At 43.8% G+C, this 128366-nt stretch overlaps 3 protein-coding genes across 8 annotated transcripts; 2 read left to right on the top strand and 1 right to left on the bottom strand.

Moving 5' to 3' along the window:
• The first annotated feature begins 5721 nt into the window (after window positions 1-5721).
• Window positions 5722-41906, top strand: dnajc1 (DnaJ (Hsp40) homolog, subfamily C, member 1). The gene is made up of 12 exons (XM_018741731.2): window positions 5722-7430; window positions 17981-18082; window positions 19093-19139; window positions 21420-21585; window positions 22240-22337; window positions 23006-23099; window positions 23286-23376; window positions 24318-24484; window positions 36287-36406; window positions 38151-38199; window positions 39209-39618; window positions 40416-41906. The coding sequence occupies exons 1-12, from the start codon at window positions 7278-7280 to the stop codon at window positions 40482-40484; spliced, it is 1566 nt and encodes a 521-aa protein (XP_018597247.2). The 5' UTR covers window positions 5722-7277; the 3' UTR covers window positions 40485-41906.
• On the bottom strand, window positions 41569-91839 carry mllt10 (MLLT10 histone lysine methyltransferase DOT1L cofactor). Of its 4 annotated transcripts, none has more exons than XM_018741727.2 (20): window positions 91405-91839; window positions 87605-87684; window positions 79510-79564; window positions 75902-76011; window positions 74724-74827; window positions 74158-74251; window positions 70182-70271; window positions 65230-65325; window positions 64328-64640; window positions 61892-62545; window positions 55755-55906; window positions 50529-50646; window positions 48464-48536; window positions 46995-47170; window positions 44798-45004; window positions 44587-44663; window positions 43878-44239; window positions 43632-43652; window positions 43127-43223; window positions 41569-43039 (listed from the first exon to the last, which is right to left on the bottom strand). In XM_018741727.2, exons 1-20 carry the CDS (start codon window positions 91565-91567, stop codon window positions 42803-42805), a joined length of 3279 nt encoding a protein of 1092 aa, XP_018597243.2. In that variant the 5' UTR covers window positions 91568-91839; the 3' UTR covers window positions 41569-42802. The 4 variants fall into 4 exon arrangements, with proteins under 4 accessions (XP_018597243.2, XP_018597242.2, XP_018597245.2 ...); XM_018741726.2 differs by having other exon boundaries at window positions 43632-43655; window positions 91405-91838; XM_018741729.2 differs by lacking the exon at window positions 43632-43652 and having other exon boundaries at window positions 91405-91837.
• Window positions 91840-108696: 16857 nt separating this feature from the next.
• Window positions 108697-114373, top strand: skida1 (SKI/DACH domain containing 1). Of its 3 annotated transcripts, none has more exons than XM_029253740.1 (2): window positions 108697-111417; window positions 111944-114373. In XM_029253740.1, exons 1-2 carry the CDS (start codon window positions 109149-109151, stop codon window positions 112030-112032), a joined length of 2358 nt encoding a protein of 785 aa, XP_029109573.1. In that variant the 5' UTR covers window positions 108697-109148; the 3' UTR covers window positions 112033-114373. The 3 variants fall into 3 exon arrangements, with proteins under 3 accessions (XP_029109573.1, XP_029109572.1, XP_018597222.2); XM_029253739.1 differs by lacking the exon at window positions 111944-114373 and adding an exon at window positions 111647-111763; XM_018741706.2 differs by lacking the exon at window positions 111944-114373 and having other exon boundaries at window positions 108697-108832; window positions 109006-111763.
• The last annotated feature ends 13993 nt before the right edge of the window (window positions 114374-128366 follow it).

Here is a 128366-nt window from a genome sequence, read left to right on the forward strand (position 1 = left end):
GGCATTTTTTAAAGGCCGGCAATGAGTATGAAACACTTGACTGTCCAGCGGCGTCATGGTGGTCCCGCGCACGAAAGGTAAAACACCAAGGTTGTCGGTTCTGGCTCCGTTGTGGTGGAACGACCTCCCCCTGTCACTCAGAACTGCTGAATCTCTGTCCACATTTAAAAAAATTCTGAAAACTCACCTCTTCCATGCTCACTTCGCCCATCATCTCTTAAATTCATGTAAGGTGTAAATTTTCATGCACCATAACTTTAAGATGATGTCGGATAAACCTTTACACATCTACTCCTGCAATGTAACGTAAATGTTTATATGTATCTCAAAAAAAAAAATTACAAGGAAGGTGATCAGGAATCTTTGATATTCCGATAAAGTTTTATGCAGCTACTTGTGTGATGAACGTTGGTTCATATGGTGAAAGAAACAAACAAATTTGCACTTAAGAATCACACGTCTGCATCTAAGTGTCTCTTCCTCCTAATGTAATGAACACATTGTATTTTCTGTCAGATGTACGTGGCTTTGGAGTAAAGTATCTGCTAAATGAATACGTGTAAATGTAAATGTAAATGTCAGCCCGGAGGACATCCCAGAGAGACACGCGAACCTTTACTTGGGCTTTTACTCTGTCATATTCACACGTTTCCACATGTACGTGTTTTAGAACTTGCATCAAACATACGCACGAAGTATCTCATTTTAAAAGAGAGCAGCCAGCATGGACATGTTTTGTACACCACCGATCCGTAAAATGCCCAGAGTGCATCTCTTTGCCACTTTTAGGCCTTTCCTAAAATCAGAGCCAGAAACTTTCTTATTCTGCAGCTAAAACTCTGAAAATAAAACTGTCCTTGTCTCCAAAGCCTGCTAACATTTTCTATCAAACCAGCATTTTGGTTCAGTAACATATTAATTTAATAATGAATACAGTAAAATTATACAGGGCTGAACCTGGAAACTTTGATGTAGATCCTGTAGCCATGGTGACAGGCTGTGTGCTGTAGCCAAGATTAAAGTTATTTTTAATTATAAATATAGGATGTACATGAGAAAGTATAGGATGAGAATATCGAATGAAAAAGTCTGATATTTATTCTTTATGAACTGTTTAGGCTGTATGTCATCATTGGAGAGAAATGCTGCAATAATAAGTTGCAACATATTGTATATATTATAAAGGTTCTAATTGAACAATTTCAATGGACATTCTTGTAAATATTTTAAATAATCTTGGGACTGGTTCCATAGTCAGTAGAATTATTTATAAAAACTGAGGATGGCTTTCACTCTGCAAACTCAAGTTGGCAAAATATTCTCTTTTTTAGGTCATTTTCATTTGCATTTCTATTCCACCACCAAAGTTTGTTACAGCCAGTCATCACTGAGCACGAATAATTTTAACAGAAAACACTGTGCACCTAATATGTCCTCACTGTAAAAGATTAAAATTGTAGATAATGGTCATTATTAGTGGTCAGATGTTGAGGAGTTCAACAATGGCGAGTTCCACCCCTCTTCAGAAAGCACATATAAAAATTAAGTTCTGAAACATCAAAGATTTGGATTTATTAGAACTGATGTCAGTTTCCTAATGGAGTCACTGAATAAATGGGTCACTTTACTAGTCATAGTTTATTAAATGTTTAGTGCAGAACTTAATCAGGTGAATAAATTAAATAGGGTGAAAAATATCATAGCTTTATTCAGATAGCAAAAGTCAGTCAAATAAAAATATGTCTAATTGAAAATAAGGGCCCATGTCGACTTCACATTACAGTCATTTTATCACTTTACTCATTAATTCCATTGAAAACTTCATTACAGTGATACAAGTAATTTTTTCAAATATGTTCAGGTTAATAAAATCTTCTAAATGACTATTTGATTTCTGCATCAAAGTCTGGTGTATGAAGGGTTTAAGGGTGAAAAAGCTGCCTTGCAGATCCTAATCGTAACAGATTGGTCATAAATGTTCAGCACAGGCACTAAGTTGTCTGAAGCAAAAAAAAAGTAATACTTGCTTTTGGTTCTATGGGAAAAACCTTGTAAAATTACTTTGTAAAATATTTTCTTAAAATGTATTTAAGCATGAATAAAGAAAAAACAGAAGGATAAGTAATTAATTAGATTTTGTTTATGTCTAGAATATAAGCATCAACATCAAATCAGACTTCTTAAATCTCTTTTTCTATTTCTATTATTGCTTGTTGTTGATTGTACATTTAATTGCATCTCTTCCATCCCTTCATATTGTGTTTATTTTTCATTTTCCGTAATGATTCCAGATACTAAGTCATACCTCTCATAAGCTAATAACACAAACTTACAATACAAATCAATTTATTATAAAACAATATTTCAAAAATCACTAATTTGCACAACAGCACATATCTGAAACACTTTTTACATGTTATTATAAAAGAAAGCGCTTCATACCTGATGTACTAAAATAAATCTGTTTTCATTTTAAGAGTCCAACCTGGTGGTGGATTTTGGTTCTATAGCAGAATACAGCTGGAATTAAATAGTAATAAAAAGTAAAAACAATAACTATTAATTATTACATAACCTTGAGCAAACAATTGAAAAGACTAGAGAATCCAGCTTATCTAGAATATAACCATTTCAAAAAGTATGTGATAAAATTGTTCATTTTTGTCTTGGGCTCATTGTTGTTTTATATTTTTAAAATGAAAAATTTGCTTTATGCTGTTAGAATGTTTCATATAAAACATAATATGTTAACAGGCTTGGGGAAAAATTTAAGACACCCCTCTGTCAAGGTACAAATAACAGTGATACAACATTCATCCTCCTATGCGTTGTGTGCACTGATGGACAGTGACAACCAAAGTAGCAACTTGTAATGTAGGGGTTAGCACTGCTGCCTTCAGACCCAAAGGTTGCAGGTTTAAATCCCACCTCCAGCTGTAGCACTGTTGAGTAAGGTAATTATCTTCAATTGCTCCAGTAAAACTACCCAACGAAATGGGTAAATAATTATGACTTAACATCGTAAGCCTCTTTGGAGAAAAGCATCAGCTAAAAAAAATAAATGTAAGTGAACACACTGTGTGTAGAACTGGTGCATCTGAAAGTTACGCTCACGCACCTGTCCGGTTCCTCTTAAGGTACTTCGGGTATTTGTTGCCTTGTCCATTTTCTGTGAAGTGCGTTATGGTTCTGTTTCGTATCAGGGTGAAAACCGCTCATCTTCGGCATGATTACTCCAAGAAGGCACGGACATAGCTTATCAAATTTATATATGTACGTGTTCATCATCTAGTGGGAGGAGCACAGGAAAATCACCTTGTTTTATGAGGGTGGACATCTCAGTTTGCAGACGGAGTCCTGTAGTAGGATGTTGTAAATCGATTAGTGCTGCATGGTGAGAGGATTTTTTAACTCTGCCTGTGTAAGGGTGCCTCAGTCGAACCCGACGGAGGTGTAAATGGGCAGAAACCGTTCAAATGAAATCCTCATATTGCTCGCAGGGTCTGGTAAAGTAGACACAAACAAAGAGGTAAGAAGCTTGTTTTACATTTATCTGACACTTTTCTCCAAAGGAACTTACAATGTTAAGGTTACAATTACTTACCCATTTATATTGCATTAATTTTACTGGAGCAATTTTTTAGGGTAAGTACCTTGCTCAAGGGTACTACAGCCGGAGGTGGGCATCAAACCTGCAACCACTGGATCCAAAGGCAGCAGCGCTAACCACTAAATTACAAAATGTCATTTATAACTGTGTTTTATCGACATCACACAAGGGAGGGTGTTTGACCTGAAAGAGTCGTTGAGTCCACATAGTTGGAGATTCATTTTGTTACCCAAAAATAAAACTTATGAGTCAAGAATGGAGAAGAGGAAGGAGACGTGTGATCCACTGGTTGGTGATTTTGTATTGATTATGTATTAAAACGTACTATTTTTGATACCTTATAATATAATGAATACTCTTAATTCCTTTAATTATTTAGTTGTAATTTGACTTACATATGTAACATTTATATCGTACCATGGGCTACAAAGATTTTGTGTCTATCCTTAGTCACTTAACATACTGCTGTTTGAAGAAATGTTATAAAATGAAATAATAATGAGTCAGTTGATCAACATGATGTGTTATGGGAATATCTACTAGAAACACCACATTTGTTTAAATATCTTGTATATTATTTAAAAATGTAATAACCATAGTGTAACTGAACATAATGAAGTACTCTGAAGTTTCACAATTTATTTAGGTAATCAGAAAATGCTTGTTTGTTTAATTGTTTCTTGACAATGAACTTCAATGAATTTTTAACTGTGGAATTGAGAATCAAGAAAGAGAAAATACACACATAGGAGTATATTTTGCCAGCTCCTCTATGGACAGGGTGCCAAGGTCAGAAAATGAAGCAAACAAATATGAACTTCTGTAATTCTCAGTCATGACAAAATAATATAATATAATAATATAAAGATAATATTTTCACCATTTCTCTCAGCTTACACTGTAGCTGGAAATTTTGTACATAAATAAAGGTCACAGATTTATCTGCAGATCATATTGATTGTTATAACCTCCGAGTTAGAATTTACCTCCGAAAATCACTTTTCTGATAAAATTGTTTTCTTTAGGACCTTGCACCTTCACCCTTGTCTACATTTTTGGACTACAGTAGTAATATTCTTTTTATTTTGTAGAGCAATGAGCGCCATCACTGAATACTTCATTGTGTTACATCTCCGCTCTGCAGACGACACAAAGACAGACAAAGCTTCTTTAAATTAAGAATAGTTAGGGACAGCTGCTAGCGTAGTGGTTGGAGTTCCTGCTTTTGGATCCAGAGGTTCCAGGTTTAATGTCCTGCTGTAATAACCTTGAGCAAGATAATTACCCTAAAAATTTTTTTTTTTTTTTTTTTTTTTTTTCAGAACCGCTTTTCCCTTACGGGGTCACGGGGAACCGGAGCCAACCCGGTAACACAGGGCGTAAGGCCGGAGGGGGAAGGGGACACACCCAGGACGGGACGCCAGTCCGTCACAAGGCACCCCAAGCGGGACTCGAACCCCAGACCCACCGGAGAGTAGGACTGCGGCTACCCTAAAATTGCTCCAGTAAAATGACCCAGCTGGATAAATAATGGGTAAATAATTGTAAGCGTATAACTGTAATAATTTTAACCTTAACATTGCAAGTTGTTTTGGAGAAAAAGGTCAGCTAAATGAATAAATTCTTCCTTAAATTCATAGAAACTGACAACCTTCCACTCAAAACAACCAGTTCTCATGTACTGTACTTTTTATTTATGTAACATAAAATGTATTTATGAGTGACTCAGTGGAAGTAGTGTATCTAGCAGTGTAAATCACCGCAGTGAATAAGGTGTGTGGGCTGATAACACTACATAGAGTTCATTGGAAGTCGTTTTGGAGAAAAGCATCTGCTAAATAAATGCAAATATGCAAACAAAGAAATTATTACATTACAGGTTTACTGATGCAAATATTTCAGACTATCAGCATACAGCGGCAGATTTTGCACATACTGCTGGAAATTATAAAATGGACAAATTGATTTGAGTACATACAACTTCTGATGTGGTCAAAAGATTTTATCTTTGACAATAGTGACTAAAATAAAAGCACACGATTTACAGTAAGCAGCTGAAAATATCCAACTGTTAATACCCAATAATAACATGGAGTGGCACTAAGCTACAATACATAAACCAAAAGCATAAAAGTCAAAAAAAATGTTGAAAAATAACAATCTAACTGATAAATTAAGATTATAAAGAGAGAGCAGTAGGTGGCTCTTTGGAGATCTCGAGAGACCACAGGCCCCGTAGTATTAAATAATAAAACCTTTATTACTCCCAGGCACTATAAAGCCTGAATCCAGATGACAAATAAGACTGACTTTAATTCCGACCTCCTCTTTCCATGTGTGCAGTCCAACCAAAACTGTTTTCAATCATAACCCTGGGAGACGAGCCAATAATCATGATGTTTAACACTGCCTCAGACAGAAATTAAGCATAATGTGAGCCTTCTGTCAAAAGCCCGTCTGCCTGTAAAACTCCTGAATGGAAGTCCTAAACCATACCAGCCCTGCAACTTCCTTGCAAGTATAGGAATGCGGTCATAGATTTGGTATAATTATTTATTTTGTGATTGTAAACTAAAGATGTCACTGGAAGCTCAGACGACACGGCTTTGACTCTTTTACTTTGGACACATCATGCGGAGAGGACACAATGGAAAAGGACATCATGCTGGGAAATGCGGAAGGTCAACGTAGAAGAGGAAGGCCAGCTACGCGGTGGATCGACGCAACCGCCGCAGCCACGGATGCCCCGCTTTCAAGTCGTAGCCGGTTGGCGGAAGACCGGACGCTTTTCAGGACAATCATCCATAGACTCGCAATGAGTTGACATCGACTCGATGGCACCTGACACCAACAAACTGTAAACTGACACCGACTTGTCACGGTTAACCCCTTTCGTCCAGAAAAATTCCATGATGAGGAGAAGAGTATGCACTGAAAAGGACAAATCTCAGGAAGGTTCCATTTCAAAATCACACACACACAGCAGGCTGATCAATGTGCTCCTGAAATCTGACATCTTAAGTACCATACTCTGGTAATGCAGGTTACAGCCGTTTAATTTTGGGTGCCTTTAATTTGCCAGGAACCTGGTGGTGGGGGATGGGGGGGGGAGTATTTTTGGAAACGCAGAGACTCTTGGCTGCGAGTGGAAAATGCGCGATGGGTGTCTTGGTTACTGCCATGGGTGATCTAATGTCCCACATCGCCGGCGTGATTGGGGGGGGGGGGATTGTTTCATCTCATGAAGGTCCGAAAAGAAGAAAAATGAATTTTTGTCCCGCAACGGCAACGCACGTGACATGTTTTCGACGCAAAACTGAAACTACAGGCTAAATTCAGTCTTCATATTTGTTCAGTTCAGAAGGGAGAGACGCTCATTTGGCTCCAAGTGAACAAACATACTCGGCTGTATATGTCGACAGAGTGACTGTGTCCACGCTTGTGTCCACGCGTTGCCCGGCACTGCAGTCTCGCCCCGCGCAGGACAGAAATGCTGCGCGGCCCCTTTAAGATGAGCACGGGAAGCGGCCGCCACGTCGGGCTCTCACGGTCTCCCACGTTTTATTCGTGAAAAAAAGGACTCATTTTGGCTGATTTATTTATCTGGTTCTCCCCGGCGGTGGATGGGATCCGGTGCACCCGCTGGAGCGCCTAAAGCACCGGGGAAATGGCGTCCACCTGGGTCGCGCTGCTGCTCGCGGTCCTTTGCGTGATCGTCGCGCGCCCGGCGCCCGCGCTCGCGTGGGACATGGACCTGGAGCTCTTCGACCTGGTGGAGGAGATCCCGCAGACGTTCTACGAATTCTTATCGGTCGAGCGGGTAAGCTTCGCGTTGCCTTGACGATCCTCGGCGGATGCGCGAGGGCAGGCGGCGTGCGCGACACGCGCCGTCCGTTGCGCCGAGGAGTGTGTTTGCGGCGCTCCGCGCTGCCGCAGCTTTTCCCACGTTTGACTCGGTGCGGTTCGCCTACGACCGCGTTTGAGGAGGAAACGGCGAAGTTGCCGCGCGAGCCGCTCGAACGGGACCCGTCGCCGCGTCCAAATTGTCTCGCGAAGGCGCGAGCCGAGCGGCCCCTCCGTCAATACGCGTCCCGCCGACACGTTTTCCGAACGTGCGGTGCGCTTCGCTTCCACTCGCACGTGGCTCCTTGTTGGTGCGCCGACCACCCGATTGGCAGCCCCAGAGGAGCTCTTTCCGTGGCCGGCCGAGGAGCTCACGTTGCGGGTCGGTGGCCCAGGAAAGGTCGGGGATTTGAGAGCTTTGGAAAGCGGGGCGGAAGTGGAGTGTAAAACTGTACTGACGTGTCCTTCGCGCGGGCGGGCGCGAGGCGCTCACGATCAGCGTTTCTCGTGAATGTGCCTCTGTCAGGAGTGTGTGTGTGTGTGTGTGTGTGTGTCTCGTCCGTCCTGGCGGGATTGGCCCGGGTCACAACAAGCGCGCGCACTGATTTCCGGGGGGGGGGGAGTAAGGCATCTTCATTCGAGCTCTCACTAACCCTTTGGCCTCAGAACATGATTTGTTCATTTAGCTGGAGCTTTTCTCCAAAGCGACTTACAGTGTTAAGGTTACAGTTATTACAAGCTCACTATTATTATTTACGCATTTATACAGCTGGGTAATTTTTACTGGAGCAATTTAGGGTAAGTATCTGTAAGTATTGGCTGCAAAGGCAGCAGCTCTAGCCACTAAGATCATGAGCTGAATGTCTCCATAAACCCTGCACTCATGACTCCTACTCCAGACACAGGACTTTTCCAAGTGAACTTTTTCCTTTTTTCATAAAAGGCTTTTTTTTTTTTTTTTTTTTTTTTTTTTTTGGAGCCCCTTTTTTGATTATTGGCAAGTCTTTCATGACCGATTGGATACACTGTTTACTAGCTGTTGAGTTAATTCCCATTAGCGTTTCGCTCATTTAAATGCAGACTTCATTACCCCGGAGGCAATTGCTGGCCAAACTGCACTCCTGGATTGTCATTAGGTCCTCATTATTCTCTATTCTTCCATATTCATTCTGTGTGTAGTATCTCATTTGGTCCAAGTTTACAAAGATAACGAATTCAGAGAGTCTAAGCCCAGCTGGAGAGGCAGAGCTCATAATTGCAATATAATAATGCACATCCATGCATTGTCTGCTGGACTGAAGGATTCTACACCCTCCCTCGGTCATGTAAAATGATGTTTGATGGCTTGCATTATTTCCTCGGTCAGCGTACTTGTTAAAGGAGATAATTGATGAAAGTGATCTCGAAATATCCATTCTTTTAATAATTCCCTTATAATTTTGAATCGGGTTTTATATCGATCAATTTTTTTTTCTCTCTCTCCAACGCATGTTCTTGGGCACTTATGGGTTGATAATTTATTATATGCTTCACATGCTGGAGACGTTACAGACATATGTTAACATGTGTTATTAATGGTATGTTCAGATAGGTCAGCCCCCCCTCCAGTTATAAACCAGTGGCGGTTCAGGCTGTGTGTTTATGGAAAGAACAAAAGTGTGTTTATGAGTTTAAACCTGCTGCACATTTTGTGAGTGACAGCAGAGAACATTCAGCCCCACAGTGTTGCTGTGGGTAGGTAGGTTAGGGTTAGCGGTAATATCTGGATTAGTGTAATATCTATTCTTGTAAACCGGACATCCGGTAGTGTAGTGGTTAGGGTGACTGCTTTCGGGGTTGCAGGTTCGATCTTTGGCTGTAGTAGCCTTGAGCAAGATGCTTACCCTAAATTGCTCCTGTAAAATAACCTAGACTAACATTGTAAGTCGCTTTGGAGAAAAGCACCAGCTAAATGATTAGATGTAAACAGACTCATGGTGTATTGTAATGTTTTCTTGGGTTTAATCTTGAAATAATTTAGTTTCCTCCACTGATGCCAAAAATTTGCATTTATTTAGCTGACACTTTTCTCCAAAGCAATTTACAATGTTAAGGTTACAATTTTTTACCCATTTATACAACTGGGTAATTTTTACTGGAGCAATTTAGGGTAGGTGCCTTGCTCAAGGGCACTACAGCTGGAGGTGGGGATCGAACGTGTAACCTTAACCACTATGCTACCAGCTGTCCCTATTTTCTCCTCTCTCTGTGGTTAGGGTTAGACACTTTCCAACTATAAATGCCATATGTGCTGACATAAGATTATTAGAAGATGGATATTTTAACAGATTAGGACTGTTGTAATGCTTATGTTTCCGGGTCAGTCCTCTCTTTTTTTTAAAAACAAGTTGTTTCCGGATGAATTCAGGCCTTTGTAGTTTTACTGGAAACCGTATTTGTTGAAAGTAACGTGTGGGCAGGGTTCATTTCCTACACACAGCTTTTCGCTGGCACCGCCTGTAAAATAGTAGAAATGCGTTGGGGTGCAGGGGGGGGCATCGCGGGGACACGCGGTTCTGCTGGGCTGTATGCAGTTCAGAGGTTGACGCGCCCTTGCATTCTAATTCCGGGAGCCGGGGATTTTCTGAATTGAGCGCGGATCCTTGTCCGTGCACCATCAGCGCCTTCGCTGCACAAAGCCAGCTGTCAGCCCCTCTGAAATTGGCTGGTTTGGAGGGCAGTGAAAACTCACGCAGCCTTTAATGGCTGGGATCTCACAAAGAGGGGGAAAACCACACAGTCTGCAGCGTTGGCTGGAGCTTCTCAGACTTGTATCTTGAGCACAATTGTGCACTTTCCAAGCGGCACAAGTGGAACGTGGCTGGATAACGGCCGCAGGAGTTTAGATTTTTTTTTTTCTTCTTCTTCTATCTCGATGCTGGTAATTGCTTGACCTCCTCAGTTTTTATGAGGCCCTTTGTTGTTTCATCCAGTGAGCACTAAAGACTTTATTAGTGGGGTTTGGAGAAGCGTGCTATTTTTCCGCCCCAACCCTTGCCCTGCTGGGGTTGCCCTGTGAGAGCTACGGACCACAGGCCTCCCTTTCACAGCCCCCTTCTGTGGACAAGCTGTTTATTTGTTAACGAGCAAACAACTCATAGGAGTGTAAAATAAACAACACCCTCCCTCCAACAACGACAAAACCCGAAGATGTGCACGAATGGAAATATGTGTCGGTCCTCTTCTTAACACACAGTGAGATGTACTTGCAAGCTGGAAAAAAGTGTGTGTGGAGTGGTGGGGGGGGTTGAAGGGAACTGTTTGTCATGCTCCGTTAAAGCATCTTTAATATGCAATTAATTCATATGCAGTTAATTCATATGTAGTGTGAGTTCTCTGAAAATGCTGGTGTCTCTTTCTCAGGCTTTGCAGGAATATTACAGCATGGCGGAGCGGAGCCAGTTGCCAGGATCTTGTATAGTGTGTGTGTGTGTGTGTGTGTGTGAGAGAGAACGACGCAGCAGAGAGTACCGGGAAAGCGGGGCCAGAGTGCTGTGTGTCTTAGCCAGCCGGCAGTGTGAGTTTGCCCTCTACAGGCACTCGCTCTCTACCTCTCTGGGCTCATTTCCTAAATATGAGGATATCCCATCGTGGGACGGGACCCTGATCTATTTTCATCAGTTATTAAATGGTGCTTGTTCGTATTTAAGAAGGTGGCTGGAAGGTCAGATGTTTCTAATCATGTGAAATGCTAAACTGCAGTTGGTCCTTTGTGTTGGGGGTGGAATTACATATACTGTTAAACACCATATGTAATGAGCTCTGGGCATCAAATTTATTTAGCTAACACTTCTCTCCAAAGCAACTTATAACTATTTACTTATTTATACAGCTGGGTAATATTTAGTGGAGCAATTGAGGGTGAGTACTTTGCCCAACGGTACTACAGCGGGGATTCGAACCCGTGACCCTCGGGTCAAAAAGGCAGTAGCGCTACCCACTACGCTACTCGCTTTTTCTCTATCGCAATCCTATGTAGTGGAGAACCATCAGCTCCGTTTGTGACATCCTCCTATCGATCAAAGGCCATAGTTGTGATTATTACCATGATCAACCAACACTAATCTCAGCTTGTAATTTAAATCCACTGTAATGGATGGTTAATTAGCAGATATGAGGTATAATAGATAATTAATGGCTCATTAATACTGTCCCACATTTAATACGTGCTGCTTGTTTGATGGTGTCGTGCAAACCTGACCTGAATTTTGTCTTCATCTCAGCAGGATCAGTTTTCAAAGTTAGAAAAGAGTTCTGATTGATGTTATTACAGCAGTTGTGTCATTTTGGGAAGTTGGTGGAATGGGAATATGTTCTGGTTGCCACAGCTGAGCAGAATCATTTCTATTCTGTCCAGTGGTATAAATTAAAAATCTAGTCCCATGGTACCAGTAACTATCATTGACAGTTGCCTTCTCGTCCTGGAACTTTGATCGTCTTGGTAGCTAAAATGGAAGTCAAAATAAATCCATCTGTACCCGAAAACTGACCACTTTAACTGGACCGCGGGGTCTTCATCACTAAATCGTGGCAAGTAAATCCAAACTCTGAAAGTGCAGTCGTGCAGAGCGCTGCGTCGACTCTTTACAAATTTGGCCGGAGCTTCCCGGTCGCGTCGACTGCCTTTCTCCCATCCGCCCTCTCGAAATTAGCAGCAGACCCAAAGCCTGAGACTTTGCTGGGTTCTTTGCCAACGACAACATGCCAGAAGCTAATATGTGGCTTGTCCCACATCTCCACCCTGAACCTCAGAGAAGCCCAACCCCCTTCCCAAATTCCTGTTCAGCCCCATTCTCTCATCAATAAGAGGTGCTCAGCTATTTAAGGTTAAGGGCCTGACGGCAGAGTCGGCCGTCCACGTTGCCGATGGCGACTGACAGGTGACACCTGTCAACATCGCCGCTCCGTACAGTCGGAGAAGCAACCTGCTCGTGTTCGTCGTGAGGTCACACTTGCATCAGGGGAGAGGAGAATTTTTATTTTGCCGAGTTTTAGAACTGCTGCCTGGCTGTGATCAGCAAATATAAAAAAGGAAAAGGATGAAAACAGTTTTTTTTTTTTTTTTTTTTTTGTCCTCCCCTCATTATCTTAACATAATTACTCAAAGTTGAAGCTGTCTCATTAGCATAGGTAAGTGAACTATTAAAAAGCACTGGAACACTTGTGCTGCCTTAATGGAAACTCAGCACAAGATTCCTATTGTTCGAGACCCACACCTTTGTTCCCGGAGCCTTTGCCTGGGAAATTTGTTTTCTTAAGCACTTTTTGGAAAGTTTTTTTTCCCCCCCTCTTCTCTTCCCCCCTCCTCCCTTCTTCTTCTTTCTCTCTCCTTCTCTTCCTCCCTCCCTCTCTTCCTTCTGTTAATGGTCCGCATGGTCATACGCAGACATTCCTGTCACGGTATTTTGCGATTTTCTTCTGTTGATCATGCAAAGTAGACCTCCATACTACGACGACCGCGCGCGTTTGTCTCGAGCCGAGCGGGTCCGTGCCGAGCGGGGCCGTGCCGCGCAGGCGACCGCTAGATGGCACTGTTGTGGAGGGAGTGGCAGGAGGGAACCGACCGCAGGAGCGAGGAGACGGACGGAGCTTTTAGGCCCCATTGAGGCGAGTGAATGAGGAGGAACAAAGACCGCGGGCTGGACTGCGCCTCCAAATCGACGGGCATTTGATATGATTCAGAAATTCTTAATGATTTATTTTCGACGTCACGCGCAGGGCAGGGCCTCTCGAGGTGGAGCTACAGCCGAGTGATGTCTCCTGAAATGACTCGTCGCAGAATAATGGCGTTTATTAGCGCCTCTCTATTACTGCTGCCATCACTACGACTGATAATAATGAAAATAATCATTTTGGCATTAATAATATTTAATATTTTGGAATCTTCCGGTTTGGTTTTTTTCATTGTCTGCGTAAAAAGGTCTGTTATAGACAATATAGTAAAATAACAGACCAAAACACAAACATTCAAATTTGGATTTGAATTTTGGACCCCCCCCCCCCCGCAGTGAAATTAGAATACCAGTAATTTATTGTTATGGAACATAACTTTAAAAAACTACAACAACAAAAAAAAAAAAAAAACTACGTAACAGTTCGATGTGGGGAAATTAAATTCGGTTTTCCTACAAACGGCTCATCTCGGTTCCTGTTTAGTTAGTTACATTAAGACTAAAAAAGTTTATGACGGATAAATAATGAACCGAATGTGTACGAGGAGGTGGTGTTTCGCGTGTCGAGTGTGAACTCCGGTTGGAGCCTTTTTCTAGGTGTGTTTGTGTGTGTGCGCACTTGAGTTAGTCCTTTTAAACCCCCAAAGAAAGATGGCTTTTCATTACGTTCCTCTCCTAAAAAGTCACGTTTAAATTGTAAAATATATGTGCAGCATTTTCGAGGACATTTTGCAATCATGCCGACACGCATAACGTTTTCTGTGGAACCGTGTGTGGAAATGCAGCGTATATTTTGTTTTACTCTCGTTATTTACAATGAATCACGTCGAGTATCAGTATATCCGGGGACGTACAGTGTGATTTAAATTTGAACTTTTCCCTAATGGTTTAAGGGAAATGTAAAGTGGACTTTATATGAGATCTTCGCGTGATCCAACTCGTTTCGGTGACGTTCAGATAGCACTTTTCCAGAAACGTCGCTCCTTCCGCTTTTGCCGGATCTTGCGGGAAAAGCAGCGCCGCTCGCGCCGCTTCCGGCACCGCAGCTACCGCGCAGTAATTGACCGCAAACGCCGAGGAGGCCCGACTGGACCCCGGCGAAGCTGTGCTTTAGCCGAGTGTCTCCTGCTCGTCCATCGCAGCAGGGACAGACGTGCGCGACGGTGCGCGCGCCGACAGGCGCCAAAGCGAAGAAGGCCTCGCGGACGAGCTCGTGCGAGCGGCCCTCCCGCGCGCCGTTAAAATAACCGACAGTAACGAACAATAAGTAATCCTGTCACTGCCATTTCTGCCCATTTCCACTGCTTGTCTCGGTTCCGTTTTCTTGTAATTTCAAATTTGTATTAATGTTTTATACTCTGAAGGCGCGGGCACTACTCATATATAATATATGTATACGTGTGTGTATCAAAATATATATTAAATAGACACACACTTCAGGCAACACACACTGTGTGTATATAATATATAATATGGATAGTCATAGTGTGATATCTGCATAATTTAGAAACCGGTATTATATCAAAACTGCCATGTTTATTGACGTGCCGGTAGCTCTTTGCTGTATTACAGTAACCAGATCACTTAAGACCATATTTAATAATTTTTTTTAATTTAATATTGATTTGCGCAGTGCAGTCTTAGGAACTCTATGAACAATTTGTATGAATTACCCATTTTAGTACATCTTGTTCTTTGTATTTATAAATTATGCTTTAGTTTGGTACAATTAAAATATGCAGTTGGATAATATACTTTTTTGGTTTTATGAAACAAGCTTTTTTATTTTTTTAATTTTCTTTTTACTGTTTACTAACTTGTGATTAATGGTGGGGAAAAATAGTGTATTTATTAGTATATGTCTTTTTTTCGTAGCTTTGGAATTAATGTACATGTTGAGCCCAGGAGTACATTCCTAGACGTGGTTCTAATAAATATATTGGAAATTAGGTGCTGATATTTCTGGTGGGTAAAAAACTGAAATTAAAACGCACTGCGACTTTTTGTGCAATATTATATATGTTTTAATGTATTCTTTGCACAGTTCTTGAAATAGACCAGTGGCTATGTTTGCGAGGTCTTCGGTAAGTTAAAACGTATTATCTCTGTCCATCCTATTCCCTTTAATGCTTTTAAATATATTTTATGGTCATTCGGTCTTTTACTTGTCACCAGTGCTGGTTGTTACCATATTATTGCGGTCCTTAGCAACACAAGCTTTACAGCCCATGCTTTTCAGTAGTCTTTGTTCTCGCTAATTTATTATCCATACATATGGATATTATCTATCCATAGTCTCTTTTTTTTTTTTTCCCCCGGTATCAGAAAATTACTAAACTAGTAAAAGTTTCAAGGCCGGGGCAGATATGTGGCAAAAAGGATATTAATGCCCCACTCCAGTGTACTGTACTGTGTTTAGAATGCCATGTTACCCTGGACACAATAAATACTGACAAATACAGCAGTGTATCCACACCGTGCGGGAGTGTATGTTAATAACTTTTGCTCCACTTGCTTATTAGGTTATTAAGTTGCCTCTGTTGGAACATAGAGGCCTGAGCTCTGATTTCCTTTCCACATGTCCATAGTAGCTTGTGTGAAAAGTGCTGATGCTGCCTTTAGCATCCTCCCAATTCGGTGTGTGTGTGTGTGTGTGTGTGTGCGCGCATGCTTGCGCTCCTGTGTTTAGACTATCTCTTCAACACTGGGAGCAAAACTGAAGGACATCCTTGTAGAAAATTTAAACAGGATGATGTTGGCTTATCTTTTTTTTCCTCGGGTGTATTTTAAAAGCTTTTGAATGTGTATAGAAATTCCTAGAAACGATCTCCTCCTCCTGCTTCGTAGAAGGTCATTAATTAGGCGCAATAGGATTTTTAAAAATACTATCCTCCGAGAGGATTGTCTCTGAAAGAGAAGCGCTTCTCTTTTCATAATCATAAATTGTTGCCATTATGCGCCACAAAAGTTCAGGAATGTTTCACCCAGCGAGGCAAAGCTTTTCATGTTTCACAACCTGGCTTTGTATCGAAACAAAACTGAAACTTCAAGGCTCTTTGGCTCCGGGAGGAGAAATAGCAACCAAGAGGAATTTGTGAAGATTGCAGTGTTTTATTACACAGATATGGCCGGGCCTTCTCAAGGACGCGGCAGTGCTGAGGGGCCACAGGCTCCGTTCTCCTGCCTCCCCCATTTTGTTACATGCTTAAACTGAACAAATTAATTTAAAGGAGGATTTTGCAGACGTTTCTAATAGTAAGATGATCTTTTCAGTGACATTATTGTGGTAATTGTGTGAAGTTCTCATTTCGTATTTTGTGCATAATTTGAAATTTTTGCACACACTTAAGACTTTTTTTTTTTTTTTAACGTAGAAAAAAAGAAAATTGCCAGGATATATTATTTCTTTTTTGCCCAGCAGAAAATATGAAATCATACAATGCACTGTTTATTAAAAAGTGAGGAAAAATTAGTGCAACCTAATGTAACCTTCACATTTTCAAAGCTGTTTCAATAATTCAGTAACTCCTGACTGAATAATTCAGATTCTACGCCACAAATTACTTTTATCAGTTAATATTCCGAAACTGCGACTTTGTAATTTTCTGCCACGTGAGAATGTAGAGAATTTAAATGAATAAATAAATAAAAGTAATTAGGGTGTGCTCTGTTCTTCGTTAAAACGTGGTATTGTTAACACTGTGTCATTGTTTCCAATTTCTAAAGGAACAAATCCAGATCCAAAAATTGAATGGGTACATGGCTTTCATTCATTTGTACATTCATTGTATGCTTGAAGTGAGCAGTGTATTACTGTTTTTGTGTATGGGGAATATTTTCTTTTTTGATATTATTTCATGATTATTGTTCTGGTTAATACATGTGTGTTTTTCTTTCCATGATTTATGCCATATTTAGGACAAAGCACCGCGTGCGAATATTGTTGGACTGTCTGCGTCACGTCTGACTTTTTACCGCCACGTGTGGTACATTTGATCCGTCTAAGCTGTCCTGATGGGAACCCTGTGTGCCGCACTGTTAGAGTGTTGCCCAAATAAACAGTTGTTTAGGAGCGAACGGGGAGGCCGGACCCCCACACAACCCCTCCCAGAGGAGACTAAAACCTGCCTTTTTTGTGAGCAGTAATCCCTAATTGGGGGGGTCGGGGCATATTCCTGTCGCTCTCTACCTGAATTGTCCACACGATAAAGCAAACGTACACGTAAGCTTTTCTGCTCTGACTCGGGTGAGGAGGGGACCTTCAGCAGGTGGCTCTTGTGACATCATCCTAGGTGGCAGGAGCATCATGTAAATGGATTGTGTGGCTCTCCCTGTCTTTCTCTGTGTCTAGGCTTTTTATGTATTTTTTTAATTTATTAATCTAAAAAAAATATTAATTTTTTAAATATTTCTTATATGTATTTTTTAAAGCATTCAACATGGGACATATATTAATGATCTTATTGCCATTAAGCCCTTTTTCTATTGAGCTGTTGGAATACACAAGTGAGAAACAAGAATACATATTATAGGCACAGTTTTGTGTGTGTGAGAGAGAGAGTAGGTGTCACTCAGTCTGTCATGCTTATTTTCTGCTGAATTATTTGTTTTTCAGTGAACCGAATTGATTGCGGAGGAGGGGGTGTTTACCTCGCGATATCAGCACATGACAGTGAAGTTTACCTTAACGAGCCTCACCTGTTCCCCAGGCGGGGGGTCGGGGGCTCGAGGCCAGGGACACACTGACAGGCCTCCCTTTGTCTTGCCCCCTTCTCCACCTCCAACCCCCCCCCGACACTCACCCATGCTTTTCTAGGACGCCTCGTCCACGGACATCCGAAAGGCCTATCGCAGGCTGTCCCTGACCTTGCACCCCGACAAGAACAAAGACGAAAATGCAGAAACCCAGTTCAGACAAGTAAGTGTCCAGAATCCCTGCACTTTCCCCGCCACCTTTTATTTTTTTATTTAAAGATAAAAAAAAAGGGGGGGGGGGGGAATCTGAAGTTCCCTTTTCCCTCAGTTGTATAAAGTGAACTTTGTAAATAATTCTTAAGAAACGTTTTATGTAAATGATGGGATTTTTCTAACTGCATCCTGTTGCATCCTGTTTTAATTCCGATATGACTGTAATTACCTCTCAGGTCATCTTTGCTCCCAAAGGTAACAGAGGGAAGTGTGGGAATTACCAAAACAAGAAAGCTGATGTATAATGATGTGGTTCTGGCTACATGAGTTAATTATGCAGTTTTAATTAATACAGGAAGCACTAAATGTGAGGTATGACTTACAGCAGTAGGAACTATGGATTAAGATGCTGTGTAATTAAATACTACTGACACTGTAATTTAGAATTACAAATTTAGAGCATTTTCTGCGCAGACAGCGGTTTGATTTCTGTTCATGGAGGTCAAGGAAAGTCCATCAGTTGATAAATGAAAACTACACGTGTGCCATAAATTAATTAAAAAATGAAAATAAAATGTTAAATAGAAGATATTACGCTATTAAGATATTAGCTTAATATCTTATGAGATACTTATCAAAATTATAAAAATATTAATAATGTTTGGTTGAAGTAAAAGGAAAAATGTGCATGTAGATTAGAATTCACAGTGAGCGGCTGGAAAGAGAATTGATGGTGAAAAACTGACCATATTTTTTTTTTTTTTTTTTTTTTCTTCTCTTTTCTCCCCCGTACATTTGTCATTGAAATGGTAAAGCCAGATATCTTATTGCACCTTCAGACTAAATAAAAAGTTTTTGTAATTTGGGGTCACTTTCTATTGCTCAGATGTGTGTGAGGATACTGAGCAGGTTTTTAGAATTTTTTTTTTTCTTTTTTTTTTATTGGTCAGAGGTAAAGCACAGTGACTATACTTTGTCCCTAAACTCACGAGCCTCTCTTTCTGCTCACTTTTCCTCCAGCTCGTGGCAATCTACGAAGTCCTCAAAGACGAGGAGAGACGGCAGAGGTGGGTTTGCTCGCTTCCCTAACTGACTGGATTAATGTGTTACTGTGTGTGTGTGTGTGTGTGTGTGTGTGTGTGTGTGTGTGTGTGTGTGTGTGTGTGTGGGGTTTTTCATGCAACCACTGCTGTAACTTTATTAACTTCCAGTGATGTGACCAACCTCTGATCACCTTCCCCCGTCAAACTCGCCCTCAGTCTCCTGAAACGGTCCACATTTGTGCCCAAGTATTTGGCGGCACAGCTAAGGTACTTGACCGCGGTGAGACCACGAGTGCAGTGTGTGCCATCGCTGGAGACGCGTTCGCTCGCACCTCGTTGTCACCCTTTTGCTGTGACCGAAGCGCCCCCACCCCAGGTCTGCTGTCACATGGGAAGGGGAAGCTCTGCTTAAGGCGTCGTGTTTGGGGAATGATTGCGGACGGTGCGGCTTAGCTGGTTACAGTGACCTCCCACCCCACATGTCCAGCCTCTATAATTTATGTTCATTGCTGGGATCCCCCCCAGCCCCATCCCAACCCAAGTGTCAGTTTCTCGTCTGCCTGTGCGAACCCATCCTTTCCAAGGTGTTGACAGCACAAATGACTTCGTAGCACACGAATGCAAGAGCGAGGGAACACGATACAGGTACTGTTTGATGGTAGCGTCCTGCCGCGTGTATGGTGCCCGTGAGCGTCGTCGCACTGGATCCACCCAGAAATGTGCTCAGTTACCACCAAATAAGCGGCACAGTGCCCCAGTCGATGTGCATCTCCTTCCCTTATCATGGCCAAGACAGTTGTAGATCCTTCACTGCGTGGCAGGCGGGGGTCGTCCACCCATGAGGCCATGCGGAAGTCAAAAAAAGACTTTGACCTGAATTTCTAGTATAAGTTCCCCCTGGTTTCTCTGCAAATAAAGTCCCTTGTCCCGAGGGCATGCGTTGAGCAATGCGCTTGGCAGCTAAGTCAACATGCAGCTCGCTGTCGAACGGCGCTCGGGCTGTCCTCCGTGTCTCTCCGAGCCGCAGCTCGGAACCGTCCCCGCAAAGCCGACCTCGCCGGCGCGCAATTGCTCGCACAGCGGAGCCGTGCAGCTCAATGGGACCACCGTACTGAAAGGACCCGGTTTGTATGGAAACTTGGGCCCCATCTAAAACTCAGCATTAATGACTATCTATTCATCTTTTCACATGGATCCATCGATCCTTTCTCCCTTCTGTCTGGGTGCTAATTCTGGCCCTCTTTCTTCATGGGTCCATCGGCGCCACAGTCTATTTATCTTTTTGTCTGTCACTCCATCTGCTTCCCCGTGTCTCGGTCTGAGGTTGAGAGCCGATGAAATTGCTCCGTTTCCCAGCGACCAACCGCACGTAGTGCGGAAACGGGAGAGTGGTGGCAGCGGGTGTGGGGGGGGGGCTTCCTGTGATCCATGATAATTTTCATTGATAGGAAAATCGATGCACCATTGATCCGCAAGCCTGGGCACTTGGAAGGGGGGATTTGTTCAGTCGGGCCGCCATACTGTGCACCTCTAAATACCTTGCGCTGTTAGGAAGCCTTAATGCACAATATGGTACAGCCTGCAATGGCATAGAGCTCTAAATAGGATTTTGGATGAAGAAAAGGGAGGGGGGGATCGATGTTTGACCCAAGCCGCATGTTCTAATAGCAACCTGGGAAAAAAAAAAGTTTGCATTTTTCTCTTAATTGCCACCCTCTGAAACATGTCCAAGGGAAGGCAGCGCTCCTGGCTGGGGGTTAACCTGGGTGATTAGGGCTCTGTTTGAAGTTATTGAGCGAACAGGTCCTGTTGATGCACCGTTTATTTATTTATTTCTTTAAAAGCAATTTGAACCCGCTTCAAAAGAACGGCGAGTAATTTGGCCTCCAGAACTAACTGTTTCAACGTACACAATTCCAAGAAATGCATCCCGCGCTTCCGCCGCCGCCCCGCTCTCGGATCGCGCATCCGTCCCGTTTAAGGTTACGTCCCTCTTGAGTTGCACTGCCCGCATTGTGACCATTGGCTTTGTGCTCAGTCCACGTGAACTGCAGCCGCAGCATTTAAAACGTGTAAAATCGGCACATTTCCCGGTGTTTCGCCTGTTTAACTGGACAGTTACTGTTTTTAGGACCTCAATTATCCGCCCCATCAAGGAAGGATTAATAGATTATGTGCAGATCAATTTTAAGGCACCGAGCCCTGAAGCACAATCACGACACGTCTGTTGGAGATGTTCCTGAAATGCTTAACTTGACCGCGTTTTTTCATTTCTTTTTTTTTTTTTTTTTTTTTTTTTTGCAGATATGATGACATCCTGGTCAACGGGCTGCCGGACTGGAGGCAGCCGGTGTTCTACTACCGCCGTGTGAGGAAGATGAGCAACGGGGAGCTTGGCTTCCTGCTCTTCCTCATCCTGACGGTGGGCCACTATGCCGTCATCTGGTCCATCTACCTCGAGAAGCAGCTGGTAAGCGGGTGCAGGCTGGCGGTGGAGCATCAGCGGCGTGGCCCCCCCGTCCGTTAAGGTTACGATGAACAGCCCTCGGAATGTGGGTCCTTACCCCCCCCCATGAACAAAATATTTAGATTAGTGCCTCGCCGCTGACTCCACTCAACCCATCAGGAGCGTTCATATTTAGCCCTTTACCTTTATATCTGCACATTAAAAGGCAGGATTTGCCGTTTGAAATTCTTTCTCTCGTGTCATTCGCACCGAAAGATTTGCGTACCGATGCAGAGTCGCTATATGGTTCTGCTGTGCGGTGCAGTGATGTCAGTGCGGAGCGCCTTAAATGACTAATTTACGGAGACAGGCTGAACAAGAGTCTGATTAGCCAGGATGCCAGGGGCAGTTGCGGAGGATATGCCCCTGCAGTGAGGAATTTAGCAGGGCAGGTGGCCTGTTAGCGCAGCGTGGAGCCACATGACCCCAGGTTCTGTGCCCCTTCTCCCCTCGTGTGGCTCCACACCGTGGTAACAGGCCTCTGTTGCCATCGGGAGCTCCTGGCCGACTGCATGTTCCGTTGTGCGGTCGCACGCCTCCTCCAGTTTGGGGGGAGAGGGAGGAAAAAAAAAAACCAGTGCGATAGTCGCTGATGGCCCCTTGTATTCTTTCGGAAAGGATGAGCTGCTGAGCCGGAAGAGGAGGGAGAAGCGGAAGAGGAGCAGTGGCAAGAGTGCCGAGGATCTGAAGTCTGTGGGCCAGGAGAACGTCCAGAGGTGACTGGGTAGCTGACGCCAGCACACACACACATATACACATAGAATGTAGTGTTAAGGAACATTGAAGTGCTTTATGAAACACTCCTGTTATTGAGCATGAATGTTGCCGCTTATTGTGTCTCACAACGGGGTCAAACTATTCTAAATCCAAATACACTCAACATTGTTACTAAAATTATTAATTATTAATGTGCAGACAGTAGGGGGGGGGGCGCGGTGGTGCAGTGGGTTGGACCACAGTCCTGCTCTCCGGTGGGTCTGGGGTTCGAGTCCCACTTGGGGGTGCCTTGCGACGGACTGGCGTCCCGTCCTGGGTGTGTCCCCTCCCCCTCCGGCCTTACGCCCTGTGTTACCGGCTAGGCTCTGGTTCCCCGCGACCCTGTATGGGACAAGCGGTTCTGTGTGTGTGCGTGTGTGCGCAGTTGATAGGACATTGGTTAGAGCTGCTGCCTTTAGACCCAAAGGTCACAGGTTGGAATCCCACCCCCATCCTTAATACCCTTGAGCAAGATACTTAGCCTACCTGGCCTCAGTGGAGGGGAGAAAGAAACACAAGACCCAGCTCTATAAACGGGTAAATAATTGTAGGTAGACTGATATTCTAAGTTGCTTTGGAGAAGAGCGTCACATAAATGTAATTTATCTTTCCCCCCCCCACACCACAGGTCATCTGAGAAACCACACTGGCAGGACATACTGCCACTCAAGATGGGTATCTGGCTCTACCTGTCGGTTAAATCCCTCCCGCATGTCATCCAGGTAGTCTTCCAATCAGAGTCCTCATACCCTTAGTGTAAATCTTACACCTTAACCAAAGTGCAGCTTTTTTTGCGTTAAATTCAATTTTATTTATGTTCTCGTAAAAGACTTTTAAAAGGTGGTCGGGGATCGCCTTAGTTCTCACCGGTCATCTGATGTATGAAGTGTAACGTGCGGCTTGTGCAGGATGTGAAGCAGTACTACGAGGACTACAGAGAGATGAAGACTAAAGAGAAGCAGGAGGCCCAGGCGCTGGCAGAACAAGAGGCTCTTCAGAGTGAGTGCTTGGCTTCCTTCCTGAGCAGATGATGCTGGCATTACGTACAAGGCTTTCGTGTTGCTGTACATCATTGTTAGCAATGGTACAGAAGATTGGTGGTGTTTGTAGCTCAGGTTGTTGATTCAGATGTTCAGGTGTTCACTGAGCTTAGCATTTGGACTGCAAACGTTTCATCACCAGTCGAGGTGACATCATCGTTTCATCACCAGTCGAGGTGACATCGCCATGATGTCAGCAGTTACGGTGACATCATCATGACACCTGATTCATTATCGTGATGAAGTTATTTATTTATTTATTTATCTATTATTATTAATTGCTGTCCAGCTAGTTTAACCCACAGCCATGCTTGGCATTTCCTCTGAACTTGTGCATGGCTCCACATAGGGGTGGGCTGGACTCTCTCGCAAGACCACCTGCTGAAGAGCAAGGTCTGGCAAATGGATTCTTCGCGAAGAAAGCCACGTAACGGCGGCCCACCGCTGCGTTGGGCCTCGCTGCGATGTGGAGGGATGCCGATTTGTCTCGTTGACGGCAATTTATCATTTCAAATCGATGCCTCCTGAATCTCTAATCGCTAATGATAGCTTGGCAGGGGCTGCTGCAGAGAGGGGACAGTCTATGTAGATCAGCGGTACCCGCCTGAAGGCTAATTCTGCCCTGTCTCTGTGCCAGCTCCCCCAGCTCCCTCTCTGGTCCCACGGTGCGGGAGGGTAATTTACACACGTTCTAAAGAGAGGACAATTACAGCCCTTTTTTAAAATTAATTAATTTTTATTTATTTATTTATTTTTAATTAGGTGTAGATGTTTGTGCGAAGTCCCAACCTCGTCGACGGCTGCCAGGGCAGATTCCTTAGTTGGTTTTTCTCAAACTGTCTCAGAGGTCACCTCACAAGCGCAACCTTCACAGTGACCACAGTTGTGTCAATGCCGCAGAGGAGAAGCGACCCAAGGTGAAGAAACCCAAAGCGGCGTTCCCTGTGTACGAGCCCTCGGCAACAGATGGTGCCTTCGTGCCGTCCTACGACCAGGGCACCTCCATCGAGGAGATAGAGGACCAGATGGATGACTGGCTGGAGGAGAGGAAAGCTCAGAAGAAGAAGGTAGATCGGACGTGTGTCCTCTCCACCCCCTCCACTCTTAAGTCACTCCGTTTTCTCATGTACCTGTTTGGTTTCTGCCTTTTGTTTTTAAGTCGCTCTGCGGCTTTGTTATGGTTTATTCCTTTGCGTTGATGGAGTCTGATAGCCCCGTGAGTCATCCGAGCTGCAGCGTTTAAGGAACGGTTTTGTTTTTACCAATAGCCGCCGCTTGATGAAGCCCGTCAAGGCATGCAGTTGGTTGCGTTAAGTGGCAGAGGAGCTTCCCTCAAGTGCGGAGTTGCGGGGCAGAATGTCGCCGTCGCTCTTGGGACTTGCTGCCAGGCGGGATGCGGCCCTGAAACGCGGGTTGACGGTTCACGGGCTTTCTCGCTGCCCCTTGCCGTCGGCTCTGGGGCCGTGTGGGTGTGGCCTCAGTAGGAGGGGTCAAAAGCTGGCAGACGACGCTATTAGCTGTTGCCGGCATGCGCTGTGTTAGCGGCGGGGGCATTAATGAGGTAATCATTGAGCTGGAAGCAGTCGCTGGGGACTGTCAGCTTTTCGTAATCTGTTGAAGCAGATCCCAGCTGAAAGCATAAAGTGCATTAGGGCAGCGTGGAGGTAGGCAGAGGACCCAAAGTAAACATTGTAAATGCACGGAAAAGTGTTTATGTAAGTAGCTAAAGTGCATGTGCGCCCAACTCAACGTATACGGGTTTTTTTTTTTTTTTTTTTTTTTTTTTTACCCCCCCCCCCCCCACATTTCCATTTTCGAGTCCTTCAGAATTTTGGTTAAAATACCCTTTGCATAGCAGGCCCACCGTAGCAGCGTCATAATTTGAGAGAGAAGCTCTGTTTTCCTGCAGAGACGTGGCTTCCTCTATGTAGACAAAAGAAAGTGCCGTTATATGCGATTCTCTTCGTTTAAAATGAGTCCAGGACATTTAAAAATGGTTTATTGGATGACCAGATTAATAAAATGGCTCCTTACCTTCATGTCACCCCCCCTTTATTTTTTTTTCCCCTCCTTTTAAACAAGTTAATGATTACCCCTCAGCTGCAGGACCCAGCCAACCCCCTCCTGGCCTCAAAGCCCACTGTGTTGAACCCCTGGCATTTCCGCCTGTCTTGCGACTTGATTCATTGTTTAATTGCTTGATTGAAGGGTAAGTGGAGGTATTGAAGAGTTCTGACCCCACCACCCCTGTCCAAATCTCGATAAGGAGCTTTAACTAACGCTGGGAATCTGTGCAGCGGCTTGGAGCGATTTGAATGGGAAATCCGGCGTTCGGGTTTGTGTGCGGTTCATGTGCTTGCGTGCGGCGCGGCATGTTGTCTGTGCCTGGCTCTCGGCCCTCCGTAACCCCGGCTCCGCGTGGGGGCGTCGCCAAGAAGGGACATCCCAGGAGTTTTGTTGGAGTGTGTAAAAGCGCAGAGATGCGGCTGGGGAAAAGTGTGCGGCGACGGTGCGTCGGTTTGTTACGAAAGGGTTTTACAGATGTTTAACTATGCTGTGACTGTCAAATGGACACAGAAAGGTCCTCCTTTGTGGGATTTTTCCGTGTGTGTGTGTTTTGGTTTTTTTTTTTTTTTTTTTTCCCCCCCTTTCCTCCCCCCCAGCCCCCTCCCATACCCCCCAGGGAAATGGGCACCTCCAGCATTATATGCAATTAAGAGGTGTGACCTCCTCCCTCCCCCTCTTCTCTTGAGATGTCTTAGGCCAGCAGAATAAGAGGATTAATTGATAGTAAATGGAGGCTTCACTAGATAAGAGCCAAGGACAGTTTTAATATTCATTCTGCAAGAAAAGTGCCCTCAAGATTACATCAGATAAGATAAACGCTCAAAAAACAAGGACTGACGGAAAATCCTGCCGCTTAAAATCCAGAGCAGTGGAAGTTTCGTCATGTAAGGGATAAAGGTGCTTAAAGGTGACGTTTACTACTTCTTCCTCAATCGAAATCCCCGTTGCAGACTTTCACGTGCCACATTTTTTTTTCTTTCTTTTTTTTTAGTATATATCACAGTTCAAGAAAACAGAATATTATGTGTCTTTACATGCCTGTATGTATGACCTGAATTTGAAAACCAGGGCATTATAATTATTTTTTTCTTTCTCAAAATACACAGTAATAATGCGTTTGAATTAAACTGATAAAGCATCTGTTTTAAAACAATTTGGTGTGAAACGACAAGAGGGAAATCATATGGGTTGTTAGAAGCACACAGGAGTCTGGTAAGGAGGGAATAAATGAAGCGTGAAATATGGTGAAGAGAGAGAGCGATTGGTTTAAGTCTCCTCCTTACTGCTGCGGAGGTTATAACACTTAACCCGCTATGTAATTAGACGGCATGACTTGAGACCCTGTGTTCATTGTAAAACTGTTAATAGGTGAAGTAATGATGGTAAGAGACATTTACTATAATCTAATTTATAAATAAAATACTTGAATGTAATTGCTTGCCGACGACTAAAAATTTTAGTCGCCAAAAACGACATTTTAGTCATTATAAAACCTGACTTTTTTCCCCTCCTCCTCCTTCCCTCCCATTTACCAGCCTGCGGCGACCGAGAGAACATTATGAGTTGAACGAAGGTGTTCGTACGCGAGACTATATAGCCACGCTTGCCTACGATTTCGATGGGACTCGAGTACCTTTTATGGACGCTTTGCCGTTTGACACGGCCGGCAGCAGACTCGTCTTGGTAATGCTGCGGTGCGAATGGCGATCGTGACCCTGCGCTAGCCTGTGTGTGGATGGAGACGGCGAGGTGAAGCCTGTCGACTTGCTCTTTGCGTCCTTACCCCTGGCGGAGCAGGTCAATGGACGCGCATTGTTCAGTGCCAGCTGTCACTCGGTGGCGTCGCGGAGACCCTTCTCCCCCTGCAAAGTTCTGCGCGCATAATGCCGGCGGCACAGCGCTCGCTCGCCGACCCGACGCAGGCCCTTGCACACATCTGCTACAAAGCTGCAGCATTAGGCCCGGCGCTTTGCTGCGGTGTGGGCAATCTGTCCGCCAAATCCCGCGAATGAATAAATGAAACGCGTGCAGGCAGCGACGAGCTCTTTTCACGCTGCTGGCCATTGACCTCCTGGGGGTCTTCCTGACGGCCTGAGCTTCTCCAGTCCTCCAACGGGGCCTTTGCTCTGGAGATCCCCACTGATGTGGCTGTCTGGGGGGGGGGGGGTCACGGAAGTCTTGGATACAAACGGAGCGCCGCCATAGCTGTCGGGAACATGTGCTCGGCGACCGCAGCATACTTGCGGTGACAACTCGCCACTACGTGTTTGTCCACGTGTCTCCGCTTCGGCTGGCGGTTTCCGAGCTTCCTGGACGCATTCATACCCTGATGTTGCCGGGATGACGGGCGCCGGAGCTACGGCGGCGGCCGAGGGCCTTAACTTTGCCGCAGGAGCGTAAGCGGAGCGATGGCCGCGCACCCATCGCGGGATGCGCTTCGAGCGGGTGCCGCGCCCAGTGCATTTGCCTCGTAAAGATAATTTGTTTGCTCCCCGGCAGTTTTTCAGCTCCAGTCAAATGGAGTCACGCGCCGGCGCTCGCTGAGGCCGACCGGATTTTTGCATCGAGTGAAACCCGTCAGGTGAGCGCCCGCTTCCATCACAGCGCAAGGCCTGAGCGACGCGTCGCGGTGCAGCAGAGCTTGATGGAGGCTGTCACTCAGGAAGTGTGTGTAACGCAGGGAGGACGTTTCCATCATAAGTTATGCAACCATGTCCTGTGTCGCCCTTTAGCGTCCCCCCCCCAGCCGAAACCCCCCCATATTTTCCTTTCTCTCATTGTCTGTCCCCTGAAAGGCGGATTTCCCCCTCTGCCTGCGTGAACGGGCCTCATTATGTGTGCTGTCTGTCAGCGAGGCGCTAACAATGTAGAGCGGCTGCCTCTAATTGTGGGTGCCGTGCTGCTGCCCGCGCTCGGCCAGCGTTTGCATCGGCCCTAGGGGGGGCTGGGGGGAGCGGGGGGGTCGGACGTCAAGAGTCCCTGGGGAAGGAGGCATCCGTGAATGTGTGGCAAGACGGGGGGGGGGGGGGTGTGAGGATAGTTTGTTGCAGGGGTGCACCTGTGGACCCCAGTTTAATATGGTGTGTGTGCCCCCCCCCGAGGGTGCCTCTTTCTCCAGCACCTGTTCAGCTGCACCTTCCCTTCTCTTCATTGCTGCATATCTCAGAAACATGAGCTTAGCCCTCCTTCCCCCCGTCCCTCCCAATCCCCCCCCAACATACCCCTCCCCCCCGGCACTCACTGCTGGGTGGGATTCGGCTCTCTACTTTATATGCCTCATCGAATACTTTTTTCTTGCTTTACATTACCCTCTTTCTCCTCTTTTCCCCTCCATCTACTTTTCCTTAATAGCCCATGCCACGTGTGTGTGTGTGTGTGTGTGTGTGTGTGTGTGTGTGTGAGAGCAAGAGACAAAACATGAGGCAAAGAGAGAACAGTTTTTCTGCTGCTCTATACAAAAATGTACAGAACTGGCTCGAAGGAAAACGCCTGCATTGTTCTCACGATGCCCAACGCCGCAAACGGAGAAAACGCCAATCTATTGATTTTTTTCCGTAATTCATCTTTTTCGCCACCTGTGATGTGAACGGGAAAAGGGGGAGACAAACACGTCCCAGACGGTTTGGCTGAGAGGCGCTTGTTGTCTAGCCATTTTTTTTTTTTTTTTTTTTTTCCTTTTTTTTGGGAGGGGGCTATGATTTTTATTATTATTTATTTTCTTTCGTCTCATAGTTGTGGTTTGTGAAGCTTAGGCTGTTTTAAGCTTCCACTCCCTTTGGCTCCGACGTGCTTCGCTGTAGATTCAGTCGGGCATGGGAGTGCGAGTGTGGTCTCAAGGGTGCACAGATTATGTTGACCAAAAAAAAGACACACACCTGGCATCTTTGCAGAGGATCATGGGAAAAGAAAGAGGTTGTCTCATTCTTTTGTGTCTGATGAGCTGCCAGTGAAGTTTGCCCAACTATTTAGGTCCGCTGCAGTGTTTTCAACTATTTTGTAAGGAAACTGTGTGTGTGTGTGTGTGTGTGTGTGTGTGTGTGTGTGTGCGCGCGCGCGCGCGCCTGGCTTTTGTCTTTGCCACTGCCACACTTCTGTATCTTTTGATCAGGGTGAATACAGTATTTTATGATTTTATGCAAACTCTCCTGCAGTAGATCAACAGCCTCACGGCAACTTTTTTTTTTTTTTTTTTTTTTAAATAAAACTGTAAAAAGACACATTTGCCGACACAAAGGGCCTTTTGCTTGACTGTTCCTCCACCCTCTTTACCCCCGGGGTTACCCTCTCCTCCCAGGCTCACCTTTCTCCCCTTCCGTCTCTGTCTTTAACCTACTGAATCAATTAGCTCCCTGCTTATTTTTTTCCCATGATGCCGTGTCCGAGGAGCGCACTCATTGAGCAACGCCACTGAATGTATTCCTAAGTGTCTTTTTTGTGTTAGGCTCTGCTCGCGTAACGCACGCGCACGCGAACCACATCCTGGCAAGATGATTTTATCTGCGCCGCTGTCTCTGTGAGTTTAATTTCAAGGCGGCTCATCTTCCAAAGCCACACGGCCCCACGTTCGGGGTGACCTGGGTGGGGGTGGGAGGGGTGTTCGGTAGAGGAGCAGTCTGACCACATGGCTTCGACCACTCAAGAAGGACAGCTGTGTCTTATTTGAAGGCCCGGGTGAATAATTCATAATGTTCGCTGATTGGCCCTTTGCCCCCGAGATGGGTTTGTAGACCTGTTGATGAAATGCATATTTACCAGTTGTGGAATGGTGAGGGTTTTTTTTTTTTTCCCCCCTCTTCCCTCCCCCTCTCTCTTCTTTAGCCATCTTTTCTTATAGCCGCAACACAGTGGTATCTCTCAACCTCCTATTTTCACAATAAACACAGAGAGCCAGTGACTGCATACTTCTCCTGTATATTGCCTTTGCAAAATTAATGGATTTTGGTCATTCAGGAATAATGGATATTTCACATCCTCTCCTTTCGACATGAAAGAAATGAATTAATATGGAATATTAGAGTGGTGTTTTATTAATTATCAGTGACTTCCCCAATAATGAACCAACAGTTTCCCCTATTTTTTACATGTTCCTGAGTGATAAATTTTCTCCTCCTTTGACACCGTATCACATCCTATGTCTTGTGAGATTGTAATAAATCTTAGGCATAAAAGGTAATCTCTGAATTCATTAAACATTCATACTCCATCTTCTTTTCATATGGAAAAAACATGTGGAACGTATGGCCAGTTTGACTCAGATATTTAGCTTATGTGGAAACACACCTGGTGTGTAAATGGCTGTTTATACCTGACACATATATTATGAGTACAAGATGAGCACATGCATGTTTAGCTTTACACAAGGAGTTCGTGTTCTATTTTATAGCGTGCAAAAATTACACCGTGAAAGGCTTAACAGCTTTTTCAAAATATAATAAATTCGGGACGTGTCTCAATTTATGTACTGTACAAAACACGTCGATGGCGTCATTAGCACGTACATAATTTAACAATTGAAACAATTGAAAGAAAAGGTTTAGTTAGAATCAAATTTTTAAAAGTATGCGTTTATAAAAAGTACTTTTCCAACTGGTACTGGACGTTGAAGCATCATTTTAAACGCAGTTTATCGTTTTTAAAACGCAACATTTCCTTCACAGTTTAGCTGGTTGACTTGCTTTGCTCACGCAAAACGATGTTGTGTGGTAACCGTAAAAGTATTTATTTTATTTTAAATATATATATTTTTTACGCCAGACGTGTATGTGTGATTTATTTACATGTATAGTAAGTGGTGCGTAAAGAACGAGGTCTTATTTTATTTATTTTATTTATTATTTTTTTTTTTTTTACTAACATACAGATGCTAATTCCGCGTCCACGTGAGCGCGCATTGTGCCGAGTTGAAAGTCACGTGACCGGCTGAAGGTACGAGCAGTTCATTCACCAAGCCGCGCTTTTCGGTACCGAAACCGCCAATATCTGCTTCCTGCCTCAGTGTCCGTCCCAGCCAATCACAACAATCCGTTGAGGTAAATCCGAATCACAAGTGGAATAGCAGATTCGACACTCAAGTTTACACTGAAATTATACACATGCAAATACTAAGTAAATTATTTAAATTATAAGAAGCTTTTCTAACAGAAACTCTTAGATGACAAACGCATTTTTAAACGTGTCGCGAAAAATATGTCGAAAGTGTAAAAATAAAACACAAATGTGTGTGCTGCCCGCTCTAGGTCGTGCGGCGAGTTGTTGTGTAACGAGGGACGAGGAGGTCGGCCGTCGCCCTGCTCCTCATCTGCTCTTGTCAGACACTCGTTTATGTTCGGCGAATAAACAGAGAACCAGAGCTGTGTCTGTATCTCCCACACTCCCCCAACTTGTTCTGGAGATAAAGTGTTTTTCACTAAACCTCAAACACTGAACTTGGGAACTGCGCCATGAGAACGGCGCTGCTCCTCACTCACTTCACTGCGCTTTTCTCACAACTTATTTTGTCATTTCTTTTTAATTTTTTTTATTAATAGAATGAGTTTTGACAATTATTTTTGTTAATTTGTTCGCATTAAAATTCCAGCTTGTCTAACGTGTGTGCGTGTATCATATATAATATACACGTAATATATGAAAAGAAAAGCACTCTACATCCATAATCCTCATTGCCCTCTTTGTAATTTAAAGTAACAATCGAGCTGTAAACTGAATTATATCGCCGGTTGTCCTGCTTCCTATTTCATCTATTGATGCTTAAAAAGATTTCTTATTGATGTTTTTTATTGATGTGCAGCTTTTTTTTTTTTTTTTTTCTTTTTAAGGATTTTTATTTGTATTTAGTCTTAAAGCGTTGCTGTGAAACTAAATCAATAGTGAATGTACGGCGGTCGCTGAGGCCTTGTCGACGTTCGTCGTTCCGCTCCAGTCCTGCGCTTTGAGGCCTCCTCCTCTTCTTTCTCGCACAACCTTTGAGTGTGACAGTCCCGGAAGTTTTGACCGTCCAGCCGGTGTGTTTACACGCACCTTTCTAAGCTGTAATATTGTTTCGAAAACATTGTTGAGAAAACATAACTTAAAATTGAACTCCAGAAGCGGGTGGAACCATGTCGCGCAGGCCGGACCAGGCCGGACCAGGACACTGGGTGTGTGTCGTGGGGTTTCTTTCCCCCCGACGCGTAGCTAAAGAAGTGCCCAAGATGCACGTGTCCCCGTGGCGAAAGTGGGACTGCGCTGGGGTTCGCTTTACACTTTTACACTCGCCTTCAAATGGCAGGTACGGCTGCGCTACATGCTAGGCCCTCCATTTTGGAACGATGGGCCTGAGAGTGGCAGCGGCAGGCCATTCTCTCTCTCTCTCTCTCTCTCTCTGTGTGTGTGTTTGGGGTGGGGGTGCGTTTTCAGGCCCCGCTGTCCAGAGAGGGGAGAAAAGAAAGGGGAACGTGCAAAAGAAGAGAGCTATTGATCAGTGCAGGAAGGAGCCGCGCGGTGAGGGGAAGGGCCCCTCCGCTGTAAGCCACCAGAGCGGCAGGCGGATGTCAGTGTGGTTAATGCACAGATAGAGAATGACAGGGCGGATTAGTGTCACACGGGGGCTTTGCGTAACTGTGGAGACTGCCTACGCCTCCCCCTCCCCCTCGCTTCTCCTTCCCTGCCCCCTTCCCCTTCCTTGTGTGGAGGTCGCTCACCTCGTAGGGCTCCCTCGGTCCACGCGGCTTTGGGCTAATCCAAACTGGGACGGACGGGCCCGCAGAATTACCCAACACGGTGATCTTTTCAGATGACTTACACGCAGCTTTCGGTTGACAGGAATACACCACCACCCCCATCATCACCAACTAAAGAAAAAAAAAAAAAAATGGAGGGGAAAAAAAACCAAGAACAAAACCACCCCCTCTCGACACTCTACTAGCCCCCGCCGCTTGTTCTGCAGCACCCCTCCACCTCTCTCTCAAGCCTTTTGTTCAAAGGGAATGTATTTTCCTCCCTTCCCCTTTTAAAATTGTAGTGCTCCTAACTGGAAATCATTACGCTTTCTTTATTTAATTTATTGATCTAGTTATTTAACATTCAGTCTTGTGCAAATTGGTGGCAGCGGACTATCGATTTACAAGATGACAACGTTCTTACGGATGGGAATGTTAATGAAACAAACACGCCTCAAGTTGTGGAAAAGATTAGCGCCGTCCGTAGGGAAGGAGAGAGGGAAGGATTCGACGGCGGAATTGCGAAATCCTTCAGATATTCCTACAGCGGTGGGCAGGCGAGGAGATGAAACAAAGGGACTTGTCAGCAACACAGCTGGGATGTTTAAATGCCTTAAAAAGTGTGGCCTTTGCATGAATTTCCCTCTCGTCCGTCTGAACGAGGCCCTGAACCACCACGGCGAACGCTACGTGCATTTTTAATTCTCGACTTCCAAAGCGTGCTGCTTTTGCACAAGTGCCGTGAATTGTTACGTAATTTAAATATATGTATATGTTAGGAATTGCTTTGCAATGTAAATGTAAAACATAAATATTTAAATACACGCTGTCACTTGTTGCCAAACCCTTGTGATGCCCGTTGGCGATGTTCTTCTCTCTAGTTATCTTACGGGCTCCGTTTTAAGCCTAAATGCAGATTTGATATTGGACGATTTGGTTAAACGCTCCGGAGCGCATGTGCGCGGAGGAGGGCCGGGGTCGGTTGGGGGGTTAGCTAAAGATAAGCCAGCCTGCTAATGAAGAAGGATGTGTTTGTACCTCACTGGGTCACAGTGGGTCCATTATCCAGCAGAAGAGGAACCTGTGGGGGTCCGGCTTAGGATGGGGGTGGAATCCAGGCAGAATCAGCCCCCCGATCTCCTCTAATCTAGAGCAATCAAGGGGCGACAGATAAGTGAGGGAGAGATAGGGACGCCGAGGTACCGGTCTTTGTTCGTAGGCCCGTGACCGGGGCCTCGGCCACATCCCGGCCTCCCGCTCCCGCCTCGGTCAGCAGCGGTTAGCGTCTCACGTTACAGACAGCGGAGCGAGGGAGAGGTGGCCGAGGGCTAGAAACAATAGATGGGTGTGTGTGCGGAAGGTGGAGGGGGGTGGGGGATCAGCCCTCTCTGATAAATGAAGCTCTTTTTCATTCCCTTATGAAGATCGGGGTCTCCATGCTTCAGAGACTGACCCCAGTGCGGTTTCCCACCAGAGCTTCTGTGCTCTGCTGAGGCTGGCGAATGTCGAGCTTGCAGATCTCTCTTAATAAATCTTCTTACTACATTCTTGGCGAAATTGTCGGAGCCATATTACTTTACCGCACCGATGTAGCTATGTGCCCGTGAAGGCACAGCGCTTCGCGATCAAAGCGCTCCAAGAATGCGCAGGATACTTCCTTATGCCGTAACCCAGTGCCCCCTGTGAGTTTTCCCCCTCCAGGCTACAGAAGAAAAATTAAAGATAATTTTACACGCGAGAGGTCCCATAAACACTTTGCTCCACTCCGCCGTGAGAGGCGTCCTCCCGAGCCGCAGAGCGTGGTTTTCGGAGCCGAACCGCTCGGGTGCGTTTCTCAGGTGGCTTCGTGCACCAGTTGCGAGGGGAAGCCCGCGGCCCCGTTGTTCACACGCACGGGCGTCCACCGTGGGAATGTCGGCGGCTGCTCATCCGCCGAAAACACGACGGTCCCTCCCAAACGCGGCCGTCCCCGTAAGCGGGCTTCAGCCGCGGTAAAATGCCACAGGCTCTAGAATGGTGCTCCAGCGCTCGTTTCCACGCGTCTTTCATAGTCAGTTGCACATTCGTAGACCCGCCATCAAAGGCTGTACCCTAGAATTTACTAATCAAATAGAAATATTAAAATAAACAAGCTGGTAAAGTGAACAGGTTGTAAATTGTTCTTAACACCAAATTAATAGTTTTATCCACTTGCAGCGGGCTTTTTTTCCATGATTCGTTGTTTTGTTTCATTTCATAATTTATAATCATATAAGAGTTTGTCGGTACAGCGACTTCTATGAACACTTTAATAGTTTTTTTCCCCCCAGAGAAGCAAAGCAGATAGTTCTTGCAGGAAATCTTTGACTAATTGCAGCCATCTAATTGATCTTTTTTTTTTTTTTTTTTTATAGTTTTTCATTTTTGTTACTAGTGGAGTTAATACTGCATTGTTGTTTTGTGTGTATGTGCGTATAGTATTTCATATATATGTATATTTCGTAGGCATGTACACTGGGGCAGCTGGTACTGTAGTGGTTAGAGCTACTGCCTCTGGACCCAAAGGGTGCAGGTTTAAATCTCACCTCTGGCTGTAGTACCCTTGAGCAAGGTATTTACCCTAAATTGCTCCAGGAAGAAAATTACCCAGCTGTAAAAATAGGTAAATAATTAAGTTGCTTTGGAAAAAAAAAAGTGTGGGCTAAATGTATATTTGTATCTATTGAAAGTGACGGTAATTTTTTGGGAGCTCATCAGTTTGGTGTGAGAATCCGCATTCATTTGGTTGTTGGCTCTGTGTGTGTGTGTGTGTGTGGGGCAACTCGGCTCTTTGCTCTGAACTCCCCGCCTGTCTACTGCTCTTGTTTCCATCACAACCTCCCGTCCCTGCTTTTGTTCCTCTTACATGTTTGCCTTGTTGAACATCTAATTAAGCCGGGGCAATTATGACTGGTCAGCTAGTTTTCCTCGTTTTTGGCAGCGCTGGACAGTAATGATTAATTTTCCCAGATTTTCTCAGCCCCTGTTGGCCGGTACAGCTCATTCTCCCGCACTGGCTGGTTGACTGGAGGCTTTGTGTTGACCCCCCCCCCCTCTCCCCTCCGTTTTCCCTTCATTTCTCCTCAGGCACCTGAGTGGACGGAAGAGGACCTCAGTCAGCTGACGCGCAGCATGGCCAAATTCCCAGGGGGCACGCCGGGTCGATGGGAGAAGATCGCTCACGAGCTGGGCAGATCAGTGACTGACGTGAGTCGGGTGGCCGGCGACTCGGCCGTGGGGGGTAGAGCGTCAATAGAGAGTGAAAGAGAAAAGGGATGGATGGATGGATGGGTTATGAGTGACAGAGCTGATAAAACAGGGGTGGGGTGGGGTGGGGTGGGGTGGGGTGGGGAGGGGGATGTTCCTGAGGTCCTGACTGGAGGAGGGACAGAGGAAAAGGGAACAATTAATTAGCCAAAGCAGAGGCAGATGTGAGTGAGATGTGAGTCTCTCTGTAGTCGCTGGGCAGCTGGAAGTAATCAGTAGGGAGGACTGGGGAAGTGGGACAGTGTGACCTGGGGGGGTACAGGGGGTTATTTGAAAAGGTTGAGGGGGGGGCCACGGGGGTTGCAGTTAAACCGCGCTGGTTTGGCTGTTAGTCTAGCCCAATCTAAGAGGAAGGTGGGCTCGGTGAGGGAGGAAGCATTCACGTAGGCGACCGTTTTGCGTCCCGGTCAGCTCATCAGGTCCGTAATATTTTCCAAGCGCCGCGCCGGGTCGAACCCTGGAACGCGGTTTTATTTGGTCTACTTCACGCCTGGGGTCGCCTTGCTAACATTGTAGCCTGGGGGGGCAGGGGGGGCAAAAAAAAAAACCTCACAAAATAAGTGTGAAAGAGGACACAGTAACGGTCAATCGTTTAACCCGATCGGGTTGAAGGTGATCAATAAGTGTAACGTACGGATGAGCGCTCGTGTCGCGTTACCCTGTTTACAGCCCGGCGGAAGTACGGTCCTTCCAAAGTGACCCCCTGGTCCACCTCTTCTGCATCTCACATCTGCGGCCCAACCCCGTCCCCCCACCGCCCGCTTGGAGCTGCCCCCGTGACCCTGTCATCGCGCCGCCGAAAGCGTGGACACGGCTGCCCACAGCCGACATCCTGCGCTCTTGGAGCAGGCCCCCCCCCCGAGCAGACGCGCTCATGAAATAATCAGTATTAGGCATAAATGTCCTGTTCCTGTCGGAGGACTTATCCCCGCAATCAAAGAGGAAACGAAAGTTCCCCCGCAGTTCCTTCCGGAGCGCTGCGCTAACAGGGAACAGAGATGCCATCCTAAATGCATGAAGGCAGGCAATAACATTAGGAGGCAATGAAGGCTTCCTCCATTAAATTTGATTAAAATGCTGTAGTGCCTTTTTTTTTTTTTCTGTTTTGCTTTCCCTCTTCAGTTCCAGTTTAAATGCTGACGACAGTTTAGCTGGAGAGTAGAGCAGTAGCACACGGAGGCAATGAGATGGACGGGCGGCCTGGAGAAGCTCCTTATCGTTACCATCACTGAAAGCAGCTCCATATAGTTGGGTCACACCTTGCGATTTACTACTATTAAGAGCCTCTTAATAGTAGTAAATCGCAAGGTGTGACCCAACTATATGGAGCTGCTTTCAGTGCTTGAACTATGAAGGGAATTATCAGACACTGCAACATGGTAAATATCCAAGTAAGCTAACTGTGTATTCAAAAAAAAAAAAAAAAAAGCACAAGGAATGTACTTATGTTTTCTATACTGTTTAGACATAAAGTGCAGAGTCTGGATGTTGACAAGAACAAATGAAATCCTTTTAAAGGTGGGACAGGAGGAAAGAAAACCCTTAAATGTCGTTCAAACGTTTCAGCGAGGGTCACGTCACTGTAGAGGCGCCGACGTGTCCAAAGAGTGGGCGGTGATTTTGCCGGAACGGGCGACCGAGTAGCAAAAAGCACTGATTCGGAACATGTCGTTTGTTCGAACAGGTCACCGCGAAGGTGAAACAAGCGAAAGACTGCGTCTCCAGCACTTCAGGTAGGCACTGCTGTAGTCCGGGTGGGGGGTACGTGGGATCCAAATGCCACAGGTTTGAATCCCACCTACATAACCCAATAACCCATCCCAGCTGTATAAATGGGTTAATAATTGGAAGTTGCTGTGGAGAAAAGTGTCATTGTTTCTGCAACATACATTTATCTTATGCTTTTCTCCAAAGTTACTTACAAGGTTAAGGTTACAGTTATTTACCCCCTTTATACAACTGGGTAATTTTATGGGAGCAATGCAGGGTAAGTACTTTGCTCAAGGGTACTACAACCAGAGATGGGGATTGAACCTGCAACCTTTGGGTCTGAAGGCAGCAACTGTAACCACTACACTACCAGCTGTCCCTACATATGGGGTTTCTGTCAACTACTGGTTTATAAACAACTTTATTTACCCTTCATCTAAAGACACCGCTGGGTACGGACATGGTAATGATACATGTCTCCGCCGTGTGGGACTCGGTCCGAATCTGAATTTATCTTATGCTTCCTATTTCAACACAGCCAGAGGCCACATGGGTGCGTAACATATGTACAAAAGTGGAAACTGCGTAAACATGTTAAGTGTGGATTCAGCCCTTACTTTCTAGGCATTAGAAATAAGTTAAATCTGAGGCTCTTCCAAGACTGTCATGTTTGGCTCATTTCCCCCCTTTTCAGTTTATTTGTACAGGAAAAAAAAAAAAAAAAAGCAGATGCACAGATAACAGCCAAAACAATGTCTACATATTTTTCCGTCACAGAAAAAAATGTTGGCAGAACGCTTGGTGTCAGAAAATAAATGCAAAGTCTTGCGTCTGTCCAGCATCGAAACGCTTACGGTATGTTTTTTTTTTTTTTTTTTTTTTTTTGAGCCACTTGAGAAAAGAACCCATGGCGAAACGGTGCTCCCTACCCCTCGGTTTCCGAAGAGGGACTTTCCACACGAGTGTTGAACTGTTGGAATGTTGAAGACGTATTGAAGTTCCACGTTGACTTGTCTTACACCCGCTTGACAGGGCTGATCAAGCTGTCGGAGCTCAAGTCCAGCGCTCAGTCGGGGAAGGGTTCGAGAGGCAGCGCCGTGCCCGACAGCATCATCACGCAGCGGGAGGAGGAGTGGCCGGAGGAGACGGCAGAGCCAGGTGGGGAGGAGGCGGAGGGTAAGGCCCGGCGCAGGAGGAGCGCTCGCGCCGCAGGAGCCGGCGAGGAGAAACCGAAAAGCCGCAGGCAGAGGGACTTCGATCCCGAAGCCGTGGACGAGGACAGCGGAGACGAACGGAAGCCTAGCAGGGACAAGGCGCCGAGCGCGGATGAGGTGTGGACTCAGAATCAGCAGAAGCTCCTGGAGCTGGCGCTTCAGCAGTACCCCCGCGGCACCGCCGAGCGCTGGGACAAGATCGCCAAGGTGGTGCCGGGCAAGAGCAAGGTAAGGTGGCTGGGGACGGCTGGAAGCGTAGTGGTTAGAGCTGCTGCCATTGGATCCAGAAGTTGCGGGTTTGAGCCCCACTTCTGGCTGTAGTACCCTTGAGCAAGGAACTTACTGTAACATGGCTCCAGTGAAAATTACCCAGGTATATAAATGGGTACAATAGTTAGCTTGTAATGGTTACAATGCTAAGTCTCTTTGGAGAAAAGCATCAACTGAAGGAATAAAAGACTGGGCTGGTTCTACCTGCTCAGCCACTCATTTCCCCCACTTATTACATTTTGTTTGTTTTGCAGATGCTTTTCTCCAGTGAACTGTGTAGTGTTGTCAGCCCACCACCTTATTCACTGCGGTGACTTACACTGCTAGATACACTACTTGCACTGGCTCACTCATCCATACATCAGCGGAACACATACACACACTGTCACTCACTCTCACACTATGGGTGAACCTGCACAGTGTGCCTTTGGACTGTGAGAGGAAACCCACACACACGGGGAGAGCATGCAAACTCCACACAGACTGAGCGGGAATCAAACCTACGTCGTCTCCCACCACCCGGGTGCTGAGACACACCAGCGCTACTCGCTATGCCACCATGCTGCCCACTCTTGAGGTTTAGTGAGAACTAGAAATGCAATTGTCAGAATATCGTCTCAAGATGAGTTTGGAAACAGTAACCTTAAACGAACTGCAGTTGAAGGTGCGAGAAGTTTCAGTGAAGGAAGCAAACTGCTGCTGAGCGACACCGAACGTGTTGGTTCTGCTGCCAACCTCCGAGTTCTCACCCGCAGGAGGAGTGCATGGTGCGCTACAAGCTCCTGGCAGAGCTGGTGCAGAAGAGGAAGCAGGCCAAGAGCTGACCGCAGGGGCGCCCCCCCCACCTCCCACCCTGCTGCCGTGACCCGCCTCCTCTTCACCTGGACGTCATGTGCCTTAGCTCCACAGCCAGCCATCAGGACGGACACCTCTGCCGAGCCTCGGTCCTTCAGCGCATCGGCCGTCTCAGCATGCTGCGAACGGACACTTCTGCTTTACTTCTCGGTTCCTGTCCGCAACCCCCACCCCCCACACCGACGCGCTGAGCCAGTTGGCCTGGGTTTATTTATTTCCAAGAGAATGCCTGCCTCTGTGTTTCACCGCTTTTAGTTGTGGACATGTAAGAAATTCAATGTCTATGCAACGCAGGCCTCACGTTGAACAGGAGAAGACAAGGTGGAGTATGATTGTGTGATTGTGCATTAAAGGAAGGTCTGAAAGCAGCGTGGCGCTATGTTTACACAGACAGTCACCTACCTCACTGGTACCGCGCTTTACCTTTGACGGCAAGCCAGTGCACAGCTACAGGATCTGTACCATGACTGACTTGCACAGGACCAAAGACAAAGAGCAGGTTGCAGGTGCTGTAACGGCATAGTGGTCACTGCTTCAATAAACATTGGGCAAGTTTTACATGGGAAGCATTATGAGCTTCCAAAGGTGTCGGCAGGGAGGACACAAAGCAGCATTTCTCAAGTTTTTTTTTTTATAACTACATCTGGTCCTTTCGATTTCACACAAAAGTACTGAAACTAGCAAAAGCCCAGAGATCGTCTCACGTTGGTGGAGGTCGCAGGTCACAAACGGGTGTTCCGCCCAAGAAGATCTGGAATTCACAAACGTCAATGAGAGCCATGCACACGTACTGTTAATTGTTTAATTTATCACTTGAAACAAAATGATTTACACTACATAAGCAATTTCAATATTTTTCTGCTACAAACAGTATAAATCAACAGGTCTTTTTGATGTTTACATGGTTTTTCATCAAACATAAATAACAGTTTGTTATTCTGAAATATATAATTTTGATTCATTAAATGCTGTACAAAAAAACTGAAAAAGGGGGCCAAAAAAAAGTACAAAATGGTGCAAGACTTCTAAAAATTTTCCCTGCATATTTAAAAATAAATACTTTGTGTCCAGTCATTGCTTGCACAGATAATAGAAACAACGCAAAAACTGAGGCCATATCAGGAATTCTTCACAACACCAAGGAGACTCACAAACACTTATTTACACAAACGAGGTAAAACTGTGCAATTCTATCTTAAGGCTCATTACGGTCCAAACTGCGTATTTGTAGCACTGTACAATAATGCAAAGACAAGCTACTTACAATAGCCAGAATGAGCCCCCACCCTCCATTGCCTTGGTCAGGAGTCTAAAAAGTGTCTAAAAGGCGAGTGAAGACATGTGCGAAAGCACCTGTTCTACAGCAGTAGTAAAAAAAAAAAAAAAAAAAAGTCAGTGAACACGAGTTTCACAACAACATCGTATGTCCAAATGACCAATTTTCAAATAAATTAAGCGAAAAGTACTTATCTTCAGGTTCTTTAATATCACGCATTTACCCAAGCGTTACATGTCTGCTCTCCTAGACCAAGGCAAAGTCCGAAGGAATGTCCAGATTGTACGGTCATGAGTGTGAGGGAGAGGCCAGGGAGGCGCTGGGTTTCAGTGAGGGACCTGGAAGCACTTGGGGTGATGTGGCCAAGCCGAGGGCACAGAGCGGGGCAGCAGGCACTTGGGGCAGGGCTGGGCGGGCCTGGAATCTTCTCTCAACCTGCAGGTAAACCCTTATCTTCTGACCGAGCATCACACCCGAGGTGACTTTTTGCTTGTTCTGACCGCAGCCCTTCGACAGTCCTCACGGCAGCACAGCAGATGCGCTCAACACCTTCTTCCAAGAAGGCCGAGAGCATAGAATCGGCTTGTCCCCAATCTCGCACGAACGCGCACTCGCCACCTTCCCTGGCCGCAGGCTGGTTCAGCGGCAAATCTCCTCCGCGGGTCTCTCGAGTCCCCGAAGATTATAGTGCAACCATGTGGCCTAATGTTTCCTGGGCGAGCTGCTGCCTGCTGCGGTGGCTTCACGAGCCGTTTGCCTCCGTTGCGGGATGACCGGCCCTCCACAGTGTGCCAATGACACGGCGCCTCCTGGGAGACGCTTCCCTTGCAACACACTTGTCCGCTAGCCGCTGCAATGGGAAAAGATCCATTTCAGCCCAATGCTCGATTCAAGGCCCTGCTTTCTAGGTGACAAGCTCCACGATGGGCGCATCCAAGGAGCGGGCCTGGGATGCTTGTGCTCGGTTTCCCCCTCCGCCAACAGCTATTTGACTGCGGCGAGGCAGTGAGGCTACTCGCGCTGGAGAGCACTGACAGCGGTCTTCTGGCCTGTGTCCGCATGCATGGTCAGGAAGGGGTTGGCCGCGATGGCGCCCTGCGCCGTGGGTAGCAGGCTGTTCACGGGAAGCTGCGAGGAAGAGAGCTGCTGGAGCTGCTGGAGGTCATGCTGCTGCTGTTGCTGCTGCTGCTGTTGTTGTTGTTGCTGCTGCTGCTGCATCAGCTGGTAGAGCAGAGCCTGGTGCTGCTCCTGTGGGACACAGGGAAGGACTTAAGTGTGGCAGGAGATGGGGGTCCCCAGGGGTCACCTGCACGCAAATGTCACTCCTTTGCTCACCGGGGTGGGCTGCTGCGATGAGAAGAGCTGCTGCAGTTGGTGATGGTGGAGGAGGAACTGCCTCTGTTGCTCGGACAGTAGGCCCAGGCCCGCGGTGCTGCAAGCACAGGAGTAGAGTGCCACAGTAAACAGAAGGTGCCCGTGCGGGGACACACAAACAGCCCAGGGGGCTACTGTCAGGGACACGGCAACATACTGGAAATGCGCTGGGAAATGGGTGGAGCAACAGACTGTAAACGGGACCTTTGATTAATGATGCGTTTTCATTTGCAAATTCGGAATGAGCTTCACTCTAATATCTGAAGGTACCTACAGAGATGCCTAAAAAAAGATATACGAAGTCTCCGCCCGCACTTCCAGATGGTGCAGGCGTTTTGACAACACCGCACGTCACAATGAGTAACACAACCACAGGTGCAACACAAGGACACAGCTAGTGAACTGACACTTCTGGGACCAGATGACTCTCCACATCACCAAAGTGTGTCAGTGGGGAGTAGCTCACCTGTTCTTTGCAGGTGGTGTGCTGCTGCAATCCACGTGGACAAAGCCAGGAAGAGAGAACATGCAAGGAGTAAACTTGTGGACGTTATTTCACTCGGCCTTCTCAGAGTTCGCAGGCACTTGCCAAGAACTTCAGGGTAACGGTACTGTTTCACGAACCACTACCACGGTACACTCCAGAGAGACCATACTGATGAGCACTGCTTCACACTGCAGCCTGTTGCTGGCGACCTAGTAGAAAACCCACCTGTTGTTGAGTGTGCTGGGAATGGTCAGTGGCACATTGGGTACCCCCACTGGGTGGGGTAGTGGGTTGGCACTCTGTGCCAGGCTAGGGGGGGTCTGGATGACACCGTTCAGAGCTCCCACGATGCCATTCATAGCCAGCTGACTTCCTTGAATGGCACCCATGAGCCCCGGCACTCCCGGAAGAGCAGGAAGGGTGCTGGTGGCTACGGCAGCGGCGGCAGCGCTCACGGCCTGCATGGGCCCCCCCGCCGCTCCGTTGACCTGCAGTTGCTGCTGCCCGGGCTGGGGGGAGCTGTGACCAACAGAGGGCGGCGTGGATAGAGCAGAGCTGCTGCTGCTGTGGATACTGGAGGTGTTGTCCTGGGAAACGGAAAAAGGAGGGATCAACTTCCTGGTTACCCCCACTGGCCTTAGGAGAACCACAGGATCATTGGCGACAGATAATAATTTCCCTTGTGGGATCAATAAAGTATATCTATCTATCTATAAAGCCCTGTACTGTCACACATAAGTTCGGGTCCATATACAGCAGAGAATAGATTTAATTTTAGAATTGAGAAATTATATCAAGTTTGTATTCACACAACCTGTTCTACCATAATTCTATTGCATAGATTACTTCAAATTATTTACCATATAAATAGGTAACTGATACACTGGTTTTATAAAGTTAACAACTGAGAGGACAGAGTCTTGTGCAATCCTACCTGAGCGGGCAGAGGGAGGGTGGAGTCTGGCAGGAACGCTCCCCCAAGCTGGGGGCTCTTGCTGCTGTTCAGAACATCTGAGACAGACAGAGGTGTGATGAAAACAGGCTCTCGCGAAGTTCTATGAGTGCGAGAAGTGAGCAGCGCTACTCCTGAAGTGTGAATTCTCCGCTCTGATCCGTGCGGATGCGCGAGAGCAGTGAGATCTGACCTGTGTGCATGCTTGCGGGGCCTAGCTGAGGGGAGGCAGCGGCTGGGGTGCTGGCACTGCTGGTGCTCCCGGCAGGAGGGAACGGCACCGACAGCTGGGCGCTCAGCAGCTGCAGTCGCTCCTTCTTCACCGTCAAGGCTCTGATCTGCTCCTCCAGCCGCTGGTTCTCCGTCTGCAGCTGGTGCAAGGATTTGAGCATGCCCAGCACTGACGGGAGACAGAGTGCACATGTCGGCCTGCATCTCACACCGCACCTCTGCATTTCACATTAAACCTCCAAACTATCTGTATGTAAATTATATTACATTTTAAGATGTTTATAGTCATACTGTACTTCACAACTATGCCGAATGCAGATATTTTAAATTAATGAAATCAGAAGAGTGCAGTTTCAGAATGAAAAACCACATAACCGACAGTCCCTTAACAGTATTACACCATTTCTGTGTATGATGCAGTCACAACCAATAATATATAAAAAAACAAACAAACCTTACAGCAGCTTCTGAAAATATATACCATTTTTCACACAATGGACTCATTACAGTGGCATTTTCCCCTAGCAAAGCAACAATTTCTCATCCACAACAGGTACCTGAATCGCTACAGTGTGTTTCAACCTGCAAAGCACACAGACGCTGTGTGTCTTGTTTTGCTTTTTCTTTTCTGCACCCACAGAATGCTCATGATTTCTCTTGGTAGTCATTCTATTCAAATAAATAAATAAATAAATTTCTGTAAATAAAACACCATCACTGATAGACACACAGAATGAGTCAATCAAAAATTTTTTCCTTGCGGCAGTGCAGCAGGCCAATGTTATTGTACAGCGGATGGAGTGGTTTTCATTACAGAAAATGACCAAACACCATCACTGAAAAATAATAAGGTTGATCTAAGTCCTAAGTCACACATGTCAAAAATCAAGCACCACCTGTGTACTACGCTATGTAACATTACATTTAATCATTTAGCTGACATACTTCTCCAAAGCAACTTACAATTATTTACCCATTTATACAGCTGGGTAATTTATAATATACCATCTTAAATGAAGTGTCTTCTGGTTTTCAACTTGGAGTCTGATGGTGACACCAATGGTCCAAAAATCAGTCACTCTCCTGCACAATTTATGGTACAAATTTTAATAATACAGATGTTTAGCTTACTTTTTCATTTTAGTTTATATGCTTCTCATTTAGGAACCAATTATATTTTTTCCTTAACAAATAATAATAAAGCAGCCCTCTAATAATAGGAACTTAAATAACAGGGTGATTCCATGTGATGATTTAAATCTGTCAAGTGAGGGATAGGTGTGTTCCACAAAATAATCCACCCACAAAAACACAACCCCGTGTGTCTGCAAACCCAAACTGTAGGATCGATTAGTAGAAAGTGCTCCGGAGAGCAGGGATCGGGGGTGGGGAAGTATTGCCCTCTGGCAGTGGGAAAGTACAATGCCATCTGCCTAGCCCAACGCTTGTTGTTGTGCCCCGTCAGCCTCTGGCTTTCAGAAGCTTGAGTTCTGCATGCACTCCTTCACCATTTGCATTTCCATCACAAGCAGCATTGACAGAGTACCAGCAGGCAAACAATACAGTGAACTCTCCCCTTAGAGATGGAGGAGGAACAGCATTCAAAGCAACTTGAAGCTTCAGAAACGCTTACAAACCACAGACACACTGGCTTGTCAAGAGACAATGGGGATCAGCGATGTAATAAATTACCAAACAGATTAAATGATATTTAAATCAGACCCTGTACCAAATCATCATTACAGAGGACAGTAACAACAGAGCTTTCGGTCAGTGCTAATTACTGTCATTTTAAAATGACGTAAGTACACACACATATATTAGAAAAGAAACTCAATCCCAATATAAACACGAGAATTGCAATTTCACTGACAATTCATTAAACTGTCACCAGCTCACTCCCTGCAAAGTGCACGATGCAATGTTAATTAAGTTGTTCCATTAGACACAGAGGGATTTTTCTTTGAAGTAACTTAAAATAACTGCCATCCAGGTGACAACACTTGGTATCCAAGTCGAAGCACAACCTCTACGAAAGTGGTGGTATAAATAGAAGATGATGCTGGGAAGTGCTGTTACAACCACCAGATGCTTGTGCGAGAGGAGAGACGGCCAACGTTGACGGCACAGTTGCCGCGCAGGGCAGAAGTGGCCCTTACGGTCTCCGGAGGCTCCGTGTTGGAGAAGGAACTGCTGGCCCTCGTTCCACTGCCTCTCCAGGAGCTGCTCAATGCTGGTGGCTGCAGGGAGCGTCGAAGTCGCTCCGTTGACTCCTGGACCCGGGACCACTGGACCGGAAGGGTCATAGCGAATCTGCAGGCCGCTCACAGGTGAACTGAGGGAGACAAGATTGCAAATTAGAAACACACAATTGCCTTCTGAAGTCTATGTCTGTCTTCTTGTCCCATGCATAATTATGGATACACCTTGTTCCTTATTTCAGTATCCGAACGTAAACTGGGGATTAAAAAGAAGCCCCCCCCCCCAAAATAAGTGTTATAGGGTATATACTTGAATACATGAAGAACCACCTGTTTTTCTGTCTATGCAGCACCAAGGCTTTGGCAAATCGTACCCTGAGTCAAGCCAAGTGCTATGAACTGAAGCGCCAAAGAGACAGCATGGCTGTCAGAAAGCAGAGCAGAGCACTGAGAAGAGGGGCGGAGCACATCTGCTATGACCAGATCGGATCTCTTATGGCCGAAAGACCCTAAAAATGATCCATTTCCTTGCGGGCACGTATGTTTAGTGCTGAAACGCATGTGTAAATTAACGAGGGGGCAGTGGCAGCTTGTGTCCTGGCCTTGACGGCTTAGCCATTAAATCTCCCTGGATTCACAGCCCCCCCACTCCGCCCCGCACAGTGTAGACAGACGCTGGATCTGTGTCATTATTACAAACGTGTCTTGCACCAGACACTTTGTCAATATGGAACACACCCGTGAATCCATTTGGGGTAATAACGCTCATGGGAAGAATGGCACCAGTCAGTCATTAATCTCTCCAATCGCCTGTGCTGGATTATTAACGGTGCCTCGCGGTGGCCTGGTCCACTCCAACACCCCATCAGTTAGAGCACGCGATGCTGTGCCAGGTGCTTGCTGGGCACACGCAACAGAGGCAGCCTCAGAAAAAGCCAGTGTGAGCAGCCCTAGAGCCTCAAACACACATAAGTTTCCTTTCTTCAGTCATGTTATAGCTACCGCTTACAGACCTCATCTACCCACTGACAGTTACACAAATATTAAAGAAAAAATTCATATTAAAATGTAAAAAATTACACAATATTTATTTTGATGGCATAAACTAAGGCTATGGAAATTATGCATATAATTATGTATAACTAAGCACACAGACAGTGCAGGTGTCTTAAAAGTTGTTAAATGAGGTCATAAAGTATAAAATTGAAAAATGTGAACATTTAAAGACGAATAAATGTTACACATATTAAGGTACCATTTCATAATTATAAACAAAGCAGAAATGCATGATTATCAACAACACCTAAATGATAATCTGCTCCACAGTTAAGAGATTTTAAAAGTACATTAAAAATGTCACATGTGATAATGAGGAGCACAGGGTGGTGCAGCACATCCCCCAGTGCTGAAATGTAAACAGGACTCACCGGGGGGAGAGGCTAGCCTTTGGCGAGCAGCCGCGTCCGAATAAGCAGTGCCCTTGGTCTCCCAGGTCTGGTTCTGCAATGTAAACAGAGCGCCGTGAATACAGCGGTGCGCCGCTGATAAGGGGTTGGATGGCCAAGGCCCAATCCCTGCATGCTCCCACACACATCCTCACGCACATCCATCCTGCACAAGGTGGTGATGGAGGCAGGAGGAGGAAGACCAGTGCCGTCTCCAGCAGACGGAACCACACACTGAGGGAGCCCCTGTGTGCCTCGCTGAGCCTCCTTCCTTCCTGCTGCATTGCAGCGTTACTGCCCCCGACCCCACCCCCCTCCACACACGCAGACACACGCACGCGCGTGTACAAATGCAGCCCGACACATGCACAAGGCACAGACACACTTACAAAATACACATATGCCCATAGTATAAAACTAATCACTAATATCCACATGCAGAGGCATAAAAACACAAATCTAAGACGCGCATGCACACAAACACACACGCGAGCGCGTGCGCACAGTCCTGGCCACAGGCCCCAAGGCAGACAGTTCTTTTCATTTTCTGAAGTGAAAGTAATGAATTGCACATGCGGACAGACGGCCTACCACAACTCACCCCCCTTCCCCATAAGCCCCTGACTCACAGCGAGCCAATCACATTGTGCTCCCTCCTTGCTGGTTTTTTCCTTCATATTAACACTTTCCTGCCCAGCTGCCTACCACTCAGACCCCTGGCTTCAGGCACCATGTTTAGCACGTTACCATGTGTGACATTGACCGCTGGAGTCACTGGATGAAGGAGCAGTGAGCCATGCGCTAAAATCAGAAAGTACTGAGTGGCACCAAGAAACGCCAGGAAAACTGGCTCCACTGATGGCAGACAAATGACCCTCTGCTTTGCTGAATCAGGTGAACGGCAAGATGAGCAATGAATATCTTGAGCATCTCCTGGAAGAAGATCTGTGTGTTCTGAAGAAAGGAGAAGAGTCTCCGCAACATATTTGAGGACAACAAGGAGATCGGCGATACGTGGGGGGGCACAGAAAGAGCAGGCATCTGGGCGCAGAGGACACACGGGAGCTCAGCTGTGGACACTTTCAACGGGTACTCCTTCCCCTATTGTAAGTCAAGAGATACTCTGGCCTCCCTTTGAGGCTGAAGGCATGACTGATCCATTATGCCTGAAAGAACATAGCCCTTCCCCCAGCTTCCCCTCCCCCTCCATGGCCTGTTACAGGGGCTGCGAAAAACACCCCGAAAACAAAAACCGTTCCCATTCACCAGAGAGGAGCTAGGAGGTGGAGGAGGAGTCAAATTCCACTGGACAGCTACGGTTACAAACTTGCTCGCTTTTCAAACGGCATATGAGAATCTTCAATAAAGCCACGCAGTTATAACTGTGCGGCTAATATCACGGTTCATTAAACCGTTGTGTACGTTTTCGGTCACGGGTCTCTGTTTTCCGTTGCGTGCGCGTGTGCATGTGTGTGTGCGTGCATGCACGGTGAGCAGGGCTCGCTGCGAGGAATGCAGAGGTGAAAGTGGTGGGATGGGGGGCAATCCTCTGAGCCCATTTGTCTCCCAGAGAGAGCCACGGCTTGCCGGAGACCCTGCCGCGTGCGCCGCACTCCCTCCACCAGGCATATTAAACATTTGATTTATGTGTGGAAAAATGTGTTCCAGTAATATCACATGAATAACACACACATTAATATTAACATTACACTTTACCACCCCCTCCACATACATCAAATTTTAATATTGAGCCCACATAATTACATACTTTTCTCATACACATGCAATTATGTCCTCGAGTACTCCATTTTGTTGTCTCACACACTTATTTGTTGTAGTGCGTTGTAGACAAAAGTTATTTTCTTTCACATAGTGGATTGTTACGAAAACCTGGGACACAAAGTAAATAAACTGGATCTGGATGTGCGGCTCCAAAAAGAGCACGTCTACGTGAAAAGCGACAACTCTACGAATGAGGCACACGAAGCAACTAGCTGTGTATGGGCCCTTCCTGAGCGGACGGAGGACGACGGTTCGGGGGGCTCACCTGTCGCCGTGGTCTCGGATTGCGTGAAGAGAGTCGCCATGGCTGAGTTGGGGTTCAAGCGGTTCCCAAACATGTGGGGGGTGGACAGGTTGAAGGAGGATCCAGACAGCGCATTGGACTGTGAGTGAAACAAACTTACAGTGAGAACACTTCAACATAAGGACAATGACGGGGACCGTGACGCCTGTGCAGCTGGTGACATTTCACAAGCTATCGTCACATAACGTCACCCTGAGAGAAGAAGCGAAGCTCAGCCGTGCTTCTGTAGCCAGCGGCGAGGATTCTTGCACAACAAGCAGAGCCAGCGGCCCCATTGCAGTGATGCAGGTCACCCAGAAAGGAGGCTGCCAGCTTCCACAGCCACCAGCACCTCCATGGCACTCTGCTGACCACGTACTTCTGCCGCTAATTATTTAATCTAATTAAATCATCGCCTGAAAACAGAGGGGGGGAGTGTGTCATGCGAAACGACAGTCTCGAACTCGGCAGGGCAGCCAGTAGGGTTAAACAAGCAGCGCCTGTCATGTCATTTCACTTCCCGCACACCCTCTTCCCCAAAACACCAGAAGCTGGACGAGATGCGGTCAGCTTTCCTCATAAAGTCCGAAAGCCTTCAATGGAAAAGCTCTGCTCTTTGTGCTCGTTTTTTCCCCTAAATATCCAGTGGGAACGGAGCCTGTCTCATGGCTCCCCAAGTGACCCCGTGTCAAGAGGAGCAAGAAGGAAGGAGCCGTTCTGGCGTCTCAGCAGCCCCCCCATCTCTAGCAGGAGCGGCTTGCTGCAGCTTCCAACCTCCAGAGGGTCCTATCCAAATCCCAGGGTGGCGAAGGGCACCTTAAGAAGCCCCCAACAACAACCCTGCAGCTGTCCAGATCTGCTGCATGATCAACAACAATATAAATGTCTTTGCTCCGCCTGTTTGTGTTTACTTTGGGGGTTTTTACTCCTTCCCCCAAACCCACCCTCACATCTCCTGGCCCCCAGCAAGGGCTTCATAGCAGCCACACATCTGGTAACAATGTAGAAGCAAGAAGAGAAAGAGCAGGCGGAATAACCCCCCCCCCCAGCCCGCCACCACTCCTGACCCTTTCATCCACGCTCCTGGCAGTGGCTCATGCAGGCCCTCTGGCCCCACCCTCTCCGCAGTCCGGTCCCCAAGATGCACAAACTACAGTGGCAGAGAGATGTTGCTGGATCCAAAGGCAGCACTGAAGCCCCGGCAGTCTTGCTGAGCACCTGCAGCCTAGAACATTGCACTAAAAGTGAGGTGAACAGCTTTCAACAGCCCTCATAAAGCAATTAGCACTCTTCAGTGCTAACAGTACTTTAAGCTTAACAGCGTGTATACCGAATGAGGAATGTTAAGCCGCTCCATCACACACCCCAAAACACGAGATACAAAGACCTGCGCAAAAGCGTCAATCAGCAGTATAACGAAGTCCGATGTGGTCTTTCGATAACACGGGGACACCCAGCGGAGGAGGCGTAGCTCGGCCAAGTCTGGCAGTCCTCCGCCCCATCTGTTGACCCCACCCTCCTAGGGGAACGGTGGTCTGGAGCCCCTCACACAGCAATGCCTGGGTGGGGTGTGTCAATAGGACCGGCAACGGCAGCGTTGGGCTTGGAGCAATCTGCTGCTGTCCTAAGGAGTACAAGATGCTATTTATTAATTTAGCCGAGAATTTTTCCAAAGCGACTTTTTACCCACTTTTTACTGGATCAGTTCAGTGAATGTTCAGAATAAGAACCTTGCTCAAGGGTACTGGAGCTGGAGAGAAATCCAAACCTGGCCCCTTTGAGTCCAAGGCGAAAGAACTAAGCACTACACTACCTGCAGTCATTAAGATACGCTTTTCTTAAAGGCCACTGCTGTCGAGAGTGGTCTCAATCCTATTGTGCTACCATCCCCCGCCTCTTTCAGATTCATCACTTAAAACTCGCACACCCCACGTATTAAATTTCACATATCCATTGCACAGACGATCATTAAAAGGATACGCAAAAAAGCTTTTGTAAACACATATAGAGAAAAAATTCATAGCCCTATTTCATCCATATATTCCTGCTTTCAGTGCTGGGTGTGACCAATTGCCTGAATGGAGAAAAACATGGGAGAAAATTAATGAACATTAGCCACACCATCCTGGACAAAGGGGGGGCTCCCACATCCACTTGCGACAACCTCTAGGTATAAAAGTGAAAACATTTTATAAACAGCACAAAAAATGCCTCTGCACTGAACAGCAGCAGCACAAACAATTTTTTAAAAATCGATAAAGCTGTCTATAAATATCTCTGCTGCATGACCCGCTGTCACAGTCAAGAATATCCACGTTTTGGTGCGGCGTTCCACACGAGCTCGGGGCACTTCCTCGTCGACTGCACACCGTCACTGCATTTAACAGGACCCTCGCTGGCTTCGTCACATTTATCACTGCACTTAAGTTACACGTAAAAATAATCAGATTTTGATAATAGTAAAGAAGAGAAGGAACATAACTCTGTTCATACTTGACCAACAGGCTGCAGTAAAAGGGCCCACAGCTAGAGAGCACAGGCGTTCTGATTAGAACCAGATCTGGGTTGTTAAAAAGTGGTGCCGTGCAACTGGACTACAGGGCATCTTCTGTGTTCTGCGTCCAGAGAGAAGGCCCACTTCCTTCCACGCAAGCGGCCGGCAGAGCTGCATGTCCTGCAGCCATCGTCACCCTTCTCCTCCATATCGGTTTTAACAAGGTGCACAACACTCCCCACCTCAGGGCCCATCTCTTGCATTTCTCTCCCTCTTATTTATTTATTTTTCACTTGAAAGAGCCATGGTTAGCCCTACTCCACCAATACCCCCCCTCCCTCCGGCTCCCTGTTTCTAGCCCCACGCTGGGGATTTTAAGATGCAACACGGCGGCAGGAGACTAAACCAAGTGTGAACCGCGCGCCAGTCCCAGGGGTAGCCCCCACTGTTGAAGCTGTCGGGTTCAATTGCATCACACAGCACTGGCTCAATGCTGGGAGAGAGGAGGGTGCAAACGGCTTCCTAATTGTTCGGGGGTTTAAGATTTTCAGGCCCATTGTTTAGGTTAATTCTGAAAGTGCTGGCTATGAATTGGTTGGAGAGGACCAGCATGTGGGGGAGGGGGGATTTTGCGCTACGGCACCTTCCATTCCGGAACATTCCACCTCCATCTCCTTCTCTATTCATTAAGCAAACTATAGCACGTTCGGCTGGGAACTTGAACACAAAAAATAAACACAAATATGGAAGGAAAACACACCTAGGGGCCAGCAGACTCCCACCGCCAGGTACACTCCTCTCTATCGTAGTGTCTACAAGCATCGGTAGGGCAGCAGAAAGGAACGCACACTGAGACCCACAATAAACAGCCGTTCCCCAGCCCCTCCACGCATCCTAACTGACACATCTGTGTGTGGCCAGTGAGGGCAGCGGGGCCCCGGAGAACCTGGCCCATGCCAAGTGCCTGTCCGGCGTGTAAAAAGGGACACGAGGTCCCAATACAGTGCCAACTGCCAGCCTCCAGTCCTGCACAAGGTTCCAGTGTCGTTACATGCTTGTGCCGATATGCTACCCGATGTCTGTGGATCACCGAGGAGAACATTACCGTGCACCGGCTCCGTGTCATATGCACAGGCCTCAGACGCTGCTAAGTACTTTCTCATGTCTTTGGCGGGGAACATCTGATGTGGCGCGGCTCAGAACCCACGTGGACGGGCCTTCTCCGTCCTCTGCGAGATATGAAACCTCAGGACAACTTCAGCAGTACTTTGGTGCCCTCCCCCCTCGCTGCTCCCCAGCCCCTCCTCTGCGCAGCTGCCCTGCGCAGTTGCCCTGCGCAGTAGCAAGCCTGTGGTGGACTCAATAAAGAGGTCAGTTGCCAGGAGACCGCTGGTTGCTACAGCAGCGCGGGACAAGAGCAGGCTGACACAAGCCTGCGAGAGACAGAGGATCCACTTCACATTGTATGAGGGGGGTACCTGCTGGAGACTTGGCAATGGGATCAGCATCTTGGCACGAACCAGGAAGCAGGTCTAGCTTTAGCACTTCTCCATTGCCTCTTTTGCACGAGACTATTTTACGAGTGGTGCGAAAAAGGTGCGACAGGAGACGAGAGGAAAAGTGTTCCATTCATCATGCTCCACCATTGCAATTTATTACACAACATCCTTGTTTATTTGATCAAATGTTAAAGGAGATAAATGGGTGTAGAAGTTCCAGTGTATCGGAGTATAAAGGACCACACAGAGCACTGCTGCAGTCTGTAATAATGACAGAGTACAGTGTGGGAGGGCTCTTCTGACAGCCCATTTACACACACCGCAATCTGACAAACATCCGGCATAGGAAATAGCCAGTCTTCAAACACGCAGTCTAAACACCAACACCCCCGATAATTCCAATGTTGTACTCTGAAAGTGTAATTAACTGAAGACCAGACCAGGCAAGGGAGGGTGTTTCCTCCCAAATGTGCACATAATGAGAAACACTCAGGCGTTCTGCAGCCACACACTTGAGGAGGAATCACGCACAGTACCTATATAAGTACCTGCTCAGGTGTAGTGCCACACAAGCCCTGTTGTATGGACGAACATGTCACATGGAAAAGTTATCCGCTGAAGTGCAAAAATCAGTTTAATAAGGTATCAATAAAAACTAACATATATCAAAGCGGAACAGTGTAATGATTTAAGGTGACAGCTCATCCATGAGATAATGACTGTTCATTTCCAACATTTCTATACATCTCTCCATGTCATCTTGAATTCACTTCATGACACTCTTCAAGTCTATTAAAATGTGCATCAATTTGTAACATTTTACATTAATAGATACATTTCATTTTATTGATGTACGACCTCAATGGCTTTAAGCGCTGAGATGTAATTTCCTATATGTGGCACAATAAGAAGAGAATATATTTCTGTACAGAGGCGGAAAAGAGGCAGTGAAGCTCGGTCATTCTTACAGTTTGTCTTGCGCCGTTAGTGGATTTGCTCCTGGAAGCAAAAACAGTTAAAAATACACCCTAAAAGCGACCAAGCTGCTGAAGCTATCAGCGCAGCGCCGCTCTACTCATGGCAACTGTGAGATGACAAAAGTAACATTCATTAAGGCATTTGAGCTGGGCAGCTTCTTGAGCCTATAGGACGGATAAAGCACGGCCTCCGGCTCCCCAGGCACGCAGAACGTTGTAAACAGACAGGGACACTTACGTGACTACAGGCAGTGCTGGGCGCTGAGGGGGGCAGCGGTGCTGGTGGCAGCAGCGAAGGAGCGCTGGGCATGGGCTGCTGGGGAAGCTCTGTGCTGGAACAGCTCACTACACTGGGCAATGGCACCGGGACATCGCTGCCGACGAATGCACCTGCAGACACAAATGGCTGAGTTCAAGTGAGACGTTCAAAAACGTGCTCGCGCTCGATTAGAAAGTGCTGAACATGTTGCCACACGCACAAAACACCAGAGCAGAGGCACTGCCTCCTGAGTTCTCTCCAGAAAGCCGGACACAACCTCAATAATGAAGCTGGACACAACACCCAGTTTGGGCCCCAACCACTGTGACGCACACACTGCATGTAGCCTGCAGACTCTGGGTCAGCTCCTTCATTCCCCTCCTCTCACCCCCTCCTGTTCCGAGGCCCACAGACATACATTTATCTATATAGCACACATGCCCCCCGACAGCAGCAAGCTGTCTACCTGTCCCTTCCGTCCCAAGGCAAGTGCTCCACTGCGCTGTTAGTGAGGTTGAAGTTGAGGAGCGCCAGACTCCAAGGAGGAGCTGTAAATGGGGCTGCGCAACGGGTGGAAAGGAAAGTGTGAAATACTTGTGGTTTAAGGCTGCTTTAATACGCGAGGACTGCTTGTGGCCAGTCTGTCTTGGGCTTCTCGTTAAAGTGGGGGAACGGAAACAAAACCACGCTTGAGTCCCATACGCCATTAATACAAGACTAGCCTGCTGCTGACCCAGAACGGGGGAAAATGTGATGACTCACATGTTCTTATATATAATTAGTTTAAGCTTTTTACGCACGAGAAACAGGAACCCATTCATATTCATGTGATGCCTGTTCACATGCCAGCTTGTTTGTTTGCGGGTGTTGTTTCATTGAGCCCCCCCCCCCCTTCTATAATCCCCACAGAAAACCTGCAGAGGCCCCTCTCTGACTCCTGGAGGGCCCCCCCTGACCCATGGAGGAGCCAGTTTGGAAACAGGAGGCTCGCAGCAAAAACAAGGTTGAGTTCCTGGCTGGAGAAGAACTGAGCAAGGCAGGAGGGCCACCTCTACCTTTCGCAGGCACGGATCTCGAGAAGCACTGTCGTAGGGATCTTTGTTTGGTCTTCCCTGGAACCTGCACGGTAACCCTGCACCTCATAAAACTGCTCCATAAATGAAAGTGCTGCACAGTCCATCTTTATGCCGCTTCGGCACACTACCATTTGGACAGTAGTTTTACAAGGTGTTGACAGCTCTCCCGCAACCTTCTCGGCCAAAATGCACACAAGCAGTTCAGAATCATCCTTGGTACTGCCTGAGCTTAACCTACGCTCAACAGGTAAAAGGTCTTTTGGCGTCGGATGGGGCCCGGTGGGCCCGCAGCAGGGCAGCACAGAGGCTGTAGGTTGATCCTTCATGAGGAATGAGCCGAACCGATCAATACGGCCTCCTGTCCAACCCAGCCCAGTTCCAAGTCAGGTGCACGAAGCAAATTTCGAATTAGATTAACAAGCACGTCGTTTAAACCTGCCTGTTCCCCCGCAACAGAAAATCTATCTGGGTTCAGAGAAAGGTTAATAACACAGCTCACGGTCTGATAACGATCCTTCAGAACTTGAGTTCAATTTATCGGGCTAATTTCAGAAGGGTTTAGATGCGACAGCCTTTGTGTCACACGATAAGTGTGGTTTTTATGGTTGCTGAAGGACAGTGCAATGGGTATCAAATATCGATCAACAACAATTGCCAGCAGAAATCTATTCACAAGATTTGCATTTGGAATGTGCTGATATATAGAAATATAAACATTAAATGTAGAGCCTTCTTATCTTGCTCTTTGTGCAGGCTTTATCGTCTCTACAGTCAGCCTACCGGGGATGCTGCTCTGATCCTGTCACTTCAGTCTTTAAGATGTGCAGGACTAGAGCTGCAGTTCTATTTGCACCTGAAAGGACCACACTCATTCTATGGCGTATGATGTCAGAGCAGCCTATAGAAAGCTGAACATTTCAGTCTCTCAGGTAAGGCTTCCCTCAAAACAACAAGCTCTTAGCACCCAAAACCATCTAGGCACAGGATTTGCACCCCACAGAACCAGCATTCCACCTCTTGGTAGATCGATGTTTGCCTTTAATAATGGCCCCTGCCGAGCGAGCTGATAAAATCATCATCAGTCAAAAAAAGTGACAAACTGCATTCTTGGAGGCAGAGATAAATGGTCTGTAGGCTTCATTAATGCAGCAAGTAAACCCTGGCTAAATATTTACAGTCCTGCCCAAGGACAGCAACAGGTGTGTGGGGGGGACTTCAAAGGAACATAAATAACATTTATCCCACAATACAGCAGGAGAGATAAAAGCTGAACAAGCATTGTGCCATCGCACTGAGACTGATGCGTAAACCATCTTTCCTGTGCTCTTCTATCTCATTCGTAATGCAGGGGGTAAATCTATGGTCCTTTGTATAGGGGATTAAGAGTTTTAAGTTTACCACGGCATGTGTATGTTAAATAATTAAGCACAAAATGAGCGTAATGCTCACATAATCCAAAGGATCCCTGCAGAATTTCACGGCGTCGCTGTGTGCACATCTCGGTGAGCGAGTGTGTTCTGCAGCCACACGTCATTCCGAAACTCTTCCAGACACTTTACGGTCCTGACTGAGAAGCAGTACAGGGGGAAGGCCAGTAGGGGTCAGGGCATTTCTGATCACCCACTTGAGAGGCTAAGTGAAGTTGGCTGCCTTGTGTGGCTCTCTGTGCCAAACGGCCAGCAGCGAGGAACAAATGAATTTGAACTAATTGCCTGTTATGGACTCTTTTCCCCTGTTTTGACTCCGCAGGTTAATGTGCATCGCAATGAAGGTTAAACAAGGAAACAAGGCAAGACTCCTAATCAGGGGGACGCAACAAAAGAAATGGCAGGACCTTGTGATCCGCTTTGCGTTTAATGAGCCCCCACACTGGCAAACGACAGGTGCGGGATGCAAACGCTTGTTACCTTCCTCGAAAGATGCAGAAAGAGGGACACACAAAAAAACCATATATGTACCGCTAACACAAAACAAAACGCGTCTCCCAAAACCCACAGCACTGTCAACACTGTCAATTATATAAAAGGGGGAAAAATATCATGTTACCACGCAAAAAAAAAAAAAAATTTCATGTTTCCAAAATGACTCCCATTCAAAAAAAAAAAAAAAAAAACACAAGATCCCATGTTTCTTGGGCCAACTGTCCCCAATGTCTGAACTGTTCACAACAAGACGGGGTTGGATCTGTGTTACATTAGTGGTTGCAATATGCTAAGATCCTGGGATCCCACAAGGCAGAATCCGCACATTATACACTACCACCGCTGCTGCTCTTCAATGACAATACAACACATACTGCCATGAGTTAGCAAAACTGTATTTAATCACAATGTCAGGTTTCCTCACACAGCATTTCAATCACATTTGAGAGTGCAGTCTCCGGACACTGACCGAGTCACACAGTGTTGATGTATGGGTGCAACCCGGGGAGAGTGAAGTAATCCGCAGGATAAATCAAACAATGACAGACTGTCCAAAGTGAATGCTGGCAGACTTGTTTCGAAGGCCTCCGATAAATAGGGCAGCAAAGTTCCCAGCTATAGAAAGATGGGCAAACTCTCGTTGCGAGTGCCAGCGTCGGGGCCCCCTTCGCCTGCTCCACAAGCGGCTCAGTGAACTGACACATCGTGGCAGACTTTGAACAATCTTCAGCACAAATTTCTGTTCCTGTTCCTGGTTAATACGATGTTAGGTCAATGGTGAACAGTCCTACTTAGGAGTCTGCATTTTGATCCACGGATCTTCCTCTACAGAAACAAACTATTAGCACACCGTTGGCCAACACCATTCAAGAGCACAGTACTGCTTCAGTGCAAAAGTACTGAGAACAGATTATATTGCCACTTTGCATATTTGTGTTTTCCTGTGGTGCAAATTTAAAATGAAGTCACATCCTGAGGCTTTTACCTACATCAATACTGAAAGCTAACAAATAGAGTGAATGAGTCTGACACAGACTGGAGTTGTATCACGTTACTGAAATCACTCAATGGTTTGCTTATTGAACTTTACTCTTGCTGAGCTTTTCAGAATGCTAGAAAGCACAGAAAAGACCAAATGAGGGAAAAAACAAGATACATGGTAGATCGATTCCCCCCCCCACGATGTGTTAAATCAGTTTTTCTGCCTTTTTTCATAACTAACCAACCCTCAAACAATTACTAGTTTAAAATCCATCTGGCTAGATAATTGGTGAGTTGAGTACTACAGAAATAATCACTCACACAATGGAGAAATGTTATACCAAAAAAATACAAAATCTAAAATGTACTGCTTTGCTACTGCTAGGAAGCCACATTTTTAAAGCTGTACATCCAGGCAACTGACAACACCTCTCCCGAATGCGCTCTATGCACGAAAACTAGAGCACTGTCAGTGCAGTGATAATTTGTGTTCCCTATTATTTCTTTGAGTACTAATAATATTTCAGCTTATTCAAAAACACATGTTGAGTGTGAAACAAGGAATTTCTCGCTGTCTTTCAGCAGCAAGATTCTCCAATATGAGCGCCAGTGCAAAGGTTAAACTACGAAAGGAAACACACATTTTCAGTAACAGAGAGCACATGTGAGCTTTGCCCAAGACAGCTAGAACTTTACATATTACATGTATATTTAGGCGATGCTTTTCTGCAAAGCAACTCACAATGTTAACCTGCTTACAATTATTTACACATTTATAAAGACGGGCAATTTTACTGGAGTACGTACCTTGCTCAAGGTCACTACAGCTGTAGGTGGGATTTGAACCTTCGATCTTTTGGTCCAAAGGCAGCAGCTCTAACCACTATGCTACCACCTACTCTATACATAGATGCTGGATAGCATAGTGGCCTGTTGCTGAAAGTGTTTACATACTACATTTTACTTCATATTTACAACAATTAACTTGTTTTAATCCTAGGAGCTGGTTACTTTGAAATAAAGCAAAAAAGCATAGGAACTCCGTAGTATAAAAAAGTATAATTTAAAAAAAAAAAAAAAAAAAACGATGCCTTAAGACCAAAATACCTTTTTTTTTTTTTTTAAGGCAACCATTTTGATTTTAATTTTAATTAGCACAGCGCAGACTGTTTTGTTTGGCGCCCACATAGAAGCTAACTCTTCTTGTTTAGAGTTTGACCGAATCACTCTTACTACATTGTTATCTCACGCAAGCATTACGGATGTCACTGTACTGCTTCCATGTATGGAATATTATGAAGGGACAAAAACCAAGCAGAGCTCATCAGTACACTGAACAGGAAGGGTTGGGAAGCGCAGCATGAAGTCGTGCCCGATGTCAACCCCACAAATCCCAGGACCTACTGAGTGGAGTTGAGTTCCATTCACAGTGAGGAAGCAGCGTACTCCAGCACCAGTCAATGGAGGGTCTAACAGACACACGCAGGGCCAACAAAAACACCCCCCACTGCCTCGGCTCATTTTCGTGCTGTTGACGTTTGTTCTTTTTAAAATAGATGGTCTTCTGAAAATAAACCCAATTTAAAAGACAGGCTATTTGTGTTAAATATCATTTCCGTTCAGTTTAAGCTATATATTCTTGGTGAAGCACAAATAAAAATTAGTTTTTATGTGGAGGCGTAAATTACACGAAAGTCTTCAATAGTTGCTTGTGTATAGATACTGTTAGGGAAGTCGATAACTGTCATAACAAATGGACTTAGTGTGACCTACGCATTTACAGTCCCCATTAATTATAAATCTCATAATTTCTGAAAAAGGCACCATCTGTGGTGGTAAAATCATTGTGAACATAACAAAACCCTTCACCTGCATTACTTATTCCTCAGCCCTTCACACATCCGTTAAAGAACTGTAGTGAAAGCAGTCATCCGTGCTGAGAGGATCTACTACAGCTATGGGTCACCTATGTAGATTTACACAACACAACACACGACAAGCTCAGTGTGGAAATTTCTCCAAAGCATGCCTGATCATCACAACTGCACAAAAAGAACAGTAATCTGCACAAGACCACTGTGTGCACCTTCGCATTACTGGTAGCTGAAGAGTAAAACCCCATGCGGGCTGAGCCTACCTGGTCTAGCAGGCGAGGAGCTAACGTTGTGGCTCTGTAAGCTCCCGTTCCTGAGGAGAGAGGGCGACCTCTGGATGCCGCCGCTGCTGCCACCACCCATGATGATGCTGCTACTACTCCCCGTGCCACCCAAGGTGCCAGCGTTGCTACAGCCAGACACCAGAGCGGCCGGCGAAGCGGAAGGGGCTGGAGTGGAGGAGGATGTCAGTTCTGTACCCTTGACGGTATCATGGGCCCAGCAGGGCCCGTACCTGTTTCTCCATTTACCACGGCGCTTCTTTCCCTTGCCAGCCCCCTCCTCGCTCTGCCCTGTAGCACCCCTGCCTGAGGACGATGAGGGCTGGGGCCGTTTGTGGCCCGCTGAAGTGAGGCCACGCATGTCACCTGTCGAGTGCGAGTTCTCATACGACTTGCCAGCGGAGGACACCGAACTAGAAGCCTGGGCAATCAGGGACTCAAAGAAACTTGGGGGGGGCAGGCTCTCGGTCGCTCCGCTATCGCTTGCAGACTTCGCCAGGCTACACCCAAACGGTGACTGCTGGTACGAGTCATTGCGCAGGTCTGTCTCGGAGAAGCTGAGGAACTCTGTTGCAGCCTGGACCCCAGATGTGCTGGAGGACGTCTTGTTGCTACTGCTGCTGCCCAAAAGGAGGCCTGGAGAAAGAGGAAAAGACACAACAAAAAACTTTGTCTATTAACAGGGTTTCACTCAATGCTATAAAACAAGACCTACAACTTTGAGAGAAGAGGAGAGGTTCATCCTTTCAAAGGAATCACACCACAGCGTGAAAGAGTAAAACTGATGCTCAACGCAAAAGCTGAAAAAATGCAATAAACTGAACGAAAAGATTACAACAGCTCAAACTAGCATGGAACAAAAGTCATTCTGAATTTTCAAAAAAAAAAAAAAAAAAAAAGGGGGGGGGGGGGGGAGAAAACCAATTTCGCATCTTTGGAGTTAAGTGACTGCAGTCAGTCATTCAGGAGGGATCAGAGACCAACCCGCAGTAACTATTCCAAACCGAGACTTGGAACAGACAGAAGAGTCCACATACCTGATCTCTGGAAACCCAGCAGTACTGTACACAGCCCACACAAGTGCATGCACTCCATCGGCTAACCGCTGCTTCAGCTGGGGCGGGACATGTCTGTGGAAACTTCCTTTGTTTTGTAAACCGTAATGCATTCTTACCCCCACCCCCTCTTGTGAGAACGAAGAAGTGCAGGGAGGGACAGTTTTTTCAATTTATTTAAACTCTCTCCTGGTTGCAACACCTTGATACGAAAAGGGGTCACTGTTCCTGGAGGGGCTCAAGGAGATGGACCCACCCCAAAAAGCAGTGCTCACCATCAACCCTGAAGCCTGCTGGTCACATATGCATTCCTCCCCTTTAACATCTTGCCCTATAACAACTTGCAACACCTCTCCCCCGACTCTGTTTTCACAGCTGCGGTCACAACCGGACGAAGCTGCAGCTCCTGGACCCCGCCCCCCAAGAAGCAAGTTGGGAAAGAAAATAGTGATGAAGCCAAAGAAGGCTGCACCACCACAGGAGAGCCCAGACACACATGCATATTTCTCTTCTGGCCTACCCTTTATGTCGAAGTATCTCTCTTTTTTGTATTTCAACAACACAAAACACAAAAAGGCAAAGAACCCCTGACCTGTGGCTCTGGCAAAGAAATGTGTTCTTACCTTCAGGGACAACAGCGTTTCTTCCAGAGAGCTAAGAATCAGAGGCATGTGTGCATGTGGTAATGCGTGTGCATGCACCGGGAAGCTACTGTGACAGGTTTGCCAGTAACCCCATCCGACACAGGCAGAAAATAAGGAAATGCCCATCAGCACTGAAGACGAAATGCAGTGCACCTGCAGACCCACCAAGACCTCACCTCTGCTAGGCCTTGTTCCCCCACATCAGAACATCTCACTACGCTGTCTCACTGAGAAAAATCACTGTATTTTGCAAGTTCCCCCTGGTTCCAACCCTGAACGAGAGCGCTCTGCAGCTGCAACGTATTAATTATTCCTGTCAAAAATAAAAAATGCAAGCAAATACCTTGGCGAGGAACAGCCTGTTCGGACAACACAGGAGACAGCGAGAGCACGTTTCTGTGCCTCTCGCGTTGACCTCCATTGTCCGGCTTGGGAGCTCTGGAGCTGCTCTTCAACTACTCGACACAACTGCTCTATTTTCAGATGCACATCAGACACTGCTCTGGACAGGATCCAGACCTGTCAAAACCAACCCGCCTTTCCTTCTCCCATAACCAGTGGATAAACCACCAGACACATATCTTCTCATTTACATGAGTCCAGTGGCACAGGCTTTGTGCAAATATGGAGGATACAGTAGGGTAATTTTCATGCTTGCGAAACACTCAGGTGCATCACTTCCACACAGACACACACACAGATGCACACACCATCCCTACCTTGCTGAAAAGGGCTGGTGGTAGAAGTGGCAGACGAAGCCGGAGCTGACGTGATGACCACAGGGAGGGAAGGTTTTCCAGGGGTGGACTTGCGGCCCCTCTGACCGGAGCTGTGGCTTCCCACCTTCTTACTCTTGCTGTCCGAAGCCCCCTTGCCCTCTGCTGGTACCCCATCCTTGGTTGCACCCCCAGCATGGGTGGGCACCTCCTGGAAGTTGGCATTAGTGAAGCGCCCCGAGCTGTCATCCAGGCGCTTCTGGGAGCTGGGGACAGAGGTGACGGTACCACTGCTGCTGCTGCTGCTGCTGTAAGTCTGTAGGAGCACAAATCACATGAAAGGATTATTGTGCGACACCTGCACGCTTCTGTATTCCACCAACGGCTTTTTTCTATCACTAGTCATGAGAATCGGTTTAGGGTTTTCCAACTCTCACCGCATTGTTACTGGGTCTTTATTTAGCAAGTGCCTGCATCGAAGGTGACTTACAACACTAGATCTGCATACTAAGCTACTTACAATTATTTACCTATTTATAGGGCTGGGTGATCTTCCTGGAATAATTTAGGGTAAGCACTTCAGTCAAGGGTACTGCAGCAAGAGTGGGGATTTGAACCAAGAAAACCCTAAGACTGCCAAGTAACAGCCTTAACTGCTATGCCACCTGGTGTCCTGGAGTTCATGTATCATATGCTGCACGTTATCCCTTTAAATGCATGAAACTGACATTCAGATGTATCCTTTTTTTTTTTTTTTTTTTATTATGCTACCATTTTCAGAATGGGAAGAGAGTGCAACGGGGAAGTGCTTTGTAAAGGAAAGAAAGTGACCGCAGAACACTTTCTCAAAACACAGTACATGTTTCTGTAGGGGGAATGACAACACAAAGCAGGGGAAAACTCACCTTCTCGGTGGTGACTGTCAACGCAGGTGTGAGAGCAGGGGAAGATTCCAAGGACTTTTTATGTCGTGGCTTATGTTTGTCCCTTTCTTTATGTTTCTGGGGGTAAGAATGAAAAAAGACAAAGGCGAACCTTCATTAGGTCAACAAACGACCCAAACGGCAGGACCTGAGCCAAACCCCAATCGAAGTACAGTCAGTGAGGTCTCCTGAGAGTGGGAGAACTGGAGCGCCTCCATTTCGGCTATGCACTGCAAAGCACAAAAAGGGAAGAAAAGAGTGGCAAATAATGCAAGCTGTCTATGTGCCAAGGTTTTGATTTCATGTGCACCAGTGAACGCTCTCTACAACAATCACTACATGACAACAAAAGCAAAGAGAGCCAAGTAACCAAGTGACTGACCAAAGCGTTTTGCGATAATTCTAGAGAGCTCCGTTTCCAATCTGCACCAGTGACACAGCTCAACTGCTACCACACAAAAAAACCCCATTTCCAGCAGATTGGCTGGTGTGAATGAATTTACACTCAGTTTGCACACCTTCTTCAAAGCCGCTTCTCATTTTCAGAAGCAGAACTGTGAAAATATGCAGTGATCCTGAAAAACACCAGGAGGAATATATTTGCACATCACCAACGACAGCCCTTCATTGCCCCTCCCACAAAATGTCATTTGCTTGCTGCTGTCAAATCCCTTCCAGGGTCTTGAGTGCAAAACAACCCCAAATGCAAATACATAGTTATGGTTTTATGTTTTTATTTCTTAGATAGTATTGAAAATGTGTTCGCAATACACAAGTCATAACAGGTGGGTTGCCCTGTTCTGTCTGTAAGTAGCCACAATAAAGTACGGCAGAGGCTTAATTCATTTCAAGATTTTTTTTTTTTTTTTTTTAAAAAAAAAAAAAGGTGCTGACCCCCACAAAAAAAAGTTCTCACTAACTCCACCTCAAACAATTGACAACTCAATGTAGTAACGGTAGAATCTAGAAACGCAGTGGAACACATTGACGTAGGGTATTCTCATTAAATACAACGAAAGACAACTAGAGAGGCGAGAAAAAAAAACTGTTGATGAATAGTGACAGACAGGCTTTGACAGGAAGAATTCCGCAAAGGAAGCCATCCGAAGATAAAGACAAGGGACAGCGAAAATGGTTCTGTCCATTGAGAAACGGGCGGCGAAGCCAGAACACCCACAGGCCTCCATTCCGACGCGTGGAGGGCCGTCTCACCAGCTGCCACCATTACGGGTAGGTCAGGGAGTGTGTAGCCGAACGAACGGGCTCCTCACTCCCCTCCCCCGCCAGTCCCTCGGGAGCCATCGGTGTGGAGCACAGCAGGCTTCAGTAAATGAGCGGCCTGCGGACAGGACTGGGGTCCATGGCTGCAGGCCAGAACGACGGTGGGGAAGCCGCCTCCTTTATTTACTCTGATCCGCAGCACTCACGTGCTTATGTAGATGCCTCCACTGGCCCATTCCACACCACATTGGCAGCTTGTGCGCGGTGAGAATGTACTGGCACATTCCCGGCTTTTGCTCGCTTTCACCACGTACAGTTTTCATTAAGGAAAAGTGATCCTCACAAAACAAGATCTCCAAATACTGCAGGATTCCACGGCAATACTGAGATTAAACAATGCTTACTGCCATCCACAGAAACATACCTCACATTAAGGACAATTTCAAAACTTCTGCCTTATTTTACCAATCATACTTGACCATGAATAATTCAGGAAAATAAATTCATTTATAAAATTTCAATAAATAATCATCATAAATTATCAGTTGTTCTGACTTTAACGGACACATGACATTTAAGCTTTTAAATCAATATAGTGGTCCGAATAGTAAATAGTTTGTTTTGTCTACCAGGTATCTTACGGAAAGGTGCGCAATTACCATTATTCATAAATGCCTGTGGCACTCTGACAAATGGGGGAGTTTTTATTTTTCTTTCTTTCAAGCTTAACAGAGAATTCCTGCTAACATACTAATTCCTACAGGAGCGGAATCTCCCAGAAGTCTTTTAACCTGACCATAAATTGCCTCGCCACAAACACATAACAATGAGAACTGCAACAGGGAGGGTTGCATTCAGGAAGAGGTTGTTTGTGGAAAACAAGAAATGGGAAAACCTAAGAGTAACAATCTGTGCAAGTTTTCAAACCACAGAAATGCCATTTTGCCAGCTGTCTACCTCCAAGCTCCCTGCAAACTGAGAAGCTTTTAGCTTAGATTGTTGTTTGGCCTCAGGGTTTTGGTGGAGGTTAGGTATACATCTGAGCCTTCGACCTCTGACCCAGGAATGTGGAATGGGGGGGGAGGGCGTCTTTGCTAATGCAAATCAGCCCATTGACGATGGGCATGGAGCAGAAAAGGGAGCACGAAAAGGCTTCCAGGATACAGCCCCATTCAGCAGAACACAGGCTCAACATGGGCTACAGCAGCTCTCTTTAACTGCTATAAGAGAATTCATAAACATCTAGCAAATCAGCATTCATTACCATATTATAAACTGCAATGACACTGTATTAACCATTTCACTTCCAGAAGCGGACAGTTCCCATTCCGCCAGATATAAACACTTAAATGTTTACATGTTAAGTGTCACATGTTAAATGTAACAGTAGTCAGTACAATACACACACACACACACACACACACACACACACACACACACACACACACACACACTTTCTGAACCGCTTGTCCCATACAGGGTCGCGGGGAACCAGAGCCTAGCCGGTAACACAGGGCGTAAGGCCGGAGGGGGAGGGGACACACCCAGGACGGGACGCCAGTCCGTCGCAAGGCACCCCCAAGTGGCACTCGAACTCCAGACCCACCGGAGAGCAGGACCCGGTCCAACCCACTGCACCACCACACCCCTCTTAGTACAATACAATTATTAGCAAAACAGCAGGACAATCAAATAATAGTAATTTAAAAATACATTCCACATTAAGCAGAAGAGAGCAACGATCAACTGAAAAAAGCGCAAAGCAGTTGCTCAGATACACACATGCAACATCATGCCTGTTGCAATAACGGTGCCCAGTTTTAAATAATAATAATAATAAAAAAAAAAAAAAAAAAAAAAAAAAAAAAAATTCCGTGTGGGAATTATTTTCCCGCTGTGGTTGAAATGCCCCAAGACAAAAGATTATCTTTAGGACTGAATGGGAAATATGTGCCACCTGTTTACAGTAGTGGCACGTAAAAATGTGGACCACATATTTAGCACGGATGCTGCTTACATACTACCCCTCCTACCCCCTTTTACAGCCAGACTTTAAATCAAATTTGAGAAAACTCAAAACGGTCATATTTATGTACTGAGAAAAATTCACCCAATCTGAACACTGGCCCTAAAATCCTAATTTCAAAACACTTTCTTAAAATCTACAAATCTAGACTAGGATAATCTTAATGTTTTACCTAAAACAATCATGACAGGTTTAAATGAAGATAAGGTAGTAAAACCTTAACTCACAAACTAGCATGTCTGTCTGACAAGAGGCCACTAGTGACTTAGAATCTGAATCAGTCACCAGGAACAGGTATTGCTTTACAGGCAGTGCACTTGGAAGCACAGGGTTAAAGACTCATATCGAGGTGAATCACTGCTGATGTACTCTTGACCAAGGTACTTCATCCAAATTACTGCAATAAATAGCCAGCTGTAAACATGTTGTCCTGCGTAAGAAGTCTACTACTGGGAAAGTATCATTTGTGGAGTGTGTTTTGCATGCAGTATTCACCTGTCAGGCTGCAGCACAGCCACAGAACAGAATATATTGGAGAAAGCTGGTGCCACGAGGTACCGAGTTCTTTCCTGGCTTCTTCAGGACAAGTCGTGGTCTCTAATTTTTCAGGTGCAGTGCAAATGTGTAAGGCACATTGGGAATTCCACACAAAATCAAGCGCCACAAAATTTGCACAATTATAAATTACCAGTGTAACTGAGGACGACAACTGCATCTGTTCTTGTCGACAACATAACAACAAAAACTACATTCAGAAAATACATGAACAGAACATGCTTTCTGTAGGACTGGCAGTCATATTTCCTAACAAGACAAAGACAGACAAAAATGCCTACATGACACTTGTTTTACATAAATGCAAGAAAACTAAATTGGATGAGTGGAGCAGAACTGCATCATTGCAACTAGACCACTAAACAGATAAAGGGAGGAAAAAATTGGTACACAAATTTTGGATGCTGCCTCTTCCTGGCCAGTGGGAGATGCCCAGAATAGTCAAGTGTTTCAATGGTGGTGGAGTGATGACATGCCCTTTTACACATCTCAGAGTGTATAAATTGATAAGTACTGCAAAGCAGGAATGCAACAAACACTCATGCAGTTGTATGGGCTGCAGTGTGCCCAAAAGTACTGTCAGCAATGCTCTGTCCTTATATCAGATTATACTAGCAAGTGCAATGTTTTTAGGTCATTCTTTATGTGCCAACTGGGGGCGCAAAAGCTTTTTTTTTTTTTATAAATATTCCACATTACTGGTAATTGGCCATATTCATATTTTGTGTCCACTAAAAAATATTACATTTAGAAGAGACTGCGCACATTGACCAAAGGACCCATAAGAACCTGCTCCAGTGCTGACTCAAGTACAAACACTAAATTGATTATTTTGTAAGAATATTAAAATTTTTTAAAAGCCGATATGAATGACTGGGTGTGGCAGTCTTTCTTCATTCTGACAGGCAGTTTGGTTGGATGTAACCTGTCCATTATACTTAAGTATAGCTACAATAATAAGTATGGTCAAATCATACTCATAACTACAATTTCTAGTATAACCACACATCACACTTAATTGCAGTGCAGTCTATTTTTGTAGGTTTAATTGAATCTGAGTGCATGACAAAAAGGGCATATCATTGAGGCAAGTCACGATGTAGATTCAGGGTAAATCTGAAGGCTGCCTTACCTTCTTGTCCTTGTCATGATGTTTATCCAAAGAGTGAGAGGAAGAATCACTTAAGCTTTGAGCCCTACTACCGCGGCCTTTGCTCCTTCTCTAAAAGGTGAAAGAGGAACTTCGAGTTACTATTAAAAAAATCTGTCCAGCTCTTCCTGTCAACAAAGATAACCCTGACTATGGAGGTGACCGGGGGAGAAAAAGGTACAACTTTGCCAAATTTTGTTTCAAAGTATAAACAGCAACTGTGATGGGCTTAGATGCAGAGGGACACTACAGAAAGAGAGGGAGGAGACAGGAACATATCTTTTCCCTCACGGAAAAGTCACTGCTAGAGCACGCCTACCAAAATAGGTCCCCGAAATACAACACACCATGTAATGCAACATACAATCCTATTTCAGGCTGCACATTCAGACTCCTTGGCTTAACCTTTATGAAATTGCGTGCAAGCGCACACACACGCACACACACTTTTGCAGTTTTACTGATGTCTTATTTACTGTAGAATGACCATAAAAGCAGCTCTGGAAACCAGCTGTTAACATACATTTAATGATGCAAATTATGTTTAAAACTAACATCATGGTATTACGTTAATGGTACTGATTTACATTTGAAACATTTTAATAAAAAAAAAAAAAACCCCAAGCAACTGCAGACTTTATTCAATTAAGACTAAAAATGTGGATACTTAACTGTCAGCATTATTCTGAATCCTATATAAAGAAAAGTTTAAAAAAAAAATGTAAAGAAAAGATTTATTAATTTGAAACAAAACACGTAGAATGGAAAAAAAGAATTTCATATTTGAAAAGTGTAAGTAGTATTTTTTTTTTTTTACCTGTCTTCAGTTACTCTGCACTGACAAGCAATTTAAGGGGTCAATCGAGAATGTCAACTTTTAGCCCAATTAAGCATTTGTATGACTGGGACTATATTACTATGCAGACCTATGCAATTACCACTATGTGCAGTAACAATTACAATGACAGTAATAAATACAAGCAGAAAGCCTTAGCACCAATTGAAACACTAACTCCACTTTACTGCAAGCAAACCATTAAAATCAGCAAACACAAAATTCCACACTGAAATCTCCTTTCCAACACCCTTGAGCGCAAGTGAAACAACTATAAAATTAAAAATCAGACAATACATATCTGGGACAAAATTATTAGAAAACATGGAATGATTATACATGAAAATGTTGCCAATCTTGTGCTAACATACTTTAATAATACAGTAAGTCCTCAATTTAAAAACTTTTCAGAAATGTCTACAAACCTGGCGCCATGTTACTCAGCTACTTTACCGTATGAAACAAGTCTTAAATACAACACCATTCCTACCAATGGCAACCTGCATTTTATTTCTTTTTTTTTTTGTTACTTTTTATTTACTGCTGTTACATGGTATGCCTGAAGAACACATATGTCTCCTTAAGAACTTGCATAGTTGCTGTAAAAAGTGGAAAGTAAAAATAAGACTGCTAAGGCGCAAGAACTCCAAACATCACTTGCATTGAAAATGAACCGTTCAAGAGTCAATTACACTGGCTCCCTGTATTAAGAACATTCCACTTAATTTGTTTAAAAATAATTTTCCAGTTTATTTTCAATTGCGTTGTCAGCACTGCTCTATTTTCTAAAATTTCCATTTGTTGCAAAGTGAAAAACACCTGTATTTATGAGGCCTGCTGCTAGCTGGCACTGATTTGACTCGCCTCCACTGTTTACAGCTCGTGTCTGGTGTTCATGAGGGTTAATTGATCAGTTACAAGATGAGGAAAGCCGCATGTTTATGGGATGAATTGCCTGAGTTTCTGTAGTCAAGGTATTTTTTAAACATTTTAAATTTGTTTTAACTTTAACATAGCTTAAAGTTAAATGTTAAAATGAAATCTGAGAAAGTATTCTTTTCATTAAAGCTGTATCCACATTTTTTTTTCCAATCAGAATCGAACCGGTAAATAAATCAAGTGAAGTTTTTATTTTGCTTTTATTTGCTGTATCTACTAAGGAAAGCTGGAAGTGGCCAGAAGCTAGTAAATGCCGGACATATTCATGGGATGCACTGGTTAGCAATCGGGACTTAGAAGGATGCAGGGATTTCTTTATTTTCTGTCATTCAAAATGAGCTTTTATTTAATGAAGTTGAAAGCTGATCAAAATGAAAGAAAAAGGACAGCAGGTAGTGTAGCAGGTAAGAGCTTAAATCTGCCACTTAACAGACCTAGGTTTGAGCACCACTTCTGTAGTACCCTTAAGCAAGGAACTATAATAAAAAAAAAAATCCAAATGTACAAATGGGTAAATAATTCTTAGCCAATTACCTTTAAAAATTAAATAACTAAAAAGTAAAAATACAGTGGTTGGCTGCTCTATGTTGTTCAGGGTGTAACCTGCCTCATGGCCTGTGCTTCCAAGATATCTAGAGTAGAGCAACAGTGCATTGGATAAGAGGTTACTGGTAAATAATGGATTAATAGAAGCGTTATACAATGTATTTTTTAGTTAAAGCTTTATCTGAGGTTTCACAGAACAAAACCCATGAATAAATGGAGATACCTGTATTATGTAGTTTTTGACAACAGTGTCAGGATCTTGCAAGGTTAGGATCCAGTGTAACTAACAAAATACTACATTACATTATTCTATAAATTTTTTAGAAGCAATAACAGTAAATTTTGTTTTACTAACAATCCAGTTTTCAGCCACTCCTTCTTTCTAAGTTGGGGACTTACTGTATATTGAATATTTATAGTGGATGGTGTGTAAAGCCTGACAGACTAAGGCCAGACATATTAACTCCATCTCCTGCGCATGTAGCAAATGTCCTGTTTTCGTCAAGATCTATTTATCTTAATATACTGCTGACTTGGCAAACAAAAATGCACTTCTATTTGTGAAGAGATTTTCCACAGCTTGGCATTCCTCAGCACGCTTGGTGAAATGACTCCAAGCCCCCCCACCACCACCACCACCACCACCCCACCCCCCAGAAAGCCCACTGGCCTATACAATCCCTGTGTCTACCCCGGGCCCCTGGCCTCCGGTCCCAGAACCCACTGAGGGGCCTGCTTTCAGTGACAGCCCGTTCCCGGAGAGGGGGCTGCTGCCCTTCTTCAGCACAAAGCGCGGAAACGTGACTCCTGTGGACAGCAAGGGGAGGGGTGAGGGGCAGACCATCTGCGCCCATGAAACTGGATGAGCGAAGGGTTGCTGTGAGGCAGGGCCCGGTTTAGGAAGACAAAGCCAGGGGAGCGCTTTCATACTGGCAGGGAGATCAGGGGCTGAGTAGCTTTGAGAAGGGACTTGGTAAGCTACTGCTTACCATGAACTGTGCATGTACACAAATAACGTGGTGTCGATGATAACAATTGCTCTCACCTCTTCCAAAAATCAGTGCTAGGTTTGAGAGGCACTAAATCAGGCAGCCAATCAACTCACACACTAAAAGGGTTTTGTACAAATAAACAGAAGGGTTGGTGTGGGCTAGCAGTCTCACAGAAGTGAACAAGCAAGTCGTTTATTCTAAATTCTATTTCTCGCAACAGCTCACAACCAGTAAGACACTCCATGATACAAAGTACGTTTTGATAATCTCTTTAAATTCCAATTTACTTGAAACAGCTGTCTTGCAGCAATTATATTTTAACTGTACAAGAAGACTTCAAAAATACTAGCTGTACAAGGGCATTTGTAATAAAAATTCATAAAACATTTTCAGCAGGCTGTTTGCATGAAGAGAAGCCCATTAAAAAGGAATATCTACATTCATACAACTTTGCTATGTGTGGTAAAAGTGCAGCCTGGTCCAGGCTGACCACAGCTATGTCTAGGTATGGTGTCCACTGTAAACCGAAGCTTTGACTCCACAGGCGTAGCGCAGTGCTGATCAGTCTTCAATATCAGCTAAGTACAGGTGAAAAATCGACTGCAGGTACATAAAAATGCATGTGAGGACTGCAAGCCAAACTTACCAGTTTGCTGTAATGGTATTTGCAGTAGCCGCAGTACTTCACATTGTCTGCATCTGAACCTTGCTCTTCACACAACAGCCCAGCAAATTGGGCGCTGAAGTCCACAGGAAAAGGGAGAAGTGGAAATTAGTCAGTCAGCTTGAGACCCCCTACAATTCATGTACCTGCTAATTATTTAAAAAAAAAAAAAAAAAAAAAAAAAATTGGTATAAAGAATTATGGTGCATTTTGATCAGCCAACATTCACTAGAGAGACAACATTCATAAAGGACTGTAGGTTTCCTCAGTAGCTGGAATAAGACTTAAAAGTTCCACTCCTAAAACTTTACCTACACATCAAAAGCCATGCCTCTCAGCAAAAAAAAAAAAAAAAAAAAAACTCACTCACTGACTTTGTGGAATGCATAATGTTCTGACTGCCTGGTCTTCAGCTTAATAAGCAGTTGAGTCAAGTGATTGCAGGTTTCTCCGACAGTCAACCAAACACCACCACAGAGATTGCTACCTGCATGTCTTTTCAGCACGGGATCTAGGAAAAGCAGCGTACACAGGCTTGTGATACTCACCATGTGACGTGAAAGGCCTGCCTGCAGCCATGCTTGTTGCAAGTCATACAGGCTCCGGTAGCAGCTTTACTCTCCCGGCCCTGGTCTTCACAGATATAACAAGTCTGTAATATAGACACATATAGTTACGACGAGCAAGCGGGCATATTTCTTAGCAACAGTCTCGCATACACACAAACACGCACACACTCATACAAACTAAAGCACAAAATTGCATGCAACAATTGAATATTTGCGTATATTCATGCATGCACGGACAGTTAGCATGCATGTACACACACAATGATTCAAGCAGACATTGCAAGCATACACTGATGCACATATTCAGATGTCTGGACGAGCGAGAGCGGACAGAAACAAACCCACGCACACATATCTCTGCAGACAGAAAGAAATGTGAAAATCCCAACACGTTTAATGGCAGCAAAAACCTCACAAGGGCTGCCATTCGTCTTGCTTCTTGCCTGGCTACGGTTGTCTGCCACAGTGGCTCCAACAATTACAACAACTGTGTGCAGCGCCTCACCACAAGGGCCTTGATTATCTGATCAGCAACATCCACGCTGTTTTTAATTTACTCATAGCCAGGACACTAATATAAACAGCATCCAATCCGTTTCGCTCAAAACATTGGAGGGCTTTCAGAAACAATTCAAGCATGAGATTAACATTCGGCAACATCATCCTGTTTAACTTCAGACATCCAACTCAATGGCTGTCAATATAATATAGCTACCTTTCTTTGTACTTATGTCTAATCAAATATGTCTATATAACAATTTTCTCATTTTAGACACAGTTGTGTGCATGGAATTCACTTGTAAGCAGCCAAATAACATGAAACAGACTTTAATCACATTTTCTATGCCACCCATCAGAGCCTTGGGTCACTGGAATGCACTGATATGCTTTACATTACAGCGTTTCAAAGCAGCATATTGCCCAATTTACAATCTCCTGCAAAATATTGTACACTTATTTGCCAATAATTGGAATATTTTGACTCATCTTTATATATTTAATTAAACCAAAAATTACCAATAACATGTTGCCAATTTTTATATTCAGTGAATTGCTATGATTAACATTTCATGTTTCCTTTTTTTTTTTTTAAATTCCTATAGACCGTAAACACTAACAAGCAAAAGATCCTACCCACTTATCATGCAAACATATACCTTATTGTAGCGTTCGTGTGGGACGGACTGCAGCACAATGGGCTCCATGGTGGACACGTTTGCAAACTCCACCTCTGGGATGTACAGTGCACAGACAACATGAGCCCAACCTGGGGAAGGCAAACAAAAATCAGACTCACTCAGAAGTCACAAACATGAACATACAGAACTCAAAGACAAAAACACCTACAAAGCACAGGCCCAAATGGAAAGGTTAAGCTGTTTTGTTCATGTTTGAGGGGAACCAGCTTCCGTGCTAGGGAACACAACAAGGAGTAACCAGAGTGATACGAATGGTGGAAACCACTCAGACCACAGCTCAACCTAAGAGCCACAGTGGATAAGAAAGGACAAGGGCTCCCACAATTACATGTTAATGCCAGGACAACTAAGTTGTAAAACAAGGTTGTGGTAAGGTGGACTGGTGACTAGGGGGGGAAGAAAGTTCAATGCAATCAAACTTAATAGGAAATCACTTGCCCAAAGTCATTTGCGAGTGTTAATACAATTTGGTAGAACAATAACTAAACCTCCAGATGAACCCTGGGATGAACTGTCTTTGACTTGTGTCTGAGGAGATGGAGACCACAGCTGGCAATAAAGGGAGGGCAATAAAAACCAACGAACTGCAAAAGGGGTCCAACGTTGAACTTCTCACCCAATGTGTGTAGTGTGGACACTTCCAGCAAAGCTGTGCCAATGCTATAGGCGCTTTGCATGAATCCCATTGTACTGCTAACCATTCCTAACTGAAGGCTATATAACGGTACACTGTGCACTTTGATGTAACGCAGGGGTCACCAAGAGTACTTTCAGCATTCATAAATCTCCTCAAGGTTAGGACTAACATCTGAGATATGTAGAGCAGAGTACTGGATCATAGAGGCCGCCGCTGGACGCTGCAGATAGCAAAAATATGTCATGGACAAATCCCAAGAAAACAGCTAAGAGGAGCTTTCATGTATCGACATGTATTCTGCATTTATGTAGTCACAAAGTCAATGTCATGAAAATTTCTTGAGAATGAGTGTTAATCCCAAGAGAGTTGCCATACACTTACCAAAAAGGGAAAAGCTCATCTTTACTTCTTTCTCATTATTTCTAAGCATTCGTTCCATATGTCCACACCCACCACCCTATGAGCACATCTCATGGAACATTTCCTGTATGACTCCCTTGTTTTGATTTCAGATTAATCTGCTGTTTGCCCTGCTTAGCAGTCTCTACACCTGTAAAAACAATGGTAGAAAGAACTTCTTAAGGCAACGTGAGGGGGAGACGTGTAGAAGTAAAGCTAATGTGTCCAAGAGCAACCAAGGACGGCTAGTCCTCCTCTCCCACCAAAGATTTAACAAGCGAAACCTCACATCCGCAACCTGGCCGGTTTCCCACTCCAGACATGTCCAGATGCAAATTCACTCTGGTGTCCATAACACACTGTGTAGCCACACTTACACATCAGATTTTCTCCCAACACAAAATATTGAGTTCCATCAAAAAAATGAAACAAGCCCATGTATTGCTTTGAGAAAAACTGAACAAAGATTAACTGGAACACTTTAATTCCATCCTGCATGAGCCAGACAAGAGCCAGTCAAGAATCAAATCATAGCAGATGGTTCTGCGCACAAGAGATGCCACAGGAGCCTCTACAAGGAGCATGGGCATGTCTTGCAAAGATGCAGATATGAAGAACGCCTCCCTGTGGTCCCCCACCATGATCCCACCACTTGCCCATGCTACTGTATGTGGTGCTCATCTCCAGGAGCACAAAGGGACCTTATTCCCCAGGCCCTGTTTACAGTCTGCCCTGACCTCTCCGTGAACCCTCTGTGGCTGGGAAGAGTGGCCACTTGGCGACCCCAGTCATCGGGCCCTCCCCATCGTAAAAACGCGGTGGGATAAGAACCTCAGCGCACACCAAGCGTGCCAGCATCATATGCACCTTCCCCGCTGGGCCCCCCGGCGAAATTCATTAACAAAACAAGCAGCCCCCAACCTCAGAGACGACAAGAAGCTTGGGGGAGGAGTTCCATGTGTCACAGTCCAGGTCAAGTTAAAGGGGAAATAAAAAACACAACAAAACAAAAGGCAGCGTTTTCCACCAGTGGGGAGGGGGAGAAAAGTGGAGAGAAGCTCAGAAAGGGCCTGTCCCTGTCCTGGGACAGGAGTGGACATGCAGTAAAAGGGCCACATACTGGGACTGATATTAGCGCTAACAAATTGTACACACACGTTATTGGCAGAGACAAGAACAACCGTCAACAATGAAAATTAACAGTTTATCATTTGCCGTATACTTTCTCCATAAACAAGTTATTACATGACTTAGTTTTGTTCAGCTCAGAGATACAAATGGAGCGACGTTCCCAAAAATAAGTATGTCGTAACATCCCATAACATTGTCATTTATCTGGATACACAAATAAAAATTAGCAACAGGTTATTTTAAGATGCAGTTCAGATGAACAGTTAAAAAGCAGTACATGTGTACTGATAACTGACAAAAGCAATACGGAATTTGTTCTTTACAAAATCATATTGCCAATTTATTTGTTTTCAATTCTTCATCTGCTGTGCAGATTCATGCCCAAATGTAATAGCTGGATAGCGGTAAACTAGATGATTACTCAATAACCAGCCTAAACCTAATCCTCTGGCTACCCAGAACACACCACAGTGGTTCCCTGTAACTGCTGTCAATTTACTGGCGAAGACAAAACCCAAAATATGTCAGCACTTAACAAGAACAACTTTTACGAGCTTTGGCTCTGGGGACCAGACCAAGGTATGTTCACCACAGAAGTTTCAGAAGCAGCTGATAGGATGGTGTTTAAAGCTGCTGCCTTCAGATCCTAAGGTCACAGGTTCAAATCCTACCTACTGCTGTAGCATCCTTAACTATACTATATTGTTCCATTGGTGGGAAAAAAAATGCAGCTGTATAAATGGGCCAATCACTGTAAGCAGCTTAACAATGCAAGTCTCTTTGGAGAAAAGAATCAGCCAGATGAATAAATGCACATGTTATTTGTATGATCCAGATACAAAACACAGAATGGCTCATTCAGTTGCCAGTTCACACAACACCACAAGTCTGTATCAAGAGAAAAATCACTAGAGGATAATTTTACACATCACCCACAAGGCTGTAATTAATGGCATGAGCCTGACAGCTTCCAATTTAACCTCATGCTTTGTAAATGTCAGACCGCATATATGGAGTTATTGTGTTAAATACATTTTATGTTCATATTAACATCACAATTGTCTTCACACTGTAAAACCAATGTGACAAACCACACAGCTCCCCAGTACTTAAAGATCTGACAGGAAGAAAATTCATTTCACTGCATCTGAAGGACTGACATGAGTCCTTTATTTTATCTACAGTTACAAATCAAAGGCACTGAGCTGATTACTATATCAGCACACTGCAGGAAAACTACAGATATACAAAACATCACCAAGTTTGCATAGCCTTATTACACTACTTTCCTTTGTTGGGACAATGTACTCGAGAAATGTATTCTCACTGGAATAAGAGCGTAAGCTTCAATGACAAGTCCTCCTGATCAAACAGGTGGGCAAAAAAAAGGCATTATTACCTCCATTGTCAGTCCTCTTGAGGGCTCCATCCTTGTGGGGGCACAGCTCGCACCTCTGCAAGGACAGAAAGACAGGAATGAGAGAGACAGGTCCAGGGTCTACACACGTACGTGTAGATGTCCAAGAGCTGCCTCCATAGCACACTTCCCCCTCATGGGACCAGTCTCACAGGGAGAGCGGTAAAAGGAGGGATGTAGACACTGCTGTGAACAAGTCTGGTCTGGTGAAACTGTCAGAGCAAGCAGCTCACAACACACAAAGCAGGAGCACAGGAAAGAGAAAAGAGAAAGACTAAGAAGAGGAAAGCATGGCCCTTACTGGCTGGCGCTTAAAGAATGAGGTGGCAGAAGAGGTTTGAAAGCTTGTCAGATTCAAGGTTGAGGTCAAATCTTATAATTTCCTTTTCAGCTTAACCTTTTCCTTTTTACACTGGTAGTCACACATAATACTTGTTGGGTAAGTTCAACTTATGCAAATCAACTGTAAAAAAACCAGGACAAGCTAGTAAACCAGGAACTTATGCTTATTTGAAACAGAATTGTATAGATTTGTTGAGCCTGCTAAAACAAAGACAAAGCTATTATGTTCAAGCTCAGACAAAGAGCACCATGCCAGAAATGCAGAGGTAAATGATGGGATGTAGTTTTTCCAACTCTGACTGTGGCCCAAAAGTTGTTAATGTGCGTTTCTTAAAGACTGCAGTAACAGCATGGTATAACTCAACCAAAAACATATTCCGATACAGAAAAGATGAACATACAAATCCTATGCAGCGAACGTGGTACGAGGGGGACTAGGGGAAGGTGCTAACCTGCACTGACTCAATACTGCCATATGCACACCACATGCAAATCATTCAACCTTTGAAATGGCATGAACTTCTGTACAAAGAGTCATGCTTTGTTGTTAGATGGATCACTTCAATAATTTCTTGGTATAACTAATTCTGTTTCAAACTAGACAATTTCACAGAGCATATCTCCTTTATATAAAAGACATTGTGAAGCAACATCAAATATCTCTAGCATAAGCAACATGCTCATCCTTCACATTTTGGACTTAACTCAGTACTACTGTTCCTGAGTCAGCCAGACAGAATACAAAAACAAAAAATAAAAAACTTGACTTACACATGCTTTAACGTAAACACTGAAAAATGACTTACAGAGAGAGAATTAGAATTTGTCTGATTCTTACTGATGGAACAAATAAGAACGTGTGTGGAAAGGGACAGGCCACATACCCATGAATTCATAGTTTTTATACTTTTGGCATGTCCCTCGTCCTCCGCATCTTTGTGGTGGGTGGCGGGCCGTCCTCCTCCATCAGGGGCCTGCTGACTGGGCTTTCTTCCCTTCCACCCCTTAATGTTTAGTGCACAGGGGGAGGGAGGGGCACACATAGAACACACAGGAGGCTTGCGTTTAGTACGGGGCCTCCTAACCCACCTAGGCAGAGGACCCTGAGCCTAGCCCGAGAGGCCCTAGCCCTGGAGGCCATAGCCCAGAAGGCCCTAGTCTGGCAGACCTCCATATTTTCTGCACAGCACTGCAGGACAGCTCACGTGCATCTATGATGTACGAGAGCACAGTAACATTCTGAATAGGACTGAAGTGAAGGACAAGATGACCAAGTATGATGGATAAACAAGATGGGCCCTAAGGAGATGGGATCTCACAGAAATCCTACTTTTGCTTCCATTCCAAAAAGCAAATTTCATTCCCATGGACTGTGATTTAATTAAAAACAATAAAAATTTAAAAATAATAATAAAAAAATTAAAAAAAAAACACTTTCTATTATATCACCATGGAGGGAAATTCCAGGGGTCTATCAACTGAGATTTAGCATTTACTACAGAGTTCCTAAATATACTTGTTCAATGCTAGCCTGATACCGCCAAGTAGTAATCCAACTTCACAGTATAAAACTATTTGGGGGAAAAAGCATGCAATTAATTCAAACACTATCTCTACTAAATGATTATCAGTCCCAAATCCTAAATTAACAGAATGAATGTGACAGCTTCATCACCCTGATGCGCCTTCATCCTGTTTCTGTTCCTATGAGCAACATAACACACAATGGCCCATACAGAAGCTTAAGTGAGTGGCAGCTGGGGGGAGTGGGTTTGAAACACTGGCATCTACTGAGCCTCCAGTAATCACCACATTCTTTCTTTCTTGTGTGGTAGTCTCATATTAACACTGCCGATTCCCCCACACCCTCTGGGACGAAGATGCCATCTCTTCTCCAGTCCTTGCACATCCAAACACACAACACAGGCCCCAGTCACGTGCTTCCTTCCATTTTAACGGCACCTTGAAGGACAGAAAAGTCCTCCATTGTGTGTGCAGCCATTTCTCTTTTCTCAAGACTCTGAATGTTCAGCTAAGGTTACACACCCCTATGAGTTTAATACATTATTCTGATGTATACATTTCTTGCACTTCAAATCTCTGTACAGTGTCAAACAAAAACACTGTAGGTAACTATACTAAAAACATTCCCCTAAAGTGCTTAGCTTTCACTTCAGTGCCAACACAGCTTCTCTGAATGCAAATTTGTCAGTAACACAACTTGGAGATGCCAGACTTACGTGATATTCCACAAATTCCATAATCAAGTATCTAGGCAAACTGCTGGGAATCAACAGTCCACAGGACAATGCAAAAAAAGAATAATAGCTGAATTCTAAAAAGGTTGCTGGTTTTTAAAAAAAAAAAAAAAAAAAAGAGAAAAAAAAGAGAAAATTTCCTACCTTTTACCAAACTGCAAAGGATTGCACCAACTGAGAGAGAACTATTACACCAGTAACGGAAATCAAATGAAGTTCAAAATCTTTTTTCTAAACCATCCTTCATAATAAGGTTGACTCAGTGTTTAACATTAGATCAAGAGGAGGATATACAAAAAAGACATGCAATGAGTATCGGTAATAACAACATTCTGCATTAGCAACGAACGGAGAGACAGATGGATAGACAACCAATTAACTAAGTCCAATGAAACCTTTAGATCCGGTATTGCTTTCACACAAAAAAGCTCTCCATGACAATAGATCAAAATAAATTATCCCACTAATTTAAATTTCTAAAAATATTTCTAAGAATCCACTTCTGTAATTCCACTTTGAGCTACCTCTCTCTTTTCTGCCTAGTGTGTTAATGGGTTACGCCACATCTGCTCTTGTATGAGCTTTGTCTTCAGTTTTGTGGGAGGATCAAGCACCATCGGAATTAAGTGAGGAATAGCTCTAAGACTGGATGCCAGAATGATTCCAGTAGACCAGTGGAACGGAACAAATTCTCTCCTTGTGCCCAAATGATGGAAAAGAGGGGGCGGAGCTTGAACTGGTCTGAGAGGCTCCTGCAACACCCTGCTGGATTCACTCCAGATTTGCTGTAGCCACCTGGGGTTTCCAGAGACCTAGTTAATGACGTCCAGCCCAACACAGGCATGTAAGGATACCAAGCACACAGATTGTTATGACCAAATTTCTGTTGGTCTTTGCAGGCAAGACACCTTCCGCTTCAATAAAAGTATGCTTTTAACAAACCAATATTTACACTATTTCTCATAAAGGAAATGTGCGAATAGGCAGAAAAAAAGAGACAAAATAGTCTAAGAAATAACTTCAAAATAATAAGATATACACTTGACAGCCCCTATGCTATGTTAATACAAGAACACTGGCATCAGTATTAAACACTCAGAAAAGGCACGGTGTGCAGAAACTTGGTGTGGAGTAGAAATTAACCTTACGATGAACTGAAATCTCTGTGAAGAAAAGAAGGAAAGCTGTTGTGACTGAAGAGAAACTGTAGGCAGAAAATAGAATACTTCAAAGCAATGAATTTTAAAGTGAAACAGAAGAGTAACAGAAGTTATACGCATGTCTTAAATATAATGAGGTCAGGAGGGAGCTGCACATGGCTGAATGCTGTATCCCTACTGCACAAAACACTTGTAATACCTGGCAACATCTGTTTGTGAATTCAGCGGTGCAAGGCAGAGGACTTCTGAAATGTGGGACCAAGCAGTCCTTCACCGTGTTCTTAACTCACGGACAGGTATACTGGACATTTCTCTGGCTTCTGGAATGGCTTAGGTGGTGCTCATACCAGTAATGCTGGTAGCAGTGCTTTCTTGTTACTTCACTGAACAGCCAAATAGCTTCAGCAATGCCTTTAGGTAGATACAGTGAGTTTAAAAGGTATTAGACCTTCTTCGGTTTCAGCTTGGATTTGCCAAAACACTGGAAAAAACCCATCTGAGTTTGAGTTGGGCTCAAATGCAAATTTTGTGTTTGAACTACATTCTGCTCCACATGGGTGCCCAAGAGCTTTTAAATTGATACCAGTACCTTTGTGCTGTATGACTTAACACTCCACCTGGTCTGCTCATTCAGAGTAGCTTCACTGTGAAATGAATAACAGAGACAGTAACTTTTCTGTGTAATCAGATATAGCCCATGACCCTTGTATTCCGCAGTAACTGTACATCTCATTGGCCTCATAAAAAGAATGACAGCAACTGGTCTGAAGCCTGATATTCTTGCTTAATGAAAAAGCAGTTCATCAAGTGAATGGCTGTGGAATGGAGCCGATTTATAACAGGAAGGCTTTGGATGGCAATGCAGTATCTTGAGACAACGTTGGTACTATTTGCATAGGTTTCAGCAAATGCAGATGGCAAGCCACGCTCCCTTGATAGAACCAGGGAACACTGCAATTTGCAACACAATTGACATACTTCACACCCATTCTCAAGACAAGACATCACACAGCATCCTGTATGGCTCATTTATCAACTACGAGAAACGGTCCCATTAATTTGACTGATAGATAATCATTACAGCTGAGACTACCGCTTGTATTCCCCACAAGGTCCGGATCAGCACTTGTATTACAGATGAGGGGAAAATTCCAGGAAGAGCAGACCACAGGAACTGGATCTGCTTCACCAGCACATACATGTTCTCATCATGAGAGATTAGACTAATGCCTGAACTGGGGAGAAAACAGTAGGCAAAGGGAGCTTTGAGATGGGGCAAGTTTCTGCAAGAACAGAAAACTTAACAGGGTCTTTTACAAAAAAGAAGTAGTACCAACAGTTAGTGTAACTACAAGTAATGTCACAGATGACCATTTTAAGGTAGAAGCAGCATAAAGTATTAAACATGTACACCAAAAGAGTGTGAAATATGTATAAATCCCTATTTTTAATTACCATGACATGTTTAAGTGAACGCAGCGATGAGGCTACCAGTATGGTAAGAGAGCTTTAAACTTAGCATTGCATACTTGCTAAAGGCATGATACCAGTATGCAAACAAAACATGAAAAGCTAAAAACAAAAAAAAAAAACAAGACACACCTGGTTAAGGAAGTGAATATGTGGGTAAACCGCACACTAATTCGCAAACAGCAAAGTACATGGACAGGATATCATTCCAAAAATTAGGACAAATGTGGCTGTCACAAAATTGAAAGATTTCTTCTACTAAAGACCAACAAAAATTCACGTATGCATTCTCCGATACAAATTAATAGTCCAGACATCTTAGAGTGAATTAATGAATTAAAAACCCAGAGAAAGATTTATCTTCATTTAATGCTCTGCATATTCAGGTTCCTGACTCTACCCTCCTAATACCAATGTGTGACACCAGTCTATCATAAGACTTATTTTATCATCCCTTATTAACTATGGAAAAATTAAGTCCACTTTAAAAAGAATGAAAATAAAAATACATTATCTCAACCACCTACTTCTTCATTCATAACACAGGCATGTACAATATTCAACATTTGGCCAAATTCAGTCTAATTATTGCTACAGTTAATAATAGAGACATACCTGGAATTTCTGACTGGACAAAATCTGAAGTTTAAGACAGAACAATAAAATACTTAATAAAAAAATACTGAAATACTTTATATTAAAATTAAAATGAGTGGATATTAAAATACTGTATGTTTTCTCCACAAACTGGTGCCATCTTTTAACTGACCGCCAACAAAACACCAGATGTGATCTGTAAATGACGTGAAATGGAGCTGAACTGAACTTTTTCCACATTCCTGCTGTGGCACTGTGGGTACATTTTATTTTGCGGCTGGACACAGAAACAAGTTGCACTTGCTCTACAAAAAACAAAACAATGAAAATTAAATTTAAATGTTTTTATGTTCTCAAATGTGTAGCTTGACAACCGTCTGTACTAACCAAACCTTCTGATACAACTAGGTAGCCACAAAATTAAGATGACAGTGATGGAAGTAAGCCATATTTTCAAGAAAAAAAGACTAATGCAATCAGCAAATATATCTTGATAAGAGCACATAGGAAAACATCAATTTTACATGGTAAACCTTGTCAATTCTCAAGAGCTTGGCATAAAACTTGAGCTTTATTTATCTATCTTAACCCGGAATAATCCTTGCTCATTGTATTGGTTAAAGCAGATTTACACTAATATTTCCTCTGATTTGCTCTTGGTTTCAAGTCAGAGAAATGTCACATTTACAGCATGGTTTATGGAAAAAAAAAAATTAAAATTGTTGCAACTGCTTTTCCCCCAAAGGACCATAACCTCTCGACACACCTATAAAAATGCACAGAAACATAAAAATACTTGCTTGCCCACAATCCTCATTACCATAAAGTGCACCTGAACTACCAAACCTGCATAGGTGGTACCTCAGTGGAGTATCACATCTATGTACCATTTCATCAATCCCTTGTACATGGATGATGGGTCTTAAATAATTTAAAAAAAAAAACATGCTAAAAGTACCTGTACCAAATGGACAACCTTCCTATATTTGAAAAGAATATCTAAAAACTAAATTTTACACAGATCTGAAACATTCAATTAACTAAATATAATTCCATCAAACTGGTGAAAACTATAAAAAAAAAAAAGGGACCAGTGGTAATGCATACTTTGTTTTAGTCCACGACAGCAGCATGACCTTTTATATTTAACTGCCATAATGTTGTCTACTTCTATTACTAGTACTAACATAAAAATAATTCTCACTATTTCACATATGATAGAATATACCAACTCAAAGAGGCTACAATGTATGTCATTTATTTTCAAACTTCCTGCTCTTCCAAAGGCTTGACCTTTAAGTGATATCACCTGTGTGAAAGCAGATGAAATTAAAGAGCTTACAGAAGTCGAGCACTACAGCACAGATCTACAAGACTGCAGCGTTACTTCACCTGGACCCAACAGAGCCAGTCTCTAGAACACTAAACTTGAAATTCGCTGGCAATACTACTAACTGATCAAAGTATGAAAAAGCTAATCACGTGCACAATCAAAACACTTACCATAATTTCAGCAGTTTACCGTACTTTCATAGTACACTTATGACCATGGTAGATTGTTTATAATGCTATGTACCTACTGTCCAAAGACAGCATGTGGGAAATAGACTATTATACTCTTTATTTACAGTGAGCTAATCAACATTTGGAAAATTTTATGGGCACACAGCTTCCCTATGTTTTGAGAAGATGTTACCTTTATAGAACATCTTTTCAAAACAAACAAGAATTACTAAACGTGTCAAGGACCCTGAAACTTCTATCAAAGAAGAGAAGAAAATGATGCAGTGGAATGGCCAAAATGAAAGATTCAAGGAAAACATCTTTAAAGAATTTACAAAGACGGTGCCTTGATAAGCAAATAAATTAGCAAGCAAACCAAGAAAGAGTCATGATGGATGAATTTGTGAAGGAAGGTGTAGAACCATGGGTGTCAGAGAACCATGGTACACTTTTAGTGCAGACAGCAGAAGGGTTGAATTTGACAAGGAGGTGCAGCAAATACATGACAATCAAAATCAGTCCTTTATTTGTGACAGATGTCTGAGCAGCAGTTTAAACATCCGATCTGAAGACCATATGCACCTATTTCCTATAATCATAATATATGGATATATCAAAAGTACTGATGTTAGACAAAACATTGAACTTAGGTCAATAAACTAAGAAAATGACTACATAAATACATTCCTCATGCTATTCACCCATCCCTTTTATACCCTGGAAATGCAGGTTAATAGTTACACTTACCACCCTGGCTGCTCTCTCCTGGGATTCACATTTTCTACAGAACCATGGACCAGTAGGGACTTGCACAATGCCATAGCATGCTGCAATTGGGACAAAAATTCACATTAATATGGCTTAGACCAATGTAACCACACGCACATAACACCACAATAAATGCAAACTTGCTAATACTTCTGTTACACTATACATGGCTCCCCCCTCACACATTGATTCATATGGTTCAGTGATTCTCTTTTGCATTTAAAAGTGTAGACAGAAGGCTATAACTCATTATTTTGAAGGCTGTAACATGGCACATTTTCATTATGGAACTGATACATGTCATGGAAAAGAATGTACCCCCTCTAATTTGGTCCTCCCTGCTTCATGTGTGACAATGAATGTAAGATGTTCAAACAAATACCAATACCAATGGTTCCACAAACAACATCAGATAATCCAGGTTTTGAAACAGACCACCACACTACCATCAATGCTCCTGAATGGTGACAGAAGGTTCTTGCAGAAAAAAACCCATGTTTGGTTTTCACCAGATGCAAGTGGGCCATGACATTAAAACTTTTGATTCATTAACCAAAGAACACTCTTCCAGAAGTCTTACGTCATTCCTGTGATTTTTAGTAAACTGGGGAAAACCCCATTCTGTTCCTTTTCCACCTTGGTGCTCACACACATCCTACTGTTAGTCATGAACACTCACTTTAGCTACGGCAAGAGAGGTCTCATTTTTGACCTCATTGATGATTTCTCACCTTTCCCATTGATTTAAGCAGGACAGTCAGTGATGTGACTTAAGTGAGTATATACTGTTCCAAACTTTCTCCATTTGGAGACTAGCTCCGATAGTGTGGATGAGCTTTATAGTCTTAAAAAAGGCTGTAAAGCCCTTTCTTATTACTGGAGGTCTTCGGGAATGTCTTTTAAGCATAGCACGAGGTGACTCTAAAGAGCTTTCCTTTGCCAACTGGACTTTCGGCAGTAAAGGCATAAAAGTACTGAAATTTATATTTGAAAGGATTGACCCAAATCAACCCTCTTTACCACAGTACACAAACAGCTGACCATGACAAACAATTAATCTTGTTTAATCTTCCCATCTGATGACTGTGCACTCTCATACCTTACACACCAAAAATGAACAACACTCACATCAGATGTTTGTGTCCTTTTACAAAATACTAAAACTATCAAAAAGATCTTATCAAATTCAATGTTAAAAAGACTGTAATGAATAGTGAATGTGAACATTTCAATATAATAGCCGGCACACAGTTCTGCATAGTGAAATCTTAATGTCATTATTAACAGTTGTATATTCTATTATAATTAAGATTAATTTCTCCACAATTACCTAATCTCTGTGTGTATTAGTGTACTCAGACATCAAAACCTGGAACGCAAACACTGGACGGTCAAAAAACTAGCCAAATATTTACGAACAAAACTGACAGTGTTTGCAGTCCAGTAACTCTAAGTTCTTCCCTTTGTGATCAACAAAAAAGGTCATCTCATTACTAACAGACACCAAAGTTGTGGCTCGTGCTCCTGCTGAGCTGTGGCCATGGCAAGAATTTACAACTACAGTAGCTCTCATACCACAGAGCAACATGGAAAAAGTAACACACTCCAATGTAACAGAATAAAATTCAATTTTTCTACCACTCCCTGCCATAATCCCAGCAGACCTTCTCTTTTTTAAAAAATCCTTTGAACTTTCCTTTAACACACAGATGAACTTTTGTAATTTAATGTAGTTACATTTATTTAGCTGATGCTTTCCTCCAAAGCAACTTACAGTGTTAAGGTTACAATTATTTACCCAGTTATACAGCTGGGTAATTTTACTGAAGCAATTTAGGTTAAGTACCTTGCTCAAGAGTACTACAGCCAGAGGTGGGGATCAAACTATGACATTTGGATCCAAAGGCAGCAGCTCTAACCACTACGCTACAGGTTGTCCCAGTTATACCAGCTATAGTAATATGCCTCAAGCACAGAAAGGAAAGCAAGTACCAAGCACGATGATGTAACACATGATGACACACTTACAGATGGATGTTCAATTAATGTGGGGCAATTCTGTTTTTTTAAAAAAATAAAAGGTAACAATGAATATACAACAGGGCAGCAGGTCTTCATGCCCTGATTCGGCCTTTTGTCTTGCAAAAGCCAGTGGAACCTGACAAACCGACAGTACTTCTGAGAATTGAGTGAATCTATATTTCTCAATCTCTGCTAAACACAGTTTTGTTAACTGAGTTGTATGTCACTTTGGAAAAAGCTGTATAGAAAATTAATGAAGGCAAATGTAATCTGAAGGTCAGTGGTTCAAATCCAACCCCCGTTGAGCACCCTATGGAAAAGGTATTGAACCTGAGCTGATACAAGAATACTCTGCTGTATATAGAGGTAAATCATCGTAATGCTGCTTACAGCAACAATATAAGTTTCTTTGGGTAAAGGAAGCAAGTAAATAAAGGATATAAATAATGACTGCCAGAGCATATTCAGCCTCTACCTCAACAGGGTTGAAATAACTCAAAGATTCAGCTGCAGGCAGCTGGTAGAGTACTGCCACTGGTTAGAGCTACTGCCTTTGGACCCAAAGGTCACAGGTTCAAATCCCCCCTGCAGATGTAGTACCCTTGAGCAAGGTATTTACCCTGAAATTGCTCCAGTAAAAAACTATTCAGCTGTATAAATGGATAAACAACTGTAGTATCTTAAGATTGTAGTCTCTGGAGAAAAGCATCAGCTAAACGAAAAACTGTAAATACATGACACGTTAGGTTACAAGATTGACATTTAGCTGTTATGATGCGCAATATCCATGATAAGGCTGGGAAGAAAAATAACTTCATTATGTGAGATGTTTGAAACAAATACAACAATCGGATTACGTGACAAGGTCTGGGGGTAGGATGGGCCAGTTTGACTGCTGTTTCCATGGAAACCCGAAGTATTACAATGCAAAATTCCATTGGGGTTTTTCGTTTCCTTTTGCTGGTTAAGCAAAAGACAGACATTTTAACATACACTGACCAAAACGAATAAATTATTTTATTGCCAGAGAAAAGCTGTCCAGTAGTTTTAGCTAGCTAACTAGCTTAGCCAGACGGATGTGGTGTGGGATGATGAAGGAGAATTCACTCACCTGACGACCTGAAATAAACACGGTTTTAAAAATGCAAACAGGTCATCCTGAATTGTCTTATAACGTTTATTACTTGGTGCTACAGACACTATAAACTGCTTCCAAGAAGAAAGAGTCACTCGACGGCACAGGGAAGCTAACTGTCAGCTTGACAGGAACGCTCGCTAGCGGCTGCGCGGCTATCAGTCGCAGGCTGTCGCGAGCGAGACAAGCGGGCGCGCGGGGCCGCGCAGCCGCAGTGTTCTTCAACCGGGAGAGGGGAGGAAAAAAAAAAAAAAAAAAAAGAGCGCTAGGTTACACTCCCCTCGCTGCAAGCCATCTTACTCTCTCCTACAAACGATCACATGACGTCGGTCCATTCTCCTCGTTTTCCTTTTCTCCTCTCCACTAAATAGCCTCCTTCCTGGCGTCGAGCCGTGGAACAAACTTTTTCCCCCTGGAACACTTCCTTCCTCTATTTCTTTCTCCTCGTTGCCAAAACCGAGGCCCAGAAACGTGTGCCCCTGCCTGTCGGAGAATTCCTACCGAGTGTAAACAGCACCTCCCCCATCTTCGTGTTAGCAGCAAACAGGACATGCACATGTTACGCAGAAACTAAAGGTGTCAAGGAAGGCCTCGTTCAACAGGACGCAATTTCTGTTTTTACCTTGATGGACAGCGACGTTGCAACCGTGGCCGTCACAGTAAACGAGTGGATTTTCGGCCCAGCCTCTCTCATCTGAGCAAACGCAGCAGCCTCCAATCATCTCCTTCATATTATTCGCGATGTAGTCGTCTTCCACTGCCAGAGACGGTTCGCTGGATACCATCTATTTGAGGAAAAAAGCAGGCAAAAAAAAAAAAAAAGAAAATAAGGAGCCAACCGTTTAGCAACTGGATGTCTCCGCTCTCTTTACGGGAAGAATTCGGTTAGGTTCCACTTTGGGGAAACGCCATGCTGTTTTCTTGTTTGGTGACCCCCTGACTAGCAAGCTAGCTTCCACCGTAGCGCTACACTCACGAGCACACTGCGGGGAAGCGCAGGCGACGAAGCCGCCCGCACGCATGTGCGAGCACCGACACGAGGCGAAGAAATCCAGCGCTGATTGGTCACGTTTGGGTTTCTGGCCAAGGTCAGGGAGAAAATGACGCCATTTTGGCTCTGTGCGGGCCTTAACCTATGGCAGCTCGAGTTCAGAATCGGGGAGGGTAGAGAGGCTCCGGGAGCAAACGCACGACGTCGTTTGTGAAGGGAAAAAGAATTCAAAGAGAGCGCGAGGAGCGGGGCGCGCGAGGGAGGAAAAGTCCGTGGCTTTGGCGGGCAAGGAACGTTCGAGTGTTCGAGGACGGAATATGGACCTTTTTTATATATATATAAAAAAAAATTCTTCCGTTTTTAAAATCTGTTTAATGGACATAAACGAGATCAATGGAAGGCGAAGTGGTGCTGTTTGTTTAGCACTTCCTGTAGTGGACTGACAGACCGAGCGAGCGCGTTCAACTGCTAGTGTTTACAAGTCGTGCTTTTCCATAATTCCTGAAGAAGACGACGGCCTGGTGTTTTCAATACTACTTTACATTTTTTTTTCCAGTGCTTCTGTTTTTACTATATATATATACACACATATATTTACTTTTTATTCTAATGGGCAAGGAGCGAGTTAACTTAAGGTGGGGTTATTCTCTTCATGCCATGGCAATGATTGAAGTAGGTCAACAAGCATTTCCTTCACTGTTTTTATATCTTTATAAGATTCACTAAATGGCTTATTAAAGTTCTGATTCCTTATGGTTATCATCTTAATTTTTTGCTCAGATTTGTAGTTTTTTTGCTGAAGTAGTCTGAACATGTCTGGAAAACATATTTTTTAAAATTTGGAAGGATACTAAAACTAACTGGTGAAAAAAAATACACCACATTATTATATAGTTGTTAGCAAACATTCATGCTTTTATTTTGACTTCAAATTCTGTTTTTGTTACTGTGGACCTTGTCTTAAACTTCTGAGTCATGGAAGTCAAAGGCCTCTGTGTTGTAATATTAACACATTATTTTAGTGCAGTTTGAAAGTACAGGAATAATACAAATAATACACTTTTTCATTCACTTTGTGTAATGATACACATGTATGAGTTCTCATACAGTGTTTCTGGAGGAAATAATCTTACATGAGAAATTAGACTTAAAATGAATCGACACGGAGACATTTTTATATCTTTCTTTGCATTGATGTTGGAAAAGCACATTTTCTTACAAGACGTGATACTTTGTAACACAGAAAGCCATTAGGTAATGTGTTTTATTGCTTCATTTTCTCTTCCCTCCCCTATGTGTGTATTGTGCCAAAATAACACTCAGTGAGGTTCTTTTCAAAACTTTAAATGATTATTTTGAACCTCAGAGGGGCTTAGGAACACAAAAGGATATTTTACAGCTCTATGTCCAGATGTTCATAATTCATGCACATATGATATTGTAACTTACTCTGTGCCTAGAAATCAGGTCTGTTTACCAATTACATGTTTAATTCAGTGTCACTGTAACCTGATGTTTGTCAGTTTCTCTGCATGACCCCATGACCCTAATATACAATTTACAGTAAATGACATTTTATAATATTATCAGATTGTGAAGAACTGCAAGCAGTATCAATGGCTGCTGGAATACATGCAAACCAAAAATGTAAATTTTGTCAACACAGGAAACAAGCTTCTCTGAAACTGGTGATTAAGAAATGTGCTTTGTTTGAGTGATCCTTGAATTTGATTAACAAATAAACGCTGAAGGCAATTTTTAATAAATACATTCTTTAAAGGATTATCAATTAGCAGTTCTGAATTATTTATGTCCAAAGGCAGCAATTTTATCCTACATATATGTGGAGCTTTGTGCAGATGTGTAAATTGGTTCTTCCAACCCCTCTTTCATCGCAGATTTTTACGTTGCCTAAAAACCCGCTGAATTATCTTGGTTTCCAGAGAAACATAATATGTTTGCCAATAATTTAAGAGGGCACACAAGCCTTGTCAATGTAATACGGAAAATGAAAGGTCTCTGGGAACGATTGTCAATTATTTGCTTTAATTTTGGAATGTTTAAATGCAGAGTCTGCATTGGGAATGGTGCAGAGGGGGAGGGGGGGCGGCAGGAAAACCTATTATAGTTCAGGAGAACAAAGAGGCTTGGGAGACCAGCTGTTGAAGCAACCCGACCCACCGAAATAGCAGAATGATTTTCACTACTTGCACTTGATTAAGTCTGGACCTAACTGAGCTCTTGGTTGTGAGCGAGCTGTGTTTGAAAAAAGCTAAATTGCCTCGATGACTCCTCCTTACACCATGATTTAGTGCCTTGCTGGATTTCCAAGTGACAGCTCTTATGCAGAAGACGGGCAGAATTCTTTGTTGCTGTTCTTGTAAAAAACAAACCCACAAAGCCAAGCTATCTCAAAACATCATCACATAATATTGTTATTACTATTAAATTTTTATTATTCCTAATTGGCTATCTTTCATTTTAATTTTCCCAGCAGTCTTATTTATACATATTTTATAGTTTTCAGCTCATTGCATAATGTCAGTCAGGCCTTGTTATCCTGTCTTTCTGCATTTTATGGGCAAAATTAGCAATAAAATATTTCATTGAAATTGTGCATTTTAAAACTGTATCTTTTACTTTTTAAAAAGGGGACTGTAATCTATTACTTTCATTGTTTTGTTTTTTCTAGAAGGAACCCACTGAGCTCTGTATATAATTCTGTGATGGTTTTTATTACCTTTTTGAACCTCCATCATGCAACGCTAACAAATACAAAGATGATAATTCACCACTGGCTCCACACAAAAATATATATATATTATGATTTTCAGATTCCTTGATAGAGATTGACTCAGTGTACCTACACTGTAAAATATTATTATTCCAAAGCATCCACAACTGTTACTTGTACTTCACCTTGAAGCTTTACAGTGCCACAAATGAACTGGCACAAGTGAAAATATTAAAAATACAGCAACACAAGAGCCTTACCGCTCCATATCAAAACCGAATTGTGAACTGCCTGCATATCAGTCTAGGGTAGCCTTTCAAGAACACCATTTTTACCTGAAAAAACACACACCCTCATCGCCAGCAGTTCCTCAAACGAAGGATGTGTCTAAAAATACGTCACTTTTTTTGTAGCAAATATTTTGCGCAGCTCAGTAACGTTAGCTCAGATGTCATTTCTCTCTTTCGCATGCTTTAAATTTAATTTCTGCAGAAAATTCTGGCCTTTTTTTAACATCTTTGCTACGTTGACAGCAGGCCGGAGGAGGCCGCTGAGATGCCCTGAAACATGCGCTACGCACAACAGTCCCTGCACCTGTGCAGCCAGTGCAGATTCACTTTGGATCCAATGGACTCCTCTCACTTTTGGCTTTTGTCACCTGGTGCTTCAGCCCTTCCAAAATCACAGCGAAAATCAGAGTCCTTCCTGCGCTACGTCAAAGAATTTCACAGCCGATGCACGAAAATCTGGTTTAGCTTTAGCGTTCTAAAAGAAAACATCTCTCTCTGTGCTCCTTAAACATGGATGTACTGGTATTGTGTGATTTATAGTTTTTTCTTTTTTCAAAATATGAGTTTCGGGTAAATTGTGGCATCTGAATTGCCTTAAATGTGTGACTGTGTATGTGTGAGCGTGTGTGTCTTAACAGAGGAACGATCATATGATTGAGTATAGCGTGTCCGGCCTTGTAAACTCGGAAAAGTGTCATCTAAATGAATAAATGTGGATGTAAATGCTTGACACGGTATTCTAGTTCAGAAAACATATTTGAACGTAACTTATGACTGTGCTCAGCTTTTTTGAAAAGTTGAACAACCTGTTTTGTAACTGTGTGAATACGCGTCCACAATGTTGTACGCAAAACATTTATAGCATTACATTATAATAATTGCTTTAGAAACAGAGACAGAAAATACTTTTAAAAATGATGGAAAGTCCCTCGCATTGCAAGTTCCATATGGCAGTGTCCCAGTACAAAAAGATTTGTCTTAAGACACAAACAAATATCAAATATACATATTTATTATGTGTATATTTGCTATATATTCAGATATATATATAGATATATTTAGATCTAATATATATATTTAGAGATGCCATTTTCAGCTCGTTTTACATTTTCATATCAGGACTTTTCACACTTTTTAAAACTGCTGATCTGAAACGGAAGTGATAGAAATTTTAAAAAGAATATAATGATTTAATTTAAATGAAATGAAACAAGTGAAAGAATTTCTGACGTTTTGCTTCTTAAAGAAAATCGTTTGGAAATACAAGTTGGACAGCTTGAGGACGTACGGACAGGATACGCACTGTATCCTCTGCATGCTGACACAGATGTAGGATAGAGGACAGGATTTACCTAAATATTTAGAATATCTGTTTTTAATTTTCCAGATCGCTACTGTCAGATAAGATTCGTTCCTAATTAATGCAAGAAATAATAATAAGAGAAAATCAAGTAATAAAGCGCAACTACAACTTTATTAATAGATGTTGGTAAAATTTGGGATATAGTTTTCGAGCAACAAAATGCAATTTTCAGCAATGCAAAAAAATACAGTTTGTTACATCCCGGTACACGTCTGGACCAGACTCATACATATTCAACTTCGCAGGTCTTCTCTTAATTCTCCACAGCGCCGTGGAGCAAAATCCGCGCTCTTTTTCCCCTGTCAAGTGCAATTACTGAGGAAATACCAGCATGGCCCAAAATGCATAATGTATTGCGACATTTGCTGTATGCTTGTGTTTGTTCGGCAGGAAACACCTTTTTGTGGTACAACGGAAAGCAGATGTTACACCTATTCCTATTGCCATAGACAAAGAACCCCCTTTCCTCCTTAGAATAGCTCGCAAACACTACGTGGTGGAAACTGGCTGAGTTTATATCCCTCATGCTATGGGGCCTTCGGGGGGGAGGGGCAGTACCTTGCTTGTGATGTAATGTGGTGACTGGTGTCAGGCTCCTTTTTTCTTCCTTCCTGCACAGCTTACGATGTGCATCAGACATTTCATCTTGAAAGCCTCATAATCTTTATCGTACCGTCCACGAGAAAAACGTGATTTCCAAATACTCCAGCAGGCTGAGAACGCGTACAGATCCTTGAAAAGGCCCATTCGTGAGCCGAACACAACTGTCAGGACGCAGCAGAAGTTGGGAGAGGGTTCACTTTTTTGAGCGCGAGACCATAATCGGTACGATGGGCGGCTCTCGTGAAATGTGTCACCGCACACACACTTGACAGCACCAATGCAGGCAGACGTTCAACAGAAGCTGAATGACAAATATTCGAGATTTGCACTTAACATGGTAGTTATTGAGAGCAGAGTCGTGTGTGACGGGTGACCAGCGGCCGCGGTCATAAAACCCCAGCTGACCGTGTGAGATAAGTTTTCCTGATCGCGAAATTACATATATCAGTACGTTGACGCGGAAGTCTTGACGTACAGACATTCCTGACGCACCTGAAGGTGAAAACGCAGCCGTGGGCCACGGTTGGGCGAACCAAGGCGCTTCTGGATTCTTCCTGCAGCCCATCATGGGTATGAGTGTGACCCATTGGGGTTCTGAGCACAACCCCCTAGACGTTTTGTAAATAGCTGCCCACCCACAGGGTTGCCAGATGCTCCTGGACTATTATAAAGCAAAGCAAAATTATATCCTCTGAACAGATCCAAGTATCATTTAAAGACGTTATGAAATATTTGACCGGTGTGAATAGTATCAAATCTTGCGTGTGGGAGCAGGGTTACAGTTCATGCCCAATTTCCTTCGCGTTGCCCACTGAGTTAAAAGAAGAGCGCTAATGCAGCCCATTCACCGGCCCAGGTTGCGTATCTTCTCTGTCGTCCCTCCTTTCCATTTCCGCCATAGTTGCACTTGAACAACATTTATGAGTCAGTGATTATGTGGCTTTTACAGAGGTGTATGCATCAATTTCCTGCTTAAATGCAACGGTGGCTATCTTAAAATACGACCAATTTCCTTCTGGTACATTGATGAATAATGACTTTCAATTGAAAACTTAATATAATTTGTCTCTTCATAGTACGACACTGTTCTCTTTAAGAATTCTCTCAAGATTTTACCACAGCGCTAATTTCTTTTTTTTTTCCCTCCAAAACGAAAGCTGACTTCATGCTCAGAGCGTACTGGTGTAAAAATACAGGACAGAATTCTTGACAAAAAGTGTTCTTCTGCATCGAGAAAATGTTTGCGTATTTATTTAACTGAGAAAGAATATCCTACATGAATACAGCAGCAGGTTTTAGATTAACGAAACACTGTTGTTTTTACAGTCCTAGAAAATGGGTAAAACTTGACATAATAAATGGAGATTCAAAGCTATGTCTAAAATTGGTCCTGAAATTCAATCCATGTGTGAAACGTAATAACGGCCACAAAAGTGCAGAGTGACCTCCACACAGGTAGAGTTAAAATTCAGCTGTTATCCAAAGCTACAGCTCTAGAGCTTTCGAGAACAAGAGGGGTGAAGTGGGGTAAAAACGAACCAAAAGCTGAAGCATCACAAATTTAACCGGTTCATGTTTGATAATTCAGTTTGTCAAAAGTGGAAATCAAAAACCGTGGTTTAATTGCAACAGGTTTATATTTGTTGACTGGTTATTTGAACAGACTTGCTTACGTCTATTGGATACAAAAAAAAAAAAAAAACATCACCCACTTGACTAGAACAACAAACCCATTCAAAACTCTAAAATTTTTAACTCATAAAAAGCATCGGCTCTGCATCGATTCGGTGCAATTTATAGCAGCAAAACAAACAATAAATGTAATATTTCCTTTGCTGTCGTCAAGCAGTTTTTTTTGTTACAGTGTCATTCGGGAGTCAAGACACATCTTTTACTGTGTGAAGCGTCAGAAGCAGAGGTGGATTATAAAATCGAACATGATGTAAAGGACGAAATTTTAATGTTCACGAGCATTTGGAAAAGATTTGAAATAAAGGTGTGCTTGTAGCACAGGGGACGTTTCAGCTGCAGAGGTTCCCCTTCCCCCAGTGTCCCAGCTGGAGATATGCCTCTTGACCATCATCAATTTTTAAAGGCTTACATGAAGAGGCCAGGTTTTTTCGCCGGCCTGCTAGCCTATTAAATACCCTTCCAATGAGGTGCATCAAATATTTCAAAATGTTAGTACAATCCACCTGCAGTCTCCTGATACATATTCTTATATTCCAGTGTCGTGTTCAGTCAAGAGGCCACGGGGGGAAGATGCGTTGGTTTTTCCAGCATGCAAACCTTCGAGTGTTACGCGTTCTTAGCTGATGCACCAATTTCACATGTAACGCAAATTTCCCTAAATGTTCAAAAACATTCTTCACCCTTTCTATATGCTTTCAAAAACTGGGGAAAAAAAATAATCGTAATTTTTTCAAATTTCTTTTCTATAAAAACAGTGCTGAAATTTGTATTTTGTTAGAATGTCTTTCATTCCTGTGATGTTCATTCACGATTAAAGTTGCATCAGATTTCAAATGTTCAGTGTTCTCAAGGAAATAAATACCATAACAATACGAAAACTGCAGTGTGAACCAGTGTATACAGCATAATGGGCAGTTCTACTCAATGAGAACAATATGTCTCTGCAAACTAGTTACTGATAAACAAAATGTGAATTTAAAATATAAACAACAAAACTGTGTTAAAATAGTATAGTTTGTCTGCACTTAACAGGCACCGGTAAATAGAAGGCGTAATAGTAAAAAGTTACACATTCTTCAAAATCCTCCCAGCTCAATGTTCTCCATGGAAGAAAAAAAAAAAAAACTTTTTTAAGCATTGTTAGGAAATTCATATTGGGTAAAAATATATATTTTTATGACACAGTGAAATTATCTGAGGAATTTTTAAACTGCATTTTCTTCATGTAACCAAGGATAATTAGTTTACTAAATAAATATAATTTAGTTTCATACCTGGTTTATAAAAGGAATACCCTCAACATTTACAAGGGCACAAATATTTGTCTTACACATATTTTTCAGAGCCTCCAGCAATGCCTAAAGGCATTATTCATATCCTCAAACCAGGTAAAACTCTTTATGATACTTCATTGTAGCAATGTGGCTTTATCTCATATTTTCGTTATTGACATTTTGCTCATCTGACTGCTTTCTAAAGAAGTGTTGCATGTATTTTTATATTTTTCTTTTTTTGAACTTAATTTATTAGCCTCTCTGATCTGGAGATGTGCTGTGTAATGTAGGTCTATCAAAAAATGTATTTGATATTGCCCAGTAGGCTATACAGATTAACTTTGTGTATTAAACATATTTAGTTGATGGTCTGTTATGTTGTGCAGAGCTTTTTTGTTATTAATGTTAAGGTAATATTTTTATACTATAGTTTTTAGTCAGTAAAATTTACACAGTTTCACGTTTACCTTTACTGAAGCTTTCTTGACCATCAATGGGTTAACTGTGGCATCAGTGCTTGTTTGCTGGGTCCTGATTTTTTTTTTCCTCAACTGTGTTGGTGAATTGACAGAATTTGAAATTTAGGGGCGTTTCTTTTTTTTTTTCTACCCAACCTCAACCTTGAAAAAACATTTCCCACAAGACAGACGCAAATTAAGGTCTACCCTCACTTGTTAGGCCATGGCAGACAAATAAAAACTTGCGGTGATTTACACGTATTTAAATAATAGCCACAGATGCAGTCAATTAATACACTGAGGGAAAAAAAGAGAAAAGCTTGTAAAATGTAACAACACATTATTAATTTATGAATTTATTTAATTTCATTTGCACCGCTGGCTGAGTGAAAAGTACTAAAATATTCATATTCACATATATTTTGAAATTTCAGATTCTTTATTTATTTGACAGATGACCTCATCCAGAAGGACTCATGAGGAATGTTCAAAAAGTATTTTAAGGGCTAGACACACAATAATTAATAACATCAGTCCACGAACAATTATAAATAAGAAAAGGGCTTTTTAATGTGTACCACTGTAGCCATTATCTAAGCAATGTAACGCAATGAAATCAAGGGCTTTAAAAACTATAAAAGCAGATCTGCTATATGTTTGAGTGTAATCTTTCGCACTTTTCTGCCATGTCAGCTGTGTTTAGGGCCCAGTGTAAGAGAATGGATATATGCTCCACCACACACCCTGATTGTTAAATTAGCATTTCACATTTACATAATCTATTATATTAAACTAGACTCCTAGCATCTGGCGTTTGTCCATTCCTTGATAAAATAAAAATACCATTAAATAGATTTTGAGCATTATTAGTGACATACTCCTGCTACAAGCCCATATTTAAGAATTTTCAATCATGTAGGTCCAGACAGTGGGGGAACAAAGTAGGCTGTGAACACACTGCTTTCCCGACTGTCCCTCAGCATTTATGCCAAGTGTTTATTTTTGCTCGATTAGATAATCTGGCTTTGCCAAAATTACCTCATGCTTTAGTATGCATTACACAATACGCAATTCCTAATGTTGTGTGAACGGAGTTTCTACTTCATGCCATTCTCACCGGACCCGATTTAAAGGTTAAGTTTGTTTCCAACGCAAGAAATGTTAAGGAAAGGTTATAATTTCTACTGATGGTGCATACAGTGTCACTTATAAACTCTATGCACAATATTAGAACTTGAGGAAATAAAGGGTTTTGACGGATCCAAAGCAAATGTGGCTTGTGCGCTTTGTCAAAAGGGAATAAGATTGCCGTGTTAATTGCAATAGGCAAACATCTGTCTTGTTTGTGTTATGAATGTTTACTCCGTTTTAGGCCGTATGATGGGCCAGGGGGTGGCGGGCTGGTTTGTGGGGGGTGGGGGTGAGTATCAAACAGTTTTGTACCCTTAACACAGCATGTGCTGTGGCTGTGGCTTTAATATAACTGCTATATTTAGAAACCCTCGGTATCTCGCTCAGATGTGCTCTGACATCATGTTGCATTCCAAAGCCGGAGCAACAGCCTGTCAAGAATTCGGAAATCATTTTTGGCTCCGATTCGAGGAGATTTCAGCGGAAGCGAACGGGGAAGGAGAGTGTCGTACGGCTGAGCTCCACGCTAATGGAAATGAAAAGAGTCCAAGTGCAGAGGTGCACATGTTAGACTCCGAAAATGCGCCACATCATTTGCTACCTAAAGCGAAAGGCCTCTCTGGCCTGAACTCGCTGGGCCATCGCAGAACTGCACTTAACTGTCTGATCAATAAAATATAAAGGTTTTCCAACAGTCCAGTTCAGCTATTGGTATTTAGCACCTTTTAAGTCTATATATGCATTACTATGTTTTTCCTGAATGTGTGTGTAGGTGCGTTACAGGTTATACGTGAACAAGTACAATAAATTGTGTTTCATTTTGAAAGCCAGTGTGATTTCTGCAAAAAAAAAAAAAAAAAACTGTCTCAAAACTAAAATGTAACTGCTAAACAAATGTGAACAGGTCCTTACAAATGTTGTCATACTGTAACTTTAGGAAACTTTTATTTTCTTGATGCACACCAGCAGTGTATTTCGTGTACTTTATACTTCATTATTTTCCTCACAGACTTTTTCGACAATATAAATCATTCATAGTTACAATAAAATCAAGGTAGACGCTTGCCGTTTTATACATAATGGTAAATTTACTCAAGGACAATTTAAAGCTCGAAGATAATGACCACTAAAGTTCATTCAGTCTGGCTGAAGAAATACAGCTATCGCGTGACACTCGACACAAAATAAAATAACTTCGCTTGTTTAGTCCGTGAAATGACCGAACAAAGCAACAAATCTGTGTATTTGCTTATCGCTTTATTTATTTTTCCACTTCTCTTTTTACCAGAAATTCAAAAAATGAAATGCTGTGGTGTTGAGTGCTGCAAAAAATATAAATATAAATGTATTCTAATTGTATTTTTCTTCACGCTCCTGCTAAAGCTCGCCACGCAGCGCGCGGCCACAGTCCGACCCGCGCGAGGAGAAAGGGGGGGGGGGGGGGAGCGGGTTAAAGAGGGGGATTCAAGAGGAGTACTGGCTGTGGGGGGAGTGGGATTCGAGCGTGGCACGAGCGCGATGCGCGCAAAGGCTTGTGGGTAACGAGAAGGTCTGCGAAAACACAGAAGGAACAACACGACGAGGTGAAAGGTCACGGGAGCCCACTCCCTCGCGCTCCGTCCTCCTGCGCTCTCCCCCCTCCTCCCCTCCTCTCCATTATAACTCCAAACACACATCAAAATGAAGTTTAGGGCGCCGTGTTACGTTTGAAAGTACGAGTGTGCGCGCGGTTTAGGTGGCCCGTCTTGACGTTTGGGTTGGACGTGTTCCAGAAAGAGGCACCTTCACACACAGCGCGCCTTCGCCTCGGAGTTTCCTCGTCAAAAAAAAAAAAAAAAAAGTGACTGAGGTACAACAACATGGTGGCGCTCCGGCGCGAGCGCGGCGGGAGGAACGTCGCCGCGAGGAGCGCTTCGTCTCCCCCGCACGAGCCGCTCGCCCGCGTGCGTGGACTCGATGAGACCCTTTAATGTTAAAAATGCGGTGTATTTCTGCGGTCGAAAGTAACGCCGTTGCAGACACGCAGCCTCCTCAATATTTCTTTTTTTTTATATAAGAACGCAGTTTGAGTTCGGCGTCCCATCAACGGAAATTCTACTTTTGTACATAATTACAATTACTTCTGTTTTTCCTCGTGAGGTTTGCCGCTACTTAAGCGAATATTTAAAGGGATGTTGCGCATTTCGTTTTCACATTTCTTTGGAGGAAACGGCACACATAAACCTCATCCGGGTATGCTTCTGAAAACTTTTGCACGATTTTCGCAACCAAGTTTAGCAAAAAAAAGGAAAAAAAACGTTCATAATTACGCGTGTCTGACGTGCAACGCTTCTTTTTAAAATGGAACCATAAAGCTGCACTTTTTTCCTAGCCATGCTAACTCTGACAGAGAAACGTGGTGACACAGAAATGTTAATTTTACCGCCGTTCCAAGGCTAAAAATGGGGGAAACTATTTAGTGAAATAATTTAAAAAATATATAGATATACATTTAAGTATTTAAAGGCGCTTTCCCTTTGTCCCACCATTGTTTGGAGCGACGCGCGTGTGACAGTGAAGTACGTGTTCTTACCTTACAATGGCTCTAAGCTCAAAGTCTTCTCCATCAAACTTTTCACACTCGGTCCTCGCGAAACGCACAAAATGTAACGACTTGTATGCAAAGACGATAACGATGTTCCTCGGGAGAGATTTTTTATTTTGCCATGCCGACCGACTGGCCGCCCCCCCCCCCACACACACACACACACACACACACACACACATACACACGGAGTGTATTTGAGAATCCGAGCACGTTGCTGGGAGTGTGTGCACCCCCGCTTTGTGGAGCTCTCCTCCGCACCCCCCGCGCCCGTCCTGATGGCTAAATGAGCGCTCGGGGTTCCGCGCTTTCAAAGGGGCCCGTGCGGGATTCTGCTACAAGAGAGAGAAAAAAAAAAAACGCACACACAAAATGATTTTGACTTATAAGTATGCGTAAAAAAAAAAAGCACGACGACGTTCAAACGTCATTTTTCATCATTCGACATTGTGGAAGAACGAGGACGAAATGTTGCGTGGCGATTTTTAACAGCGCAGCTGTAGTTGTGAATAAACAAGAAAATAATGTGCAGCACGCATTGGGGGGGGGGGGGGGGGGTTCTCCAATTCAAGTGTTCCTAAAACACTAAAAATTTTGGCAATCATGGTCAGTTCTTTATTTTTTTTGATAGCAGAGGTGAGCAATTCTGAAAATTTTGAAAATTGGAATATCGGCGAAGTTTACAACTAATATTATTTTTAACTCCAAAGTGGCTGCAAAGTTGTCCAAAATCTCCAAGTTAATATTCTTGTTAAATGCGTGTTTAAAATTACCTATTAAATGGTTCTTTCGGCTATAACCGCTTTTATAGCATATAGTAGGAAAATGTACTGATTGGACACGTTAATAGAGAAGCTTGTGAACAACGATCTTTATGTCATTGAAAATGTTGTTAGGAAAACTGTCATTATAAGTTAAAATAAGCAAAAGATACTGAGTGCAAATTGTATTTATTAACATGTAAGGTGCCTAGAATTACAGTGGCAGTATTGCCTCCGTGTAAAATTCATTGTAAGATGTATAAATAAGAGGTGAATAACATGATGCCGTATTGTAAAGCTCATTGCAATCAATCACGGATTTCTGAACTCTTGTGTGTAAGAAATATTGTATGCCATTGGTGTAAAAGATCCATAAAATCACATTATTTGTACGATGTTGGTCGATGCCCTATATCGCAGTGATTTACCACTGACAAGTGGTTATTTTAAAACAATTCTTAATGCAAGCTCTCCTCCCTTTAACAAATCTTCGATATACATGCCTAATAAACAATGGTCACAGCTCTTACATCTGCTTAGGGTTCGGTGTGGGTCAAGGGTTGTGTGGGTCACCACATTGTTTTGGAGGCCATCCTAGAAATGGATAAGCATGTATTGTCCTTTGCTAATAATGAGCCTAAACGTGATTTATGCATGATATACAGTATTATCCGTGTCAACGCTGGGTTCTGCATGTAATGCAGAAAGCACAGTGAAGTATAACTATCTAGAAATATACAGCAGTTTTGCGTGATCTGTGCATTTTGGAAAATTATAGAACTGCTATCTCCACCCAACAGCCAGTCTCTTCGTATTTTATGTGGCATACACCTTTCACACACTCTTTGCGTGGAACAGGTTCGCAAAACCAGCAGGCCATATTCGCAAAAAAAAACATTGACTCGATTGAAAAAAGAAGCACAAAATCACACACCTTCATCTGCACCTACCCGCTACTTTGCATATCAGCGGGTAATTTAAAATGAATCAATAAAAGGCTTGATGTTGGAATAATTTTACGCATTCAACGTTTTCGCTGAAGTCAGTGGCAAATTAGGTCAGACAGTGTAAGATTATAATTTTTTTTTTTTGCTGATACTTTGCATTTTAAAACAAAATAAAAAAATTGGAGAAACCGGGGCTCTATTGAGAGACTGCATACAGCTCTGAAATATATATATTAGCACGCCATATATATGTATATACACGTGTTTATACATATATACATATACATGTATACACGTGTGTGTACAGTGCATAAACTCGTATATTTTTCTATGTAAATATTAAGTAACTGCAGCGATAAGTCGGTCCTCATTAATATAGATAGTAACGTTGGCGCCAATTCTGCCCAGTTAATTAAGACTAATAGAGCCACCCTCCAGTGCTTGTCAGTTCTGGCACTTTCCACAGGTACTGAATTCTGCTTCCATGATTCGTTTCTGGTCCACAGGTGTGGCTCTAGTCTGAACCCCGTGGAAATGTGCAAACTGTAATATTCTGTTCCAACTATTGTTCGACTGGTTTGTAGAAAACGCGTGAGCTGTTCGCCCTTTCCGGTACACTTTTAGCCACTATACACGCATGCAACTAATTACATGGCAGCATTTTTAGCTAGATGTGTATTTTAACACCAAGCACATATTCGGTGAAAAATGTATCAATATGACATGCAGCATGTGGTTTAGGGCCTTTTGTCGTCATTGTTCACGTTTCGTCGTCTCGGTGGTTCAGTCGTATAGATTTGCTCGTTTTTATCCGCGATGGCATCGCACGATGTGTAGTTTCAAAGTATTTCAAGTAAGCAATTGCAGATTATGTAACAAATGTAAGAATCTAAACTGGGTGGAGGAAAGGTGTATCCCACGGCAGGGTCGCGCGTTCCTGTTTCTTCTCCCTCTTTATCCACCCTTTTCTCCACAAACAGGCCACTGAGGGTCTGCATAGACTGTGGGAAGAAAAAGACACCGAGGCTATACTGTTGCGCGTTCACGTGCAATTCAACTCAGCTGCGCTCTTTTGCTTTTCAGTGTATCATATATTGTTTTAAATCGCTCCCCGTCATAATCTGCAATAAACGTTAGAAGCTATCGATCAGGTTCCCCCGGGTGCATAAATCCATGTAAAAGGAGCATGCCTGCGACGAGCTCGCGCCCGACCCCGCAACCCCTTCCTCATCACCGTGCTCGGGACCGAGCGCGTGCTCGAAAGTGCGGTGTCTCCGAGCCGCAGAGCCGCCATACCTTTTCACTCCCAACACTGAGGCTTTTATTACAAGTGTGTTTTGCATTTTTTTTAAAAGACCACTAACATAAAAGTGTAGGAATGTTAATCTCTGGAGCCTATGTAACTTTAGGTAAAACCCCTGTACGTGTAGGGCAATCTGCCCTGATAAGGGCACAGCGTGAAGTTTGTCTCCCCCTCCACCCCCCCCCCCCACACACATACACACACACACACACACACACACACACACACACACAGAGCTCCGTTTGCCCTCTGCTTTTCCCACGTCTGTCCGCTGAAAAAACCAACGCGTAGAAGCGTATGCATCTGCTGCAGACACGTTCTAAAATTTTGAAATTAATTATGCAAAATGCACAGGCGATGCACGCGCGTGATCTCGCAGCCGAGAGGATGCAGATAAATAATATTGAAAAAAGTGCTGAAAACGTCGACCCGCCGCTTCCACTTGTTATTTGCAACAAAGAACATTGATTGGAGAGTGCTGGGATTTATCAGACAATGCGCGTTTTGTTAGCAGCCGTAACATTTATGGACTTTTAAATGCATACTGTTAAATCCGTCCACAAAACTAACACAGAGATAGATTACGGGGTTTTTGCCCCGAGGAACCCGGGGCGCGCGGGAGGAATGGGGGATGCTAGCGGATGGGAGAGCAGGAACCTTGTGATCACCCAGAGTCACCCGCTCATAGTTCGAGTGTCACAACACATTAAAACCCCCCAAAATTTCCCTTGCTCTCGGGCTTTTCACCTTCATACTATGATTTTCCTCCATTGTAATTCTGCGAAGTATTGTGGATGTCGGCAGAACACCGTTATTCCAGTTTCCCCCTGCGCCACAGCACAGGATTTGGTTCCTTTCGCTTTTATTCTGGGTATCCCATTAAAAACATTTAAATGTGCGCACTCACGGATGAATGCGAGCACCCTCACAAATAAAAATACGTGCATTTGTAGGCAAACCGCACGCAGACGCACGCGGTTTAAAAGTATTTTACTTGTTCGACCAACTTTTAAGTCCCGCGATTAAGGATTAGACTTCATCTAAATAGTCTGAATATGATATGCCTTATATTCATGTAGACTATTTCCCCATATACACTTTACGATGGTAATTCCTCATTTATAATACTTTGGAACGCGAATTTGATTATGGTTTCTTTTAAAAATTAAATACAAATTATTTATCGCCGCCGTTTTTTTTTAATTTATCAACACGGACTCAGCAAATGATAAATCTAATCCGAAAGAAACCTAAACATTCTTTAAATATTTCTGCTCAATAATTCATTGTACATAACGGCACCGGCAAATAATGGGAAACGAATTTACGGGTGCCAGAAACACAATGTTACACACAATGTATCTATTTGCCATCTTAAAAGTAAACAAAATCCACCTGGTACAACAGGTACGCGCACGCATTCATTTCAAATCGTATGTGTAAATGTTAACAGCAAAAAATATGAATACAGGAATAACTGCGTTATTTACTTTTGAGAATAGAGGTGGGAGTCTACGAGTATGGTAATTAGCTCGGGGGGGGGTGGTGTTGGTAAGGGGGTGGAATATCATTTTTTATTGCATCACCTGTCAGTGGCGTCCAATCAGCGCAGGCCTTTGGAAGCATTAATTGATGAAGGTGTCTCCAGACTTGCTCACTTCCCTCTGTCATTTATTTGTAGCTAAAGCAGCGGCGGGTCGGGCAGCTGCATCTCGGCTCTCATTTCCCTCTCGCTCTCTCTCTCTCTCTCTCGCTCTCTCTCTCTCTCTCTCTCTCTCTCTCCTTTTCTTGCTCACTCCCTCCTCTCTCTCTGTCTCTCTCTCTCTCTCTTTCTCTTTCTGTATCCCTCTCATTCACTCCGAGCAGTTCACCTTCCTCCTCTTCTCTGGGTAAATGGAGAGAGAAGCAAAGGAGCGCAGGTACAGGAGCCCAGACAGACACCGGCCTGTCTGCCTGCGACAACACTCACATTTCATCACTTATGTCCTTCCCAGGGAAATGGATTAACTCTTTTCGTGTTCTTCTTATTTCTCTTTTTTTTTTCTTTCTTTCTTTCTTTCTTTCTTTCTTTCTTTATGTCCACCTATTGAAGTTTCTCATTTCTTGACCCAGAACACACACACATATTGCAAGTGACATCTGCAGCTGGACCAGCAGAATGCCTTGAGAGAGAAGAACATTTTGCTGCGGAATACCCATCGATCCAGATGTGTGGATTAATACAATAGGCGAAAAATGGGAGACTTGGAGTCTGGATTTGAGGAGATGGAAGGGGTGAAGCTTGGCTACCTGGTTATTAAGGGCAAGCAAATGTTTGCCCTCTCTCAAGTCTTCACCGACCTCTTGAAAAATATCCCGAGGACTACTGTGCACAAGCGAATGGATCACTTGAACGTGAAGAAGCATCACTGTGATCTGGAGGAGCTGCGGAAGCTCAAAGCAATAAATTCAATCGCTTTCCACGCGGCCAAATGCACTCTCATTTCGAGGGAGGACGTGGAAGCCCTGTACGTGTCCTGCAAGACGGAGCGCGTGCTGCGCTCCAAGAGGAGCAAAGTAAAGGCGAACTCGCCCGCGCACCTCTGCGACGGGCACCTTCGCTCGGAGCCCCACGACAGCTTCTGGAAAGAGAAAGTTTGGCTCAGTTTGCACGCCGGGGTGCCCCAGCCCTTCTCGCTGAGAGACGGAGCCGGGCGACTGCGCGAGACCGCTGCGCCCACCGCCTCCAATCTACCTCAAATTTACAGCAAATTCGCAAGCCATGGCTTTGCGGCGGGCGCGAAAGCCGCATGCAAAATCCCTAAAAACTTTGAAACTGCTCACATACCCGGCAGCCGCGTGACATTTACCCCGGGCCACTCGCTTTTCCGCAGCGTGGTGTGCAGCCGGCAGCCCGTGCTGTACCAGTCCGCCATTGCGGTGCAGCCCAAGCTCCCGAGCACCGCTGACCTCGCTTACAAAAGGAGAAGGCAGCACGACGGCACCGGCTGGCACTTGTGCAACAAAAGCAGACACAGCCGCAGGGTCCTGCTCGTCCCCAAGTGCTGCAAGTCGAAAGCGTCTGCCGGCGCTTTGGACAGATTTCACCTCGACCGCGAGCTCTACCTGAGCCACCACCACCACCACCACCACCACCATCACCATCACCATCACCACCACCACCACCAGCAGCAGCAGCAGCACGCGGGCAGCTTCCAGGAGAGCTGCAGCAGCGACAGCGAGTCCAGCTCGTACTCGGAGCGCGCCGACAACGACGACTCGGACTTTGGCTCGAGTTTGTCCACGAGCAGCAACTCCGGCACTTCGGACGAGGAGGAGGAGGAGGAGGAGGAGGATGAGGAGGACTCCCTGTCGGAGTCGTCGGACGTCACTTCGGAGGACGACAGCTCCTCCGAGTCCGACTCGAGCTCCGTGTCGAGCCAAGTCTCCTTGCAGAGCATCCGCTTCAGGCGCACGAGCTTCTCAGCCTTGAGCGGCAAAGCGCCTCTGGTGACGCAGCCCGTTTTCCTGTACGAGCAGCACAGGGCGAAGAGTCCGAACGGCCCGGCTCTGCTCGACTGCGGCGTCTCGGGCAGGAAAGTTCCCAAGTCGGACCTGAAACTCTGCGTGAAGAAGCAGGAGGCCGCCGGCGGCGCTTCGAGGCAGCAGCGCAGGAACAGGCCACTCGCGAGCTGCTGTCCCGCGTCCAGGAGGAGACAGGAGGAGACAGTTCCTGGAATCGCATTGTCACACTTCGAGATCTGCGACGACCCCAAGCCGGTTGAACCCGCAATTAACGGCGTTAAAGAAGGAGGCCATTCACCTTGCTCAAAGGAAAACAAAGAGTTCCCTCAACAAAGGGTATCGGGACAGGCAAACAAATGCCCCCAAGCCTTGATCTCACACTGTGCCCAGGACAAAGACACAATAGTCGCTCAGTCCTCCGACAACAATCCTTCATTAGCTGTAAGTTTCAAGAAAGAAGTGAAAATTAGCCATTGCCTGAGACCTCTGCAGCATCTCAACGGCATCAAAACTGAGCCCGAGGATCTCGACGCCTTCCCAAGTGTCCCCGGGGAGAGCAGCGCAGCGAGGACGTCTCCAACTTTTCCAGAGAATGTGAAAATCAAAGTGGAGGACAACTCTGACGAGTACGAGTACGAGTACTCGTGTCGGATCGCCGGCTCCGACTCCGAGTACCGGGGCGAGAGCCAGGAGCCCCGCGCGGACGCGCAGCATCCCGGCGGCGAGGACAAGCCGCCGGTGGACACCTTGGACCACGTGAAAGCCGCAAAGTGCACCGAGACCGAGGACTCCGCCGCTGCCCGCACGAGTCCTGCCACGCAGCAGCAGGAATTCAGAAGCACTTTAAGTTTAAACAGCCCGTATGCAGAGGAAGGGGAGTACAAGAATGGCGCGCGGGTGCGCAAGAACTACAGGACTCTGGTGCTGGGGAAGCAGTCCGGGATACCGAGGACGCCGCTCAAAGTGACCGCGCGAGCGGAGCGGACCCCGCGCGCCACAGGTAAACCCGAGCCTCGCGAGGCGTCGGCGGAGGAGTGCGCTGGCGCTGGCGCGGGCGCGGGCGCGAGCAAGCGCAAGCGCGCGGCCGGCTGCGTGGCGGCAGCTGTGAAGAAGCCTTTCAGCTTCATGGCGAATTTTCCGTGTCCGCCGTCGCTAATTATTGGCAGCGACGGGGATTTGTGTCCCGCGTACTCCTTGAAGTGTATGAAGGATAACAAGTCACCTCACAGGTCCCACCCGGTGTGGAAGTGGCAGCTTGGTGGTTCTGCTGTACCTCTCCCCCCCAGCCACAGATTCAGGAAATTCTAATGTAAGGAAAAAGGATCTTTGTTGATATCCTCTGGGGGAGGGGGGGATTATAACAATATGCCAAAAACCTCTGGAAACGTCTTAAAACGGAATAATAAGCACTGAGGAGCTACAATCTTGCGGCGGTTGTAGATTATTTTTGTTTTCTCTCTCTTTTTTCTTAATTTTATGGAGCAACATTACACGTTGTTAAGAAACCCTTTTTTTGTTTCCTGCAGTCACTGCAACGTCCTTCGTTTGGAAGTTTGGAACACTTTCAGGCGTTTACCTCAAGGATTTCTACACATCAGAGGAAAACAGAACATAAAAGGAGTCATTGAATTTACACGGTTTAGTTTTGCATTTTTGGTTGTGTTCTCCAACACCTTCTTGGATCGTGCTTCTATTATTGAAGTGTGGTAGAATTCCTTAGCAGAGACAAAAACACTCTCTTTTGCTAAAATCCTACTGTCCTGCCATGAAATGTCTATTCCTATTAATTAAATTTCAGCACCGTACGTGCAAAAGTGATTTAATTGGATTTTTATTGCAAAATGTACTCATAGCAGCTACGGTCTTGCTATACTGTTACCCTCAACCCTACATTGATAACATCTGACATCACTTCATTGGCTTCTTCATTTTTCTCCTTACCGTTTGATACATTTGCTGAAATTGATTATTATTTGCATTTTATTAATGCCCTCCCCCCCTACACAGACACACACACACACACCCTCCCCAAACAGGGAACACATAACCCTGAGTGTAGGCCCGCCACAGTCGGCCTTAATTATTGACAATCAGATGGAGCTGTTCACATTTGCAGGAGGTGGGAAGTAAAACAAGAAACACCAAATCGATCAAGTGCAGCACATTCTTTGACGAAGCCTATAGCACAAACCCCAGGATGAGCTGCACGTGTAGATGGTGCAGAAGCAGGAGTCGCAGGAAACAGAGCTCCGCATTTTACAAATAGACAGAAACACACACACCATCCCAGAAAAAAAAAAAAAAGAAAATGCAAAAATCCAGGGCTTTCTGAAACGTGTGTAATTGTGAAGATGTTAATGAAGCTACAGAGTAAATAATGGGCGGTTAAAATTTGTTTATTTTTCCTGTGCCTGTTGTAAGTCCCAGGGATATTCAAAGTGGGTTTCTCCCTCACTTATACAAAGCAGCAGGCCATCACTCATGAGTTTGAAAGTGGTGTACAAGGAGCATGCTTTGTGCAGACGGTTTATCTGAAAAAACGAGGCAAATGAAGGGTAGACGATGAAAACTCTTTATATACGTTAATAATTTCACGCAAACCAGCTGCTCTTCATCGACGCAGAATTGTCATATCAGGAAATTCCCGAATGTATTTTAGTGTCATCTTAAAGTACAGAAATAATTTTAAAAAACTACAACATTTATGCGCCATACATGCTTTAAAAAACGTGTGAACGTACAAACCAGCCTGTGGTAAAATAGTGTATCATGTTTTATTAAACAGCACCGTAGAAAACGTGCGGTGTTTGTGGTGCTCTGGGCCATTTAAAATAGCACATCTCGCAACGCAGAATTGAACACATATTCAGATTTTACTCTGGCTTACACAGATGTTTCTGTAACTTTTAATTATATACAGAGTAGTAAACGGGAGATTTCCAAAATAAGAAAATGTCAATTTAGCGTTTTCATTCGTATCCTCAGAATAAATCAGTATATCATGACCAACACACATAACACAATTAGACATATATAAATATCTATATATTCCGTAAGTGCAAGTAAAATAAACGTTTTTTTTTTTTTTTTCCTGAAAAATTCCAGAGTAAATTTTTAGTGTAAAATACGCCGCAGGAAGAATGTGTCATTACACAGAAATGAAAACTACCGTTACATTTGAATATTCTTTTCAACTGCTGGTGAAAACGAAGCTTTCATTGTTAGAGAGGATTATTCAGCAAAGGCCACCCCAACTATGAGTAACAGGGAGACACGAAGCACGAGACCTCAACAAATCATAACAAAATTAACATAACATGAGACATTGTCGCTGCCACAAAAGAACGATGATGAATGAAAAAAAAAATGCCGACTGTACGTGTGTTTCTGAGAGTTTCACCATGCGCTCAAAACATAGAAATATATATATGAAGGCCCATAACTTTCAAAAAACGTGTGTACACAGTGCATAATATTGAGTTATGGTCTTCTGGACTTATCATGGGTATGTAAAGTCCTACTTTGAATATCCCGAGAGCAGTAAAACAAATCACCTTTTTTTTCCCCCCCTGCATAATGGCCTGAAGTGCAGGGATGGTTTGAGATGCTGCTCTGACCCAGGGAGGAGTAGTTTGTCGTGCTAGAAACTTCATTTCCAAACCCTTGTTCTCCTTGGCACGTTCATGAGGTAGAGCTGTAGGGCTGTAGAGCCAGCAGTGCGCTACAAGTAACAGGCCTGTTGGTAAACTGCTGGATTAAATGTAGAGAAAGCGAGATATTGACCTTCACAATGCTGATTTGTGGATTTTCTGTATGAGGCAATGAAATATGGTTCCATTTTGGGGAGGTTCTGTGAACAGCGGGGGTCAGATCCTGCCAGTGATGTCAATGTACAACAGTGTGGTGTCGCTGCCTTTGCGCTCCAAAACTCTTCTCCATTGCGTCTTGCTACAATACTTGAGGTCACATTTGTTTCTCTTTTTTTTTTTTTTTTTTTTTTTGACGAGACATATAAGTCACTGGTTGTGCATAGAAAACGGAATATTTATTTTTGTGATTTACACGTTTTTGTACGTCGTTTTGTGTAGGAGAAATGCACTCGAAATGGAAACTTGAAGGGTGAATTCTGAAGCACTTTCCTTATTTTCTGAGCAATTAATTGTTCATTAAATTCATTTGAGTGTAAATGACAAGAGTGCGTTTCTGTTATTATGAATGTTGAAACATGCTTTTGCACCCGATGAAATGTCGGGGAGGGATACAGCTCTTAGAAAGCAGTATATATTAAATACCTTTTTTGGGTAATTAACATTAATTTATCTGAGCCACAATTAATTTCCTGCAAGATATATTTATGTGTGCTCGTGCATGTGTGTATGCATACGTGACGTGTGTATGTGCCTTATCGTGTAAGCGTCTGGTGTTGTGGGAAGCATGAGGCAGCAAAAGTAAGCAAAACAAGAATTAAAGATGTGAAATGCAATTATGCCATATCTGCGAGGAACAATAAGTAGCGTTAACGGTGACGTGTGTGTGTGTGCCTTCGAGAGGGAGGGAGAGAGAGGGGAACAGAGTGACTCATGGGGGAGGTAAGAGTCCTGAGAGTCTCCACTTCTACATGCCACGCACAGGGGCGGGCGCGCGCGCACACACACGCACACAGGGCGTCGTACCCACGCGCTCCTTCTCACCGGCAACCCGTCACAAAATACACCAGATGGATTAAAGGAAGAAAATACATAGACTGGGTGTATTTTTTGCACAAAAGGGGTGATCGGATCTTATATATATATATATGTATATATTTTGACAGCAGCAAACACGCAACACGCGCAAAGTTGGACAAAGTAACTGTAGTGCAGAGGCCGGAGTGTCAGTTCAGCTCTTATTTTATTTATCTTATTTATTGCTGTTGGATTTATCGTTCCGAAAGTGGTATTTTGTACGTTTCCATGATCATCAGCAGTGGCTCGTGAACTCAATATTAAATTAAGTGTAATTAAAATATATTCCTTTGATATTACACACCATTGAACGTGTTGAGCCCCTGCACGGACGGCGGGGGCACAACTTCAGTGTAATAATGTAACCACAAGCACCGTCTCCAGTTCCGTAAAACCGTTATGTAACACATAAAAAAAAAACAAACAAAGCAACATGCATCACACGTTCAACGTAAACAGCTGAAGGTCTTGGCCTGAGCGCACGTCCACAAGGCGGTGTGTTGTGCGCTGTGTGTTGTTACTGTTGTGTGTCGCGCGTCTGCTCGTGGACTCGTCTGATTTCGACGAATTTGTTGCGATTCCCGATAAGCTAATTTAAAAAACACACACACTCACACACACAATAATTGCAATCAGCTACGTGGGGAAAAGCGTGTTTCTAGAAAGAAAGTGTGCTGGTGGGCGGTAAAAAAAGTGGATTGTGGTGTGCGAGGCTCTTTCTGGAGCTCTTTGGCTCGTTGGGCCCGCGTGCAATGGCTGCTTTCAGAGGTCAGCTGTGAAATCTGATGAATTTATACACAGATCCCCCTTTTAAGATGGACTAATGCGACGCAAATAGTTCCGCTTTGTCTTTGACTGTTTTATTATGTTGTTGATGGTTAATTGTGCTGGGGATCGTCTTTGTTATTGGGCTGATGAGGGACTTGGTGCAGCCAGGAGTGTGACCCTCCCTGCGCTCGTTTTGTCCCAAACCAATGGAGGAATGGAGGAAGGGGGACGGTGTACAGTGACCGGCAACAAGCACATGGAAACACACGTGGAAAAAAACAGAAACATGCCAAATGTACAAATGTGCGGAGGAATTCAACCAGTTAGATACATAACCTTAGATATATGTATTATACATAACCTATATATGTCCTATATATATATATACAGTATACAGTATATAGATATATATAAAGGCCTCACTGCTTTATATATGAAAATGTAATTCAGCAGCACACAAGACACACACTTTTTTTGTGCCTCGTGCAGCAGAGTAAATTGTATATATAGTTCACTCCATTAAGTGATCACTGTCCGGGCTGCGATGACTCATTAACATTGTGAGCTCTATCAAAGCAACACAATTTTCACATGGATGTGTGTTAGCTGGCTTAATCACCGCATTAAACTTTTATTTCCACCCACGTACGCGGCTGAAAAATAAACGCACCGGCCAATTTTGAGGGAGGTGGAAAGATTTTATATATAAATATAAATAAATAAATTGTATATGTAAAATCTTTCCACCTTACTCAACATTGACCAGTGCGTTTATTTTGTTATATATATAGGTTTCTCGTTTAACAAAAACTATTTGGTTGCGTTTAGGTGTCAAAAAAACATTATAATATTATTTGTTCTATAAACATGGTAGTTGTTTGTTTAAGTTAAATAAAAAATCCCCCCCCCTCTTTGTGTGTACCTCCGCACATAGAGTGCTGATTGATGACATTTTATGGTATTGTAAAGCTGCGATTCGGGGGGCTGGGGTGGGGTAGGGTGGAGGTGGGGGGTCACAGTGATTCTTTTCGGGCCTACCCTGTATTCCCATGGACAACGGAGAGGCCAGCAGGGAGACATGGCAGAACGCAGGGGCTGAGCTTTCTGAACTCCACTAGCTCGTTTTCCACACTCTGTGTGTGTATGTGTGTGTGTGTGTGTTTTTACTCAATTTAAGGGTGATTTGAAAGGATGAAAATTTAGACGTTCGGGGTTAAATTCCGTGGAATATGCGGAGGAAATATAGCATGACGGTGCTTAAAATGCAGAGTAAAAAGTGGGGGAAATAATAATTAGAGACCAATTAAACGGTGACTTGCAGTAGAGCCTCGGTACGTTAAAGGAAACAAGGTTGCAAAGCACAATTTCGGTTAATTAACGGTTGAAAACATACAAATTCCGATAGGCCTGCGATTAAGATTAAGCTTCCAGACACTGAAAACATATGTAAAAAATCAGAAAAAAACACAAATCTAAAATTGCCCTTAATAAAATAGAGGTAACGTTGTTTATTGAAGTAAAAAAGGTATAAAACTGAATGAGACCAGGAATTTAAAGCATTTCGCAACCAACTTAAAATCCTTGTTGTCATTGCCACCACATGCACACACATCTTGATTCCCCTTTCTGTTTTCCTCACACACACACAACACACACACACACACACGCACACACACACACACAAACACACACACACACACACACGTTGCGTTTTGCGAAAATAAAAGCGGTTCCATCCCCACAAGTTTCGACTCATTTTCTGCAGTTGTTAAGTTGAACAACACCTTTGTATGTGTCTCAAAAAAATCGGGATTTATGGTGAACTGCTAGGTTATAGTTCACAACAGCGATAGGAAAGTGTTAGTTTAGAGGGAGAAACGATTGTACGATGTTTAAAACGCTTAGAGAGAAATAAATAAAGGATAAATAAATTTATAAATAAAATAAATTTATTTATTTATCCTTTATTTATTTCTATAGTGTAGTATAGCAAAATAGTCACATAGAAAACAACCCAGATTTTTCATATCCTCACACTTGTACTTATATTCTGTGGCTGAACAAGTCACATGGAGGCTTGGGAATAAAAGACATGAATGAGGAATTCATGGCTAAGAATGTGAAAGGATTGAGGTAAGATTATTAACTGTAAAACACGAGAGGTGATGCGATGCAAAGTAGAAACCCCCCCCCCCAAAAAAAGCTTTACCATCCATCCCGAAGAGCAGAGCAGAGAAGCGCTACTTTCGGCCACATGACCAACCACTGAAGTCTTCTTTTCAAACCCAGTTTAATTAGTAATATTTTAATACAGCGTTTTGAAAACTTCACACAAGAACATGTCTATTGACGTGTCTATACATGACTCATGTGTCGATAGATACGTGCAAACATAACACATGGTACCTAAAATAATGGGCAAACCATTGTTGTAAAGTAATCTAACATTATAAGGGGTCAGTTAAATAAATGTCATAATAATAATAAAAATAATAATAATAATAATAATTCCGCTCATTCCAAACACTATTATGCAAACGCAGCGTCATTTTTTTTAATACGCCAAAGATCAAATAAACACACTTAAGTGATGTTTTGTTCGCAACGCAAATAGCGCCAAAATTGCGACTAAAAAGGAGGAAAATGAGAACATGACCACAACTGAGACTATATATAATAATATTCCTCATTCATTCTCGTCTTAAGGACCCGCTGAGCGCACAAAACACGCAACAGAAAGCAGTGCGCGTGAACCTCCGTCGGTCGGACGGTGAGGAATATTAATAACAGAAAGGAGCGGGTAGGAAAATGTGAAAGTTTCGCGCGCACTTTAAAGTCGCCTCTTGAAGTTCGCAGGGAAACTGCAGCATTCTGATCTCACATAGAAATGAAAACAGGAAAAGGAAGCTCGCGAAACATGGCGGCCACCCCCCACCTCCCCCAACAGCGCCCACCGCCCCCCTGCAGCCCCCACCTCCCCCACGCACGAGGACGACATTCTTCAGACGTATGACCGATGGCGGGTATTGACGCTCCGTGACAAAATCCCCGAACCCGCGCAGTGAAACGGCCGGGGCGCCGCGCGCGCGGAGACACGTGTCTGATCGGAACACACGTGTTTTCGGAAACTGCACACGGCGTGTGCAAGTGGGACGATGCGTGGTTTGCGTGCATGTGCATTGCGTGGGTGGCTGAGTGGGGATTTGCCCGCGGTGTTAGACCCACGGACGTGATGGGGTCAAAGAATGACCGAGAAAACGCGAGAAAAGACCGGGGGGGGGATCCTCGTTTTTACAAATCTGAATATGAACACTAATCCAGAGAGGATTAATAATTATGCTGTTATTATGTAATTATTCACTTAGTTTAAGTGACATAACCAGAGGGGGCTGCGCGCATGCAGTGGTCCTCCACGTGAAATGTCCACGCACATTTAATTCCGTGGCCTGGTGGAATAGGCCCCACGTCCCGTCCATTGCTCTGCTGCTGCTGACGGGTTTCTCTCATAACCCCTCTTTTGTCTTTTCATTTTTATATGTTGTCCATGCGCACACTAAAACGAATGAAGGAAACTTTGTTAATGATAATGCGAGAGAGAAATTCACTTCATGCAAACATACGACATAAATGTACACACACGGCACGCGCACAGGTAAAATAACCAAACGTCTGGATAAGAAGAAAAAATAAAAGCAGTAACACAAATAAAGGATAAGTAAAAAATAAAATAAAATAAAATAAATGTTATGCCATTTTCTACTGCATGTGCATTTTCACACAACGTGTGTGTGCAAAGGACTGAGTAAGTAGACGCGTTATTACACGAAACCTTTACCGTTTAACCTTTTCCTTCTTTTTTCTTTTTTTTTTTTTTTTTTTTTTGGAGATTTACAGCAACTGTGTGTGTATTTTAACTGAACTCTTTCTGCATTTTTGTTTACATGTGGCAACACCCACTGGCCGCCACGAGCACGTTTACTCGGGGGTTCAGCGCTCAATTCATGCGAATCCGGCCGGACAGAGAGAGGAAAAGCAGCGGCCGCGTGGGAGACGCAGCGCGCGGGAGACACAGCTCGCGGGAGACGCCGCTCGCGGGAGACGCAGCGCGCGGCAGACGCTCCGAACCCGAAGCCCCCGGTGCGGCATCGGCGGCTGGACTCACGGGGAAAAGCAGACCGCGCTCCACGGACTCCACGCAGAGACATTAAAAACGCGTGTTGTTCATACAACGATACAAAATATATTCTAATAATCCTTTGCAATAAAAAAAAAAAATGGACTGGGTATTTTTAAGATTTCTAAAACCAAACAATAAACGTTAAAACATACTTCTATGTCTACGCGTATATATTATATATATGATTTTTTTTAATATACCTACTTATATAAAATCATGTACACTTTATTTTATTACATTACATCATATTATATTTTCAGCGGTTTTATTTACATGGGCTGGCAAGTTCTTCACTGGTGAGCGAGCAGTTCCTCCTGCGAGGTAAAAGGAGGTAAAGTATGAAGTAAAGACGAGTGTGACGGTGATGTGCTGGAGAGCGGCGCACGTTTCCGTGTGGAAGCGCAACGTGCCGCGTTTTCTGGAAGCTTCCCGGCGCACAAAGGCCCGTATTCCGAGCGAGCGATCAAAGGGGCCGCATTGTTTGTTCCAATAAGAGAAAAGCAGCGGAGGCGCATTCACACAACGGCATTTTTTCCTCAATGTGCCTCGTCTCACTGACAGCTCAGGCCCATCTGAGCGCAGAGTGAGGAATTTACTAGTCTGCAAGTAAAACATGAAGTGTGAGGAGGCGCAGGCCTAACATACCTACAACATACTTGGGCATATACGTGTGCAACCACACACACACACACACACACACACACACACGTGAATTCCAGTGTGCTGCATGAATACAGCAGTGTCCTCTGGTGCCATGTGTGCACTTTTGTCTTGTTAAAAATGTTGCCCTAATAGCAACCAATTTGAACACAATGGCCTGTACAAAGTAGCCAAAACTACGTATCACATTCTTTCAAAGCATATTCAATTGCACTTGACAGTGTGGCCAATTTAAGAAAATGTAAAATTCATATTCATTAAGAAGTCCTAATCCTGACCTTCCATTTCGCCCTCCTTTAAATAAAATCATGGAATCTGCGGTGATTTACCCGAAGGTCCCCAAGTTTTACACAGTTTTTTTTTTTTTGCTTAGAATATATCTTGATTTAAATTTTCAAGAGTGGAGATTACAACTGAAAAAAAATGTGTTTATATATATATGTCTTTAAATTTCAGGTAGTTTTTCAATTGATACATATTTCACCAGATTTTACTATTTTAAGCTGAGGATGACATGTGAAGCCATTCATGATGGGGAAACCAGGACATTCTGTCCAAAGACCTGAGGATCTGAGGGTAACAATAAAGCATCAGCACTATTCGACATGATTTTCAACATTTTTAAGAGACTTAAAAGACAGAGACTTAGAAGAGACTTTACTTTGTTCTCCCAGATCACCAGATTTTATTTAAACATTTCCAGTTTACCACTGACCATTACAAGGCAAATACAATATGAAATAGTAAAAACCACTTAAAGCAATGGTTTTACTGTTACGGAAGCTGTAATGAAATTTTCAAACAGTACTATTTCAGAATCACCCTAAAGTGAGATCTTTCTCACAATATCTATTGTTTTCTTATGTTCAGCGTAATCGCCCTTCTCTAATCGCTTCCAGGTTGTGTCCAGGCAATAACTTCAATAAATGTGCAACGTTAAGAGCCCAAGAAAATGTGCATATAGTGTGCAGTCCTGGAGTTCTTCTCAGTGAATGGGCACTTTGTCGAGTCACCTGCATTATTAATGCAATTATTACAGCTATTATTCCGGGGAATCTTTAATCCAGTTTTCCTAAAGACAGTGACTGTGGGAACCTTATTTCTTCGCTTTCAAACTAACGTGATTTCCAGGCTTTACAATGGAAATATCCATACGCATCAGTGTGCTGCAGAAGTGCGCTATGAAAGTGTGAAACAAAGAATTAAGTGTGTCCCACTGGAAAGGAAGACCTGGGATCCATAGTACCAGCAGGGCTCTTCATCACGAATTGCCAAGAAAAAAGGATTATCTTACTGGGACTAGTTATGACCTGTCAACGAAACCATTTATTACGCTACCTCTGTTGCAGGGATTAGAATGCGCCACATGTTGATTTTCATAACAGCTCATTTCTTTACATATCTTACTTTGAAATGCATTCGAAAACAACATTTGTGATCCAAGACAAAGGCCCAGTTACAATTTCCTGAAAAGCAGAAAGGACGTGTCAAGTTGACATTTCAAAATTAGAGCCACGTCATTTTTTTTGTCCAAAAAAATAAATCAAATCCGCTCCTCCAAGTCTTCAGCTTCATCTCTCTTGATATTGGTATGTTAATATTTAATTTATAGTGTTCATTCGTAATAAAATGTGTATTCATAGTGCAACGTCATCAAGAACTTTTGAATTTATCCCTAATAGGCCTCTCTGAAACGAAGCTGACCTACAGCTTATTGGAAATTTGTTTATTTCCAGCATGAATCTTCTTTTTTTTTTTTTTTTCGCGAGCCCATGATATCAGTGGCTGTTTACAAAGGTTGGTGATGTTTGAAGGCCTTTGTGCAGTCGGGCTAATGATGAGGACAAAGATCAGGATAAGGAAAGACAAAAGCCGGTAGCTGCAGTGGACAGGTTACGCGCTGTGTCAACAGTGCGGTGATGACTGTAATAAAACAAGCATCGCTGTGCCGTAAGGAACATAACAAATAAAAGTGGAATTCACAACGAAGAGCTATACAATATGGTCTGTAAGTATTCCACAGATACAATTTATTCAAGTATTTTTCTTTCCGTTACATCATATCACTAGAAAATAAAATGTTTTCACAGAATGCCCTTTTTGGTCCTTTGCGAAAAAACATAACTGCGTAGGCTAGAACTTCACTGTTGAACCTTATATTACTGTAAAAATATAAAATAGTTAAATGATATGATACAAAATCCTCCCGCTGACAACATCTACAGCACCAACCCCATGAAAAAATTCTTCAAATGCTAAGAAGGGATTTATGCAGGTAAATTGTCTTTCTATTACTTGAATTGTCTATTTTCCACATTGCTCACCTACACTAGACCCCTTTCAGTTCTCAGTCTTAATCCCCTAATTGTGATAACATGAATTTTCACCTAATAGTAATAATCCATCATAGATTAATGCTAGGAAATGTAGTTTCCTCTTTGTGAGGTTAACTTGACTGAATTTTGACCAACATAATAATTTTCAGAAATTTTCCAGTAATTTTTAGCACTTTGTTGTATAACACGTATAGAGACATATAGTATATAATTCCAGTAAGTGCTTTGAAAACTTTTGAAAACGTCGACAGCTATAGCAATGCATTTAGAAAGTTTGTCTGAAATGTGGGAAAAATGCATAGAAAAATCCCTCACGATAAAACGATAGAGATGGAATCTGGTTCATATAATGAAATGCTGGTTTCCTCTGAAACACAAATTAAGAGGAATAATGGCAGATTAAATGGAATTTAGTTGTGGAAATTGGCGGAACTTTTTTTGCATTTAGGACACATTTGATTACATTTGCGGGATATTTTTAATCTATATGGATTTGCGTTTTTTCCTTCAGGAAACACCGGTTCTACCTTTCACTATGTTTTTATTAATGGCAGAATTGTAGGCATTCGTTCTCAGCAACCTTTTCTTGAAATGTTTGCACCGGGAAACCCAGTTCTAAAGTGAACACAAAGCACAATTTAACATCCCAACAGTAAATACACTAGTGAAACCATCATAGCAGGTAGGAATCCAGCTGTTGAATTTGGTTGATGTTCAACAGCCTCTATCCACTGTGCAGTACGTCTGTTAGACCCCTGTTAGGATTAATTTTTTTTACCTAACATAAATGCTTTATTGTGACTGATACACACAACTGAGTCATTCACTTTAATTATGAAAAATATTTCTTTGGGAAGCTGGGCCAAGCATCATCTCATTTCAACCAAAACTCCCAACAGATTATAAAAGAATAATAAGATTAATAAGTGAATGGCGGCCCCTGTACATTAATCTAAGTTACGTAGGAATAACCTGCTTTTGGGGTTAAATATGAACGCAAGGGTTACACATATTTACAAACATTTATTCATTTAGCAGACGCTTTTCTCCAAAGCGACGCACATCTCAGAGAAAATGTAAGATCACGCAATTTCTGAGAACGTCAGGGCAAGTTAAAAGGGTTGTTGAGGTTTCGTAGGAAGAGTACAGAGATTAATCGGGACGAACAGTCGGCTTTTCAAAGGGATTGATCATGTTCTTCAGACAAAGGCATCCCTGTCCTGGGCGCTGTGTGTCCCGCGCGCTGTGTGTCCTCCGCAATTGTCAATTGTTCCGACACACAGCCTGATTGTTGAGCGTTATCAGGCCTCGGGGAGGTGGTTCCTTACATTTACTCCTCATATTCCTCAATTTGGCAGGATTTTTAATTTTGTGACCCCCCCCCCCATCATACAAACACCACCCATTCCTGGAGACAGGGCTGCATTTGCAGGCAGGTATGGACACATGGACACCCGTCTAAGGGACAATTGTTCCATTTCTCTTTATAAGCAGTTTATAAAGCAGTTGTTTGCCCATAAACAACAGACGCATTTAATGCATCTCCTTTGTGTGTGTAATAAAAAAGGGTTTTGTTGTGTCAGAAAGAAGGGATTTGGGACACACATAGGCAGTCTTTGTGTTCGCATGAACCTAAAGAGCTTTAACTTCTCTATAAGACTAAAGAAAATAATTCTAATCATTAAAGCAGGTTTTCAGTGCGAAATAACTGTCAGTCTGAGGACACTGGAATATTATTATAATATGTTATGATGGATCACATTGAATCTCTTTCCCTGCATTTTTCCTATTGAAACGACAAGCGCGTTAATTTTAAATACATTTGTGCAAATTATTGATTTCTGACTGCAAAAAAAAAAAGCATAAATCCATGTGAGCGGATCGGTTTATTCCCCCCATTCGTAGGAATTACAGTTCATATTTACCGGGAACGTGATGAGCGACACCGTACCGACTGAAAAAGGAACTGCGAACTTTATTATTATTATATTTATTTTATTATTTTTCTGCGGCCGCTGTCAGCGGTTCTCCGAGGTTTGCGCAATAATTATTATGAGATCCAATCAAATCAAAATTAAAGAACTGCTTAAAACACCACCTCCTCAAGCCTCTGTTTTTACTTTTAGTTCTGGACCTGTTTGCTAATAATGCAATTTAAAATGGAAAAACGAGGCGCAACGACGCTTTTTAAAAGAAAATGATTTAAAACGGAGGTCTGTGAGCAGAATCCGTAAGGCAGCGGTTTGGAGCAGGAACGACGGCCTGTCAGAGGGCCAACCGACGAGAACTAATGGAGAATAACCGAAGAACACGATCGAACGACACACGTCGCGAAATGTATTAAAAACCTTTGAGCAAAATTATGCAGCCAAAAAAAAAAAAAAAAAAAAACCATGTTGAATAAGGGCTCATGAAACAATCTATTGGCGCCCCCTTCTGGCACAAACGAGCAACACTCGAGCCTCTTAAAGGGGAAGTTCGCAGCTGCAGTGGGTGTGGGGGGGACGTTGAAATAAATTTAAGGTGGAACGGACTGAATTCCAGGGAGCCGCCGAAGTCGACCCACCGTTTAAATGCGGCTCCTGCCAGGTTTACAGAAGAGACAAAATTATAAACGAAGGAAGTTTTTCAAATGCACATAATAGGCGCCACTGAAAGAACTCGTTAGATCTCATGGAACATATGGCGTCAAAGAGTATTTCATTGTTTCATTCGTGTCAGATTCATGGCATATTATTATGAGGTGGAAGCCAGATGGGGAAGATTGAGCCCAGAACAGGTAAGAAGATCTGAACAGATCTCTGTCGGCAGGAGTTTCCAGCAGCGCAGAAACTCCGAGAAGCGTTAAAAGAGCCATTTAACCACCACCGTTTCTAAAGGAGCGCTTGAATCGCACTCGAACGACCGAGCGCAACATCATCTGAGCATCATCGGCGCGCCCTGCCTGTCATTATTATTCATCATGTCGGATTGCAGATTACAACAAAATAATTTCTCCTCGATTTTAAAAGAGCATTTGCACTGGCACACTTTTCCTGTAGCCACGAACGAGTAATGAAGGAGCCGATGGGTCGCAGACACACTTGGGTTTAAACACTGGTGGTGGTGGTGACAGGAGGAAAAGAAAGCTGTATATAGTAATATCATAATTAGATGAAATGATAAAGCGTGATAAAATGTTCAAAAGGAGCGCCGCCGCCGGTATTAAGAAAAAAAAAAGACGCAGAGGGGTTCGCGTCTTGAAAATGTTTTATAAATCTCCGGCCGTTTGCGCGCCACACACAACATTTAGTAAGATCTGCGTTTTAAAAGTGTTTTTTTTTTTTTTTGTTGAAAAATGAAAGGACTTTTAGAGCTCAGCGCGCTGCTCGGACCTTCAGTGACACCAATGTCAGCAAAGTTGCTCAGTGCGGAATGTGACTCTATTTTTTTTTTTTTTTTTTTTTTTTCTTTTTCCTCCACAGCGAGAGACTCGTCGTTACTGTTCGAGGTTAAAAGGCGCCGCGAGGGGCCCGCCTGTCCGCGCGCTGCCGCTCCGCGACACCGGGGCGCTCGGCCTACTGGCGCGTGGGCCGGACGCGCCGGAGCCTCGCGCAGGAGCCTCGCGCGCACCGCACGGGCGCGTCATCGAACTCGTCACATTGTTGATCGCGAACTTACTGAACTTGTTGCCGGATGAGATGAGGAAGCGCTGGTGGCTTTTTGTACCTCGGAGAGACGCAAACGCGCTCGTTTCCCTGTTTCCGGTAAATTATATCTCGAAGTGTCAGGGCGATAATAATTGCCGAGCGCGCGCATTTCACTGGCCGTGCGCGGTCACGACTGAGATCATCATGGCATCGGCCCGGGCTTCGTCCTTGGGCCAAATCCGGAATCTTCACTAAATTGAGACTAAATGCTAAAAATGTCCGAGTGGAAAAACGCGCAAGAGTATGAATCCTGCCTGGGAAAAGGCCACATGAAGCGATTCTGCGGAACGAAGATGATTCGCTCTTTTATTTGTTCTTCCTTCCTTCCTTCCTTCGATTGCTCCTTCAAATGGAAACTGCAAACTTCATCTCATTCCTGCTAGAAACCCTAACCCTTTATGACCCTTGACCCCATGAAGGTCCCAGGTGCGAGTGTGTTGTTTCTCAAATGTATACTGCATTCATTTATTTATCTGACACTTTTCTTCAAAGCAACGTACGATTGTTTACCCATTTATACAGCCGGGTAATTTTACCGGAGCAATTTAGGGTAAGTGCCTTGCTCAAGGGCACTACTACTGGAGGTGAGTTTTGAATCTGCAACGTTTGGGTCCAAAGGCAGCAGTTCTAACTACTGCATTACCAGCTGTCCTCCTCTACATTTATTCATTTAGCTGATGCTTTTCTCCAACATGACTTACAAAGTGAAGGTTACGATAATTACAGTTACAACCTTGGAATTATTTACCCACTCATACAGGTGGGTTATTTGACTGGAGCAATTCTAGGGTAAGTACCTTGCTCAAGGGTACCACAGCAGAAGCGGGGCTCGAACCAACAACCCTCTGGTGCAACGGCAGTAACACCAATCACTACCGTACCAGCTGTCCTCTGGTACCACAATGAGAGCGGATCTGGGAGAAAATAACTCCACACTCGCGGTCATTGCCACCTTAGACTTTTTTTTCGCAGATACCTGCAGTTTCCCTATATGTATTATAAAAGGCCATAAGGCCAGTTCTTCAGGTCACTTTAGTTGTTCGAACCCCTGGGTCACAGAAACAAATCAATACGGAACAGTGAGAGTCCATTAGATGTTCTGTTAAGACTAGATAGGAAAGTTTTTTCAGTGCGTGAAGAGCTGTTTGTGGTTCTCAACTCGATTTTTCCATTATTTCATTACTTCGCGAACAGGTACGCTAAATGTACCCAGAGTGCACACATTTAAAAATACTTATTCTAGTGCATTACTCATCTAACCCTTGCCATTTTTCGGATGACAGCTCCGTGTGCTCCGGTGACCGCCCCCCCCCACCATGCTTTTGCTCGGCTGCTTCGGAAGAGACTCATAACTCATAACTCCATGTGAGTGTCCTGATGACACTAGTTTGTACTTGTACTCACTTTCAGAGGCAGAAATGTGGGCTCAGCCGCACACACACACACACACACACACACACACACAGGCTAAAGCCGCTTGTCCCAAATGGGTTCGCGGCAAACCAGAGCCTAACCCGGCAACACAGGGCGCAAGGCTGAAGGGGGAGGGGACACACCGAGGACAGGACGCCAATCCGTCGCAAAGCACCCCAAGC

The sequence above is a fragment of the Scleropages formosus genome, chromosome 7 (assembly GCF_900964775.1).
Source record: "Scleropages formosus chromosome 7, fSclFor1.1, whole genome shotgun sequence".
NCBI lineage: Eukaryota > Metazoa > Chordata > Actinopteri > Osteoglossiformes > Osteoglossidae > Scleropages > Scleropages formosus.

Coding starts and splice junctions, on each gene's coding strand:
- dnajc1 (XM_018741731.2), top strand. CDS start 7,278: ATGGCGTCCACCTGGGTCGCGCTGCTGCTCGCGGTCCTTTGCGTGATC. Junction 7,431..17,980: donor AATTCTTATCGGTCGAGCGG/GTAAGCTTCGCG, acceptor ATGCTTTTCTAG/GACGCCTCGTCCACGGACAT. Junction 38,200..39,208: donor CTGCGTCTCCAGCACTTCAG/GTAGGCACTGCT, acceptor CCCGCTTGACAG/GGCTGATCAAGCTGTCGGAG.
- mllt10 (XM_018741726.2), bottom strand. CDS start 91,567: ATGGTATCCAGCGAACCGTCTCTGGCAGTGGAAGACGACTACATCGCG. Junction 87,685..91,404: donor CAACGTCGCTGTCCATCAAG/GTAAAAACAGAA, acceptor TCCCAATTGCAG/CATGCTATGGCATTGTGCAA. Junction 74,828..75,901: donor CACACGAACGCTACAATAAG/GTATATGTTTGC, acceptor TCTATATTACAG/ACTTGTTATATCTGTGAAGA.
- skida1 (XM_018741706.2), top strand. CDS start 109,149: ATGGGAGACTTGGAGTCTGGATTTGAGGAGATGGAAGGGGTGAAGCTT.